At 45.3% G+C, this 138,357-nt stretch overlaps 3 protein-coding genes and 2 long non-coding RNA genes across 9 annotated transcripts; 2 read left to right on the top strand and 3 right to left on the bottom strand.

Moving 5' to 3' along the window:
* Positions 1–7,847: 7,847 nt before the first annotated feature.
* On the bottom strand, positions 7,848–10,319 carry LOC310767594 (dynein axonemal heavy chain 3-like; the record flags this gene model as incomplete). The annotated part of the gene is made up of 3 exons (XM_083624793.1): positions 7,848–7,957; positions 8,360–8,993; positions 10,163–10,319. Coding segments are annotated over 3 exons (792 nt in total). The 3' UTR covers positions 7,848–7,956.
* Positions 10,320–18,772: 8,453 nt separating this feature from the next.
* Positions 18,773–60,515, top strand: LOC310767550 (disintegrin and metalloproteinase domain-containing protein 2-like). 2 transcript variants are annotated; one of them, XM_083624650.1, is made up of 21 exons: positions 18,773–18,889; positions 21,716–21,795; positions 23,249–23,310; positions 26,205–26,283; positions 28,213–28,289; positions 34,153–34,342; positions 35,991–36,056; positions 37,591–37,662; positions 39,575–39,741; positions 43,090–43,171; positions 43,715–43,854; positions 45,802–46,000; positions 47,615–47,704; positions 48,656–48,854; positions 50,249–50,357; positions 52,134–52,275; positions 54,816–54,896; positions 57,472–57,589; positions 58,836–58,995; positions 59,646–59,690; positions 60,414–60,515. In XM_083624650.1, the coding sequence occupies exons 1-21, from the start codon at positions 18,841–18,843 to the stop codon at positions 60,439–60,441; spliced, it is 2,235 nt and encodes a 744-aa protein (XP_083480776.1). In that variant the 5' UTR covers positions 18,773–18,840; the 3' UTR covers positions 60,442–60,515. The 2 variants fall into 2 exon arrangements, with proteins under 2 accessions (XP_083480776.1, XP_083480775.1); XM_083624649.1 differs by having other exon boundaries at positions 18,774–18,889; positions 52,092–52,275.
* LOC310767616 lies at positions 53,941–73,805 on the bottom strand. Its single transcript, XR_014550966.1, has 3 exons — positions 72,830–73,805; positions 71,672–71,826; positions 53,941–54,473 (listed from the first exon to the last, which is right to left on the bottom strand). It is a non-coding gene; the product is annotated as an uncharacterized lncRNA (long non-coding RNA).
* LOC310767623 lies at positions 58,184–64,566 on the bottom strand. 3 transcript variants are annotated; one of them, XR_014550977.1, is made up of 3 exons: positions 64,541–64,566; positions 62,833–62,909; positions 58,184–58,263 (listed from the first exon to the last, which is right to left on the bottom strand). It is a non-coding gene; the product is annotated as an uncharacterized lncRNA (long non-coding RNA). The 3 variants fall into 3 exon arrangements; XR_014550978.1 differs by lacking the exon at positions 64,541–64,566 and adding an exon at positions 63,383–63,467; XR_014550979.1 differs by lacking the exon at positions 64,541–64,566 and adding an exon at positions 63,093–63,288.
* A 1,713-nt stretch (positions 73,806–75,518) lies between the features above and the next one.
* Positions 75,519–112,346, top strand: ICE1 (interactor of little elongation complex ELL subunit 1). 2 transcript variants are annotated; one of them, XM_083624568.1, is made up of 21 exons: positions 75,519–75,804; positions 77,106–77,137; positions 82,670–82,728; positions 83,817–83,861; positions 85,697–85,808; positions 86,456–86,532; positions 88,408–88,445; positions 89,957–90,039; positions 91,066–91,105; positions 91,204–91,263; positions 93,978–94,118; positions 95,144–95,233; positions 96,136–96,177; positions 96,744–97,120; positions 99,139–103,623; positions 105,579–105,747; positions 107,349–107,509; positions 108,153–108,343; positions 108,602–108,708; positions 110,307–110,405; positions 111,111–112,346. In XM_083624568.1, the coding sequence occupies exons 1-21, from the start codon at positions 75,534–75,536 to the stop codon at positions 111,305–111,307; spliced, it is 6,876 nt and encodes a 2,291-aa protein (XP_083480694.1). In that variant the 5' UTR covers positions 75,519–75,533; the 3' UTR covers positions 111,308–112,346. The 2 variants fall into 2 exon arrangements, with proteins under 2 accessions (XP_083480694.1, XP_083480693.1); XM_083624567.1 differs by lacking the exons at positions 75,519–75,804; positions 77,106–77,137; positions 82,670–82,728; ... (4 more) ...; positions 89,957–90,039; positions 93,978–94,118 and having other exon boundaries at positions 91,061–91,105; positions 91,204–91,267.
* Positions 112,347–138,357: the final 26,011 nt, after the last annotated feature.

Genomic DNA, 138,357 nt, shown 5'->3' with positions numbered 1-138,357 from the left:
TGCAGTGATCATGAAACCCAAGAAAGTAAAATTTCTCACTGCCTCCATTTCTTCCCCTTCTATTTGCCGGAAGGTGATGGGCCCAGTGGCCATGATCTTCGTTTTTTTGATGTTGAGCTTCAGACCATATTTTGCCCTCTCCTCTTTCACCCTCATTAAAAGGTTCTTTAATTCCTCCTCACTTTCTGCCATCAAGGTTGTGTCATCTGCAAATCTGAGCTCAGAAGATCATTGGCAAGGGGCAATGAAACGTAATGAATCACCTGCACATTCCCAGCCATCACAACCCCCCATCTTTTCTGACAGTGCAAGGACTCCCGGTTCAAAACAAAATTCAAGCTTGAAACCTAGATGCAGTAGCTAGGAGTTATCGTTCGTTTTATGTTGAGCCCCTTGCCATTTTATGATTCCACTAAAATATGCCAAATTATACACACGTTTCTTGCTAAATTCCCTTGAAACAATCCCAGCCCATTTACCTTGTGGTTGGTTTGTTGCTATTCAGAGCAATACGTCCTTTGTTCTGCTACAGAATGCATATACAGTATCATATCTCATTGTGCCGCTGATGTACTTAAAGATTTTGCTGTTTTAAAGATTTATTATGCCGAAATGGCAAAACTAACAGATAGATTATGAAATAAGGACCAAAAAAATCCTTTGAAGAAGATTGGGAACCGTTTTCGGCTTAGCTATAGAAGCAATGCAAAGAGCTGGACTCACTAGCAGGTTTTGACTAACCGCTTACAAATAACAAAATTTGTATAAATAAGATTAAGTGCATTAAAAAATGAATGGAAAGAAAATATGCAGGGATTGATATTATGTTAAAATAAACCAGAGAAGGGGGTTGAGGGAAGTCCGGGGGGGAGGGATAATTTTGGATTTGGGAATTATGATTTTTGTTATAATGTAATATTGGAAAAATGGAAAATTTAATTTAAAAAATGTAAAGGAAAAAATAATAAAGATTTATGTTGCAAGAATCTCACAATGACTTTACAGCTACAGAGGACCCAGTCCCATTCAAAGCAAATCTCCTTAGTATTCATTGGAATTTCATCCAACTGCACACACATTTACTCACTATGTTCAGTGATTCTTACTTACAAGTAAGCATGCACGGGATTACAACCTAAAATAGACTCAGATGGAATATTTTCTTAAACAACTCGGCATTTGGTATCTCCACTATCACCATAATGCTTGCTTCCATTCAGAAACTATATGTGTATTGAGTCTGATGCATGCAATTTAAATGTTTATATAGTGTGTGATCATGAGTTCTTCGTCTGGCCTTTTTACACGGTTTATTTGCATGGGTCATGGCATCAGTGAAGTTGCAATATAAAATGTACCTATTGTGAATAGGGCTGGGCGAATTATTATTATTATTATTATTATTATTATTATTATTATTATTTATACCCCGGTCATCTGGCTGGGTTTCCCCAGACACTCTGGGCAGCTTCCAACAAAATATTAACATACAATAGTCTGTTAAACATTAAAAGATTCCCTAAACAGCTCCCTAAACAGATGCAGTTTTCAGCATCATGATATATCACCAGCTAAACATCGCAATATACCGATACATCACGATGTCTGAAATAAGGGCGGAGATATGTACAAGCATGGGCTGGCATCATGGTTTTTCCCCACATTGTGATTTTGGCATAGCAGACGCGCAAACACATCATGATTTGCAATATATTGCCAGGCCAGGTCAAAAACTATGAAACTGATATCACAATATGGACTTGAAACCAGTTTTAGATTATACATTGATATAGCGCCTAGCCCATCTCATCTGTGACCCCAGTACAAATCCCTATCTCTGTTTTTACTCTTCAGAATCAAGGTGCATATGTGCCTTGCTGTCTGAAAATATCTGTAACCTTGCTGTCTAAAACTGCATCCATGCACTCTGTCTCCTTCATTTCTGTTATGTACTGGAGTTCTCACCCTGGGCCAGCAGAGGGATACTGTAGATAGTTCAGGTCCACATATGCAAATAAGGGATCGAAAGTGACGTTCAGTGATTGGATAGTTACAGAAAGTTGTTACAGTTATGTTGTACTGGAGCTCTATATAAGCAGGCTGGCTGAACCCTTCAGTTCAGTTCTGTTCTGGCCTGTGAATAAACAAGAGCTGTTTGAAGAATCGTCTGATATGTTCACCCACAACTTAACAATTTCCGTGTAATAAACTCATCTTTTTCTACTTCCTGGTGTGACAAGTTATTTATTAGGCATAAGGGTTTAAGGTATTCCGTACACATATTTTCTCTGGCTTCATGTACTGACTTCCACAAAATAGGTTCCAGGCCTCTCAGAGTTTTGCATTGAGATCACATGTGCGGTAGATATGCATGCTGTTTCTGACATACACCTTGCAACACCTACTCTTCCACAAAATGTGTCTTATGGAAATAAATCAACAGCCTGCTCATATTTCACTGGCGTTGTTGGAGACTTTGCCCTTCTGTCAGCCACCGGAGGTACCGTATTTTTCGCTCTATAAGACGCACCAGACCACAAGACGCACCTAGTTTTTGGAGGAGGAAAACAAGAAAAAAATTATTCTGAATCTCAGAAGCCAGAACAGCAAGAGGGATCGCTGCACAGTGAAAGCAGCAATCCCTCTTGCTGTTCTGGCTTCTGGGATAGCTGCGCAGCCTGCATTCGCTCCATAAGACGCACACACATTTCCCCTTACTTTTTAGGAGGGAAAAAGTGAGTCTTATAGAGCAAAAAATACAGTAACTGCTGAATGCTGTTCAGTTATATCGGAAGCACTAAAACAAAAACATTACAAGTGCGCAAACGTTTGTAAAGGCAGCTCCATACTTTCCAAGGTAAACTTGTTGCTGCGCTCACACATTCCCCGTAGAAAACATATAAAATGCAGATTCCCAGATGCATGTACACAAGCACATTTATGCAAGCATGCCTCTTAAACCCTGTGGTAGGGGTAACTTGGAGTAGAAAAATAGTGGGCGGGCAAGGGGCAAAAGCCTCCTCTGGCCCACTTGTTCTCTGTTCAAAATTACTACCTTTCTCAACCTGGTTTTTCTTACTAAAAGTGCCTTCGGGGACCATTGCACATTTGCATGGAATGAATGTTGACTTGAAGTTGCTTGTATGTGACTCATATGCCGCCCACAGTTTATATGTTTAACAGTGAGGGGGAAACTGGTCTGAAGAGGCAAAAACGACCTCCACAAAAATAATAATATTCACATACCGTATTTTTCACTCTTCAAGACGCACCCGACCAAGATGCACCTAGTTTTAGAGGAGGAGAGCACATGTTGTGGTGGGGTTAACAAGGCACCTCTCTGTTGCTGGAAGGGTTAGTTTGGATGACCACCAATGTGATTGGGCTCCTCTGGTTGTTGGGGAGATTTTGATGTTGCCAGTTATTGATTGACAGCCTTAGGTAGTATATTCTCTGTGCGCAGTGTTGAGCTTCCTCTTTTTGCTGCGCGCATCGGATCACCCTCCCACCCTCCCTAATTTTAGGGCTTTTGCGTTTGACCTTGCTATGCCTGTCATGGGGTCATCTGCTTTTGGGGCAGGGGCCTGGTAGGAATTTTGTCCATTTGGCTGATTGGCTGGTGCCATTTGGTTTTTTGCCTACTACGTAGCAAATTGTCACAATTTGTAAGGTTGCGGTTAGGCATTGGTTTTAGAAAATTGGTAGGTGGAGGGGTAAGGATTGGCCGTGCCTGCCCCTCCAATGCTGCTGCTGCAAGGGAATTCCGTTAAAGGAATCCAGGGGCTTACCATGCTCTTGTCCGCACCCCTGTCAAGGGGCTAGGGCCACGCAAGAGCCCCTGGGAGCATCTGGGGAGAGGTGAGGGTCTGGCACCCAGCTCCATTCTCTCCCCAAAAATGTTTTCCCATACTGACTTCGCAGGTTTGCGGGTGTCAGTTCTGTCCCTGGGCGGGGACAGATAGTCACAACCAATGCCTAAGCAACCACTCACATTTTGTATTTTAATAATGTTGTGGCCAAAATTATGCCAAAAACATTAAACAAAAATTCTGTGTGAAGTGTGAATTCATTTGAGGGTGTCTTGAGGACCTCGACACGCAAACGTTTCTTTCCCTCTCATAATACTAGAGACAAGGAATCAGCCAATGAAACTGAATGGTTGACAACGCAGCGTCTTCCATAGTTCATCTGTGCACAATCGGCTATTGCGTGGCGAGTTCCCGCCTCCCACCAGTAGAAATAAAGTCACAAGACACCATTATTTAGGTTAATGGGCTAAAATTGGCCACAACTTTATTGGTTACAGATGATGAGCGGTATTGGCTTAGGCATTGGTCCTAATCGACTATCCGGCTTCATTCTGTCTGCCTGAAGGCCAGGAAAGGTTAACACCAGCAGGGGGAGCCCTGCTGATGCACATCAATTAGGAACTCCCCCAGGGTCACCGCTCAGGGGCGTGCCTTGGCCCCTGGCCTCCATAGGCTTCAGATGTGGCCACGCCCCCCAGAATCCTTTACCGGACTACCCTTCACTAACCGGGGGAGGTGATGGCACTCGTCCCCCCCCCATTCATCTACATAACAATACCCATGCCAATGCCTAACCGCCAAACTGAGGAAGTTGTGAAGATTTGCTACGAGGTAGGCAAAAAAACCAAATGGCTGGTGCCAATTTGCCAAGTGGAAAAAATCCTACCAGGCCCCTTAACGGCAACCAACCAAAGTCCATAGCAAGGTCAAAGGAGAAAACTTAAAGGGTGGATGGGTGGGAAATTCCCCAGCTGATCGGCGGCAAAGAGGAAGCGCCTCTGCCGCGCTTGCCTTAAATGCGGCAAGCCACACCCCCTGGCCCGGGGGATGATGCGGCAGAGGATTCCCCTGATCTCGCAGGGCTGGGAGCAAGCCTCTGCGCGAGTGTTGGGGGCATGAAGCCTGCAACACCAGCTCCTCCCGAGGTCGGAAGTGGCTTTGGCACAGCAACCTCCCCACTTGTGATTCCCATCAGCTGCCATTGAGCGGCAGACTGCCTCTGGCAGTGTGGAGCAGAACGCAGCCATCATGGCTAGCAGCCATTGATTGCCTTATCCATCAAATCCACCAGCCTTTGTTTTTAGGCAAGTCCATATGGCCTCTGGTATTTGGGGAACACCATCGCTCACTATAGCTTTGCATGCAGAAGGTCTCCAGGGTCAATCTGCAGGTGATAAGAGAGAAGCCCCCATTTGGAGAGCTGCTGCCTATCAAGGTAGCTAACAGTGGGTTAGGAAGATACATTCTAACCTGGTCAAAGGCAATTCCTATAGAATTGGCAAACTAAGCAGGCCTCATTCCAAGTTTTTCAACCTTGGCACAAGACAATTTCCCTGGAAGCAGATACCGTATTTTTCGCTCTATAGGATGCACTTTTTCCCCTCCAAAAATGAAGGGGAAATGTATGTGCGTCCTATGGAGCGAATGCAGGCTTTCGCTGAAGCCTGGAGAGCAAGAGGGGTCGGTGCGCACCTTTTTTTTTCTTTATTTCCCCCCCTAAAAACTAGGTGCACCCTATGGTCCGCTGTGCCCTATGGAGTGAAAAATACGGTACTCTGCCATGTGTCTTTCCATCCTTCAGCACGTCTTCCTTGCTGCTCAAGATACGATTATTCAGACATGCAGCCCATGTGTCATCTGTGACTCATCCTCTTCTTTCTTCTACATCCAATTCAGTCATTTCTTCCTGTCCAACTGACTACAATAATAGCTTTCCCCTTTGAAGTTGTTCCTTATCTATCCTACTGCTTTCTATGCTGCTGTGACTGGCTGTCCCATGCAAAATAAACAAAAAATGTTTGTGTGTGAATCCTGACTAATCAAACAGCAACATAAAGCAAAAAAAAATCAATAATAAAATAATAAAAATGAAGGTGGCAGGCTTAAATAAACTTCATGATCAGTCAATATATGCCCCAAATCTAATAGCTGTGTTCCCCCCACAGATCTGCAAGCTCCAATTCCCAAGGAAGAGGAACTAACTGTTACGAAAAAGGAGCAATGCTGCTGAGTGCTCCAGATGGCTGGAAAGCCAAACAGGATGTTGATGTTATGGGACTGTACCGTGGGAACCAGGGACAGTCTATTATGTGCACTGAGCACCGGATGTTAGCTCAGAGTGTCACATGACCCTGTACCAGAAGTACATGGGTGGAGTTATTCTCTCTCTGCTGTGGCTGCTGAGGAGTGCAGACATGTTCTTCTCTGCACTGCTGGAAAGACAGAAATAAAGGCATGTAAAGACATTTCTGTCTGTCTCTTTCCCCTCCCTGGGGATGGCAGGGAAGAGGGGAGGAGTGGTTGTGTTCTTCTCACGTTTGAGGAGAATCGGCCGGTAGAGATCTGGCCTTGTCTTGCTGGGAGCCGAGACGGGGGAGATCAACAAGGAATCAAGGCCACCTGGAGAGTGGCCAATTCCTCTGAAGGCTTTGAAGATTCCGACACTAACCTCTCAGCACCCTTAATAAACTACAGTTCCCAGGATTTTAGAGGGGGAGTCATGACTGTGTAAATAGGTTTGATATTGCTTTAAATGTATGGTGTAGATGGGGCCTAAAACCACAAGATGAACATCTGGGGCAGAAGGGAGAGGGCAAGGAAGACCTTACACAAGAATGGGTGTATTATGAAGTCACATAGAGCTAGAAGGGACTTGAGTTCAAGATTCTGCATTGCAGGGGCTTGAACCCATGACTTTGACCATACATGCATACATAAATGTATGGTTTAGATGCAACTGCCGTCTAACCTCCCTGGAAACAAATCAGAATGAATGTGCAATCAAACAAGCCTTAAGGCTTCTTTGTTTTTAAACGGGTGATGGTTGTAGCCACGCTTTTACATTTGAAAGCGCAGGCATGTGTCATCAACCATTTAGTTGACGAGCTGGTAAAGCGCAACTACGTCCTGATTGATCCAGTGCTTCTGGGACAAATCAGAAGTGAGCTCAATGTAGAGGACATAATTGGTGGACTGGCCATTGGTGGACAGCGTGCCTCTCCCAGCACTGGTTTCGAATATGGCACACAGGTAAATTCCCTTGTGTAGAATTTTGGTACCCTCGCCAGGTTTCAGCCAAATGATGGGCAGGGAGTCATAGAGGGTTTTGGGAAAAGGCTCTCCAATCCGCATGGTCTCCCTGTCCCAACAAGGCCCTTCCAAATAAAGCCCTTTCTCATGGGCTCCATCTTCAGGCAGTTGAGTCATACTGTGCTCCTGTATCATCACCTAAACTGGGTGGGGGAAGGAGAAATGAGATGGTGTATTAAAACATGGCCTAGGTCTTGCTAGTTGCTAGCCATTGCAAGGAATGTCTCCTGTAGGTTACCAAGTATTGTTTTTGCATAGTATACAGGAGCTCTTAAACATGGAATGAAATTGTTTTACTTACCTGAAATTCAAGTCCAGTGTGATCTATTGTGATGCCGTATTTCCTGGCATAGTTCTGTGAAACTATGACAACTGAGTAGCAGTTGGAACCGTAGCAACTTCCAACAAGATCAAATGTTGGGGGTTCGATATGTATCTTCCCCATGTTGACTGCAATGAACAGTTGGGTGGCTGGAATGATTTTCTCTGGTCTCAGGTATCAGAAGATGACCATGCGGTCAAGACCTGTGAACAGATTCCATTCAACGGAAAACTCTTCTTCATGAAGTTTGGCAGACTCATAAATCATTTTGTATTCCACAACATTGGACTCCAAAGTCCTTATAGAGTTGGTGTCGGACAACTTGATAACGGAATGCTTATTGCCCTTTTCCATATTTTTGACCCACTTGTTGGCTTGTCCTTGAGGATCAATCATTAAAGCCCTTCGTCTTGAGATGGAAACAATGATGCCATTGTCAATCGAAAAGGAATCAATTGGCAACCCAGCAATCTGCCAGGCACAGATCTTGACTGGTTCCGCTAAATTGCTACTCAGCCTGAAATCAGAAGAAGAAGAAGAAAAAGAAGAAGAAGAAGAAGAAGAAGAAGAAGAAGAAGAAGAAGAAGAAGAAGAAGAAGAAGAAGAAGAAGAAGAAGAAGAAGAAGAAGAAGAAGAAGAAGGAGAAGGAGAAGGAGAAGGAGAAGGAGAAGGAGAAGGAGAAGGAGAAGGAGAAGGAGAAGAAGAAGGGGAGTTTGGATTTGATATCCCGCTTTATCACTACCCGAAGGAGTCTCAAAGTGGCTAACATTCTCCTTTCCCTTCCTCCCCCACAACAAACACTCTGTGAGGTGAGTGAGGCTGAGAGACTTCAGAGAAGTGTGACTAGCCCAAGGTCGCCCAGCAGCTGCATGTGGAGGAACCCGGTTCACCAGATTACGAGTCTACCGCTCTTAACCACTACACCACAGTAGAGCATGGGACTTTCTCCTCCTTGCACAAAACCAGCCATTTCTTCTGAAATTCTGTATGGTAATCAACAGTAAAGGCTTCCTTTACCACCGTCCCTGAAGATACCAAGACATCCCCAGTGAGGTCAGGGTGCCGAAGTCCTGACAAGTGTGTTGCTTCCGTCCAACTATCCTTCTTGCTTCCCAAGCCACTGTTCAGTTTTTCAGCCCTGTCCAGCTTCTGAGAGCATTCGTCAATGCTGTTTTCAAGTTCTTTCTTCTGGTTATTAAGTTCTTCAAGTTCATCCTTCAGGTCCTGGAGGCGGTCCATCACTTTCTTGAGTTCTGCTCGCTTCGTATTGAGCTTCTGCATTTCTGGAGTGAACAAACCTTCATCTTCCCTGAGTTGTTCATGTTTTGGGGGTGCCTCCTTTGTGACACGGTCGTGCACGTCCATGGCTCTCACCCCGTTGCACGAGCCTTCGCAGGTGAATGACACATTCTTTATGACAGCTGTCTGAAAGTCCGAATGGTTGATGAACTTCTCTCTAATTCTCTTAGTTAAAGCTGGTGGGATATTATCTTTGTCATAAGTCTCCAAGCCTTTGTGGAATTTCAGATCCCCTAGAGCCTTTTTGGAACTACCTGAAATTTCACATAAACACATACATATTAAAATATTTTCAAAATAAGAATATCTCATGAAAAAAATCTGGAAGATTTTCAACCTCCCTCCTTTTACCCCGAAATAGTTTTTTGAGCAGCCAGGTGATTATTAAGCCAAAGCAAATGGATAAGGTAATATCATGACTCACTTCCCATAACAATTGTATCTATGGTCCATTTTATTGCATTGAATGCAGGGGAGGCTGATGCCCATTGGACTTTTAGGGCAAACTGTGGGAGAGTCAACAGTGGTGGGAAGGTAGAGCCAATGATAGGCAGAGTCAACTAATTCTAGATTTCTCCTCTCCCTCCTTCCTGATGAGTTTTATAACAGCAACACTGGGGCTAAGGAGGAGCAGGTGCAGGCGGGGGCTGTCTAGGGACAGGCTTAGCTTGGAGGGGCAGTGCCCCACTTGCCCATATGGACTAAAGTCTACTGGTTGAATATCTTAATATATAATATAAAGTGAGATGATGACAATAATAATAATAATAATAATAATAATAATAATAATAATAATAATATATTATTTGTACCCCGCCCATCTGGCTGGGTTTCCCCAGCCACTCTGGGCGGCTTCCACAGAAACCTAAAATATCACACATTAAAAACTTCCCTGAACAGGGCTGCCTTAAGATGTCTTCTGAATGTCAGGTAGTTGTTTATCGCTTTGACATCTGATGGGAGGGCGTTCCACAGGGCGGGCGCCACTACCGAGAAGGCCCTCTGCTTGGTTCCCTGTAGCTTTGCTTCTCGCAATGAGGGAACCGCCAGAAGGCCCTCGGCGCTGGACCTCAGCGTCCGGGCAGAACGATGGGGGTGGAAACGTTCCTTCAGGTAAACTGGGCCGAGGCTGTTTAGGGCTTTAAAGGTCAACACCAGCACTTTGAATTGTGCTCGGAAACGTACTGGGAGCCAATGTAGGTCTTTCAAGACCGGTGTTATGTGGTCTCGGCGGCCGCCCCCAGTCACCAGTCTAGCTGCCGCATTCTGGATTAGTTGTAGTTTCCGGGTCACCTTCAAAGGTAGCCCCACGTAGAGCGCATTGCAGTAGTCTAAGCGGGAGATAACAATGCTAAAAATCAGCAAAGAAGCACATGACAACACCTGACCCCATAAATGATTTTTTGTTGTGTTTGGTTTTTACAGCTTCCACTTGGATCAGGCTTTCTTTCTGTCTTTTCTCTCAAGCGCTTCATGACCAGCTTGACAGGTCCTGGTGGATTCTGCATGGATTTGACAAGGGAGGTATTTGTCAGGTTCAGGTTATCGAGAGCCGAAAGGGCAGCTTCCAGGGCTGGCATTGGCTCCGGTAGGTTCCCCTTGCACTCCTCCTGTAATCACATCAAATATATTCGCAGAACATGGTCAGGATGCTACCGCACAGTCCAGTGGAACAAGAACTTTGCAAGAGCAACCCTTTCCTTTCTTACTGCAGCTGCAGCCACTGGATGTGCCTTGACTGGAATTGATTGAGGGCCCTCTCAGTGGCTGGTCCCCACCTGTCAAATGCACTCCCTGGCGCAACGGCCACATGGTCACCCAAAGAGTTTTAGAACTCAGTGTGGATTTGAACCCGGTTGCCCCGGTCTAACACTCTAACTGTATCACACTCGCTCTCTGGTGACCCCATAAAAGCGGAGCAGTTTTAGCACAACGTTACTTTTAGCATATGTGTGTTTGGAAGAAATAGTTTCTCCCTGCTCTGGGGTAAATAGCAGCCCTGGGGAGGCAGATCAGATCTGGGGGGGGGGAGCGGGCAAGGGGTTGAATCCCCTCTCAGCAACATCATGTCCCCAGTGTGACCATCCCCTCTTATGTTACTACTCTAGTTAGAAACCAACCAGGGCACATCTTGTGCTGACAGTGCAGCCCTGTGCATATTTATTCAGCAGTAAGTCTTATTGAGTTCAGTGGGGCTTACTCTCAGGTAGGATGGCATAGCAAAGGATGGAGAACCCTCTCTTCCTCTCTCTCTGGCCCTCAGAGCTCGCCTCTGGCAACACCCCCTCACATTGTCCCCAAACTGTTTTTAACTAACTGGACTGTGTCCATGAACTGTGGCAATGTCTGGACGGGGTGTAGATATGAAGAAACCAGCCAGCTATACAAAAGGTAAAATGGACATTTGTCGCCCCTTCCACTTTTTTCTCTGGCCCTGCCCACCACTAGCATGTGGCCCTCAGAAGGTTGCCCGGGAGGATATGTGGCCCTTGGGCTGACAAACATTCCCACACTTGAGGTGCAACCTTAGGACTGGAGTCAATGGTAGTCCTACTCACTGAAATTAAAGGACAGAACTAACTTGGGTTCCTTAATTGCAACGAGCCTACTCTGAGAAGAACCAGCATTGCATACATTCCTCCAGGGAAACCACAAATAGGGCAGAAAAAGCACATCACTGGTAGCTCTTTACACCTCTCTTAGTTTGGATTTCTCATTTATGACACTGCGCTGTCGGAAACAGGGACGTGGGTGGTGCTGTGGGTTAAACCACAGAGCCTAGGACTTGCCGATCGGAAGGTCGGCGGTTCGAATCCCCGTGATGGGGTGAGCTCCCGTTGCTCGGTCCCTGCTCCTGCCAACCTAGCAGTTCAAAAGCACGTCATAGTGCAAGTAGATAAATAGGTACCGCTCCAGCGGGAAGGTAAACTGTGTTTCCATGCGCTGCTCTGGTTCGCCAGAAGCGGCTTAGTCATGCTGGCCACATGACCCGGAAGCTGTACGCCGGCTCCTTTGGCCAGTAAAGCGAGATGAGCGCTGCAACCCCAGAGTCGGCCACGACTGGACCTAATGGTCAGGCGCCCCTTTACCTTTACAGAAAAGGAAAATATTAAAATGACAGCATATTAGGTTGTCAACAACAAATATCCTACGGCATCTGACAACAGAAGAGGGAGAAACAGAGTTTCAAATTGAGGATAAAAGGTTAAACCGTTTAAATGGATGCTGCTCATTATTTCTCCCCCATCCCCATTCATAATTCAATGGCAGAGCACATGGCTTTGCACATTGGTCCCTGGCATCTCCAACACCTGAAACCCTGGACAGCTGTTGCTAGTCATTGAAGACAGGGCTAAATTACATGGACCAGTGACAGCGACAGCTAACTATTTTGCTAAGCATGGAGGTTTTTTATCAACCTCCTGATCCTAAATCAAGTGTCCCTTCAGATAACAAACACACAACAGTACAGGATTCTATAGCAAGAGCAGTGGCAGTCGTAGATAGTGGATAGATGTGGTTGGGGGAAATGTGTTAGGGAAAGAGTTAATGTAGTCTGGAATCCTAGGGTGTTCTTTTTCAGTTAGGTCTGTTATCAAGTGCAGAGAGGGAGTTTTACTGTGAGTTTGTTTTATACTGCTGTGTGCCTCAGAATAAGTCTGTAAAATCTCAGAAATCTGCCAGGTTCTCGTGTGTGTGTGTGTGTGCGCACGCACACGCATTTTCTGTGGTTTTGTTTTTTCTGGGGGGGACGCAGGGGTACACGTAGCCCTAAACATTTTGTGAATCTAACTGGAGAAATAAACTAAACATTTTAAACATTTTATTTTCTTCTCTATCACGGTGAATCATCACTACCATTGCTACTCAGACAGAAGCGAGCGTTTAATGTGTGAAGTAAGAGTTGGACTCTAGCCCCAGGTAATGCATATTCTTTGCACTTTTGTCCATTTACTATATTTATTTTCCCTGATTTGAACTATAAAATGGTGATTTCTTGAGTCAAAATGAGTGTACCCCTAAACATTTATAAAGAAAAAATCACTGTATGCTTTAGTATACTAACTAAAGTAATGTGCTATGTTTAAAATCCTGGGGCAGCTTCTGCGCATATAAGTACCACAACATGTGCTTTCTTGAAGAGAAGCACAGTCCTCACAGTCCATTTACCCCAGAAAAGTGGCCTCAAATCTCAAATCCAAAATTTCATCAGCAATGGCACGGATGCAAATAATGGGCAGATAACTTGTGAAACATCCTGTAAGACACAAAGGAAGACAGTAAGTCTCAATGCAGCTTTGCCATTCCTTCTGGTGACCCCAGGCAGATAGTGGAAACTGCTGGTAAAGGTGTGGCAAGGTCACGTCACGTCAGAGGTTGTAGGTCTCAAATTCCCAGCATCCCTGACCACTAGTCAGTTAGGAATGATGGGAGTTGTAGTCCAACAGTATTGGGGACCCAAGGTTGAGAAAGGCTGTCCTATTGCATTTAATCTGACATCATACCTGTAATATCATTCCTTCCACCTCCTGGAGGCCCCATTGCTGAAAGGAGCAGAACCTCAATAAGAGCAAGCCTTGAGGTGTCCTTCTTTTTTTCTTTTTCTTTTCTTGCATTGAGGAGTTCTTTAATCAGATGCAACACTAAAACGTCATTACAGTGTCATGACAATCCACATTACCATCTGCTCGATTTTGCACTCTCCCCACAACAAAACCAATTCTAAAGAGAGATAGAGAGCCAACCCATAGGTCAGCCAGCCAGACAGCTACACCCTAAAAACGCTTCTTTGTAAAAACCAACTTGGAACACCCCCAGCAAACAATCTGTTCATTCATGGAATCTTTTTTAAAAATACAAGGAATTTCCTGTCCTCATCTGTAAACCTCAGAAGCCTCAAGTCTTTTGTTGCTGTTGGTACAATGGATGCTTTTCTGGATTTTCTGGATATTGAAGATGTGTGACTCCCCCAATCTGTACTCCCTCCCAAACTGAACACAAGCCTTAGAGCGGAGAGAAGGACAGGGGATATGAAGAGAGACACGCACAGATTCAGTACATTATTTTGGTATTCTCTTGGAAATAAAAGAGACAGGAGAACAGAAGTTGTGAGTCTAGGAGATGGTTGGGATGGAAACAGAGAAATGACAAGCATCCCTACCCATGCTTCTAAGGGACTGGGGAGACACGGAGGAGACGATCTTCCCGGTGGAGTTGATGGTCCCTTCGCTGTCCGAGCTGGACTCTGAGTCGCTGCTCCCAGAGTAGGCCCCGAGGCCCAACAGGATTTTCTTGCCGTACCAAGGGCAGTGATCACTCCATTGCCTAAGGAGTTCTATAGGAGGATGGGCTCCATACAGCTCCTTGGCAGGCACATTTAAGTCATATAGGAGGAATATTGATGCATTTATATTCCAAAGACAAAAACTAACTCCCTCTTCCCATCAACACAATCAACCAAAAAAGGGAGAGGATGAGAATGAGGCTATTAGCTTCAATGGTCAGGGGCAGTAATGCTACTGAACACCAACACCAGAAGCAGAGTAGTGCTCTTGTGTTCAGATTCTACTTGCAGGCTTCCCAGAGGCATGAGGGTAGCCAGGATGTTGGGCAAGATGGGCCATTGGCCTGGTCCCGGAGGGCTCTTTGTATGTTCTTTAGAGAAGGGAATAGAGCCTTTTCTATATCAAACTTTGATTTGTTATCAAAAGCTGTGGGGGAGGGGGATGAATGTTTTTCAGAATGAAAATAGCACAGGGAACCTCCCACTAGGCCTGGGCGATGTATCGATACATCCCCAGTCTCAGGGCCAGAGCATGATAGCACCTTCACCCAGCAGTATCTTGTGGTCAGGTTACACCTGTCATATACCACCAGGTGAAGGTGCCATTGCGCTCTGGTCCTCAAACCGAGGGAGAAATGAGTTGTGATGTCCCAGAACCGATGGAGTGTGTTTTTCAATTGATGTGCTGGGCACTGGCGGAGGAGGGACCATGTCTGAAACAGAAATCAATTCAGTAACTACCGTATATTCAGTATTCACTGCTATTGTTGATTTCATTGATGGTAGTCCTGCTCACTGCCAATTTGCATTGTGTTTCCTTTGCACTGAAATCAATAATGTGGAACAACATAATAAATGGTTCTATCCAACTTAGTTCTACTCAGAGTAGGCCCCTAACAGGGTTATTTTTGAGTACAGCTTGCAATGTAGGTCCCGGGCAGCTGCTCAGCTGCTCTGACCCTTGATGGTGGTCTGGCCAGTCAGATAAGGTCAGCCTGAGCAATTATGAGGCAATCAATGCAAATGGTTTCCCATTACTCCATCAGGGATTGTTTGCTCCTCCTTCATAATATACTTTGTCCACATGGTCCATTGTCCAATGGCTAGCTTATGGAAGTAAATGTTGTACACAGTCCATCAAGAAAGCTCCGTACAAGGCAGCAAGGTTGACTTTGCCTATTATTTCAGATTGCAAAATTTGGGTATGTTTCTATGTATGCCTTCTAAGCAACCCAAATGCTGCCAAATCATGATTTTGGCACAGAAGGGCAGCTACAGCAGTAGCCCACCAATAATTTCTGTCTCCCAGTCGTGTAACAATAGCAGCAACTCCCCATTCCACACATCACTTTCACCAGTGCAAAAATAAAGAAAAAGTAAAAACCATAGGGAAGACCAGGAATGGATTTTCTGTGAAAACAAATTCCTAGGTAGGAAAATTGCAGTCAGAGGCAGGGATGGAAGGCTCTGGCAGTTTCAGTTCTCTTTCAGTTACTCTTAAGGCTAATCAGAGAGTTCCTATGACCTTCCAGATATTGTTGAATATGAACTCTCATCATTATATTATTATTATTATTATTATTATTATTATTATTATTATTATTATTACCACTACTACTACTACTATTTTATGTATATTGTTGCTTTTATTACCTTTGTACCAACATGCACCATTTTATGAATTGTTGCATACAACCCTGGGATTCTTCAGGCTGAAGGGTGGGGTATAAATTAAATAATCTCAGGTCATACTGCTTGGGGCTTAAGGGAGCTGGAGATCCCCATCCCTGGTGTTCAGGATGATCAGTTACTTTTTTTTTACTTTTTTTTACTTTTTCCTTTTTTTTTTTTTTTGCTTCTGAGAAATATTTATTAAGATTTTACAAAGACAAATATACAAAAACACATAATAAAAAATAATAAAAATAAGTAAACATACAGAAAAAATAAGAAAAATTAAAAACAATTATTTTTCATAACTTAAAACTCATTTGCTTGTTTCTTTGACTTCCTCACACCTCCCCTTCTTGTATTCCCATTTAAATAATCAAATCAGCAAATCCTTACCCTCTTTCATTTATCTTATCTCTATAACTTAACATTTTATAACTCAGTATTTTCATCCATTATCAATTCATTTTTGCATATTCTTATTAACTTTGTTACTAATACCACTTATTTCCAATCCAACACCATTTTAGTTATTTTTTACCTATTTATACCCTTCTTCCATATTCTTAAAACATTACAGCTGGAAACCACTTAATTTCTATCCAACATCATTCTAACATTCATTGATCAGTTCCTTTCTTAAGCTCTGGGACCTATTACAAAACCATTCAATGCCCATACTGGAGATATGATGCTTCCTGGTGCATAAGCAAGCCACTTATTTAAATTTGCATGAGTATATGTGTTTAAACAGACCTCTTTCTGGAAATACGTTATTCTTCATCAGCTTTATGCTTTTGGGACGTGGCGGTGGTGGTTATCATCCATTCCCATCAGAACCTCTCAGTAATAAAGGTCACATTTCTTTCTTCCCTCAGCATTGGTGCACACTATGGCAAATAGGAATAGACCCTGCACCCACAGAGAGGACACGGTCATCTATTAAAAAAGAAGAGCAGATGAAGATTGTTCTTTGACAGAAGGCACAGTCATCCATATAGACCTGTGTCTTGGGCGGATCCAGTAATCCTGGGCTCCACTCTATCATGTGCCAGCCCTCTTCCAGGCCTCCAGCGCCTAAGCTAAATCCAACCTACACCCGGAATCAAGAGTTGGTGGGGCCAACCAGGAAAAGACCACGCAGCCACAGAGTGGACATGATAATCTATTTAAAAAGAAGAGCGGGTGAAGATTGTTGCATGGCGAAAATCATAGAATTTCATAATGTGCGAGGACCGTTACAAAAATACGTCGGCTACAATAGCTTCAGAGAATGAAACACTTTTATTAAATTATGCTAAGAATAATTCCCACATGGTGGCAAATATTCAGCATATGCTTGTTTGGTAAATTTCTTCATAATTATTGCCAAAAAAAGAAGTCTTTAACAGTGTTTGCATATATATGTCTGCAGTTGCAATAATAAAATACTTGAACTATTGTGGTCGGTCTCCCTGATATTTGCTAAACTGTACAGTACTGTTAAAACTTACCAATCAGTTTTTACTGTTCAGGTCTAGAAACCAGCTACAAATTTGCTGGTGGATCGGAAAGGTTGGCTCTTTGACAAAATCCTACTCAGTAACATGTACACATTTTTTGTGTGCTCAAAGCACTTTATTGGTGTATTTCTCAGCAATGCTGCCATTTGCACATAACGGGGGGCCGAACTCAAATGCACTGAGTAAACCTTTATTTTAAATTGGGGATGTGGGAGTGTGCTTCATTACTGAGGAGCATGTGAAAGGCTTTGCAGTGCTGCCTGGTTTAAAGAAAACAGCAAGAAGGGCGAGTAGAGAAAGTCAGAACAACAGCAGCAAGAATACTGATTGCAAAGTATTGGAAGACACAAGATTTACCCACCCTGGAAGAGTGGCAGATGAAGGTGATGGACTATATGGAATTGGCGGAAATGACTGGCAGAATCCGAGACCTGGGAGAAGAGTTGGTGGAAGAAGACTGGAAGAAATTTAAAGACTATCTGCAGAAACACTGTAAAATTAATGAATGTTAAAACGATTGAAAATAAGTGGCATTAGCAACAAAGTTAATAAGAATATGCAAAATTGAATTGATAATGGATGAAAATATAGAGTTATAATATGTTAAGATACAGAGTTAAGATAAACGAAAGAGGGTAAGGATTTGCTGATTTGATTACTTAAATGGGAATACAAAAAGGGGAGGTGTGAGGAGGCCAAGGAAATAAGATAATGAGTTAGGGTTACAAAAAATGGATTTGTTTTTATTCTTCTTTTTTCTTTTTCATGTATTTTTCTATGTGTTGTTTTTTTGTATTTCTTTCTTTTTATATGACCTTTTTAAATTTGTTTTTGTAAAATTTCAATAAATATCTTTTTTTAAAACAAAAAAAATTTCCTTCCAGTAGCACTTTAAAGACCAACTTTAAGGTGCTACTGGAAGGAAAAAAAATTTTTTGTTTTGACTATGGCAGACCAACACGGCTATCTTTTTTTAAAAAAGAGTAGAGAAAGTCAGGGGTCTATACGCAACAGGAGGGCCCCGTCGTCGTCTTCCCCAATAGGAATGCGTTTATTTGGTTTACATGGGAATATCTGTCTGTCTGTCTATCTGTTTTGTGTGCGTGATGCTTCAGTCGGGGTGCTGCTCCTAGTTTTATTAAGAATATTTACAGGACGCGCAATGAGAAAAGTTCTTGCGGTGGTTTACAACAATAAAATACCGAAATACCACTATTTAGCTGCCCTTTATGGGCACAGGGGTCAACCCCACGGAACTCGAGATGCGTGTCGGGTGGTCACTTGGTCTCTTCTGACATGGGCCCCGCATTCTCGCAGGTTGGGGTTGGCAGAAAAGACACGTGTGTGCGCGCGCACGTGTGAGCGAGCGAGCGAGCGCGGGGAAGGAATGTCAAAGGCCAGCTGGGCCCCGTCCCTTCGCCCTGTGACCCGGAGGATCCCTGGCCCTCCTAGCCAAGGAACACGCCGCCCCCACGGCAAAGGAGGGCGGCCGGGCGGCCTTCTCGGAGCCTCGCCGCCCCCCGCGCTGGCCTTGACGAGCGCGCGAAGCTCGGCAGCCGCCGCGCGGGCCTCGGTTCCAGGCGGGACCGTTAGAGCGGGCGGGCGCAGAGCGAAGCGGAGAAGGCGCTGGGCAGCCGCGTCGCCATGAAGCTGGTAGCGGCGGCGGCGCTGCTCCTCTTCGCCGCCGGCCTGGGTGAGTGAGGGCGGGCTCCCTCACGCGCGCGCCCCGTTAGGGACCCGGACTGGACAAGCCCAAGCTGTGGCCCTCAGGCGCTGTTGGACTACAACTCCCATCATCCCTGTCCTCTGGGCCTGCTAGCTAGGGGATGATGGGAGTTGTAGTCCAGAAACACCTGGGGACCCCAGGTTGAGAAAGGCCTGAGCACCTGTGAGCTGTCGATCATAAAATGAACACCCTGCCTGATTGTTTTAAAACCCTCGACGCGGTTTACAAAAAGATAAAAGCACCGAGAAGAGACCACAACCCTGCTTCAAAACAGGCAAAAGTTAAAATGCTAAAACAGGTTGCCTCCGCTTTCTAAGCGTCTCTGAGCAGGAACGCTTGCGCCTGCTTGATCTCAAGAGGCAGGGAGTTCCCAAGGGTAGGTGCAGCCACACGAAACGATCAGGCGCTGAGCAATACGTGGCACCAACTCCACCCGTGATAACGGCTCCCTGGGCACAAGTGGGGCAGGTTTTGCAGGTAAACGGGTCCCTATCTGAAGAAGTGTGCATGCACACGAAAGCTCATACCAAGAACAAACTTTGTCGGTCTCTAAGGTGCTACTGGACAGTTTTATTATTTTTTATATATATTTCTACTGCGTCAGACCAACACTGCTACCCACCTGAATCTGAGTCCCTATTTTTTAAGGGCTTTACTTGCACTCCATGCTGACCAGGCCTCCCTCTTGTCAGCAATCGCGCTGCAGAATTCTGCCCTAACTGCAGCTTCCAGCTCAGTCCCGAGGGAAGCCCCACACCGAACACATAGGCATCCTAGAATCATAGAATCATAGAGTTGGAAGAGACCACAAGGGCCATCGAGTCCAACCCCCTGCCAAGCAGGAAACACCATCAGAGCACTCCTGACATATGGTTGTCAAGCCTCTGCTTAAAGACCTCCAAAGAAGGAGACTCCACCACACTCCTTGGCAGCAAATTCCACTGTCGAACAGCTCTTACTGTCAGGAAGTTCCTCCTAATGTTTAGGTGGAATCTTCTTTCTTGTATTTTGGATCCATTGCTCCGTGTCCGCTTCTCTGGAGCAGCAGAAAACAACCTTTCTCCCTCCTCTATGTGACATCCTTTTATATATTTGAACATGGCTATCATATCACCCCTTAACCTCCTCTTCTCCAGGCTAAACATGCCCAGCTCCCTTAGCCGTTCCTCATAAGGCATCGTTTCCAGGCCTTTGACCATTTTGGTTGCCCTCCTCTGGACACGTTCCAGTTTGTCAGTGTCCTTCTTGAACTGTGGTGCCCAGAACTGGACACAGTACTCCAGGTGAGGTCTGACCAGAGCAGAATACAGTGGCACTATTACTTCCCTTGATCTAGATGCTATACTCCTATTGATGCAGCCCAGAATTGCATTGGCTTTTTTAGCTGCCGCGTCACACTGTTGGCTCATGTCAAGTTTGTGGTCAACCAAGACTCCTAGATCCTTTTCACATGTACTGCTCTCAAGCCAGGTGTCACCCATCTTGTATTTGTGCCTCTCATTTCTTTTGCCCATCCTAACAGAGATGGGTACAGCAGATGGTTTAAGGCAGATGTGGGTATCCAGTTGTCAGATTACAACCTCAGTGTGGAGGAAATGTCCTTTAAAATCTGTCTCTGCCTTGAAACATAGGAACCTAGGAAGCTGCCTTAACCGATTCAAACCATTGGTCCATCTAGCTCAGTATTGTCCGCACTGATTGACAGCAGCTCTTCGGGATTTCAGGCAAGAATCTCTCCCAATCGTACCTGGAAATGTCAGGGATTGAACCTACCCCTGGCCCATGGCCCTTCTCCCTTGAAGGAGAAGTAGCACTTAAAATAGTGCAAAAATGGTATCTCACACCAGTACAATCAGCCCATTTTTGTTCCTCCTGCTCACCAAACTGTTGCGGGAAGTTAGGCTCATATCAACACATATTTGAGGTGGGAAAGTTCTGGGAGGAAAGTATTTGTCAAAATATATCTCAAAATGTCCAGAACTGATGCTGCTCAGTCTTCTGTGATGATGTTAATGTACAGCTCAAACCTCTAAGTTTTCTTTTAATAGTGGCTCATAATGAGATACTAGAAGAAGTTGTAGGGTGCGTCTCTGACAAATTAGCACAATAAAATATGGCAAATAGCGCTTGTGGGAAAATCAACATGAATAAAATTGGCATAAGGTTTGAAACATAAATTCTCTTGTAACAGATTGGTATAGCTTTGTTATGCATATGGCTAGAAATGAAAACAGTCTAAAACTTTTTGGTTAACGAACTGTTTATTGCTTTCTATACAAATGGTAGCCTGGGATAAGAACTTATTGTGTTATTTGGATATTATGTTGGATGTATTGCCTTCTGGGTTAGGGTGGGATATTTTATTACTTGTGTACAATGTCATTATATGTTGTAAGAATTTAATAAATGGGGGAAAATAGAAAAAAGAAGAATAGTACTGATAAAGGCACAAGGGTTTGTCTTTCCTACGTCTCTATTTGGTTAGCAATCCTAATTTATATGACATAAATGTATATAGAATTTCTAGAGAGACAGCCCCCTGCTCCCAAGCAGGCTGCAATATAATCTAAGGACCTCTCCAGACTAGTTTGTTGTGGGTGTAACCTGCCACATATCATTAAGGGTGTTTCCAGACTCAGTTTTCATGTGGGATTCAGCCATTTCTCAGCGAATTCAGAATGTGCAACTGAATGTGATTGGATGTTATTCTTATGTGTCTTACGGTGCTGTGACATTTGCGCCTTATAGACATTAAATGGCGATTAACTTCTTGGCATTTTTCTTCTTCTCCAGATTGTCAAACCTTTTTGGATATCACAATTCCAAAGAAAATTCCATCCAACATGACTGAAGATGGTCTAGGAGAAGATGAGGTATTTGGAATTAAGAAATATACTTATTCAAAAGTTTGTGCTATGGAGTGAACATCTACTCAGTGGACGATATTTTGCACAGTGATTCCCAAGCTTGCTTCCCATGGGAGTCAACTAGATACCTCTGGAAAACCCACAAACAGGGCACATGTTCCACACCTGGGGTCCTCCAGGTGAGTGAATGAGCAGAGATCCTCGTGTGTGCACTTTACAGTTGTGCATAAGAATCTTTGGCTCCAACCGCCTCCAGACACTCACACAGGACCTTCACCACCTTCACTGGTTCCGATTTGAAAGAGATATAGAGCTGGGTATCATCCGCATATTGGTGAACACCTAGCCCAACCCCCCTGACGATCCCTCCCAGCAGCTTCATGTAGATGTTAAAAAGCATGGGGGAGAGAGGAGGGAACCCTGAGGCACCCCACAAGTGAGAGCCCAGGGGTCTGAACACTCATCCCCCAACACCACTTTCTGGACATGGCCCAGGAGGAAGGAGTATATCAGTGCCCCCAGCTCCCAGCTCCTCTAGGCGGTCCAGAAGGATGTTATGGTTGATGGTATCAAAGGCTGCTGAGAGATCCAGCAGAACTAGGAAACAGCTTTCACCTTTGTTCCTAGCCCGCCAGAGATCATCAACCAGCATAACCAAGATGGTTTCAGTTGCATGATGAGGTCTGAATCCCGATTGGAAGGGATTCAAATGGTCCACATCCTCCAGGCGTGCCTGGAGTTGTTCAGTAACTCGACTAGACAGGACTCTAACACGCTCCCTCCCCGGCCTTGTTCCCACGGTGTAGTCTACCTCTTTCCAAATCTGAGTGACTTTATCTGCAAAAAAGCCTTTGCAAAATCGTTGCAGGAGATCTTGGGGTCTTTACCAGGGCCCGATGACAAAGGTGGTTTTGTTAAATTGTGAACCACCTGAAAGAGTCTCCTGCTATTTTCTGCAGATGCAATAGAGGCGGTGAAGAAAGTCCTCTTCGCCATCGCCGTCGCCACTTGGTAGGCTCGACAATGAGCTCTAACCCGTGTCTGGTCTGATTCAAATGAGGTTTCTGCCACCAGCGCTCTAGCTGTCTCAGTGATTGTTTCATCGCCCTCAGCTCCGGGGAGAACCACAGGGCTGTCTGGGCTTCATGCAGTCGGAGAGGGCACTTCAGAACCGGACAGTTGATAGCCCTGGCTCAGCCAATTGCTGGACAGCAGCAACAGAAGCAATCCTTAAGAGCCCTTCAGGCCCTGCCCCAAGCCAGGTGGAAAGAGTCCAGGCAGGGCCTTTCAGGCTCTTCTCAGACAGTCCTCCTGAGATAAAGAAGCTCAGCCAATCCCTGCCATAGCTTTTCTGCCATCATCAAATACATTTCAATAGAGACTGTTCATTTCATTTGTAAAAGTACTGTTTCAACATACCCTTCTGATTGATTTTTTTGTTTTCTTTTGAATTGTGCAGAGCACACAGACTTACATTATTACAATAAAAAAGAAGACGTACATAATTCACCTGCAGCAACAGTAAGTGACCCCCTAGTCTTAACCCTTTGGCTTCTGGGTGTGGGATGTAAAGGTGCAGCCAAGTGCGACATTCTGACAGAGGACTGACGGCCTCCATGTTCTAACCAGTTGCTGTGACAACCAGTTTGTCGGTTGCTGGTGGTTTTGAAAGATAACTGCTCAGTTGCCATCTCCTCAGGACCAACTTCCCTCTGGTATAGTTTATTTGCTTGTTATGTAACCTAAGCCTGCCTTCAGGTCCAGTTCTGTAAACCTGAATGAATCTGAGAGTAAAATAGCGTTATATTAACGTGAATCAGATTCATGTGTGTATTCTTTAAGAGGGATTCAAAGGGATTTTTAACCAGGAAGGCATATTTATTAGTAGAACTCAGACAAGTCAGCAACAAGCTGATCACTGCATAAACTTATAAAGGGGATTGTTTAACTCTGCTAAAGTAAACCTTCCCACAATGGGGAGGCTGTAGCTCAGTGGCAGAGCATGGGCTGTGCATGGAGAAGGTCCCAAGTTCAGTCTCCAGTGTCTCTAGGCAGAGACCCCGTCTGAAACCCTGGAGAACCATGGCTTGTCTTAGCGCGACACGTGACCCTGGCCACTTACTAATCTGCTCCTGATTTTGATTTCGGGCGTCCATAATGGCTAGCTCCAGAAGGTGTTCAGATGGGGCCTTTTCTAGTCCACTACTACCTCAACAGGGCCACTGGTCTTGCTCAGAACTGTCCAGAAGGTCAGAGGCAGTATGAGAATTCTCAGTTTATGCCTGCTCTAGACAAAAGTGCCCCACAAAAGATTTATTTGTTTATTTCTTAGGAAGCATCTTACCCAAACTGTTCAGCAGCAAGTTCCCGGAATAGCTTACAAGGGATCAAAGAAGCCTAGTAGTAGTAGCAGTAGTAGTAGTAGTTGTAGTAGTAATAGTAACACAATAAAAAATGACAACACATACATAACAATGGAACTTCCCAAGAAAACAGCATGGTGGGAAAAATTCCAGCAGTGATTAAAAATTAATGAATCTAAAGTGCACTGAAAGGAAAAGAGAGATGACATGTGACAAGCCGTCTTAGAGAGGGGGAACTGATAAGGCTGCAGTCGCCACAAGGTGGTAAGGGGTACCAAGAGAAAGGCCTAAGGTTCATGTGAGATTCTGGCCCTCCCCCCAAATTCTGGAGCCAGCCTGGATTATAATTTATGCTGTTATTCCTATTTCTGTCTTTAAACGCCAGCTTCCAAAATGTCATTCCACAATTCCAACATGCTGTTATGCTTTAGTGTGACCTGGAAACAGAAGTCAGGAGAAGACTATGTGGACACCAACTAATTTAATTTATTCTTTTTCCTTAAAAATAATAATACATGTTTTATTAGTTTCATATAAAACAAATATAATAATAGCAATAAAGAAATAACACTCAGGCTACATTGCTTATTAATGGCCAAGGACACCAAAAGTAAATAAAATATTTAGTTCAACATCCCCTATGGTGTCTCTTGAGAACAACCCTTGGATTTCTTCTATGGAAATTAATGGTTACTATTTAATCCAGTGGGAGGAAAAGCAAACCACTGCAAAGGGAGAGAGCATTGTGGTGAGAACAACCTTCCCTCCATTCCCTGACACTGTGTAATCATAGAATCATGGAATTGTTGAGTTGGATGGGACTCTTGGGTCATCTAGTCCAACCCCCTGCAGTGCAGGGATCTCAGCTACAGCATCCACGACAGCGGGCCATTCACCCTCTGCTTAGAAACCCCCAATGAGAGAGAGCCCACAACCTCCCAAGGTGATCTGGGCCTCACTTATGGGAAGCACTGCAGTAAAGAGCTCAGCCTCCATCATTGTGATAGGCAGTTTGCTACTAGTATTTATGAATGCTGTACAGGGGACAGGGGGCGGGCTGGTGTGGAGGACTCCCTGGTCCTGAATAGGGTAACTGTGCCCCTGAAGGACCAGGTGCGCAGCCTGGGAGTCATTTTGGACTCACAGCTGTCCATGGAGGCGCAGGTCAATTCTGTGTCCAGGGCAGCTGTCTACCAACTCCACCTGGTACACAGGCTGAGACCCTACCTGCCCGCGGACTGTCTCGCCAGAGTGGTGCATGCTCTAGTTATCTCCTGCTTGGACTACTGCAATGCGCTCTACGTGGGGCTACCTTTGAAGGTGACTCGGAAACTACAACTAATCCAGAATGCGGCAGCTAGACTGGTGACTGGGGGCGGCCGCCGAGACCACATAACACCGGTCTTGAAAGACCTACATTGGCTCCCAGTACGTTTCCGAGCACAATTCAAAGTGCTGGTGTTGACCTTTAAAGCCCTAAACAGCCTCGGCCCAGTATACCTGAAGGAGCGTCTCCACCCCCATCGTTCTGCCCGGATGCTGAGGTCCAGCGCTGATGGCCTTCTGGCGGTTCCCTCATTGCGAGAAGCAAAGCTACAGGGAACCAGGCAGAGGGCCTTCTCGGTAGTGGCGCCTGCCCTGTGGAACGCCCTCCCATCGGATGTCAAAGCGATAAATAACTACCTGACATTCAGAAGACATCTTAAGGCAGCCCTGTTCAGGGAAGTTTATAATCTGTGATATTTTAGTGTATTTTTGGTTTTCTATGGAAGCCGCCCAGAGTGGCTGGGGAAACCCAGCCAGATGGGCGGGGTACAAATAATAAATTATTATTATTATTATTACCTCTCCACTTAGCACTGCCAGCATATTTCAGAAGCATCCCCTGTTTCTGTTCCTCAGCTTGCTACCTGACAAAGACAAAGTGCAGCGTTCTAGGGGATCTCCATTAGTTACCTCTTCAACCCAACCCTATGAGACTTTTCCCAGAGGGAAGTCAGTGATTCTTTTTGCAGTGCCAACGTAAATATCATTTTGTTGTTTTCTTCACAGAACATTTTTGCCCAATGACTTTTGGGTTTATACGTACAACCGAGGAGGCTTTGCTAATCCCAGTTCCCCACATATTCAGGTAAAGGTTCTTAATTGTGTTTGCATGTCATTTCAGACATTTATTGATTGATTTTAAGTGTTTGTACACCACTTGTCAGATGCATCACCTCCCAAAGCAGTGTACAGAATTTTGAGGCAATACAATATTGTTATGGGTGTGTGGGGTACCATGACTCTCCTAAATTCCTGCATGCAAGATTCTGCCCCACCCCCCAAATAAGCAGTGTAAAATACAGGCTAACCCTGTTTTTCCCCGATGGAGAATTCCCTGGCAGATAAGTCATTAAGAAACAAAGACTGCAAAGCAGAGGCTGTGTCAGCTGCAAAGGGGGTATAGTTAGCAAAGACAATGCCAGAGTTGGGCAGTAGAAATTTCAGAATTACCTTGGGCCTGAAGTAAGCAAATAGAAAGGAAGTGTTGGTTTTGCAAACTTGAAGGCGGCAGGGAGTGGGGCAGGGGGTGGGGAGATGCCGGAGCATGAAGTGAGTGCGAGGAAAATCCTCTCCAAGCAGAAGGGTGGCAAGCAGAAGGGAGATATGCAGAGCTATGGCTGAGGTCTCTTTAAAATCTGAGACGCAAGAGATTCTCTTGGGGTGTAATGCTGGGATTCCCACCCATCTAGAATCAGGTTGTATGTATGTGTAAATAAACCATATATCGTAAAGACCCCCCATTCTCCACTGTGCCTCATTCCCAAAAGGAAAACCAGACCCTGGGTTACAGTGTGCCTGCAACCCCTGGAATATCACACTGCTCATGGAGATGGGGGTGGCATGTAACAATAAAGATTTAACTTCACCACAGAAGAAGATTGTGGGGAAAGGGTATTTTGAGATCAGATTAATCCTTCAGTTGTGCTTCTGGATCCATTGCTTCCACTTAAGGCTCAAGTGGTCTCAGTTGCATTGAGTGTCTGGACAGGCATAGCCTAACTTCTGCAAACTATGCTCTGGTAACCTTTAGCTTAGATTATTGCAACCCATTATATGTGGGGTTGCCTCTGAAGATGGTTTGGAATCTTCAGCTGGTGCAGAATTCAGCAAGTAAAGGTAAAGCAGGAGACACAGGTGGTGCTGTGGTCTAAATCACTGAGCCTATTGGGCTCGCCAAACGGAAGGTTGGTGGTTCGAATCCCCGCAACAGGGTGAGCTCCCACTGCTCTGACCCAGCTTCTGCCAACTTAGCAGTTTGAAAGCACACCAGTGCAAGTAGATACATAGGTACCACCGTGGCAGGAAAGTAAATGGCGTTTCTCTGCGCTCTGGCTTCCATCGAGGTGTTTCTGTTGTGCCAGTAGCGGTTTAGTCATGCTGGCCACCTGACCCAGAAAGTTGTCTGCAGACAAACGCCGGCTCCCTCAGCCTGAAGCAAGATGAGCACCACATCCCATAGTTCCCCTCCAGGGGTCCTTTACCTTTACCTAGAGGGCCGCAATATGAGAATGTCTGGGGTGGCTACCTGCTTATGGAATGCTCACCCAGGAAGGCTCACCTAGCACATTTATTACATATCTCTGGGGGCCAGGCAAGAACATATTCCTCTTCTCCCAGGCCTTTGGCTAATTAAACAATCTATGGCCTTTTAAACGGTGGGTGGTGGGTGGTAGTTATTGTTTTTGCTTGTTACTATAATAATCTATTTTTGTATTTTTACATTGAAAACTGCCCTGTGATCCTCAGATGGAGTGCACACATTTGATAAATAATAGTAATTCCCATGAACAGCACAAATAACTGTGGCTAGGCTCTCTCTTTCTAAGACAAGCTATCATTGACACATCGACTTGAATGGATAGAAGATGGTTAGAAGCACAATTCTGGGGGAATTGAAACTGTGCGGCAGGAGGGGGAGGGTTAAAAACTGCATGTAAGCCTAGTTGATAGAGAATTTCAATTGTGTAAATGCTGCATCAGTTGCTTTTTTCTAATTAAAAAAAAATAACTTTAGGGCGAATGCTTCTATCAAGGATACATACAAGGGTTCCCAAACTCTGTTGCAATACTCAGCACCTGTCGTGGGCTCAGGTAAGAGATTTCAACAGCCTAAGTCAATTATCTGTCAAGCCTAGCAGCAACCTGTCTCTGGCATAATCCAGGCACCAGATGTTTCACAAAAGTACATGCACTATACGTCCTGTCTCTCCCATCCCCATCCTTGTGTTTCACACTTGAAATATACTCAGAGTCGCAAAGTGATTTCATGCTCTTTATTCAGCTCATAGTGGTGAGGAGGAATGAATGAAAGTCCCCTCAAAGTATCTGCTTTATATACATTATTTACACAATGGGCTGCACATGATTGGCTAATTCCAGAATTCTACTGTAAGCCAATCAGGTTGTGGATTCACTTCTATCTGGAGCATGATTGGGTGGATCCTGCCAACCAATCATACTGCTGCATTGTTCTAGGACCAATCAGACTGCTGCATTCTGAATCCTATTGTTCTAGGACCAATCAGACTGCTGCCTTTTGGATCCTATTGTTCTAGGACCAATCAGACTGCTGCAGTTTGGATCCTATTCAACTCAGTACATAACACCCCTCCCCTCTAAGTTCCAGTCCTGCCCGGGAGGTCGCATTCATAGTCCTCGAGGTACGCCGGCGGCCGACGTGTGCGTTGCGGCCTGGGGTGTTCCCTGGTCCGGGGTTCAGGTTCTGGCTCGTGTTCCAAGGATGCTGGCTGTGATAGGGCTGTTTGGTCTGGCGCAACCGGCTCGCTCAGTCGTGGTTCTGGTTCCGGTGTCCTTTCGGCCTCACGGGTCCCCTCTGTATTTACTGATTCTGCCTCTCCTGCTTGCCCCTGCTGCTCTATGGGCCTCCCTGCCCCACTGTTCCCTGACCTGTCCTCCTCCTCCTGGTTTTCTCCCGGGAATCGTCGCCGTATCTGGTCGCAGTGGCGGCGCCAGCATTGCCCCCCATCTGTTAGCACCTCGTACGACACGGGGCCAGTGACCCTGGTGACTGTGGCGGGTACCCATGCAGGGCCTGCCCCAAAATTCTTTGCGTACACTGGGTCCTGGGCCTCGAAGGTCCGGGGGTTCCTGCCTTCCCCCACCACTACCTCATCCTGAGCTCTATCGGGGTGAAGGCGGTCCAATCTGATTGCAAGGCGCCGACCCATTAGTAGTTCAGCGGGGCTCCGGCCAGTCGTTGAGCTGGGGGTGCTGTGCTGTGCTAGAAGGAATGTGGCAAGGCGGTACTCCCAATCCCCTTGCGTCATGCGGCGAAGGGTGTCCTTGGTGGTCCGCACCATGCGTTCTGCTTGGCCATTGGTGGCAGGGTGGAATGGCGCCGAACGGATGTGGCGGATGGCGTTCTGCGCTGTGAAGGTTTGGAATTCTCCTGACGTAAATGCAGTCCCGTTGTCTGAGACGAGAGTGTCAGGGAGCCCGTGTGTTGCAAACAGCCTGCGTAGTACTCGGATGGCTGCGGACGTAGAAGTGGACGGTACCAGTGCGACTTCCAGCCATTTGGTGTAGGAGTCCACCACGATGAAGAATGTTTTCCCCTGAAAGGGGCCAGCGAAGTCCACATGCAGGCGTGACCATGGTGCTCGGGCGGACTCCCAGGACTGGACTGGGGCCCTTGGGGGATCTGGGCGGGATTCTTGGCAGGCCTGGCAGTGTTTGACCCAGGCCTCTATCTCTCCGTCGATCCCCGGCCACCACACATAACTCCTGGCAAGGGCCTTCATTCTTACTACCCCTGGATGTGTCTCGTGTAGGGCTGTGAGGACCCTTTTGCGGAGGGGCTGGGGAACAACGACCCTGCTTCCCCATAACAGGCACCCCTTGTGGGCCGACAGTTCATGTTTGCGGGTTGTGTAGCCGGCGAATTCTGGCCCGGGGCTGCTGCTGGGCCATCCCCTCCACACCCAGTCCAGGACCCGGGAGATGACCCTATCTTTCTTGGAATGGTGTGCAACTTCTTGTGCCTGAATGGGGCGGTCAGGAAGCAGCTCCAGGCTCATAACTTCTTGTGCAGGTGCTGGGTCAGGGCCTGTTTCCGGTAGTGGTAGCCTGCTGAGGGCATCTGCATGGCCCATCGCCTTCCCAGGGCGGTGAATCAGTGCATACTGGTAGCTGGCAAGGAAAATTGACCACCTGAGGACGCGAGGAGACAGCACTTGGGGGGTCTGCTTTTCGGGGGCAAACAAGCCAAGCAACGGCTTGTGGTCAGTCACCACGGTGAAGGGCCGCCCGTACAAGAAATCATGGAATTTTTTTACTCCCTTCACGATTGCCAGACCCTCCTTGTCGATTTGCGAGTAGTTCCGCTCGGTTGCGTTGAGTGTCTGGGAAAAGTATGCCACCGGTACCTCTCTTCCATCCGGGAGTTGGTGTCCCAGGACAGCGCCAATGCCATAGGGCGAGGCGTCGCATGCTAGCACCACTGGCAGCCTCTCGTCGAAGTGTGCCAAGACCGAGTTTGAGACCAGCAAGTCCTTGACTGCCTGGAATGCGGCCTCCTGGCGCTGGCCCCACACCCAAGGGGCCCGCTTGTCCAGGAGTCTGTGTAGGGGCTCCGCTACCGCCGCCTTGTGGGGAAGGAAGGAATGGTAAAAGTTCAATAGTCCCAAGAAGGCCTGAAGTTCAGTCTTGTTCTTGGGCGCTGGGGCATCACAAATGGCCCGTACCTTGTCCCCAGTTGGGTGGACCCCTTCTGCGTCCACCATAAATCCCAGAAAGTCCACCTGAGGCACTCCTAGTAGACATTTTTCCCGCTTCACCTTGAGACCCGCCGTCTGGAAACGGTGCAGAACGGTGCGGAGGCGGTCCTCAAACTCCTCTGGTGTGGGCCCGGCAATCAACACATCATCGAAGAAGGGGGTGACACCAGGAATCCCTTTAAGGAGAGAGTCCATTAGATTCTGGAATATGCCTGGTGCCACGCTGACACCAAATTGCAGCCGCTTTACCCTGAACGCTCCTCTGTGCGTCACAATCGTCTGTGCCTCTGCTGTGGCCTCATCTACTGGCAGCTGTTGATATGCTTGGGCCAAGTCCAGCTTGCCAAAAATTTTCGACCCAGCCAGGGTGGCAAGGACATGGCTGACCACTGGCACTGGGTATGCATGGGCCGTGAGGGCCTTGTTTATGGTACATTTGTAGTCTGCGCAGATGCGGACCGAACCATTAGGCTTGACGGGTGTGACGATTGGGGTCTCCCAGGGGGCATTAGGCACCGGCTCCAGCACTCCTTGCTCCACGAGTCGGTCCAATTCCTCGTCTATACGGGGTTTCAGAGCGAACGGGACCCGGCGGGCCTTGAGCCTGACTGGTCGTACTGCGGGGTCAAGCTGTAGAGCAATGGGGGGGCCCGTATACTGTCCCAATTTCCCATCGAAAACCCCCGGAAATTCCTTGCATATGGCGTCCACGTCCACTTGTAAGCTTGTGTGGTTCACCCCGGTGACGGCTAGCCCCAGTGGTCCAAACCATGCCAATCCCAGTAAGCTAATGTAGGGGCCCTTGACCACAAGCAAGTCCAGTTGCCGCGTCCGCCCTCGGTATTGCACCCTGAAGGTCCCCACCCCCATTGTGGGGACCTTACGTTTCTGGAAGTCCCGGAGGGTGAATGGGGCCGGCCTGAGTTTGGGACCCCCAGTAGGACACAGTTTCCTTAAGGTCCTTGCCGAGATTATGGATAGAGTTGAACCCGTGTCAAGCTCCATGCGGCATGGGGCCCCCTCTATCTGTACCTCTACATAAATTTTCTCTACGTTGGGGTGGGGCAACTGGTATACCTGGAAGTCCGTGAGCTCCGTCGAGTTGCCTTGGTGCGTTGGGCCCCGGGACCTGGGGCTCTTGGATTGGTCATCTGATGCCTGGCGTCGGGCGGGCCGAGCTCGACACACCCGGGCGATGTGTCCCAATTTTCTGCACTGCCTGCACTCTGCGTTGCGGAAACGGCAGGTCCTCCTCTCGTGACTTTCCCCGCAGCTTGCGCAGTTCCCTCCTTCTCGTCGAGGCAGCTGTCGTATGTGGGCTGCTTGAGTGCGCTGCTGTACTCGGTGCACCTCCTCCTTGTCAGATCCTGAGTCGTCGGTGAGGTCTTCATGGTGGACCCTCTGTTGGGACGGCTGGCTCGGCCGTGCCTCTTGCGTCGACCTCTCGGCAGCTTCCGTTGCCAGGGCCTCCTCCAGAGCGACCTGGAACGTTAGGTCCTTCTTAGCGTAGAGGCGTCGTTGCAGCTTCTCATCCTTCAGGCCACCGACGAGGCGGTCACGAAGCATGTTCTCCAGCTCTGAGAAGTTGCAGAACCGGGCAGCTTGGCGGAGAGAGGTCACAAACCCAGTTATGGTTTCCCCAGGGGCTTGCCGCTTTGCGTAGAAGGCATTTCGACGAGCCACCACTGAGGGCTGTGGCGAAAAGTGCCCCTTCAGCTGTTCCATTATTGTTTTGTATGGAACAGTAGCAACGTCTTCAGGCGCAAGGAGAGCCCGGGCGATTTCAAACGTCTCCTCTCCGCAGACGCTGAAGAATATTGCCCTCTTCTTGGCGTCTTCTTCCTCGGTGACCCCTTTGGCTTCTAGGAGGAAGGTGAAACGGGAGGCGTACGCTTCCCAGTCTCCAGATGCTGGGTTGAACGGCGAGAAGCTGCTGTCGGTTGCCATTCTGAGTTCCTTGTGTCCCGGAGCTGAAGCCTGGATACACGGTGCGAGGCAGCGGTGCGGCAGGTGGCGGTGCTGCGGTGCTGTGTGTGGCAGTCAGCTCAGCGGGATCCCACCTTCGTCGCCAGTGAAATATACTCAGAGTCGCAAAGTGATTTCATGCTCTTTATTCAGCTCATAGTGGTGAGGAGGAATGAATGAAAGTCCCCTCAAAGTATCTGCTTTATATACATTATTTACACAATGGGCTGCACATGATTGGCTAATTCCAGAATTCTACTGTAAGCCAATCAGGTTGTGGATTCACTTCTATCTGGAGCATGATTGGGTGGATCCTGCCAACCAATCATACTGCTGCATTGTTCTAGGACCAATCAGACTGCTGCATTCTGAATCCTATTGTTCTAGGACCAATCAGACTGCTGCCTTTTGGATCCTATTGTTCTAGGACCAATCAGACTGCTGCAGTTTGGATCCTATTCAACTCAGTACATAACAACACTCCTGACTTTCTTCAGTGGAAGTTTGCAGCAGCCCAATATATTTGCTCTTCTCTGAGCAGTGGAAAGTTCCCAGGTGTGGTCCCTACCCAGGTTTGGTCTCCTTTGGAAGGAAATCACTGGAGACTTACTTGTGTTTTGTAATTTTTGAGCTTATTTACAAACATGCAGGTTGAGCATAAGTGGAGGCCCTGCTTAAGCATTCCAGTAGACAGCTAAATACCCCTGTCCCTGAATGAGGTATCCGGAGGAGATGGCCAGCACCCTAAGATACTGTGCGCCCAAACACAGGGCTAGCAGACTCCAGGGATCAATCGGCAGCCCTTATGCCAGCCGTTTCCTTCTCTATACATTCATACCTCGGGTTGAAGTATCTTCAGGTTGAGCAATTTCAGGTTGCGCTCCGTGGCGACCCGGAAGTAATGGAGTGCATTACTTCCGGGTTTCGCCACTCGCACATGCGCAGACGCTCAAAATGACGCTGCGCAGAAGCAGCTAATTGCGTCAAAGTGCAAGTAGATAAATAGGCACCACTCCGGCGGGAAGGTAAATGGCGTTTCTGTGCACTGATCTGGTTCGCCAGAAGCGGCTTAATCATGCTGGCCACATGATCTAGAAGCTGTACGCCAGCTCCCTCGGCCAATAAAGCGAGATGAGCGCCACAACCCCAGAGTCGTCCGCGACTGGACCTAACGGTCAGGGGTCCCTTTACCTTTAAGCTCACTTTTCCTATAGTCTCCTTGAACCTTGGGTAGTACTTTCTATTTTTTCCAGAGGGCTGTTGCAGTTTGAGAATGTCAGCTATGGAGTTGAGCATTTGAAAGACTCTGCTAATTTTGAGCACCTGATTTATCAAATAAACAACAAAAACCTCCAGAGTCTACTTAGGAGAGAAGATTTGCCATCTACAGAAAGACAACTGGGGAGCGAGGGCATGCCTTATAAGTTGCTCTCAGATAATGCGGTAAGTGCTAAGAGGTTTCTTTCATTCTTAAACTGGCCTTTAGGAGTGATTACCATCAATATTCATGTTTTATTTGGAGTCTTCCCTGAGAACTTAGGTTAGTAGGCTTACAATTCAGATGCAATGCAATAAATAGACAGTAGCTACTGGGGTGGGGAAAGGTGTATTTTCCTTTGTATGCTCATTCCATAACTTACCTGTACTGGATGTCTGTGATGTACCTGTACACAGGATATGGAGAATAATTTTTTTAAAATTAAAAAGAACAGAAAAAGGCAGTGGCATAGCATTGGTTGCTGGCATCCGGGAGGGTGCGTGTGTGCATGTGCCAGGTGGGGGGAGGGTGCACGCGCACTGGGCAGAGGGATGCCAGCCCAGCCCTCAGTGCTGATGCCGCCGGAATGATTCCATCCCCAACGGAGCAGCGTGGGGCCATCCTGAGCCACCTGCCTGTGTTTCTCACCCGAGGCCCTTCTTAGTGGGCCCTGTCTGAGGGTAGTGCGGATAGTGGCAACCTGAACATGGGACTTTTCACTGGTGACTCCCCAGTTGTGGAATGCTGTCTTCAGGGAGGTGCACATGGCACCACCATTTTAAACTTTTAGGTTTAATTTGATCCCTAATTGGGGTCAAAGGGACGTGGGTGGCGCTGTGGGTTAATCCACAGAGCCTAGGCCTTGCCGATCAGAAGGTTGGCGGTTCGAATTCCCGCAACGGGGTGAGCTTCTGTTGCTGGGTCCCTGCTCCAGCCAACCTAGCAGTTCGAAAGCATGTCAAAGTGCAAGTAGATAAATAGGTACTGCTCCGATGGGAAGGTAAACGGCGTTTCCGTGTGCTGCTCTGGTTCGCCAGAAGCGGCTTAGTCATGCTGGCCACATGACCTGGAAGCTGTACGCCTGCTCCCTCGGCCAATAAAGCGAGATGAGCGCCACAACCCCAGAGTCGGCCACGACTGGACCTAATGGTCAGGGGTCCTTTTACCTTTAATTGGGGTCATATCGTATAGCCAGTTGTAGTGTTCATCTCTTAGTAGTGTGGCATAGGATTTATCCTTTCTATAGTACTGCAGAATGAACACTTCTAGTTTATTTTTCTTTTTGATATTTGTTTTAAACATCCGTACTTGTATCCTTTTTATGACGCCTTAAGACATTTTATCTAGTAAATGGTGAATAAATGTAAGAAATAATAATACCATCAGGTTGACTTGATGGCCCTTTTGCTTGACTCTCATCTTCATGTCTTGACCAATACCTGCTTGCCTCCAGACATCAAACCCTAATGCTAAACCGTATCAAAACTCCTTTCTGGGCACAGCTGTGCATATTTTCCGAATGCGGCTTTGGATTTTTTAAACATTATCCACACTCCTCTGCTGAAACCCTTAAACAGCAATGGGACTTGAGTGCATTGGTGCCTATTCTGGAGAGATTTTCTGTAGATGAATAAATTGGGAAAGTGAGAACCACTGTTAGGTGAACTGGGCAAAAGCACAGCTTTTGAAGTGATTTTTTTTCAGTGGAGCAGCTTGATGCAGGCTTGGTTCTAGTAATCTGCTGCTAACGTTAACCCATTTTGCATTATAAAAGCTCCAGGTATCAAAATACAATTTTTTTTACTAAATGTGATTTATTTTGTCTTTCCTCAGCCACTGTCAGATGTCACTAAAGTACACAGATACATAGAAATATATATCGTTTTGGATAAGGGTTTGGTAAGTTACTGATCACAAGAAATACATCTTCTTAGAATGCTAACAAGGGCAATTCATTGAACCAGCATGGTGTTGTGCAGAGGTTTTCAACCTTTTTGAGTCCATGCTCCCTTGACCAACTACCGTATTTTTCGCTCTATAAGATGCACCAGACCACAAGACGCACCCAGTTTTTGGAGGAGGAAAATAAGAAAAAAAATATTCTGAATCTCAGAAGCCAGAACAGCAAGAGGGATCGCTGCGCAGTGAAAGCAGCAATCCCTCTTGCTGTTCTGACTTCTGTGACAGCTGCGCAGCCTGCATTCGCTCCATAAGTCGCACACACATTTCCCCTTACTTTTTAGGAGCAAAAAGTGAGTCTTATAGAGCAAAAAATACGGTACATTCTTTCTGCGGCTGCCCTGTGGGGAAACACACTCCAAGCCTCAGAAGCCAAGTTATGTCACCCCTTGCCTGCAGCCTCTCACCCCTTTTCGAACACCCTCCCTTGTGGAGTATTCCCTCAGCCTCCTCTTCTTGGGAGTCCTCCAGGCAGCTGCTGCCACTGCCCCTGGTCTCTGAACCACCCCAAAGAGGCCCTGAGAAGAGGACGCCCCCAGCCTTAGCAGCCCAAGGGACATTGGCCAAAGGGGAACGTGAGGCCAGCACCATGCTCACCTTGGGAGGCTGCCGTGGGTTGCGCCAGGCCTGCAGGGCGGAAAGGCTCCCTTTGGCACTGGACACTCAGCTCCCAGGAAGGCATTGCACACAGCAAGCACAAAAAAGGCCAGCATGGCGCCTGGCTTCCTGCCTATTCATCCATTCTCAACAGTAAGGGCTGGTGGACTGGCTGGGCTCCCTCACCCACTTGCTTGCTTACTCCGAGGCCGCCTCAGCTCCTGGCAACCAGCATCCCCTGGCCAGCCTCAGAGGCACCATTCGCCTGCGGAGCTTGTAGCCAGGGTTGCTGCAGCAAACAACTCCTCCTTTGGGAGGCAGAGACGCAAGAGGGCATCAGAGGAGGGAGGGAAGGAAAGAGGGACAGAGGCCAGTGTTGCCTTCGGCACCCCTGGCCATCTTTTAGGCACCCCAGGGTGCCATGGCACACGGGTTGGAAACCACTGGTGTAGTGGATAGAGTGTTGGTCTTAGGTGGTGAGATTTGGCATATAGGGTCAACTTGGCCTAGCCATTTTCTCTCAGTCTAATCTGGCTTGCAGGGCTACTACTGAGTATAAAATGAGATATATTAGCAGTAGACTGCAATTTAAGCGTGACAGGAGGTTGTTGAGGACCCTGAAGTGCATCTCACCCTGCTAAGATTGTTTGATTCACTGCTATCCTACAGACACACATGCCCTGAAAGGCGAGCTCTAAGTGCATTCAAAGCACTTCACATCTCTTTTCCATATATGGTGGCCCAACGTTTGGTTCAGCTCTCAGACCAAGTTGCATATGACCCAGTGTTCTGTTGCCAACACTGACAGTCTACCATAACTATTGTCTATTTTATTGTTTATTTTTGCTATGATGCATGCAACTGTTTTTCTCTCCAGTACAACTTTTTGGGTGGAAGCAAAGAAATTGTAACCGACAGCATAGCACAGCTTATTGGTTTTGTCAACAGTGTAAGTGACTGCCATGTTTTGTTTTTCTTTTGTACTAACAAGAACCACTTGGATGTTTTCACTTGGCTATCACTCTTTAACAGCCTTGTCTTGCAAGCATCTGCTCTGGCAAAGTAATTGCATAGCACTGGATGATAGGAATATAGCGGTACCTTGGGTTAAGAACTTAATTTGTTCTGGAGGTCTGTTCTTAACCTGAAACTGTTCTTAACTTGAGGTACCACTTTAGCTAATGGGGCCTCACACTGCCACCGCGCAATTTCTATTCTCATCCTGAAGCAAAGTTCTTAACCTGAGGTACTATTTCTGGGTTAGCAGAGTCTGTAACCTGAAGCGTCTGTAACCTGAGGTACCACTGTACATGCACACTCATGAGGTCATGGCTTGTGATCTTATTTAAGGTTACCAGATGTCCCCATTTCCTGGGGACAGTCCCCAGATTTACAAATCAGTCCCTTGACAAATTCCATCTGACTAGCAGGAAGTTGAAAAGTGTCCTCGGATTCATTGAAAAAGATATGGTAACCTTAATCTTATTTCAACATTACAATGTTACATTAAATGTTCATCTTGGAAAGGGAGCATATAAATAATGTATGCAAATAAATAAATGGCCAGCACTTATCATTATGTTCTGTTATGTTAGACAATTAGGTCTTGATCCAGCTAAATTAGTATAGATTACATTCCATTTAAATCGAGATACCACTTAGTTGTGACTAACTTAAATAGCATGCATGGTTTCAGTGGTACTGACCCTACAACAGAAGACAAGATTGGCATGTCTGACCCTTTTAGGACATAATGTTAAACCATAGTTTAACATGGTTTAAACAAACAGAGGTGCTCAACATGATGTCTTCCAGCAATTATTAGATCACAGCTCACATCTGTCCCAGCCAGACCTACATTGGCTCCCAGTACGTTTCTGAGCACAATTCAAAGTGTTGGTGCTGACCTTGAAAGCCCTAAATGGCTTTGGCCCAGTATACCTGAAGGAGCGTCTCCACCCCCATCGTTCAGCCCAGACCCTGAGGTCCAGCGCCGAGGGCCTTCTGGTGGTTCCCTCACTGTGAGAAGTGAGGTTACAGGAAACCAGGTAGAGGGCCTTCTCAGTAGTGGCACCCGCCCTGTGGAATGCCCTCCCATCAGATGCCAAGGAAATAAACTATCTGACTTTTAGAAGACATCTGAAGGCAGCCCTGTTTAGGGATGTTTTTATGTTTGATGTTTTAATATTCTGTTGGGAGCCGCTCAGAGTGGCTGGGGAAACCCAGCCAGATGAGCGGGGTAGAAATAATAATAACAGGCGTATGTACAAGATTCCAGTAGGGTTAAGTACAAAAAACAAAAACAAAACACTCATCAGAAACCTGCATCTAACACTTACGTTACGTGTAGTATAACATTCATGAATCCTCATTTCATGTTGCTGAAACCTGGCTACTATCTCCATCTTATCCCACCCCCACCCCCCAACCCTGAAGATTTACATTTGTCTGAATGGCCACTCCCTAGAAGAGTTTGGATTAATAAGATTAGATTGAATTATCTGATACCAGGATGTGGGTGACTGATTCTATTTGTCACAGCAGTCGCACTCGCTGCCCACCATCGACATGCACCCGGACAGTGTGTGTGTCGCAGTGTGTGCACTGTGGTGCCCCCCCCCAGCTGTCTGGAGGCTGCCTTACTGAGGCCACCGCCTCATTTGCCTCATGGGCACACCAGCCCTGAGCCCCCGGCTTTTTGCACGTGTGATGGCAAACTGGTGAGCCCTGGCACAAATTAGGACTGGGCTCTTACAATCACCCAAACCTTTGTGATGAATTCGTCAAAAATTAAGTTGGAACCGCTGAACATGTATTTTTCTCTGCCTTTATTTGAGCTTGCATTCTTTCCATCTTTTCAGATGTTTTCTAGCCTTAACATTACAGTTGTTCTATCTTCTTTGGAGTTCTGGACGGACCATAATAAAATCTCAACATCAGGAGAGCCCGATGTGTTGCTACGGAAATTTTTACGTTGGAAAAATTCATATCTTGTTCTACGGCCTCATGATCTGGCACTTTTGTTAGTGTAAGGAGATATCTTTTCTCATATAAAGCACTCTAATACTGCTATAGCATGCATACTCATCTACACTGAGAGATAGTGACTCACTAACGTAGGCACTTTCTCCCTGGGGCTCTGGGTCCCCAAGCACCCACAAGATTTCACCTACAGAGGCTGGGCACCCACAAAATACAGGGGCGTGGGCACCACATCCCATGGAAGAGAGAGTGCGGAGTTTGGGCGGAGGGTGGAAGAAAGTGTGGATTTCGGGTGGGAGGGGTCCAGTCGCCTCGCTGCTGGAGCTCACGCCCTGGACTACGACATCATGATGTGGGGTGTGCTGGGCACCCACAGTGTGGGGCCCGAGTCAGTGCTGTTGTTGTCTAACATTTCAGAGAGGCGTCTTTCTGGTGGGGACTGAGCCTGGAACCTTCTGCATGGAAAGCAGGCATTCCACCCCTGAGCCATAGCTTTCACCCTTTACTGAAATATTTATCATAGAACATTGTGTCCTTCAACAATATTTCTTCCTTAGAGTAGTTAGCAAATATAAATAACATAGCCTTCCATTAAAATGCAGTGCTGTGCAAACTAGGAACCGACAGATCAGTTTCAGTCCACTTCATATAGCCGTTTTGCATGTGCTCACATTTGACATGTGTTGTTTGCACATTCCATGTGCAGAATTCCCCCCCCCACTGAAAAATCATCCCAAATGTAGTAGTTTTTTTAAAAAAAACACTTACATGGTGGTCTGATGGATGACTCTACATGTTTTCTTTTGTTTAACAACTCAAGCAGCTAGAAAATGATAACTGCCATATTTTTCGCTCTATAAGATGCACCAGACCACAAGTTTTTGGAGGAGGAAAACAAGGAAAAAATATTCTGAATCTCAGAAGCCGGAACAGCAAGAAGGATCGCTGCGCAGCGAAAGCAGCAATCCTTCTTGCTGTTCTGGCTTCTGGGATAGCTGCGCAGCCTGCATTCGCTCCATAAGACGCACACACATTTCCCCTTACTTTTTAGGAGGGAAAAAGTGAGTCTTATAGAGCAAAAAATACAGTATGTTCTCCCTCCACTGTCAGTGGTAGAATGCCTCTGAATACACTTGGTGGGACTCACAAGTGAGAAGAGTGCTCTTGCGTTGAGACCCTGCTTGGCCACTAAGAACAGGATGTTGCACTAGATGGGCCTTTGGCCTGATCCAGCAGCCAGGCTGCAAAAGTGGGCTGCAAAAGCATCTGGGAGTGTTATGGTGTATTGTCTCTCTAATGGGCTTCAGATGGGAAAAGCAGGTGGCTGCTCTGATGGCTGATGAGGGGGGTAACCTTTTTACTGTACTAATTTCCTACAAGGGCTGCCATGTCACCATGCCTTGTTGCTGCTACATTCCCTGCTTCGTGTGGCTAATGCCTGTTTTAAAAAGGAAACTGTGTTAATGTCAGCCCTCGGACCAATTAGTGGAAATCCTGCCCACTTTCCTAGGAGAATGCCCTGTTGAGCTTAATGGGACCTACTGCTGGGCTTGGGATTGCGCTGTTAGGATCAAAGGATTTTCAGCCTTTTTGTGCAGTTATCTGAAAAATATAGCATTGCAAGAGCGCCAGCAGCTGGCCATAGAAAGTGAACCGACCTTTCCGTAGGTAAAGCTGAAATAAAAAGTGCCTATGATCAGTCACTGTGTTGTAGATAGCATACCAGAGTTAAACCAGAGAGACCTGTTTCCAGATTCCTCTTCAGCCAGGAAGCTCACGGAATAATCTGGGTCCATCATTCTGTATTTGTTTATCAAGGAATAAATCCAGCATTGCGCTGTTACAAATGTTATGTCAGTGCAAGCATTTCTGCTTGCCTCCTGGAACCATCTCCCCCCCCTCCCCCTCTATGCTGTTCTTGGAGTACTCCGGATCCTGCTCCCAGTCAATTAGAGGGCATGGGGGAGAGGGGAGAAAGTCCCATTGTGCTAGTTTAAGTCTTTGCATAAGTTTGGACCAGGTACTGTATTTTCCACTCTATAGGACACACCCGACCATAGGACGCACCTTGTTTTAGAGGGGGAGAACAGGAAAAAAAATTCTCCCCCTCTCTGCACAGCGCCCCTTTAGCGAAGCGGCAGGAGAAATGGACCCCCTTCCATTTCTCCTGCTGCTTAGCTGAAGGGGTGCTGCACCTTAGCTGAAGGGGCACCTACCCTTCAGCAAAAGGAACCCGAAGCCTCCAGAGCGCAGCGGGAGCTCCCGCCGCGCTCTGGAGGCTTCAGGTGGCTATCTTTGAAGCCCGGAGAGCAAGAGGGGTCGGTGCGCACCTACCCCTCTCGCTCTCCAAATAGCTGCCTGAAGCCTCTGGAGCACGGTGGGAGCTCCCGCTGTGCTCCGGAGGCTTCAGGCGGCTATCTTTGAAGCCTGGATAGCGAGAGGGGTCGGTGCGCACTGACCCTTCTCGCTCTCCAGGCTTCAGCGAAAGCAACGCGAAGCCTCCAGAGCGTGGTGGGAGCGCTCCCACTGCGCTTCGGAGGCTTCGCGTTGCTATCGCTGAAGCCAAGGAGCCTGCATTTGCTCCATAAGATGCACACACATTTCCCCTTAATTTTTGGAGGGGAAAACATGCGTCTTATAGAGCGAAAAATACGGTAGTTGAATCCAGCACAGTATTTATTTCGTGCCCTTCCTCACAAAGCATTATGTCACAGAGTTGCCTGAGTTCCTTGGGTGAAGATGTGATGAAAAATGTCTACATATCAAATAATAGTTGTGCCACGTTAAATGCTCTTGATGTGGGGCAACATAAGGAAGAGAAATCAACTGCATCTTTGGACAGCTGTAGGGTGTTATGTTCACATTATCGATGGATCCAAGGAAAAGCCAATTTAAGACAACTAAGAGAAAACACCAGCCGAAGGGTATGTGAGAGACAGAGACTTCGCCAGCCTGCTGCCCTCCAGATGTTTTGGATTACAGTTTCTGTCATATCCAGCAATCTGTTGGCTGTGGCTGATGAGAGCTGTAACCCCAAGCAACTGGACAGCACCAAGTTGGCAAAGCACCTGCCATAGATGCAAGACAGAAACTGCACAAGAAAATGGTGTCCTTCTCTTGCATGGGAAAGCATAGAAGCACAGCTCAGGGGCCCCTGCCAGGAAAAGTTTCCCTTCTACTGAAAAATTCCAGCAGATGTTAGAGCTAAATAGCAGATTGCTCACCTGGGATTGTGGGCAAATGATGGTGGAAGAGACCAGCTGTGGCAACAAGACCTGGGAAAGCCACTGTGTATGTAATGTTCTCCACAGCTTCTTGATTATGTGAAGACTTTGCCATTTCTTTTGAAGACACAATCCCTTTAGCTACTCCACCATCTACTTTTGTGTTTTAGTTACAGGGAGAAACCTAATTATATAGGAGCAGGATTTATGGGGAAGCTGTGCCTCCGGAATTTTGATGCAGGAGTTGCTCTGGTACAGTATTGCTGAACTTTCTTGGCTAAAGTGTATATGTTGCCTGTCTTAGATTTAGGTATTGCAGGGGTGGGTAACCTGTGACCCTTCAGACTGAACATGCTCTGCAGACACACCCTTAGGGTATGAACAGGGATGCCAATTCAACTTCCCTGTCTTTAGAGCAAAGCACAATACGATCTTAGGTTCTACAAAATGAACTTAAATACAGTGGTACCTTGGGATAAGAACTTAATTCGTTCTGGAGGTCCGTTCTTAATCTGAAACTGTTCTTAACCTGAGGTACCACTTTAGCTAATGGGGCCTCCTGCTGCTGCCATGCCACTGCCACACAATTTCTGTTCTCATCCTGAAGCAAAGTTCTTAACCCGAGGTACTATTTCTGGGTTAGCGGAGTCTGTAACCTGAAGCGTCTGTAATCCGAGGTACCACTGTACTGAGAAGCTCCTAAAATACTGTCCTAAGAGATTTGTTTGCATTTAGTCACCCATAATGGAGTGGAATAATCTGGTTCCTGATTCCAGTTTCGCCTCTTCCTTCTAGTATCAGAAGTCCATGAGCAAAGAGCCATTCTCCGTCATTCTGGCCCAATTGCTGGGCCTTAACCTGGGGATGGAATATGACAACGGCAAAGAGTGCAAGTGCCCACGAGGCTTCGTCTGCATAATGAACACAGAAGCAGTGTAAGTACTATGACTACTGCACTGAACAGCTCAAAGGTAGTCCTACAGTGTTAGGACGGGACATAAGCCTCTGCTTGCACTTTTGATAGTGGAAGGCAGCAGCAGAGCTCATCTCCTATCTCAGCACTGTACTGAGATTGGAGATAACAGAAATGGTGGCTACTCTTCTGCAGTTTACCATCAAAGAACAGGCACAGGCTTATCTCCTGTGGTTTGTCAACAACAACAACATTTATTTATATGCTGCCCATCTGACTGGGTTGCCCCAGTCACTCTGGGTGGCTCACAACAAAAAATAGTAAAAGCACAATACAACACCACACACTAAAAACTTCCCCTCAAATTCTGGGAGAAATTCAGAGGCCAGGAAAGCCTAATTATGCCTGTGGGTCTGATGTTCCCCACTCCTGCCATAAGGAGTGAAGTTCTGCTATACCTGTGTATAAATAAGGCTTGTGCATTAGCAAACTTTGAAGAGCCAAAAATCTTCCACTGCTATTGATAGATTTGGTATCTGCTGTTACCATTTTGTACCAAATGTAACTGGAAAAAATCCAGTAAGTAGAAAGTGTAAAGCTTGTTTAATACTGGAGACCTGTGCTATTTCTCCCCTCAAGGTAATTGGAGGTGGTTTTAAAGACGGATCATGCTCTGTGCACTCATCTCTCCTTTTGTCTCTAGACAGCAAGTTCTTTCAGGTCTTTTGCATTCTTTCAATAATTACAAAACACCCACAACTTACATTTAAAATACAATTCCCTCCAAGAATCATGGAAACTATACTTAGTGGTTGTGAAGTGTAGCTCTGTGAGGGGTATACTACAATTCCCAATATTAATTGGGGGAAGTCATGTGCTTTAAATCTATGGTGTGGATGTTGACCACCTGAAAGTAGGACAAAATAAATGCTCAATTTTTAAAACTGCATCCTACCTTTCATTTTTTTATAGTGATTCAGTATAATTCCTTGGAGCCGTGTCTGCAACTATGCAGACTGTAACAAAACTTCTTGAAAACTTCATAAAAATGTTAAAAGGTTTTTATTTGTTTGTTTTTTGGTGGAAAAAAATGTTGCTCAGGTCACCTTCCAGGTTTCAGAGACTGGCCTGGCCTTCTGCTGCATGTCAGGAGCTCGTCCTACACTCGAGTAGGACCCTGGCAGAGACACATGCCCGACTGGCATGTTTTCTCCCTCCTGGTCGATCGTTCGGGGGCTTCAAAAGCTTTCTTCTGCCCGAATATCACAGTAATGTTCGGGCAGAAGAAACCGATGCCAACAGACACTGGCACACTTAGGGATCCGCAGAGTTTGCGCAGCTTGCGTAACAGACCTCAGCAACTCAGCATTTTGGCTATTCTCCTTTATTTACATATAAACACACACAGAGCACTACAACACGGCTCCCTCTCTCTCTAGCATCAGACAGCAAAGAGAAAGAACAAAGGACAATAGTCCCACTTCACGGAACACAGTACAGTGGTACCTCAGGTTACAGACGCTTCAGGTTGCAGACTCCACTAACCCAGAAATAGTACCTCGGGTTAAGAACTTTGATTCAGGATGAGAACAGAAATCATGTGGCGGTGGCCCGGCAGCAGCAGGAGGCCCCATTAGCTAAAGTGGTACCTCAGGTTAAGAACAGCTTCAAGTTAAGAACGGACCTCCGGAACGAATTAAGTTCTTAACCTGAGGTACCACTGTAACACAAACATCCTGTCTCCATCACTTCCCACTCTGTGGAGTCAAAACATACCACGTCATGTGAAAGACAACAATCCCATGACTCCAATCATGGAGCAGGAATTCTAACACTGCACTCGGCAGCCCTCCATTCAGCATGCATAAGAAGGAAGGGGCTCTTGTTTGTATTTTTTTATTAAAAATGTGTTGAGTGTGTATGTGTGCTTGCCATATAATAAAATCAGATTCGTCTTACTATGTTTCAGACTTTCAAGTGGAATTAAAGCTTTTAGCAGCTGCAGCATTGAAGACTTCCAATATTTCATTAAATTCAGGGGAGCCCACTGTCTCTCTAATCGACCCAATTTAAAATTGTTTTATAAGAAGCGAAGTGCCAGAAGCAAAGCGCTTTGCGGGAATGGTGTTCTGGAAGCTGGAGAGAAGTGTGACTGCGGCTCTGAAGAGGTCAGTACCTCCTAAATGTTTTCCAGGTTTGTTCATTTGAATGTGTGTCCTGCCCTGTTCCAGGGGTTTTGGGTTGATTATTTAAAATAAACAGAGAAGCAGACATTTAGAATAACTCCCACCTACCTCTGCCTCCAGGGCTGCTCAAACTCCTTTCGGAAAACTGGCAGTTGCGTGGCGAGTTCCCGCCTCCCCCCTCGGAAATAAAGACACGAGACACCAGAATTTTAGGTTAATGGGTCAAATTAGGCCACAACTTTATTGATTGCAGGAATTGAGCGGTATTGGTATTGGCTTAGGCATTGGTCCTGTTGACTAACCGGCTTCAGCCTGCTTGCTTGAAGACCGGCAAGGGTTAACCACCAGTAGGGGGAGTCCTGCTGATGCACATCAACTAGGAGCTCCCCCGGGGTCACCGGTTCGGCGTGCCATTCCCCACCCCCTTTCATCTTCCTTCCCCCCCTTTCATCTGCATAACAATACCCCTACCCAATCAGCTGGAGCAAGGAAAAAGGGAGATCCTCCGCAGCGCCGGCCCTAAATAGGGCGGGCCACGCCTCCCGGACCAGCCGATTGGCTGGCCGGGGAGATGACACGTCCAAGGATTCCCCCAGTATCGCGGGGGCAGCCCCCGCGTGCGTGGGGAGGGGCGTGAAGCCTGCAACCCCACCTCCTCTCCAGCTCGGAAGTGGCTCTGCCTTAAACCAAGTGGCTCTCCAAGGTTTCAGGCAGTATTCTCTCCCAGTCCTACCTGGACATGATGGGGATTGAACCTGGGACCTTCTGCATTCAAAGCTGATGCTCTAGCACTGAGCTACAGTAAGGTTACCAGATTTTTTCCCCAATGAATCTGGGGACACTTTTCAACTTCAGTAGGAATGATAGGATTTTGTCAGGGGACTGATTTGTAAATCCAGGGACTGTTCTGGTTGTTTCTGCCTGCTCCTGATGTGTTTAAATTGGAAAAATATTTGTCGCGTTCTCTTCTAGCACAGCTTTTGAAATTTAAAAACATCAACAACATGGTTATCAAATGAAAAACTATGTAGCAGTTATTTGAAAAGCCAACCAAAGCCAACAGGAGACCATATATGTGTGTGTGTGTGTGTCTGTGTGTGTGTGTGTGTGTGTGTGTGAAGACCAGTTTACTGTCAGGAATTTAAAACTAACCCTATATCGAAACAACAGTGCAAAAAGCTCATTGGCTTAGAGCCAGGTTAGTTTAGGGACCCATATATATCTGCCTAGGAATTAAATTTACCTTCGGGAATTGCCTCATGGGAATTGCTTTGTATATTAAAAATAGTATTATAATCAGGTTTATTTGAGTAAAATTTGAAGTCAACCTTTCCCTCTTGTCTTTTCCTTTGTTTTGAAATTCCTCTGTGTTAAAAAGCATAATGTAGCAGAAAAGATTTGGGCAGATTCCATGTATAAACCTTTACTTTTATTTATTTAATAAAATTTATACACTGCTTGATTATAAAACAGCAACCCTCAAAGCGGCTTACAAAAAAAGCTTTGGAGTTTCAGCTTTTACTTTCATGTTTTTTTTTCCACTGTCTAAACTCTTTACTGACCCCAAACAAAAAGCTGTATGATTTTTGTTTTCAGGAATGTAAGTACAGTAAATGTTGTACTAGCTCATGTACGTTTCTCCGTGGAGCAGTGTGCAGCAATGAACTGTGCTGTGAAAATTGTCAGGTAAGATGCTAAAGTACTCTCTTCACTGCCTTGGCCACACATTCACCTCAGTTTGTTTGAATCGACATTACAACTTCCTCTGAATTTTATCTCCGTAACCTCTGTGTTGCAGCCAATGCTCATCCTACACAAAGCCGACCCATCAAAGTTAATGGACATGGCAAGTTTAGTTTCATTAATTTCAGTGGGTCTACTGTGAGTAGAACTTAGTTGGTTACAACAATTTGCAGCCTGATGTAAGATGCTAATTAACACTGAACTGCAATCAGATCAAGAAAGAATTTCCTTTAAAGATGGAATGCCACTTTTGAGGATTTCCATATCAGCATTAAATGCTGGTGTTGTTCAAGGGCAGGGAAAGAATCTCGGGATCTCAGCGACAATGTAAGCACCGACACAGGTGAATGTGAAGGTTTACCAGAGTTCTGCAGAACATGTAGGAGAAATCCAAATCACAGAAAGGAGACATGGTTTTATTGATTGCAAAGCAATGCACATGGCCACCAGGCTAATGCAGTTACTGATCAAAGACGGCTCACTGCACTCAGAATTATACCTTCAGCGGCAACTCATCTAGCCTTCTGGCTAGAAAAGATGTACCTTTTCTGCTCAGCCCAAGGCAGGGCTTCACTAATCTCTGGGGAAGAGGCAGGATATAAATAAATATATAATAAAATGGTTCTACTACTACTACTACTACTAATAATAATAATAATAATAATAATAGATCAGTAAGATAGTCCCACAGTCTGTTTCCCATGGGATTCTTCATCAAAGCCTTGTTGCTCCCATTGCTCTGTCCCAGCTCCCTCCAAGCTAGCAGTTCGAAAGCACACCAGTGCAAGTAGATAAATAGGTACCACTGCGGCGGGAATCCTCCTCAACCCTAGCTGTTGTCCTCCGTGAAAAATGCTATTGATACTTTCCTTCTTCCTTTTCCTTTTCACCTAGTTCAAGCCAAGAAACACAATCTGTAGAGCAGCTGTAGATAGTGTCTGCGATTTCCCTGAGTACTGCAACGGCAGTTCGGCATCCTGCCCAAGCAATGTTTATGCCCAGAATGGCTATAGCTGTGCCTCTAATTCTGGCTACTGTTATGGTGGATCCTGTCAGTCGGCTGATCTACAGTGTCAGGATCTTTTTGGTGAAAGTAAGTGAGACAATTTGCTTTTTTGCTTCTTTTAAAAACAAAATGAAATATTTACCCTTAAAATCAACAAGCAAGCAAGCAAACAAACAGCTTCCTTCTGTAACCAAATAGTGTGTGCATGCCCACTCACACTAATACCATGAGCTTTCCTCAGCTTTTATACCAGTTTGCCCAGCCAATGAGTCCTGGGTTTCTCTTGGACTCTTTGAGCAGAATTCAGCGTCACACTATTTAGATTGTTCCATCAACAATGCAAGCATTTCTGCTTGGCAGATGAAATCATCTCCCCACTCCTCCCCCCACGCCCTGTTTTGGGGGATCTCCTGACACACCTGCCCTTTCACCTGAGCTGGCTGGAGGGGGAAGCCCATGATATTAGTTCTGCTGCCTTCCACGTTTGCAACTAGTCCCCAATATGGCTGGTTGCCAAGGCATGCTTCTTCTTCCTTAGTGCAGAAGATGGCCACCAGAATTCTGACTGGTATGACCAGGTTTATGCATTTTATGCCAACTTTAAAATCACTCTACTAGCTACCGTATTTTTCGCTCTATAAGACGCACCAGACCACAAGACGCACCTAATTTTTGGAGGAGGGAAACAAGAAACAAAATATTCTGAATCTCAGAAGCCAGAACAGCAAGAGGGATCGCTGCGCAATGAAAGCAGCAATCCCTCTTGCTGTTCTGGCTTCTGGGATAGCTGCGCAGCCTGCATTCACTCCATAAGACGCACACATATTTCCCCTTACTTTTTTAGAGGGAAAAAATGAGTCTTATAGAGCAAAAAATACGGTACCTAACTACACTTAGGCACAAGCCAAAATGTTGTTAGTTACCATGCCAACCTGTTCAGTTAGGTTGTTTTGGTGAAGCCCTTCATCAAATGCCTTTATGAGGAATCCTGCCTCCTCTGAAGGCCTATCTAGTCAGGATTCTGTTCTCACTGTAGCCATTGAGATGCCAAAAGGAAGCCTACAAGTAGCTCTCCTGCTCCTTCTGCCTCTTTCTACAGGAGGTTATACTGTATATAGATCCGTCATAGCTAGTAGCTATTTATAGACCTACCATTCATAATTTTGCTAATCCCCTTCTAAATCCATCTAAGTTAGTGACCTTCACTACATGTTGCAGTGATCTCCGTTGTTTAACTATGTGCTGCATGAAGAAAATATTTTAAATAACTAAATCTGCTTCAGTGAAAACAAAGAGTCTTGCAGCACCTTCAAGGCTAACAAATTTATTATTTGCGGAGGCAAATCTAATATATCAGACTTTATGCATCAGACTGATATGTATTTACACATATGAAAGTATCTGTTAAGAGCATTGCTAAAAGAAAACTATTAAATGTTTCATTTTAGTCCTTCTAATCAAAATCCTTTTAATATTTATAGAGTCAAAAAGTGCTCCACAAGCATGTTATGAAGAAATTAATGGTGAGACAGATAGATTTGGACACTGTGGGATTGACATAAGAAAGGGATTTAAGACTTGTTCTTTGCGGTATGTGATTAGGAAACAGAAGAAACTGTGGCAGGATGCTTGTGGGCTGGCAGCTTGGGCATCTTCTATTGTACGGTGCATGTTTTTACTGTTGATGTAGTATCAAGGTAGCCACGTGGAGTAGGCTGTCATGACCCTCCCACAGGGACTGGAACACCCAGTTGGAGGCTCCTGTGTCACTAGCTGAGGGATGGCACTGGGTTTCTGACCCTGACGCTGGTGGTCAGTCCCACTAAACTGTGGTTGACAGTCAGGTATCTGCTGAACCACATCCTACAGCATCAAGGCCAATGGTGCTGGAGCCAGGATTGCCATGGGCATCTTTTCCCCCAAGACCAAGTAACACAGTGTCTCCCACACTGTCAGTCCAATGGTGCAAGAAGCATACCAGATGGGAGGTCATAGAGGTTTACAAGCCCTCAGTTCACTACCAAGCAGGGGCGGATCTTGGTAATATGGTGCCCTGTGTGAGGCCCAAATTTGACGTCTCCCCCACTCCACCCAAAGTGCCTTCCAAAAGCCGGAGAAGGGAGGCACCGAGCTTTGAGAAGGAGGCACAAGGCTCCCTCCCACCTCCTTCCTAAAGCTGGGCAAGTGCTAACTAGGCTTTGGGAAGGAATTAGGAGGACTCCAGGATCCTGTCAGAGCCGTCACGCCTACTTCCAGTGCTTACTTTGGGAAGGTGCACCTTGACTCCTGTGCCCTGGGCGGGGGAACCAGTCGTGCTGCCCAAAATCCGCCTCTTTTCCAAGCCTTGTTGGAGCAAGTTGCACACCAGGCTCTGTCTCTGGTGCTGTAACAAGGGACGTGGGTGGTCACTGCGGACTAAATCACTGAGCCTCTTGGGTTTGCTGATCAGAAGGTTGGCGGTTTGAATCCGCATGATGGGGTGAGCTCCTGTTGCTCTGTCCTAGCTTCTGCCAACCTAGCAGTTCGAAAGCATGCCAGTGCAAGTAGATAAATAGGTACCACACACACACACACACGCACAAGCAAACCACACTGCAGCTAACTGAACACAACCAACCAAGCACTGGACCCTCAAATCTCTCGCAATGCCATCATAAATTAATAAATAAATATATAGAGGACCTACCTACACGATGCTGACATAAAAACCCTGCATGAATACTACACAACAGAACAAAAGATCAATGTCTCTCTCCCCTTTCCTCTCTCTTTTCCCCCAATCGCATATGTGTCTAGCACCAAATGTTAACGAACTGTGAAAAAAACTCTATGAATTGAAAGTAGAGACACTATATGTACTTTTTTGTCTGTTTGTTTTTGATACACAATGAAATCTTTAATAAAAACGAATTTAAAAAATAGAGGACATGACACAAAAGAAAAATGGATTGAGAGGAAGGATTAATTAATTAATTGTAGATTGCCTTTCACCAAAATGATTATAACGTGGTTCACATAAGAAAATCAATACAGCAAAACCATACAACAACAACAAATTAAGATATACCAAAATATATCCGTTGGGCACAAACGGTTATGCAATAATCTTTGATGCCAGATGTTTCAAAGGTTGAGGAATGGCAGCCCCTCCCGTTTGTCATCTGCGTGATGAAAAGCATGCATTTTTAGGTAACATGTTCAAAAACATACTTCCGTTGTCAAATCTGATATTTTGGAGGTGAAAAAAACAGATATTTCCAATACATAATCACCAACTCTTTGCAAATGTGTGATCCTGTTCTTTTCTCCAAATGCCTTTGACAGGGATATCAAATGTGGAAAGTTAATTTGCCTCTATCCAACCAGAAATCCTTATGTTGACATGGATGTTCCAGTTCTATACATTCCGTTCCAAGATACCCTTTGTATATCTCTGGACCTTCAACAACCAGAGGGTTTTCCGGACCCAATGCTGGTGAAAGAGGGTACAAAATGTGGAACTGAAAAGGTAAGGGATACAATCTGACACAGCATGACTATTACTGTTACTTAAATGTTGTCACCAGTGCGTATGGTGTCCTAAAGAGAAGCATGAGCAAAAGGAAGTCCACTGGTCTCATGCTTGAAGAACTTAAAATCTAAATTTCAGCTATGAAGAGACAGGTATGATGGGCTGGGAGTGATGGGAGAAGCAGAGATGGAAATCAGCAAATGCAGTTAGACGTTGTTAGTTCATAAAGTACCTAAAGCGGGGGGGGGGGACCTCAAGGCCAGGGGGGCTTAATTCAACCCTGCAGACTTTCCTGTCTCCTCAGGCGATGCCCCCTCCACATATCTCTTTTTTAAAAAAATAATTTTTATTAAGTTTTCCATTTAACAATCCAATCATATCACATTAATTATTCCAAATTATACCAATACATATCATAAAGTCCAAATATTTTGCCAAATTATAAATTTTTGTTGGGGGTTTCCATGCTTTGAATTCAGTAAGGATCCAGTCGTCTCATATTTCTGCTGCTTTTAGTATTCACCAGTCCCATCTTTCAATCTTCTTGTTGTTATCCTTTCTCTTCTTAATAGCCTCTGAGTTGTTTCCACAGGCGAGTTAAAGTAAGCAATATTATGCTTCTGTGTGAACTTTGTAAGGCTCTCCCTTTTTTAAAAAAAAAGCTGGTAAGTCTTTTGTTTGCAATAAATTCTCACACGCTGATCCAAAAGTCCTCCTCGGGCGGCAGACGCCATCGTTCTCAGTTCCGATGAAATAAAATCTAGGCATTTGCTCATTCATTTTCCCAGACAGGTTGCATCATAAATTAGGCTTTCCAGGGAAGATTTTGCCAAGTCAAACTTAGAATACAAACATGATAACAGAGTAATGGCTCGCCTCCCCCTCCACAGATCTCACCCCTCGTTGGCCATGCCTTGTGCCCTCCTGGACTGCTTTTGCTTGGCTACAACAAGTCCCTGAGCAGTGCTGATGGGTGGAAGAGGGAGAGAGGGGTGCGCATGTGAACCCACATAGCACGGCCACAGACTTGCATGGCCGGCTTCTGTCACCCCTCTTGTTCCATCCACTTTGGCATATGGCCCTTGGAAGACTAGTGGGAGGACGGTTTTTGGCCTGGAAGGGGTTCTTTGTCCCTGGCCTTCAGGTATTTACATGTTTGGCTTCCTTTCAGTTGGGGATGATGCAGTGTTCCTGGGGGCTCCCCATATGCCCATTAGGAGCATGCCATGGTGTTCTTCCTCCAGTTCTTCCTCTTCCTTTTCCTCTTGCACCAGACTGAGACCAAGCGAGAGTTGTTGCTACTGCTGCTGATTGCAAAAGGGATGGGGTGAGCTCCCGTTGCTCGGTCCCTGCTCCTGCCAACCTAGCAGTTCAAAAGCACGAAGTGCGAGTAGATAAATAGGTACCGCTCCGGCGGGAAGGTAAACGGTGTTTCCGTGCGCTGCTCTGGTTCACCAGAAGCGGCTTAGTCATGCTGGCCACATGACCTGGAAGTGTATGCCGGCTCCCTTGGCGAATAAAGCAAGATGAGCGCCGCAACCCCAGAGTCGGCCACGACTGGACCTAATGGTCAGGGGTCCCTTTACCTTAGCAGCCACTTGCCACTCACTCCTTAATCTGCCTGTAGGCTTCATTAGCTGCCCTCTGACTTTCTTTTAAAAAACAAAACAAAAACAAAGATCTTTATTGAAACTTAACTTATATACATAATAACCAAAATTCCCAATGATTCCCTCAGATAAAATATAATATCTAAATTGCAACAGCTGCATAATTATACACTTAATTATTAGACCCACTTCCCACCCTCTACTTCCCTCCACAGCAATTCGACTTCTTTATATTTCTTTCTATCTTTTTTTCCATTGCATTCTGTAATAAATTATTTTTGTTAAATTCTGATTTTTCCTTCTTTCTTTATTTGTTTTGTTATTGCTTACATTTTTTATTCTAAGCCTATTAACATGTCATTTTTAGAACAATATTTTGACATATAATCTTCGAAATACTTCCACTCCATTCTTAACTTTTGATTTGATTGATATCTTATAATTGAAGTTAATTTTGCCAATTCTATATACTCACTTAATTTACAAATCCACTCTTCCTTTGTTGGTGTGTCCTGAGATTTCCATTTAGTAGGAATCACTACTCTGGCAGCTGTGCCCTCTGACTTTCGTAGGAGGTGGAGGAGACTGGAAGAGGAAAAGGTTTTTAGGCATCAGTGCTGGACAAGAGGATGGGATGAAAGCAGGGCATGATGGTTAATCTTGTCCCCTACCCCCCAACCTCCCATGATAATGCGGTTTTCCTGTAAAAAGGGTAGATCTGGATTAATGGAGGAGAGGAAAATACAGACTAGCACTTTGATGCAGACGACGTTGTACATACAATGGAAAAATCTTGCATACAGATCTCGCAATAAACACCTGTCTGGAAACACTCATAGATGCGGTCTGGTGAATGCAAAAGGTCTGTTGCAGGGCAGCAACTCTTCTAAAAACTGAAAAAATGCTATTGATTTATTTATTTTTAAGGTTTGTCTCAAACAAGTATGTGAAAAGTATGACGTCCTGAAATATGATTGTGATCCTACAAAAACGTGTTTGGGGCATGGAGTAAGTAAAACGAATGTTATATTTTCCATGTTAGTGTTTCTGCTATAAAAAGGAGGTGGTGGTGTTTTCCCTCAGAAACTATTTGGTGTTTTCTTGTGTGCCTGAAGTTGGCTGTGCATATGCAAGAGATTGAGGTGGTGGAGTGGACTTAAGACTACAGCTGGGGAGTTTCATTTTTTACTAAAACCACTTTGTGGGTAGAAAACTAGCGCAGCAAGAAGAGTTCAGGCTATCCTTCTAACTGCTGTGTTAATTTTCTACTTGGAAGGAATTAATATGGGAACTTTTCTTTAAAAATCTCCTTCATGTGAAGATATCCAGCCGCAGACACTCTGGGTTCTTGACAGTTTCTGAGGCCACCCATAGAGATAAGAAAACTAGATGACACGCTGCGCCCCTTCCTGCTTCCTGAGCTCCAACGTACCATCAGTGGTGGTGCAAGAGAAAACCTTTGCAAGGTGTCTACCTTTGCATCACAGTGCTGAGCTGGGAGGAGAGACAGTGTTTCTTAATCCTTATAGAATGCTGGCCTGGGAGGATAATTTTCTCTCCTCCCAGCACACTGATGGGAAGGGAAAACCCCCCCTATCTTTCGCAGGTGTGATTGTATGATTTCATGTATGTTTGCGGGGGGGGGGAAAGAAATAGAGCTACTTCCCTGCACGTGTGTCTCTGGTCTGCATGTGTACTAAGCATGTGTACTTTATGTGTGGTAACTTCAGAATTTGCATGATCGCTGTTGCCACAACCACTGTTGGGTTTGTAGAGGGTTGACCAGTCTTGAATGTAGCCCATGGCCTGAAAAACATTAGCCACCACCCCTGACCTAAATGCATACTTTCCGCTGCTAACTGTGAGATCAAGGCATCTGTTAACACATTCTAAAACATGACTTGGTTGTGGATAGAGAAATTGATCTGGCATACATAACAGAGACTTGGTGGGACATGGCAGATGGGGCTGTTATCGCTTCTGCTTGTCTACCAGGTTTCTCTTAAGCACTGCAACCCAGGGTATGTGGGTGGCGGAGTGGTGGTTATTGCAGCAATTTTTAGGAAGTCATTAGTTTTCACCGGGCATCCTATTAAAGAGACTCAGTTTTCTGAATGCATGTTCTAGAAGTTGGGCAGGATTCCTATTGGGGTACCGACCTCCCCACTGAACCAAGAATTCCCTGCTTGAGCCGCTTCAGGTCAAGGCAGATGTTCTGCTGGAGACACCTAGTCTGGTGGCCCTAGGGGATTTGAACATCCATGCTGACATGACCTTACACGAGACTGCTTGGGACTTCATGGAAAGCTTGGCCTTCATGGGGCTGTCCCTGAATAACTCTGACCCTACTAATAACCATGGACATGCCTTAGATCTGGCGTTTACCACTGTGGATGTGGGTGATCTGACATTAAGTTCCAGTACAACAAAAGAAGTGCCATGGTCAAATCACTTCCTGGTGCAACTAGACTTCTCTGTGACCCTTCCCCTCTGCAGGGAGGTGGGACTGATTTGAATGGTCACTTATCCATATGTCCTCCAAAGAGTGGGGGGTGCCTTGTTCCCATGTTGATGGCCTCTCAGCTGATTCCCTTTGGACCCAGCCACTATGGCCAATTATTATCTAGTCTCAACTCTTCCATTCTTGGGCAAGGTAATTGAGCAGGTGGTTGCTCAACAACTCCAGGCATGTCTAGAGGATGGGGAATATTTGGATCCCGTCCATTTAAATCAGAACCAGTGAATGTCCTGTGTGTCTGGAAGCGGTTGGAGGATGGAAGGCAGCTAACAGATTGAGGTTGAATCCCGACAAAACAGAAGTACTGTTTCTGGCGGACAGGGGGCAGGACTTCCTAGCCCTGAATGGGGTAACTGTGCCCTTGAAGGACCAGGTGCTCAGCCTGGGAGTCACAGCTGTCCATGGAGGCGCAAGTTAATTCTATTTTCAGGGCAGCTGTCTACCTGAGCCATCTGGTACGCTGGCTGAGACCCTACCTGCCTGCACACTGTCTCACCAGAGTGGTACATGCCTTGGTTATCTCTCGATTGGACTACTGCAGCATGCTCTGTGTGGGGCTACCTTGGAAGGTCCAGCTCCAAGGGCCTTCTGGTGGTTCCTGCGAGAAGTGAGGTTACAGGGAACCAGGCAGAGGGCCTTCTCAGCAGTGGTGCCCTCTCTGTGGAACGCCCTCCCATCAGATTTCAAGAAGTAACTATTCAACCTTTAGAAGACATCTGAAGGCAGCCCTGTATAGGAAAGTTTTTAATGTTTAATGTTTTATTATGTTTTCGTATATGCTTGAAGCAGCCCAGAGTTGCTGGGGCAAACCAGTCAAATGGATGGGGTACAAATAATGAAATAATAATAATAATAATAATAATAATAATTATTATTATTATTATTATTATTATTATTATTATTATTATTATTACTACTACTTTACCCTTAATTTTATTTTAGACTAGAACTGATGCCCTACTCAGGAAATAATAAGAATAATAAAGTTTTCTTAAAGCATATTTTTCTTTTTAAGATTAAGCACATAAGCAAGGAGTAAATGTTTGCTATCCCCCCCCCTTTCAGATTTGCAACAACAAAAGAAACTGCCACTGTGATCCAGGATGGGCACCTCCAAATTGCAAGGAAAAAGGAGGCCCCCTCGGAGGAAGCATTGACAGTGGGCTTCGCATGCTGGCTTCTGGTTAGTAAAAGCAAGACCCTCCATCCTGACAAGCACCTCTGCTGCAGTAGTTTCCAAACTGATTAGAATTAGGACCCACCTTTCACCTCAACCTGAAACCATGGGACTGGGTTTGATTTTTGTTTTAACCTATTCACTCCCCTCTTTATTCTTCCCTTGAATTTTCTGTCTTTCTCAAGGCAGAAAGATGAGAAGTGACAGCACAATTAGCTTAATAATCATTCCTTCTTCCAAAGGAACTTTAGGATGGTGTTTTAGAATTCTTGGTACCTGAACTAAACTGCAATTCCCAGGAAATGGGGGAAGGGTGGCAGTTAAGCTGGTATAAAATTGGTATATGTTTTCAGAATAGAAATAACCCCTCTCTCCATCCCTGTATTTCTAGTTCTCTTTCAAAGAGCAAAAGTGAAAAGCAAATGTTTTAGTACTACTGCCCCTCCCTAAACCAGACTGTGATGGACTTGTAGGTTCTGATGGGCCAGCTGAATCCCTGTGGAATAGTTCAAAGTCAACGTGGGTGTACTTGCTGATGTACAATTAATTGGGCCAGAACAAAACTTATTGGTGCAAGAGTAAAAAAAATCCAAACAATACCTTCTTCTTGTAATAACCCTGGAGCACAGGAGACACTTTACCAGACACTCTTGCCCAAACTCCAGTGAAAGGAACAGGAGCTGTACATGAGGATAGCCCTTAGACACAGAAGAGAGAGAGAACACTGCAGAGAAAGAGGCTAACACATCCCTAGTGCTACCCAGTTACTGCTTTTCTGCTGTAAGCTGCAAGCAGAACTGCAACTGATTTCCTACATCATTAGTAGTAGGGCGTTTTTCTATGTGTATAACCTGCTATGTTCTGCTGACACCTGTGGATTTGACATAACTTCTGTCTGCAGCTTCACTGTGACCTTTGTGAAGGATGCCATTTTATAACCCCGTTTTATATATTTTTTAAAATGGTCTTTTAATTTAACATTTTTCCAGCTCTCTATTTATTTTTAATGAAAAAGAGGAATAGTGCTGTAAAACTGTGTTACTACAATATTACATTTTTATACCGCAATAATGCTAAATTAAAAAATAAAAAACCTTTCTGGTTGTTGCTGTTTTAGCAATGTGGAAAGAGTTTGCTTCCTAATCTTTAAAAAATTCTAAAAAATTGGAGCATCAGGCGGTGCCACACTAAAAATGTCTAATGCGGCAGCTCTCCTGGTTCAGTCTTTGCTGTGAAATTTGTTTCCATCTAGATATTACAGAAAGAGCCATAGAAGACAACATGCGGACGTGGGTGCTCCTGAGCATATTTCTCTTTCTGCCCATTGTGGTTGGGTCAGCCGTCCTGATTGTCAAATGGGCACGAATCAGCAACTATTTCATAGAGGACAGCGGGTCCCTAGGTGATTCTGAGTAAGTCACTTTGGCCACAGTTTATCAGGGCCTGCCCTGTACACACCTGAAATCTTCTGGTTCACCAACAATTTGGACAAGTAGGACCTGCAACAGAATGCAGTCTTATTCAGCCATGGCCACCTCCACATGCCCTTTCCCCTCTCATCCACTTTTGCATTGGGCTGTGGGGGTTGGGGTTGGGGGAAGTCCCTTGCTTAGGGATTTTTCCTAATATTTTTGTTGTATTTCTGCACACCTTGGGGTTCGTCTGAGCCTGCTGATGTGTCAGAGGTGCCATTTCAGCTACATAATAACACAGATAGGAGTTTGCTGTTAGTATATATTGGGGGGCGGGGAGGCTGTATCCCTCCAGATGTGGTTGCCCATACTGGAGGGAGATGATGTCCAACACCAAGAAAAACAAGGAAACCTGTGGTCCTCCAGGTGCTGTTGTACTGCAACAACCCATTATGGCTAGTGGTCAGGAAAGATGGGAGGTGTAGTCCAGCAACCTTTGAAGGGCCGTAGGCTGCCCACCCCAGTACATATAATAATAATTAATTTTCAGACTTTATAAGTAAAGCTAACTCCATGACAAAGCCGAGGTATGTTTATCTGTATATAATTGAGGTTAAGTACCGGTAATCTTAATTCTCATTACATTTCAGTTCTTATACTAGATCCGATGAATATAGCATGTCAGACAAAACAAGGTAAGCTTCAACGAACTTAAAGTATACTGATTAAAAACAAACTAACTTTCCTTCCAGAGCTGGTTGCAGTCTAGAAAAGGATCACTCCCTAATTTATTTCCTCCCTTCGCAAAGGCCCACACTGGATCTTGCCTCACCTAGGAAAGGTACAAAGCAGGGCCAGTCCACCCAAGAGGCAAGGTAAAACGACTGCCACAGGCAGCAGGATTCATAGGGGCAGCAGATCTGGCCTCCAAAGTACGCATCACCTCCTCCTGCTGCTGTGGTGGCAGTGACAGCACTCCTTGGAGGCCGGATCTGTGCTTTCTTTGGCAGCCCACCCCCCATGCCACCTCTACAGCGGCCTCTTGGTGAACAGGTCTCCTCCGATTCTTGTTGCCAATGCACAGCTTTATTCCCCCCAGTTCCTGATGTAGATCTTCACTCAGCCCTTCCTCCCTGACAGGCAGGAGGTGCCAGTCTGTGGTTTGCCTTAGGGGCCAAAGTGTCTTGGGCCAGCCCTGGTACAGAAATTTCAAAGACTATGCAGGGAGTGGAGAGGCTTCTATGGGAGAAGATGGTTTTTCCAATCTCATCTCCATCTTTCTGGGTGGTGCTAAGGAAATGCAGATGCACCATTTATTTATTTTTGCCTCATTTTGCGGATTCTCCTTATTGTATTGCTCCATCATGTCTTCTCTCCTCTCTCCTCTCTCCCTCCTGCTGCCCCTGGCATGTGAGTAGCTTGAGCAACCGAGAAGACACGACGTGACCAGACCTGGGCCAGGCTCCTGCTGTTTATATGACTTGTTGCTGCCTAATAAATTACTGCTTGCTTATACAGTACAGGTGAAAAGTATTCTGTGAATGGTTCTCCAGGTCCTTCTTTGCATTTGTATACAGCATGCAAGGGCTTCATTATGGGCTGGCATTGCCAGGTGCATGCTGAGACTGCAAGTCCTGCCAATTACCCATCAAAGCTCTACCTAAAAGCAAAGTTTGTATTCTTAGGCACACATCCAAGCATTCTTCACAGCTAAAGTTGCCCCCCCCCCAACCAGCTCTTAGGCTTACCAGCTGTGGAAAGCAGAAATGAAACCATTACAGTGGTACCTCGGTTTACGAACTTAATCTGTTCCAGAAGTCCTTTCTTAAACCGAAACCATTCTTAAACCGAGGTGCGCTTTCCCTAATGAGGCCTCCTGCCGCTTGTGCCCTTCCACCATTTTGATTTCGTTCTTAGACCAAGGTAAAGTTTGCAAACCGGGACACTACTTCCGGTTTTGCAGAGTTCGTAAACCGAATCCTTTGTAAACAGGACTGTTCTTAAAACGAGGAACCACAGTACTTTGTCCCCTTCTTCCAGCTTTACATTGATTTTTGTTTGTGAATGAAACTTTGTCGCCTCGCACACTACTGCTAAGACAGGTGATCTGGGGGGGGGGAGCAGAATGGCAGCGCAAATCTTATGTCCCAGCCAACCTAATTTACTGAGGGCAGCTCCTCTTTTCTGGTACCTATTCTGGTAATTTGGGTTTGAGGACACATTGAAGCCTGGCGCAAACACACACAAAGGGTGGCAAAGCAGGGCTGGTGTGGGGTGTGGCCTGGGAAGACGCTCAGATCTAGAAAGCTGCATGTGACCTGGAGCCTGAGGTTCCCCATTCTGGGTTCCTTCTAGTCAGGCCTACTGTTATTCAGAGCCACCAACCTGATGTCTGTGGAAACTACAAGTCAAACAGCTGCGCTGGCAGCAACAAAGTGACCACCCCAAGGCACAAGCCCAGATGGCAGGGTCCCTCTCTTGGCCTCACTGATGAGGTCCAAAGGAAAGCACCAGCTTGGCTGCAGGAGTTGCCGGATGGAGGTGTACAAGGTGCCATCCAACCGTTTTAGAGACTGCACTCTGGATTTGTGTAGGGCTCCCTGATGATGCCTTGCAAGGCAGCAGAGATTTCAGATCAGCTTTCCTTATACATACATACAGGGAACTAGGCAGAGGGCCTTCTTGGTAGTGGCGCCCACCCTGTGGAACGCTCTCCCATCAGATGTCAAAGAAATAAACAACCATCTGACATTTAGAAGACATCTGAAGGCAGCCCTGTTTAGGGAAGTTTTTAATGACTGATGTTTCAATGTATTTTTAATCTTTTGTTGGAAGCCGCCCAGAGTGGCTGGGGAAACCCAGCCAGGTGGGAAGGGTATAAATAATAAATTACTACTAGTAGTAGTAGTGCTACTACATATCCTCCCAGGTTGCTGAGCTCCATCTGCCCCTCATTTCCCATGCACATAGATACATACAATCAAAATTACAGAGTTGTAAGGGACCAAAGGCTCATCTAGTTCTAGTGGCTCATTTGCAAAAACCAAGCCCCTTTTGTGCCCCCCCCCAATCCACCTGGCTTTTGAGGTCTGCCTGCAGCTCTGCCTCTCCTGCTCTACCAGCCCCAGTGCTTTGCTGCTTCTCTTCCAAAGCAGCCTGCAATCTGGCCCTTCGCCACGCCTCTCCGCCGAAAGGTCTCTGTCCTGCCCAGCCAGCCCCTCGCCCGCGGAGGTGGCCCCGCACCCTATTCCAGTTCCTTCTTTCCAACCTTCCCTTCCCTTCGTCTCTCTGGCTTCCTTTCTCTCTGGCTTCCTTTCTCTCTGGCTTCCAATTCCTTCCTTCCTCTCTCTAGCTTCCTACTCCTTCCTTCCTCTCTCTGCTTTCCAATTCCTTCCAAACTTCCTTCCTTCCTTCTTTCCTCCCCTCGTTCCTCTCTCTGGCTTCCTGTTCCTTCCTTCCTTCTTCTCCCTGGCAGCCAACTCCTTCCGTCTTTCCTTCCTTCCTTTCCTTTCCTTTCCTTTCTTTCCTTCTATTCTTCCTTCCATCCAGCCTTCCTTGCTTCCTTCCTTCTTCTCTCTGGCTTCTTTCTTTCTTTTTTTCCTTCCTTCCTTCCCTTCCTTCCTTCTTTCCTTCCTTCTCTGCTCAGAGAAGGGCAAATATATTGAGCTGCTGCAAACTTCCACTGAAGAAAGGAGTGTGAAACACAAGGATGGGGATGGGAGAGACAGGACATATACTGCATGTACTTTTGTGAAACATCTGGTGCCTGGATTATGCCAGAGACAGGTTGCTGCTAGGCTTGACAGATAATTGACTTAGGCTGTTGGAATCTCTTACCTGAGCCCACGACAGGTGCTGAGTATTGCAACAGAGTTTGGGAACCCTTGTATGTATCCTTGATAGAAGCATTCACCCTAAAGTTATTTTTTTTAATGAGAAAAAAGCAATTGATGCAGCATTTACACAATTGAAATTCTCTATTAACTAGGCTTACAGTATATGCAGCTTTTAACCCTCCCCCTCCTGCCCACAGTTTCAATTCCTGCAGAATTGTGCTTCTAACAATCTTCCATTCATTCATTCATGTCACCACCCACCCTTTAAAAGGCCATAGATTGTTTAATCAGCCAAAGGCCTGGGAGAAGAGGAATATGTTCTTGCCTGGCCCCCAAAGATATGTAATAAAGGTACCATGTGAGCCTCCCTGGGAGAGCATTCCATAAGCAGGGAGCCACCCCAGCCATTCTCATGTTGCTGCCCTCTAGGTAAAATTAAAGGACCCCTGGTGGCAACTATGGGATGTGGCGCTCATCTTGCTTCAGGCCGAGAGAGCCGGCGTTTGTCTGCAATAATCTAAGCTAAAGGCCTTCCTCTCAGTACCCCTTACCGCCTCATGGCGCCTGCAGCCTTATCAGTTTCCCTCTCCAAGGAGGCTTCTAGCATGTCATCTCTCTTTTCCTTTCAGTGCCTATTAGATTTGAAATATACTCAGAGTCGCAAAGTGATTTCATGCTCTTTATTCAGTTCATAGTGGTGAGGAGGAATGAATGAATGTCCCCTCAAAGTATCTGCTTTATATACATTATTTACACAATGGGCTGCACATGATTGGCTAATTCCGGAATTCTACTGTAAGCCAATCAGGTTGTGGATTCACTTCTATCTGGAGCATGATTGGGTGGTTCCTGCCAACCAATCATACTGCTGCATTGTTCTAGGACCAATCAGACTGCTGCATTTTGGATCCTATTGTTCTAGGACCAATCAGACTGCTGCAGTTTGGATCCTATTCAACTCAGTACATAACAAGATTCATCCATTTTTAATCATTCCTGGAATTTTTTCTGCCATGCTGGTTTCTTGGGAAGCTCCATTGTTATGTATGTGTTGTCATTTTTTATTGTGTTACTGCTGCTGCTGCTATTGGGCTTCTTTGATCCCTTGTAAGCTTGCTTCTGAACAGTTTGGGTAAGATGCTTCCTAAGAAATAAACAAATAAATCTTTTGTGGGGCGCTTTTGTCTAGGGCAGGCATAAACTGAGAATTCTCATACTGCCTCTGACCTTCTGGACAGTTCTGAGCAAGACCAGTGGCCCTGTTGAGGTAGTAGTGGACTAGAAAAGGCCCAATCTGAACACCTTCTGGAGCTAGCCATTACGGACGCCCGAAATCAAAATCAGGAGCAGATTAGTAAGTGGCCAGGGTCACGTGTCGCGCTAAGACAAGCCATGGTTCTCCAGGGTTTCAGACGGGGTCTCTGCCTAGAGACACTGGAGACTGAACTTGGGACCTTCTCCATGCACAGCCCGTGCTCTGCCACTGTGCTACAGCCTCCCCATTGTGGGAAGGTTTACTTTAGCAGAGTTAAAGAATCCCCTTTATAAGTTTATGCAGTGATCAGCTTGTTGCTGACTTGTCTGAGTTCTACTAATAAAGATGCCCTCCTGGTTAAAAAATAACACTATTTTACTCTCAGATTCATTCAGGTTTACAGAACTGGACCTGAAGGCAGGCTTAGGTTACATAACAAGCAAATAAACTATACCAGAGGGAAGTTAGTCCTGAGGAGACTGGAACTGAGCAGATATCTTTTAAAACCACCAGCAACCGACAAACTGGTTGTCACAGCAATCAGTTAGAACATGGAGGCCTGTTAGTCCCCTATCGGAATGTCGCACTTGGCTGCAACTTTACATCCCACACCCAGAAGCCAAAGGGTTAAGACTAGGGGGTCACTTACTGTTGCTGCAGGTGAATTGTGTATATCTTCTTTTTTATTGTAATAATGTAAGTCTGTGTGCTCTGGATAATTCAAAAGAAAACAAAACAAACAATCAATCAATCAGAAGAGTATGTTGAAAAAGTATTTTTACAAATGAAATGAACAGTCTCTATTGAAATGTATTTGATGATGGCAGAAAAGCTATGGCAGTGATTGGCTGAGCCTCTATCTCAGCAGGACTGCCTGAGAAGAGCCTGAAAGGCCCTGCCTGGCCTCTTTCCACCTGGCTTGGGGCAGGGCCTGTAGGGCTCTTAAGGATTGCTGCTTTTGCTGCTGCCCAGCGACTGGCTGAGCCAGGGCTATCGAATGTCTGGTTCGAAGTGCCCTCTCCGATTGCATGAAGCCCGGAGCTGAGGGCGATGAAACAGTTGCTGAGACAGCGGGAGCACCAGTGGCAGAAACCTCATTTTGATTCGGACCAGACACTGGTTAGAGCTCAACATCGAGCCTACCAAGTGGCAACGGCAAAGAGGACTTTCTTCACCGCCTCTATTGCATCTGCAGAAAATAGCAGAAGGAGACTCTTTCAGGTGGTTTGCAATTTAACAGAACCACCTTTGTTGAATCCTGACAAGACAGAAGTACTGTTTTGGGGGGACAGGGGGAGGGCAGGTGTGGGAGACTCTCTGTTCCTGAATGGAGCAACTGTGCCCCTGAAGGAGCAGGTGCGCAGCCTGGGAGTAATTTTGGACTCACTGCTGTCCATGGAGGTGCAGGTCTATTCTGTGTCCAGGGCAGCTGTATACCAGCTCCATCTGGTACGCAGGATGAGACCCTCCCTGCCTGCGGACTGTCTTGCCAGACTGGTGCATGCTCTAATTATCTTCTGCTTGGACTTCTGCAACGTGCTCTACGTGGGGCTACCTTTGAGGGTGACCCAGAAACTACAATAAATCCAGAAGACAGCACCTAGGCTGGTGAATGGGAGTGGCTGCCAAGACCACATCATACTGGTCCTAAAAGACCTACATTGGCTCCCAGTACGTTTCTGAGCACAATTAAAAGTGTTGGTGCTGACCTTTAAAGCCCTAAACAGCCTCGGCCCAGTATATCTGAATGCTCTCCCACCAGATGTCAAAATAATAAACTACCCTCTGACGTTTAGAAGACATCTGAAGTCAGCCCTGTTTAGGGAAGTTTTTAATGACTGATGTTTTAATGTATTTTTAATCTTTTGTTGAAAGCTGCCAGTCAGTGTGGACAATACTAAGCTAGATGGTTTGACTCAGTTAAGGCAGCTTCCTAGGTTCCTATGTTTCAAGGCAGAGACAGATTTTATAGGACATTTCCTCCACACTGAGGTTGACCCCTCTTCCTAGATAGTAATCTGACAACTGGATACCCACATCTACCTTAACCACCTGCTGTACCCAATCTCTGTTAGGATGCGTATGTGTTCTGTGTGGGGCTTCCCTCAGGACTGAGCTGGAAGCTGCAGTTAGGGCAGAATTATGCAGCGTAATTGCTGACAGGCCTGGTAAGCATGGAGTGCCTGCGCTCAGAGATCGGCACTGGCCATGATCAAGGTAAAGCCCTTAACAAATAGGGACCCAGATTCAGGTACAGTGGTGCCCCGCAAGACAAATGCCTCGCTAGACGAAAGGGTTTTCCGTTTTTTGAGCTGCTTCGCAAGACGAATTTCCCTATGGGCTTGCTTCGCAAGACGAAAACGTCTTGCAAGTTTGTTTCCTTTTTCTTAACACCGTTAATACAGTTGCGACTTGACTTCGAGGAGCAACTCATAGAACGCAGTGTACATAGTAGCCTTTTTTGAGGTTTTTAAAGACTTGGGTGATTTTTGAAGCTTTTCCAAAACTTCTTTTGCAGCCATTTGGTAAGTTAAGCTTTTAAAACTTTTTTGGGGGGTTTTGGATTTTGGGTTGGGGTGTTTGGAATTCAAGGACTTGGTGTTGGGGAGGGGTTTGCAAGAATCTGGAAGCTTGTGTGTTTTTTTCCTGCATTTTTATGATTTTTTGTGACCATTGGGGCACTCTGCTGTTTTTTTTAAAAAAATCTGGATTTGAATTTCTGTGTGCTGGGTGGGTGGGGGAACAGTTGGGGAGGGGTTTGCAAGAATCTGGAAGCTTGTGGTTTTTTTCCTGCATTTTTATGATTTTCTGTGACCATTGGGCCACTCTGCTGTTTTTTTTAAAAAATTCTGGGTTTGAATTTTGAAATGCTCTTTACAGTATGTGTGACTTTAAAGAGCACTTAATAAACTCTTGTTGTACCAAATTTGGCTTTGTTTGGACTTTTTTTGACCATAGGAACGCATTAATTGATTTTCAATGCATTCCTGTGGGATTTCATGCTTTGCAAGACGAAAAATTTGCTAGACGAAAAAATTCACGGAACGAATTAATTTCGTCTTGCGAGGCACCACTGTAGGTAGCTTGATCTGACGGAGTAGAAATATATATATAAAATAATAAAATTGTCCAGTAGCACCTTAGAGACCAACAAAGTTTGTTCTTGGTATGAGCTTTCGTGTGCATGCACCCTTCTTCAGACAGTGTTATAATGGTAATAGTGGACTAATTTTCTGTGCTGTTTTAAGGATGGCAGAGAATATATATGGAATACTTTGAACACTGAACTTCCACGTACTATCTTCAGATAGGGACCCGTTTACCTGCAATACCTGCCCCACTTATTGCTCAACGCCTGGTCGTTTCGTGTGGCAGCACCTGCCCTTGGGAACTCTCTGCCACTTGAGATCAAGCAGGCCCCTGTGCAAAGCGTTCCCTGCTCAGAGAGGCTTAGAAAGCTGAGGCAATCCTTTTTAATATTTTAACTTTTGTAGGTCTTCTCGGTGCTTTTATCTTTTTGTAAACCGCGTCGAGGGTTTTAAAACAATCAGGCAGGGTGTTCATTTTATGATAGACAGCTCACAGGTGCTCAGGCCTTTCTCAACCTGGGGTCCCCAGGTGTTTCTGGACTACAACTCCCATCATCCCCTAGCTAGCAGGCCCAGAGGACAGGGATGATGGGAGTTGTAGTCCAACAGCGCCTGAGGGCCACAGCTTGGGCTGGTCCAGTCCGGGTCCCTAACGGGGCGCGCGCGTGAGGGAGCCCGCCCTCACTCACCCAGGCCGGCGGCGAAGAGGAGCAGCGCCGCCGCCGCCGCTACCAGCTTCATGGCGACGCGGCTGCCCAGCGCCTTCTCCGCTTCGCTCTCTGCCCGCCCGCTCTAACGGTCCCGCCTGGAACCGAGGCCCGCGCGGCGGCTGCCGAGCTTCCCGCGCGCGTCAAGGCCAGCGCGGGGGGCGGAGAGGCTCCGAGAAGGCCGCCCGGCCGCCCTCCTTTGCCGTGGGGGCGGCGTGTTCCTTGGCGGGGAGGGCCAGGGATCCTCCGGGTCAGAGGGCGAAGGGACGGGGCCCGGCTGGCCTTTGACATTCCTTCCCCGCGCTCGCTCGCTCATTCACACGTGCGCGCGCACACGTGTCTTTTCTGTCAACCCCAACCTGCAAGAATGCGGGCCGACGCCGCGGGTTCCGTGGGTTTGACTCCCGTGCCCATAAAAGGCAGCTAAATAGTAGTATTTCGGTATTTTACTGTTGTAAACCACCCCAAGAACTTTTGTCATTGCACGTCGTGTAAATATTCTTAATAAAACTCGGAGCAGCACCCCGACTGAGGGAAGCATCACGCACACAAAACAGATAGACAGACAGACAGATATTCCCATGTAAACCAAACAGATACATTCCTATTGGGGAAGACGACGACGGGGCCCTCCTGGTGCCAAGTAAACCCTCAACGCGGTTTACACAAATATAATAAAACTGAGAAGAAATCATAACCCTGCTTTAAAACATACAAAACTTAAAATACTAAAATGGATCGCCTCAGCTTTCTAAACGTCTCTGAGCAGGAACACTTTGCACAGGCGCCTGTTTGATCTCAAGTGGCAGGGAGTTCCCAGGGCAGGTGCTGCCACACGAAACGATCAGGTGCTGAGCAATAAGTGGGGCAGGTATTGTGGGTAAACGGGTCCCTATCTGAAGACAATTTTATTGCTACTGGACAATTTTATTATTAAATAAAATAATGTGTGTGTGCATGTGTGCATGTGCCAGGTGTGGGGAGGGTGCACGCGCACTGGGCGGAGGGATGCCAGCCCAGCCCTCAGTGCTGATGCCACTGGAATAATTCCATCCCCAACAGAGCAGCGTGGGGCCATCCTGAGCACCTGCCTGTGTTTCTCACCCGAGGCCCTTCTTAGTGGGCCCTGTCTGAGGCTAGTGCGGATGGTGGCAACCTGAAAATGGGACTTTTCACAGGTGACTCCCCAGTTGTGGAATGCTGTCTTGAGGTGCCATGGCAACTTTTAGGTGCATGGGGGAAATGCTCCTGTTCACCTAAGCATTTGATCCCTAACTGGGGTCATATCGTAAAGCGGTTGTGGTGTTCATCTCTTAGTAGTGTGGCATACGATTTATCCCTTCTATAGTATTGCAGAATGAACACTTCCAGTTTATTTTTATTTTTAATATTTGTTTTAAACTTCTGTACTTGTATCCTTTTTAAGACGCCTTAAGACATTTTATCTAGTTAATGGCGAATAAATGCAAGAAATAGTAATACCATAAAATAAAGCTGAATTGGTCATAAAATGACGAAAATAGCAGTTTACTTGGCCGTTTTCCTATGTCGCGAAGGCGGAAATTTCAATTCTGTGGAGGAGGGTCAAGATACTAACTGATATGCATGAAATTTTAGATATAGCTATATAATCCCTATTGTAGTAAGATTTTTTATGAACCACCTTAACGATTTATCATCCATTCCCATCATAACTTTTCGGTAATAATGGTCACATTTCTTTCTTCCCTCAGCATTGGTGCACACTGTGGCAAATAGGGAAAACCCTGCACCCACAGAGTGGACATGTTCATCTATTAAAAAAGAAGAGCAGATGAAGGCATAGTTCTCCATGTAGACCTGTGTCTTGGGCGGATCCAGTAATCCTAGACTCCACTCCAGCATGTGCCAGCCCTCCTCCCGGCCTCCAGTGCCTAAGCCAAATCGAAACTACACCTGAAATCAAGAGTTGGTGGGCCTCACCAAGGCAACCAGGAAAAGACCAAGGAGCCACAGAGTGGACATGGTCATATGTTAAAAAAAGCAGAGCAGATGAAGATTGTTCTTCAACAGGAGGCATAGTCAACAACTTGAGTAGGGATCAGTGAGCTGACAAACTACTTATTGGGCATTCATCTTGATTTGCTTGCACAAAGTTTATGCAGAAGTTAGATTATATCTGGACTTTATAGAGCAATCTGAATGACTGAGCACTTTAATCCACTTTAATAGCACCAACTATTAAACTTGTATTTTACAAGGATCAGTTTAATTCCGCAAGGAGATTGTTATTTGGACAACATGTTTTTAGGTAATCTTTGAATATTTTCTTTTATTTACAAATTCAATGAATGATTGTATAATAATGCAAATGCAAATTCTTGTTTTGTATTCCTCCCCTCTTTCTTGTCTTAATCTTTTCTTTTTTTATCTTCATTGAATTAAAATACAAATATATATACATACATAAAGATGATTTAAAAATAATAATAATACAGCCAGGCTAAGTGGGCTGGGCTTCACTCCGGTCTGCCCCCAGCCTATAAAGTCTGGCTGTGCCCAATCCCAGTTGGTTGAAGAATATCCCTCCTTTCCCACCCTATTCAGTAATACTGTGGGTTTTGTAGGTTAGCCTTTTGCTTCCTGGGGTACTGTGTTTGTGAGCCCTGCTATGGTTCTATAATGGTTGCTGTTTTTGGAACTGGGAAGCAATTGGCCTGCAAACAGATTGGCGCCATTTGCAGGTTTTGCTTTCCCCGTAGCAACAATCACTATTTGTTGCTATTTGTTGTTAATATCCGTTGAAAATATTAATATTTTCCTTTTCCGGTGGTTAATCTTAAAACAGGGGTCAGCAAACTTTTTTTGGAGGGGTCTGGTTCACTGTCATCCACATACTGCCAGAACCACCTTTTGTGAATCAAGAGCAGTTTCCCCTCTTTACCTGGCCTCATAGTCATTGTGGATTAGCAGGAGATGCTGCAGAATAGAAGGGAGATGCTGCTCTGCGTTGACTTGTTAACTTGCAGGTTTTGCCTAAACCTAATCCAACCTCCACCTGGAATCAATAATCCACAGGGTGGACATGATGAACATAGCTGTCAAGCGTCCCTTATTTGGCGGCACAGTCCCTTATCCCAGGGCCATGTCCTGCTGCTGTCCTTTATTGATGATGTCCCTTAAATAAGCTACTGAAGATAATGGGGCCCTTTCTATGTCCAGCTGTGCTTTGTCAACAACAAATTGTTGCTGTTTTTTTGTGTTGAATATATGCTATATGGTAATTTATGGACCTAATAGGTATCTAAAGCCATTTGCACGCAACAAAATATGTATTTTATCAAAGTAATTGTTGATCCCTTATTTTGGCTGCTGATCCCTTACTTTCGAGGCTGCTGATCCCTTATTTTCAAATCTGTAAGTTGACAGCTATGATGATGAACTTCATGAAGAATTTGTAGTAATTCTCAAAGGTGCCCAGGGTGGACATGGTCTTATAATCCTCTTCAACAACTGAAATGTCCTCTGTGCACCAGATAAGCTCAATATAAACTTAATATAAGATTGTGATATAAACTGACACCCCTTCCTTGAATCACTATCTATTAAATACTGTTAAAGTTAAGTACTTGGGTATTACTATGACAAATATGAACAGTACATTGTTCCTAAATAATTATGTCAAAACATGGGTTGAAGTTTAAAAAGATATGTCAAGATGGGACAAGTTAAAATTGTCATTGCTGGACAAAATTTCAGTAATAAAAATGAATGTTTTGCCTAGAATGATGTTTTTATTTCAAACAATACCTACTGTGGCTAATGATTTGTCGAAGAACATCCATCCCTTCCTACTCTGTTCAGTAGTGCTCTGGGTTTTGTATGCTAACCTTTTCCTTCCTGGGTTACTGGCTTTGCAGGGGTTCTATCACGTCTGCTGTTTTTGGAGCTGGGAAGCAATCTGCCTGCAAACAGATTAAAAAAATAATCTTGATTGAAAGTTCAAAAAGTACATCATAATATGTGCACTAAACATGGTGAGACACAAACAAAAAAGAGAAACAGAAACAGAACCCCGTGTAGAAAGGAAGATAAAACTGGGGGGAATCCTAAACTGTATATTTTACAATGTTATTGTACTTCACCAGATCTTAACCTATTACGGTATTTGTAAGAATGGATTCCAAAAATCACTGAATTTGTCCATGGCAAGTCTGTGTTTATATGCAAGTTGTTCATATGTTGGAATTTGTATAAGTCTTTAGTCCAATCACAGAAGGGAGCCACATTATCCCTATTATCTCCAACAGTTAAATACCTTTGATAGCCCTTTTAAAACAAATGTAATGGGGTCCAGTATATTCTAAATATTTTTTGTTGTTGTTGTAGGAGCCTCAAATTAAGGTCCAGAGACACCCTTGTTACGTTTTTTTAATTTACTTAAGCAATTATTTATTTATTTATTTATTTATTTATTTATTACTGTTTCACTGCATTTTATTCTTGTGAATCGCTTTGGGACATTACGTTACGGGAAGTGATCCGTACACTTAATAAATGAAGCTGACAGGTAGTTCCATATTTGGTCTTGGTTTGAGCAGACCTGTTCATCAGGTGGCCTTGGGCAAGTCATGGTCTTTCGGACTAGTTTCTAGGCTTCTTTTGACTATGAATAGAAAATGAGAAAGTCATGAGCTCCTTGACATAAGAATGGGATATGGGATAGTAAATATGATCATAATTAATAATAATTTGTAGAGCAAGCACGGGGAACCTTTAGCAGTCCAGATGATGCTGAACTACAACACACATTGGCCATGCTTGATGAAGCTGGTGGGATTTGTTGTTCAGCAACAACTGAAGGATCTAAGGTTTCCCACAGCTGGGAAACAGTGAGTTGCTTTAAATATAAACACTATGATGTAGCTTGATTTTGGAAGACTGTGTAGTTCCAGTTGTTGCACATACCTGGCTGAAATCCCACCTTAAGACATTTTGCTGCCTGTATTGAAGTCCAAAATGTGTGTGCGCGCGCAAATACACACCAGCTCAGGTGTACAAAGTCTTGCTGCACTATTCAGGTACAACAATTCCTGTCTTCTTGTAATCCTCCCTGCTCTTGCAGGCCAGTTTTGCCAGGCTACAATACAGTCCATATTTATTTCGGTAAAATCCTGTTGAAAAGAACAGGACTTCTAAATAAACATGCATAGGATCGGACTTTATAGAAGCTATGCTATTCAAGATACTTATGCATACTTACTTTGTAGTAAGTTCCACTGGACTCAGTGAAATTTACTTCCATTTAATCATTCAGATAATCAGAGTGCAAAGCTTTTTGTGCAACAGAGACATGGAAATGTGCTATCAACACATTCACTATGATTCCATGACAGATTTATGACTGATATATGAGGGTAGTCTCAGAAGCAAAAGCAAGATGGATTGTGTGCCTGTTTTCTGAAGTCTAGCAAAAATAATCCCCACATGGAAAGTTTATTCTAAATATAATAAAAGTTTCAAGTCAAGTTGAAACTTTGTCCCATTCCACAATGAAAATTTTACAATTTATTCTCCACACATCTGACTGCATTGCCCCAGCCACTTTGGGCCGCTTCCAGCATATATAGAAACATAATAAAACATTAAACATTTTTTTAAAAAAACAAACAAACAAACCCTTCCCTATACAGGTTTGCCTTCAGATGGCTCAGAGGTCAGAGAGCTCCATACCTCCAACATTTCTACCAATGAAAATAGGGACGTCCTAAGGAAAAGCGGGACATTCCGGGACCAAATCAGAAACTGGGACGGCTTCTCTAAATCGGGCACTGTCCCTGGAAAACAGGGACACACGGAGGATCTGCCGTGTATGCCTTGTTGATAGTTAAGATGATGCCATTCATAATGGGCAGCAGTAACTGCAGCATTGACCTCATACACAGCTTGTACCCTTATCTGTGGGCTCGGTAGGCTGGGTGCAGAGCCCAGAAAGGGGAAAGAAACATCGGTAATCTTTGGGGGATCAGCCACCACATGCCTTCTCATGTAACATATGCTGTCCTACTGTATAAATATGTATCCATAGATAACTTCATGAACAAAGGCACTGAACAGGGAACTCTTAACATGGTCAAAGGCACTGAACAGGGAGCTCTTCACATGCTCAAAGGCACTGAACAGGAACTCTTCACATGCTCAAAGACAGCCCTTCTCCTTGCTGTGAAGTCTGTCCTACAGCGGCTGGTGAGCAACGGGTACTTTCTCTTTAACAAAGCACTAGAACATTTGACTGTGTCGACCACAGTAAACTATGGCAAGTTCTTAAAGAAATGGGAGTGCCTGATCACCTCATCTGTCTCCTGAGAAATCTCTATGTGGGACAAGAAGTTACAGTTAGAACTGGATATGGAACAACTGATTGGTCCAAAATTGGGAAAGGAGTACGACAAGGCTGTATATTGTCTCCCTGCTTATTTAACTTATATGCAGAATTCATCATGCGAAAGGCTGGACTGGATGAATCCCTAGCCGGAATTAAGATCGCCGGAACAAATATCAACAACCTCAGATATGCAGATGACACAACCTTGATGGCAGAAAGTGAAGAGGAATTAAAGAATCTTTTAATGAGGGTGAAAGAGGAGAGCGCAAAATATGGTCTGAAGCTCAACATCAATAAAGCTAAGATCATGGCCACTGGTCCCATCACCTCCTGGCAAATAGAAGGGGAAGAAATGGAGGCAGTGAGAGATTTTACTTTCTTGGGCTCCATGATCACTGCAGATGGTGACAGCAGTCACAAAAGACGCCTTCTGTTGGGAGAAAAGCAATGACAAACCTAGACAGCATCTTAAAAAGCAGAGACATCACCTTGCCAACAAAGGTCCGTATAGTTAAAGCTATGGTTTTCCCAGTAGTGATGCATGGAAGTGAGAGCTGGACCATAAAGAAGGCTGATCGCCGAAGAATTGATGCTTTTGAATTATGGTGCTGGAGGAGACTCTTGAGAGTCCCATGGACTGCAAGAAGATCAAACCTATCCATTCTGAAGGAAATCAGCCCTGAGTGCTCACTGGAAGGACAGATCCTGAAGCTGAGGCTCCAATACTTTGGCCACCTCATGAGAAGAGAAGACTCCCTGGAAAAGACCCTGGTGTTGGGAAAGATGGAGGCCTGACCTAATGGCTGGGTAAGGATTTAAATCCTGGTATCGCAGGTCCAAGCCCGACTCTAGTGTATTGGTTTGTGCTTTTTGCCTGCACTTGAAAATATTTTTATTTTTTGATTTTTAAATTTTTTAAAAAAAAAAAAAGCATGTGACGTCACACTCACCGCCACTCTGCTTTCTTTTCCTTTTTGGCCTGCCTGCGATCCCGTCCCCAAACTTTGGCACCCCGGTCAAAAACAAAAGCGAGAGTCGCGCGCGGCATGCTGGGATTTGTAGGCCGCTCCCTTGACGGCTCCTTGGCAACGAGGGAAGTCGTCGTCATGGTTTCCCGGGTGACCTTTCCTAGTGCCTTGTCGGAGGACGGAAGCCCCTTCACAGCGGAGCATTTAAGGGCAGAGTCCGTTCAGCGGGTGGCTGCGGAGGCTGAGAGAACCATTGTCGTTCTGTGCCTGGAAAAGCCTAAAAATATATTCATATATCGTTTTTGTTATAGGCAGCGCCATGGACAGCTTTTCCACCAGGACGCGGGTGGTGGGGACCTTTCCCGCTGGGCGTCGCGTCGCGGGGCGCCCGGAGAGGACCTTCCTTGCTTGTGCCTCCGGATTCCGTCACTCGTGCCGCTGCCTCTGCCGCCCGAGGCTGGTCGGTGACCGGCGACGGATGGGCGAAGGCGGCAACCATGATGCCCGGGGAGACCCCGCCCGCCGCGGCCGCAGCGGGGATCGCGGCGGAGGCGGCCACGGCCTGCGCCAACTGCGGGGCCCTCCAGCAGGTAGGGAGCGAACCCGGGGGCTTGTGGCAGGCTTCTGAATTCAGGCCAGTGCCCTGAAACGTGCCTTGGGGCATGTGAAGAATTCCCTGTTCAGTGCCTTGGGGCATGTGAAGAGTTCCCTGTTCAGTGCCTTGGGGCATGTGAAGAGTTCCTTGTTCAGTGCCTTTGAACATGTGTTCCCTTTTCAGTGCCTTGGGGCATGTGAAGAGTTCCTTGTTCAGTGCCTTGGGGCATGTGAAGAGTTCCTTGTTCAGTGCCTTTGAGCATGTGAAGAGTTCCTTGTTCTGTCCCTTGGGGCATGTGAAGAGTTCCTTGTTCGGTGCCTTTGAACATGTGAAGAGTTCCCTGTTCACTGCCTTTGAGCATGTGTTCCCTTTTCAGTGCCTTGGGGCATGTGAAGAGTTCCCTGTTCAGTGCCTTGGGGCATGTGAAGAGTTCCTTCTTCTGTGCCTTTGAACATGTGAAGAGTTCCCTGTTCACTGCCTTTGAACATGTGTTCCCTTTTCAGTGCCTTGGGGCATGTGAAGAGTTCCTTGTTCAGTGCCTTGGGGCATTTGAAGAGTTCCTTCTTCTGTGCCTTTGAACATGTAAAGAGTTCCCTGTTCGGTGCCTTGGAGCATGTGAAGAGTTCCTTGTTCTGTGCCTTTGAGCATGTGAAGAGTTCCCTTTTCAGTGCCTTGGGGCATGTAAATAGTTCCCTGTTCGGTGCCTTGGAGCATGTGAAGAGTTCCTTGTTTTGTGCCTTTGAACATGTGAAGAGTTCCCTGTTCAGTGCCTTTGACCACGTGAAGAGTTCCATGTTCAGTGCCCTGGGACGTGCCTTGGGGCATGTAAAGAGCTCCTTTTGGACCTGTCTGATTAGGAGCTGCTCACATACTCTTGCATGTGTTGTGCAAATGCTAGACTTCCAGGCAGCTTTGCAGCTGGAGCAACGTTGAAGCCTCTGCGTGTATTTATTTCCCCCCATCAAACCTAATTCACTGCTGTTTCACAAACTTCGAAAACAAGTATCACTTTCCACATATGATTTTGCTGTGTGCTCTGTTATTAAAAGAACGTACTGAGGAATGATGTATAAAAAGATTGATTGAATTGTTTTAGTGAGGGGAAAGCACATTAGTCAAATTAAAGTGGACTGTGGCTAAATCAGTCTATCAGGTTTCGATAACATTTTCTGTTAGATAATGAAGTTTACATTGTGGTCTGTCCTAAGCAGCCCAGTAAACATTTTTGAATATGTGTTTATTCATTTGCTAAGACTACTTTGACTTGCTTGTGATCTGCCCTTATTTTGTTTAAAGGGCCTATTGGTGATTTGAACTTAGAGGATTGGGTAGGTTTCTTGGTCATTTTTTATATTGTTAGTCATTCCCTGAAAATAAATATAGCTTTAAAATATATGTGTATGCAGTGAGAAATACAGCTGTAAACTCCTATAATCTAAGGAACCTATTTTGGCTTTTGCTACTGGGAAAACAGGACTAAAATAAGCCCCCCCCCCAAAAAAAAAGGGAGGGGGGAAACTATTAGTGCTGTTGTAAACAAAACTTTTATTTTCTCAACCTTATTGTACAGGACACCATATACCTCATAAAATTAAGTAACAGCAAACTTTTCAATACACACACAGTAAGGCTGCAGTCCTAAATACACTTACCTGGAGTTGTTGTTGTTTAGTTGTTTAGTCGTGTGCGACTCTTCGTGACCCCCTGGACCAGAGCACGCCAGGCACTCCTGTCTTCCACTGCCTCCCGCAGTTTGGTCAAACTCATGTTAGTAGCTTCGAGAACACTGTCCAACCATCTCGTCCTCTGTCGTCCCCTTCTCCTTGTGCCCTCCATCTTTCCCAACACCAGGGTCTTTTCCAGGGAGTCTTCTCTTCTCATGAGGTGGCCAAAGTATTGGAGCCTCAGCTTCAGGATCTGTCCTTCCAGTGAGCACTCAGGGCTGATTTCCTTCAGAATGGATAGGTTTGATCTTCTTGCAGTCCATGGGACTCTCAAGAGTCTCCTCCAGCACCATAATTCAAAAGCATCAATTCTTCGGTGATCAGCTTTCCTGGAGTAAGCCCCTTTAAACACCTTGGGACTTGCTTCTTAGTTAACACTTTCAGCCTGATCATTTGCATATTCTGCTAACAATAGACAAAGTCCGCTACCCTAAACTCATATATAATTACTTTATATGCTATTTGATTCTAGTAAGCAATATATCTTTGAAATTCTAGCATAACTCAATACCATTTTCCTGATTGCACCATTGTCTGAAAGAGCAATAGCTTCCTGAACATAAAGGTTTTAATGTGATCATTGCTTCCCATTGCTGTGACTTTGAAATCCATTCGTGAAATTCCATTGCTTGCTGCAAAGTGAGAATGGGTGAAAGAACATATTTGTGTTTGTGCATGTATATGTCAGCCGAAGGAGAAAGCCTTCTGAGGTACAGTTCAGCATAGGAATTTGTAGTACAGCTCACCTCCACTGCATCCTATTTTTCCTTCATACCTTAATTGTAGTTTGTAGAATATCACAACTGTACAGTGTTTGCAGGTATGTTAGATCACCCTTTCCTCCAAGTTTTGCTTACCCTTCAAAGAATTCTCTTCTTCCCAAGGGCCTTATGCTACTTGTTCTTCCATAGCAAATTTTATAGGAAGCCTGTCTTCAGCGACAACTCTGGGAATTACCACTATATAGCAGGAAGAGGGCAAGCTGTCCATACCTCAAATAGAAGCTGTATCCAAAATGCTAGAAAGCTGCAGTTTGGCTTTGAGGTTCTTTCATCTATCATATTTGATAAAGTAAAGGGACCCCTGACCATTAGGTCCAGTAGTGGCCGACTCTGGGGCTGCGGCGCTCATCTCGCTTTTCTGGCCAAGGGAGCCGGCGTACAGCTTCCAGGTCATGTGGCCAGCATGACTAAGCCGCTTCTGGCGAACCAGAGCAGCGCACGGAAATGCCGTTTACCTTCCCGCCGGAGTGGTACCTATTTATCTACTTGCACTTTGACGTGCTTTCGAACTGCTAGGTTGGCAGGAGCTGGGACTGAGCAACGGGAGCTCACCCCGTCGCGGGGATTCGAACCGCCGACCTTCTGATCGGCAAGTCCTAGGCTCTGTGGTTGAACCCACAGCGCCACCCGCGTCATATTTGATACCTCACTGTAAAATATGAGTTGATGGGTGGCATAGCTGATCCCTTGTCTCAGAGGGAGATATATAGGCATGTGTCTTCACATTCTCAACTGTTTTTCATATGAGCGATCTGAGTATTTATTTATTTAGTTAGTTAGTTAGTTAGTTAGTTAGTTAGTTATTAAAAAACACATTCAGGTGCTACAGAATTGTTCTGGCAAATTGTGGATACAGCAAGCTATGAGGCATTCCAGGAACCTATTGTAGTCCTTAGCTGATACCAGGTTACTTGAGAGGCTGCCTTATACACCCAGTAGAACGCTGCAGTCTGCGAGGGAGCTTCTCCGTCAAGTCCCAAATATCTCAGAAACCGTCTCCACAGTAACTTCTTGTTGAGACAGCCACCCAGTATCTGCACTTTTCAGAAGCAGCTGAATACGATTTTTGTTTCAGCGAGCTCCCCAAACTTTGTGAGTGTCCACTTGCTAAGATTTAGTCTCATTTTAAATATATTTGTTGTTTTTGTGTTTTTAACTATTTCCTGTATTTCAGAAAATTTATACACTGCCTCGTTGTAAAAAAAAAAACCACACAAACCAAAGCAGTTTACAGAAAGATAACACAATAAAATCAAGAATAATTCATATCCATGCTTTAAAAGATACAAAAGTTAAGAAAAACAGAAATGGATTAAAATCACCTCGACTTTCTAAGTATCTGGGTAGCCTTGTCTAAAACAGGAATGTTTCTAGCAGGCGTGGAATTTGTAAATTGTCTTGTCTTATGTGTAAATTGCCTTGAGACAGTGATTTAAAAGGCAACTAATAAATGGTTGTTGGCATCTGTCTCAGGAGGCAATGGATGCTCCTCCAGGGGTGAAGTCAAACTGCATCACCAAACTGACCTCCCTGGAGCACAAGCTTGGGCAGTGTGTATGGGGGGGGCCTAGATGACACAAGCAGAGCAGTACGTTTGGCACCAGCTTAGGTGCAGGAGCTGCCGGAACATAGCTGTCAACTTTTCCCTTTTCTTGCGAGGAATAAAGGAATTTCCCTTTACAAAAGGGAAACGTTGACTGCTATGTTCCAGAAGGTAGCAGACATGACACCATCCAATTGTCTTAGGGTCTCCACTCTGGATTTGTGGAAGGTTTACTCCTTAGCCTTCTAAGCAGTTTTCTGCTGCTCCAGAGAAGCGGACACGGAGCAATGGATCCAAACTACAAGAAAGAAGATTCCACCTAAACATTAGGAAGACCTTCCTGACAGTAAGAGCTGTTTGACCGTGGAATTTGCTGCCAAGGAGTGTGGTGGCGTCTCCTTCTTTGGAGGTCTTTAAGCAGAGGTTGATAACCATATGTCAGGAGTGCTCTGATGGTGTTTCCTGCTTGGCAGGGGGTTGGACTCGATGGCCCTTGTGGTCTCTTCCAACTCTATGATTCTATGAATCCCACAAGGAAGCAGAGGTTTAGGACCAGAGTTTTCTTTCTCCTAAATGGTCTACCTTCCCAGGTTGATGAGCCCCATCTACCGCTCACTTCCCTCTACAGCATGTGCAGAAACCGTCTTCTTGACTGTTGGACTATTGGTCTCATCCACACAATCTGCCAGAGCATGCAGGGGAAGTCCCTAACTCACAGAGGGTTTGAGGCCCATTGGCTCCCCTCACCTGGTTTAGCTGGCCAGCTGAAGCAGTTTCCTGGGATTGTGGCCGCTGTCCCATGCTGGCAGCTTCTAGGAGATACAGGTGAGAGCTGAGTGCAGGGTGGGTACCAAAAGTGGACAAACTACCCCAGAAGGAACACAACATGTCCTCCCCTAGCTACACCTCCCCTAACACCCCATACGCCCCGATTAATTTATTTAAAAAATGTAATAATAAAAGATTACTACCAATAATAATAGTGGTATGTTGCAAGTGTGATTTCAGAGGAAGGAAGGAAAAGATAACTAACCGAAGTCTATAAAATCAAGTGAGCGCCATCATAATCCGATATGTATATTCAGAAGTAAGCCCAAGTAAGTGAGTTCAATGGGATTCAGCACTGGAGAAGTTGCAGTTAGATCACTTACTGTAGTTGTAATCCCACTTACCTGAGAGTAAGCCCCATTGGAATCAGTAGTATTTACTTGTAAGTAGACATAGTTAGGATTGTGCTGTAAGAGACTTCAAAGTCATTGCGGGTAGCTCACTGAAAATGCTGATTTAGGGCCACGAGTCCTTTAAAGAAATATGCGGCGGAACTTGTCACAGAAGGTAGAGAGAAGGAAAACAGAAAAGGATCAAGACGATTTAATAATTCAAACCCAATAAAATTTGGATGGAACTGCTTAATATATACAAGTAGGAAATGTTTATGGGCTCCTTGCCTGCTCACACGTACCTATTTCAAGCATTTGTAACACATCGACAATTTGAAAGGAGAAGTAAGTATCTTCCAATGAACAAAGTCTTCCCTACTTGGTCAGCTGGTGATGATTCTTATTTGCTGTAACCAAGCCGGCAAACAATGATCTACAAGCCTGCCTGAATATGAGACACATAGTCACAAATAGCTTTAAAAACTCTATTGTGATCGCTTGTTGCCTTCATTGTCTAATACTTGAAAAAGAAGGTGCCCTTTAACTTCTAATTCATCTTGTCCCTGACATTTTGAAATATGTTTTAAACTACACTATATGATGCTGCTGAACAAATAGATTTCAAATCCCTCCCACATTCCGTTTAAATTAATTTTACTAAATTCTTTAAGATGCTCAGGTTCCAAGTTTCCCACCAAATGTTAGGAAACCTGTTGAGAATTGGCCAGGAAAGGAGCACAATAACATAACTGCCAGCATCGAAACTCGGGAACGACTCTTCCCCACCAAACTCTAAAAGTGTGGCAAAAAAGATGAGCTTTTGCCTGGTGTCTAAACGAATATAAAGTGAGGGCAAGACAAACCTCGAAAGGAAGGTCATTCCACAAATGCAGAGCCACCTCTGAAAAGGCTAAACTTGGGTTTGTATATTCTAATGCTTAAAGGTAAAGGTAAAGGGACCCCTGACCATTAAGTCCGGTTGCGAATGACTCTGGGGTTGCGGTGCTCATCTCCCTTTACAGGCCAAGGGAGCTGGCATTTGTCTGCAGACAGCTTTCCGGGTCACGTAGCCAGCGTGACTAAGCCGCTTCTGGCTAAACCAGAGCAGTGCACGGAAACGCCGTTTACCTTCCCGCCGGAGCGGTACCTATTTTTCTACTTGCACTGCATGCTTTCGAACTGCTAGGTTGGCAGGAGCAGGGACCGAACAACGGGACCACGCCCCATTGCAGGGATTCGAACCGCCGACCTTTCGATCAGCAAGCCCAGGCGGCACAGTGGTTTAACCCACAGCGCCACTCGCATCCCTTATTCTAATGCTTAGGATATGCCTAAAATTCCTAATTTCTGGGCACCTGGGGCATGGAGCTCTGTCCACTGCTTCTTTTTTAAATTTAGGTACTGTAAATATACTAACCTAAGATTATTCGGGTTCTTTTCCCTTTTTATTTTTAAAAAATCATTTAAGTGATTTTTACATATTCATTTGCCACCTGCTTCATCTTGTCTGTGATTGCATTGATTTCAGTTTTCCTATCTTTTTTGCTGTCTGCAAAACGTGTGCTCAGTTTGAGTAGTACGAACTTAGAATATATTATTGGAGTGTGGGGGCTGAATTTCCTTAACTGGCTTCTACATTTTTTTCTTTCAGAATTTAAATGAATACGTAGCTGCCCTAATTGCATTAAAGCAAAAGATCATTGATACTGAGTAAGTAGGTTGTCACCATTTTTGTACAAATGTATTTTTCGCCTGTCTACGCATAACTGTTTTCATTTTTCCACTCTTGTGCACAGCTCGACTGCTTTCAATTTTATTCAAACCCAATGGGAGTAAAAATCCTCTGCTCTGCAAAATTGCATTCGGTATGGCCCTGATGCAGTGCAGCAGACTTAACTTTTCAGCACAGGACTACAGGAGTTCTTGTAGTCTACAAAGGCGCTGTGTTGGGGGAAGGACTGTAAATGGGCAAACATTGATTCAGGTAGCACATAATGCTAAGCTAAAGATGACTTAGCAGGAGCACACAGGCTACTGAAGAGAAGGTGACAACAATTGCCCTCTTCCTGCTGTTGTGCTACCCAGAGCAAAGCCATGGTTTGGCATAGTGTGGCATTCTCCCAAAAATGGTACAAGATGTAAACCAGGAGCAGACCTTGGTTACAGCTCGTGGTTTGTCTGGAGTGAGCCAGTCCATGAGCTTGGGTTTGGATAACACACTGAGGGCCAAACCATATCTTACTCCCAGGTAGCCCTCACTGATAACCCACACACTTACACTAAGGCATGGTTTGGCTTTACATCATGTGAGAACATATGTGCAACATATTATCTATACAGTGGTACCTCAGGTTACATACGCTTCAGGTTACATACGCTTCAGATTACAGACTCCGCTAACCCAGAAATAGTACCTCGGGTTAAGAACTTTGCTTCAGGATGAGAACAGAAATCGTGCTCCGGTGGCGCAGCAGCAGCAGGAGGCCCCATTAGCTAAAGTGGTGCTTCAGGTTAAGAACAGTTTCAGGTTAAGAACGGACCTCCGGAACCTATTAAGTACGTAACCAGAGGTACCACTGTATTGATGTGAAAAGTGGAAGGACGTGTTATATTTTTTAAATAAATAAATAAATCTGATTTTTTTTGTAGTAACATGAGAAAGCATATCTGCCCATGCTAACTAATCTATAAAGCACAGAGATCAGTTTCAATATGCACCTGGCACAGTAATATTTCATGTATTTATTTGTTCAGCATGGACCTCCATTTAATTCTACCCCCCCTTCTCTCTCTTACAGCCACTTGCTGACAGAATACCAGCAAAAGTGCAACGATATCCTTTTGTGTTTCTTTTCCTAGAAAATAAATTTAATGCGTATTGCTTGGAGCAAAGCACTGTTATGGGAAATCTAAAGTGGTGGTAGGGTGTGTTTAAGTGTTAGAACTTTATGATACATAGTGAGCATGTCTGTACTGGGTGGCTGAACTGCACACCCTACAGATGTTGTTGAAAAGGTAGCAACTTTGTGACTTGAAATCTTGGTGGCGTAATTTGCCAAGGCTCAGATTACCCTGAGTTGCATCAGGCAGCAGCACACAGGTAGGGAACAGCAGCCACAGTGTCCTTGACAAAAATGGAGGCATCCCGTTTCCTTGGCAACGGGAACAGCTTTTGTGAACATTGTGTGAAAGAGGCTTCTGTAACTGAAGCCGCTAGTGTATCCTGACCCCGTCTTTCACTCTCATGCTGAAGCCTGAAGGTTGCTGCTTTGAGGTTAATTTTTTAATATTTGGGTGCAGGTGCTTTAGAAATATGTCTTGTTGGGCTTTCATTGAAAAATGCCTACATGCTGGAAAAAAACCAGGCTCCTAACTGCACAGATTGAAAGGGAAAATCCAGAGTGTGCAAGCTCAATATATTCATCATAACCAACACTTCATTTTGTTTGTTAGGTATGTATAATATGTGTATCCCAAATGCTGCTGAAGACTGTTAACAGAGTAAAATACAAAGGATAAAATGGGAACATCATAAAAGAAGGGAAAACTGATAAAAACACCATCCAATTGAGCAAACTGCAAATCATAACAAGTCAACTTATTAGACCAAAAGTCTGTCTGAATAAAAATGCTTTTTGCGTGTCAGTAGAAGATCATCAGAGAAAATGTTTCTCCTGCTGGAGGTGTAGTTTGTAGGTAGACCCCAGGCCTGTAGAGCATAGGTAGGCAAACTATGGCCCGGGGGCCGGATCCGGCCCAATCGCCTTCTTGATCCGGCCCGCAGACGGTCCAGGAATCAGCATGTTTTTACATGAGTAGAATGTGTGCTTTTATTTAAAACGCATCTCTGGGTTATTTGTGGGGCTTAGGAATTCATTCATTTTTAATTTTTTTTCAAAATATAGTCCAGCCCCCAACATGGTCTGAGGGACAGTGGACTGGCCCCCTGCTGAAAATGTTTGCTGACCCCTGCTGTAGAGGCTCAGATCTTGCATGTGAGATTGCCAGACAATGGCAGGAAAAATGAAGCATGCAAAGACAAGCTGCCATTCACATACATGGTAAAAGCAAATTCAACCATTGACATGTCAGGTTCTGCTCTGTACAGTTCTCAAGTTCTTGGGCCCTTGAGAGTGATAATAAAATATCTTGTTCATGCTTCCTTCGAGGCAAGACATCAAATACATCCTTTTCGTACATGAATATTGCTATCAGACTCATAAAAAATGCCTCTGAGGCACAGTGGGTTTTGTTGATGTGTAACTGTGGCCATCGAGCTAATCTCTGCATTTCAGGTTTTCTTTAACCAGATATCACAGCTTCAGTTTGCTGTAAGGTAAGAACTCATTCTGCTTGAATTCTGATGCTGTGCCCACGGCTTTGGGCTTGGGAGTTATCACTGCTTGATGAATCTCTGGGTGTCAATAATTTGTTCTACTGTACTTTGTCTGCTCCCTGAGACAAAAGAGTGAGGTGCTGAGAATAGTTTTTAAGCAAATATGTATGAGAGTGCAATGGGATATTATAAGGACATTTTGGTTTGGGTTTGCTATGTGGCTTGGGCCATGGTGGGAGGGCATGGGACTACTGTGGCTTTGTGTCCACGGAGACAGTAAGATATTGCATGCAAGTCTCTTGTTTCGTTTCCACTCCTGTTATATTAATTGCCCCGTTTCAGAGAAAATGACACACTTCGTCACCAAGTGGAGCAAATGCTGCAGAAAATATTGCCTCTAGAAAAGTGTCAGGAGGAGCTGGGATCTGTGAAAGCAGAGCTGGAGGAGAAGAAGGTAATTAGAAAATATTTAGAAAGAAAGAAAGTGGTGAGGCCTGCTCTGAGACATCTGGATTGCTTGTCCCTGAGTGAGGGTTTGCACCTAGGAGCCCAAGAGTGACCTTGAGAAGGTAGCTGGAGGGTTGTTCTGTAATCCCTAAGTGCAGGGAAGGGGAGCTTCAGACCCACAGGACTAACTTATTAACCCCTCCAGGCCTCCCCATTTGGCCCATGAGAACATCTTTTTATTCTGAAATATTCTGGCCCTCAAACCAAAGGAGGAACGAGGCACTGGAGCCAGTGGAGCTCGCTCTTCCCTTGGCATGCCAGCACTGGCAGCAGAGGGACTCCCTCTGTCACCAGCACCCGGTGTGCGGAGGACGGAGCTGTGTCTGGCCAATGGAGCTCATTCTTCCCTCGGCGCCTCCCCTTTTCAACTATTTCAAGCTAATATCGCCCAGCCCTAGTAGGCATCAGGGCCAGAGTCTTTTTAGTGGTGGTTCCACAGCTGTGGACACCCTTTCTCCTGCAACCTTATTTAGTGTATGTCTTCTGACTTTCGCGATGCTGTTTTATGATATTAGGAATCAGTGCATTAGCTATAAGAAAATATTTGTTTATTTGCATGTCTGTATTTTAATCACTATCTGTTTCTTTAACTAGAGTTCACTCAAGATATACCAGGAAACTCATCTGGAATATGTTCGGGTGAAAGATGAAATGAACAAAAGTGACACAATGTGAGTCATATAAATGAACCAAATAGTGAATTTATACTATTTTTCACCTTTGCAGTTAGATGAAAAATTATTCTATGTTCAGATTATAGTAATGTTTGTGGGGAAAGAGAGGGAATTGAGAACTCTCTCAGTGTAGGAATTAATCATATGCTACCGTATTTTTCGCTCCATAAGACATACCTGAGTATAAGATGCACCTAGTTTTTAGAGGGGGAATGCCAGAAAAAAAATATTCTTTAAAGGGCTGCCCTCTGTCCCTTCCCCCACCTCCCGCAAAAGCCGTGCTCCCTTTAAAAAGCGTGCGGAGCATGTGTGCGGCTCTTGGGGGCTTTTCCCCGAGGAGGGACTGACGGGCTGCCCTTCTCCCTCCTCGGGGAAAAGCCCCCAAGAGCCGCACACACACTCCACGCTGCTCTTCAAAGGGAGCGCTGAGCAGAACCTCCCGCCTGCATTCGCTCCATAAGACGCACATACATTCCTCCTTACTTTTTAGGAGGGAAAAAGTGTGTCTTACGGAGTGAAAAATACGGTACTTCTTGTACATCACATCAGTTGTTAGGGCCACATAGCCAGTACTGAAACACAAAACCATATTAGGTGGTGTTTCGGGGAGGGGGAGCCTAGCGGTCCAAAAGGAGAGGCAAGCAACCCGTTCTGAATTCATTCCCTACCTACCCTTCTCGCTATTTGGGACCCAGGTTATCAGAACCCACATTCCATGAAGTGTGGTACGACAAATTAAGTCCTGTTGATTACTTGGAAATGGTTGCTGGCTGAGGGGACATTCACTTAACTTCTACTAGTCTTCCGGACAAAAAAGGCTAGGTTTATTTTGATCCTTGCGTGAAATGCACAACATGAATATGCCCCACAGTGCCTTGATGTAGGATTTGGATGGGAGGTGTACTAGCCTGGCCAAAAACAGTGTGCAAGGGGAGGCATGTGCTACATCTGACCTACCTGACTTCCCTATTCAATGGTGTAAAGAACTCTGGGGCACACTCTGAATTAGTGCACTTCCGACCACGTCTCATTCTGGGAGTTGGTGCGTTCTTTGCTGCAGTGAATGGAGTAGATATGTTCAGAGTGGCCTGTAACCAAAACTCATTGCCCAGCTGGGCAGCATGCTGTCTCTCCTTCGCCATGACTTTTCTACCTGCTCCTCTCCCTTGATGTATGATATATTTTATGGACAGACAGTGTAGCAGTGGTGACGATTGTGGGGTCCTAGCATCACAAAGAACTGGGTGCGGGTCCAGTTTCTAATTCAAAACTCAGCCGGAAGTGTAAGCCTGAGCTACACAAATCATAATAAACCTGTGTTATCAAGGAAGCTTTTATGTTCTTGTCAGGGAACTGACATCGGAGCCAGTAGTGGAGGCAAGGCTCCCAAGCGATGCCGGAGAAGGGCCCAGCAGGGAGAGAGGGGAATCATCGGCTGGGGAAGGAAATCAGCGTAACACCAGGGATAAAGGGGGGCGGATGGAGGAATCGGAGAGGGGGCTCCAGGACTCTTCGCCGGAGACCAGCGGGGAGAGCACAGGTCCTCCGCTACCCACACCCACCCTGCGCAGAAGACTTCCGTGCAGGGAAAGTAGGCGTAGACTTGGCGTCAAAGAACTTCTTTGCTGGAAGAAGTTCAAGAAACGCCCACTGACGGATTCTGCTAGCGACTGAACAGCCATGAAGTGAAGGGCTGTCCAGCTAGGAAAAGGTTTAACCAGGCAACCTAGCCAGGAGTGGCGGCAACTTACGCACGAACAACCCCTTATAACCATTACAGTTCTATATATTAGATTGCACAAAAAGCCAAAAATCTGTATCAATAGAATACTATCCTCATTTTTGTGTGTGTGTTTTTTAAAACATGGTCAGGAAGAAGAAACTGGAAACTAAAGTGAAGAAACTTGAAGGTAATTCACTGCAAATAAATTCACATTTCAGATACAGAAAACCTTTAGGTTTAAAGTAGTACATTGTTGTAAGAAAAGAGAGTGTTGCATAGTTTATGTGTATTTTAAGTAGGGTTGAGAGGTACACCAACAATTTTGCCCCAGTCAGTTTACCTTAAAAACCTGAGTTTGAATCACCTTTTGCTTTCTTCGCTGTTGCCTTTACCTTTTGCCCCATTCAACTAATGTCAGGATTGCAGTGTCAAATGCTGTGCTTCTATTTCATGGGAATAAAAGAGAGAACAATTCCTGAGATAAAATTGAGCTAGTTAGTGCGAGAATGAATTGGCTTGTAAAAGGTTAATTATACATCTGGGTGGAATGTACACTCATATAAAAACCATTCTGAAAATGCTTTTTTAAAAGCGTTTTTAAAAATACATTGAATTTTCCATAAGGCTCACCATCTAGTGTCACATTGTATATTGCACTTAAAACATTTTAGTTGCAGCTGTGTAGCTTGAGTCCCTGTTTTAATGAAACTGTCAATCAAAGTATAAAAATCCCAAGATTGCCTTAAGTCATGAATTGTTAGAATTTAGAGTGGTCTGTTGTTAGAAAGCTGTAAAATAATTTCATTATTTAAATCATAAAAGGTTTATACTATATTTTCTCATGAAAATATGTGAGAAATCACAGCAGGAAGACAATTGTGCTCTCTTGTCCTAGCTCTGGGCAGCTGTTAGTAGCTGTGACAAGATCCTGAAATTAAGAATGAAAGCTCCTTAAAATTATTTCTTGTTTGTTTTTGTCCTGATTTTCATGTCACGTATTACTCTACCTGTTTAATGTCCAAAGGAAATTAAAATAACTGTTAAGAAATTTGTCTCTTGAGTGTTTATAAATTAAATGTCAGTGTATTACTTCTGCCAAACCCCTGGTAGCTGAATAACTTGCGGAGCTTGATCCACTTACAAAAAACCTAGTTGGATTGCTGCATAAATTTTTATCCGAGTATAACATTATGCAAAGAACTCAGACTTAATTATTGCCATTTAAGGATATCTGTATGCATTTTAGGGTCTCATAGCAAACCTTGACAAAGCACAGTTTAAGAATTTGACCTGTTGAAATGGAAGGGTGCAAATATATATTTATTACACGGAAAGGTTTTGTTGTCAGTGGTGTTTGGTATGAATAAAATTCTAGTTCCCTAGGGCTCATTAAGCAGAATTCTAAGGCATGTGGGCATTTACACATTTGGAGAAAAAGCTGTGGAGCTGTTGTGTGCAGTTGGTATGTCTCTGACCGAGCCAAGCGGCATTCATCTAGTGTGATGAAATCCTAATGAAATACATGATAGTGCAGAGCTGAATGCTGCAACCCCGGAATAAACTGTTAGAGTTTGACAAATCTGAAAGGGAAGGCATCACCATGCAAGTGCATTTCGCCCTTGTTTGCTGACTTTTGTGCCATTAAGTTGAGCTTAATGGTTTTCATGCATTTTGATTGCTTTTTTCCTTTAAATGAAGAGGCTGCAGCAAAGCATATCCAGGAATTCAAGCAGCTGAAAGCAGAGAAGAAAGTTCTTGAGAAGGAATTGAAGAAAGCACAGGTAACTTTCTTAAGCTGGGGTTGGGGTTTTGTTTTGTTTTTTTTTTGCATTTTTGCAGTAAGCGCAAATTAGTGTTTCTTTGCATGGTTTGTTATAAGTTACAGAGTAAGTCTTGGATCGCCCAGCGTATCTCCTCCTAATAATTTCCCACCCAAGATGCAGAGTGTGTGTCATAAATGTTGAGTCAGGTGGACTTGGTATGCCTTCTTTTCCCCCTGTGTTTATCTGTTGGTGACCTGTTTCCCATCATTGTAATGGGTAAACTGGTGTAAGACTGGGCTGGGGGGGGGGGGACACTGATTGCAGAAATTGTTTAGAATTGTTGGCTTTGCGGTCCAAAGTAAAAAAGTTATTGTTACACGGTACCAATGTGCCATGATAATGGGGGGTGGGGGATAAAATAAAAGACAGCTCTTTCCTCCTCCCTCCACCTTGGACCTTACAGTCTAAATTTGGACAGAGGGAGTGAAGAGGTGACAATAAGCACAGAAGGGGAGGGATAGGAGATGGCAAGAGTAACAAGGGACAGTTCCGATTTTCCACCAAGCCTATGAAACCAGGGAGCCTGTGACCCTCCAGATGATGGGGGACTCCAACCCCTATCAGCCCTAGCCAGCATGACCAGCTGTAAGGGATGATGGGAGTTGTAGTCTAGCAAAATCTGGAGGCTCCCAATCCCTGTACAGTGGTACCTCGGGTTACGAACTTAATTCGTTCCGGAGGTCCGTTTTTAACCCGAAACCATTCTTAACCTGAGGTGCGCTTTTGCTAATGGGGCCTCCCGCCGCACCGCTGGCACGCAATTTCCGTTCTCATCCTGGGGCAAAGTTCTTAACCCGAGGTACTACTTCCAGGTTAGCGGAGTTTGTAACCCGAAGCGTTTGTAACCCGAGGTGCCACTGTATAATACATTTGAGAGGTCATGAGGTAATTTGAACAGTAACCAGAGTCGAATCTCTTTCCACTGACAATACTACAAGTTAAGTATGTTAATGTGGTGTGGTTTTCTTCCCTTGATGTTGACAGGAGAAGACGGATGGCTTCCCGAATGCAAAGCAAAAAAAAGGTGATGCTTCACTTTATTTTACCTGAATGGATTTTCAGTTGCAGGGTTCCAGTTTTAATTGTTGATCTGATATCTGTGTCTGTCTTATTTCCTCTCAGTGCTGAAGAATGCTGAGACCCAAAGTGAGAGAGCGAGTCCTGTAGCAGACCTAGACAAAGGTTGGTATGTATAAATATTTTCTCTCTAATATAAGTTGATTGCAATTGCTCATAGCTGCTGTTCTTTGAGTTGTCATCTGTACAATCATCACATCCTCATACTACAAGGCCTCACCTTTCAGCCCTGCTTGGATTCTTGCAGGTACCCTAAAGGAGCTGAATAGGAGAGTGATTGCCCACTGCATGGGACATGTGCAAGGCCCCAAGATCTGGCTGAGAAAAGGGCTTGAGAGCATGGCCGCCTCAGCCAGCAAGCCCTAAGGTTTTGCTTTGTGGTCATCCACATGTAACAAGCTGCATGACGATAGGTCAGGGGTCAGCGACCTTTTTCAGCCATGGGCCGGTCCACCGTCCTTCAGACCATTTGGTGGGCCGGACTATATTTTGGGGGAGGGAAATTAACAAATTCCTATGCCCCACAAATAACCCAGAGATGCATTTTAAATAAAAGGACACATTCTACTCATGTAAAAACACGCTGATTCCTGGACCATCCACGGGCCGGATTGAGAAGGCGATTGGGCCGCATCCGGCCCACGGGCCTTAGGTTGCCTACCCCTACGATAGGTTTTATGTCAGCTTGAACTTGTTACTCTGCTGTAAGTATTCTTTGCTTCTTAGAGCTGCAGTTGGATGGAGACAAATTATTTGTCATTGCCTAAGACGAGGTCGTGAGACATGATACCCAAGACCTTGCTTTCTAGCATCTAACCCCCTACAAATTATTGAACCACTGAGAGACTGATTCATTGCTCACTAATGCTGGGTGTCTCAGCCGTGGCCTGTCACCACTGCTTCCTTGAAATTAGCAGCATGATTCAATGAGCATGGAGAGTATTGGACGGCCAAGCAGAATGCAACATTTGCAATTTCCCCAGTTTTGTAGAGTGAGTGGAAGCCTAGGGGATCAGATGGCAGACAACTGAGAGCTATAAGGAATTGATCTGCGTGGGTGGGGAGCAAGCTGTTGGGTTCTGTTGCGCTCATGGGGGAATTTTAGAAGAAAAGTTGCGATGCATTTGGGGTGGATTGTAGAGAGGTGTTTTAGAATTTAACCCTGGTCTTCCTGGCAAAGCTAGTGATTTGAGGCTGAAAACTTTTGTGCTTTTGTATATACTGGGCATCTGCTGAGTGGGAGTTTGGGCTCTCTCTTCAACCCTTCCTTTCCCACTGCAAGCTGTTTAGGACACTAGGACTTTTTTTGTTTAGAAGGCCATGTCTGAAGTGCAGTTGCCATTTTCAGATCAACAGGCAAAAATCTGACTAGTCTGCCCACCCAGGTTCAGTTGGGTGCATTCATGACTTGTTAAGGGCTGGGGAGAAGGACACATTTGCTTTCAAAGAAGCTTCTCTACCTGGTCGCCTAGAAGTGCTTTCTTTCCTGCTCCAGGTGACAAGACCTGAATCTATCCCTCTCCTTTTACATGCAAGTACCAACCAGGAGGGGGACACGGGTGGCGCTGTGGGTTAAACCACAGAGCCTAGGACTTGCTGATCAGAAGGTCAGCGGTTCGAATTCCCGCGACGGGTGAGCTCCCATTGCTCGGTCCCTGCTCCTGCCAACTTAGCAGTTCGAAAGCACGTCAAAGTGCAAGTAGATAAATAGGTACCGCTCCAGCGGGAAGGTAAACGGCGTTTCCCTGTGCTGCTCTGGTTCACCAGAAGCGGCTTAGTCATGCTGGCCACATGACCTGGAAGCTGTACGCCGGCTCCCTCGGCCAATAAAGCGAGATGAGCGCCGCAACCCCAGAGTCTGTCACGACTGGACCTAATGGTCAGGGGTCCCTTTACCTTTACCTTTACCAACCAGGAACCCATTCCCACATCATAGGCGAAGCTATCGGTCTCCCTTGTTATTTTTGCAGTTGCCAGGAGGTGTAATCTTCTTATATTTATAATGCTGAAATATTGGTGTGTGGTTTTTTTTGTTTGATGTTATATTTGCTATTATGTTGCTATGAAATTGCTATGGAATTGTTCTTGCAGTGGCTGATTTTGAGATGCATTCCTTTTTTTTGCAAGCCGCTTTGAGCATGAATCTTTTCAAGGAAAGGTGATATGCAAATAAAATGGTGATGATGCCATAAAGTGCTGAGAATACCAACAGAGGGATACAACCAGAGCTCCTTAATTTCATTCCATTTTTTTAAAAATTCGCAGCTTACTTAGCAAAGAAGCAAACAGAGGCAAGAAGGAAATGATGCAATTTAAATAGATGCAGGTGGATTTCTTGCTATTGCTTATCATGTCAACAGGCTGAATCCTCTGAGGAGGCACAGGCTCAAGGGAGTTGCCCAGAAGGGGAAAAGAACACGTTGGTTAGCTTGTGATTGTAACAAATTGTGTAAAGTCAGAACTTCTGCTGAATATCCATCAATTTGTTGAGCAATTGGGCTGACTCATTTCTACTACCTCGGGTTAAGTACTTAATTCGTTCCAGAGGTCCATTCTTAACCTGAAACTGTTCTTAACCTGAAGCACCACTTTAGCTAATGGGGCCTCCCGCTGCTGCCATGTGATTTCTGTTCTCATCCTGAAGCAAAGTTCTTAACCCGAGGTACTATTTCTGGGTTAGCGGAGTCTGTAACCTGAAGCGTATGTAACCTGAAGTACCACTGTATTTTTGTATAGCCCTTCAATCATTTTCCAAGGGCAGTTTGCAAGAAAGTGCTGCATTCAATTCCATATATGCTTTTGCATCCTCTTTGCTACAGGGCTGCCCTTCAGGTTCTGGCTTTTAACTCTGGCTTTTAACTCTCAAATGCACAAACTGAGGTGTCTTGAACCATGCATTTCCCCCATTTTTCCCACGGGGAGCTTAAAGCAGCATACATGGCTTTCTGTATCCATTTTAGGTAAAGGTAAAAGGTAAACCACTAAGTCTCTTAGGCTTGCTGATCAGAAGGTTGGTGGTTCAAATCTGCACGACGGGGTGAGCTCCCGTTGTTCTGCCCCATCTTCTGCCAACCTAGCAGTTAGAAAGCACGCCAGTGCAAGTAGATAAATCGGTACCACTGCGGCGGGAAGGTAAACAGCGTTTCCATGCGCTCTGGCACTCGTCACGGTCCCCGTGCGCTAGTAGCAGTTTAGTCATGCTGGCCACATGACCCGGAAAGCTGTCTGTGGACAAACGCCGGCTCCCTCGGCCTGAAAGTGAGATGAGTGCCGCAACTCCATGGTCGCCTTTGACTGGACTCAACCGTCCAGGGGTCCTTTACCTTTTACCTATCCATTTTATCCCCACCACAGCCATGTAGGTAGGTGAGGCTGAGAGATAGTGAGGTTCACTATCTCACCCAGTGTGGTTCATCCTATTTGGTGTAGAACGCAAGCAGAACCTCCCTAAGCTCAAGGGCCCGGTTCCCTCGTTGCCTTCCCTTCTGGAGGATGCATGTATATGCTGCAGAAGAGCCAGGGCAAAAGTGTTCCCACTCTCTGCACAGAGAAAGGGGAACCCAGAAAGGAATAACTGAGAAACCACCAAGAGCACCTAACCCTTTATCACTGCTCCTATGCTTCCTGAACATTGGACCAGAGTGGTGGGCCTCCGTCCCCTGCTCAAATCTCCAAGGAAATAGCTAACCAGCAGCAAAGAGAGAGATGCTCTGCTGGGAGTTGTCACCTCCAGGTGTCTTTAGGTAACAGATCCTGACATAGCAAGCTTCTTTCAACTTTACTGAGAAGCCTTGGCAAGTCAATAGAGGAGGCCTAGCAGGCTGGAGGTTTGCCATCACTGGAACAGACATAACCTTAGCAGTTTGGGATATGCTTCATATTCCCTGTATTAGTGAAGAAATGTGTGTGCAGATACAGATATAGATATATATTCTATTAATCCATGTTTCTCTGCAAGTACCATAACAGTTTGTTTATTTTACAGAAAAAATTAAGCTGCTGTTGCAGGAGCTCTGGATGTGTATTGACAGCTCAACAGGAAAAAGTAAAATCAACAAAAATGACTACATCTTAGGTGAGACCCAAGTACTGTAGCTCTAGAGATAAGTACCATATTTTTCGCTCCATAAGACGCGCTTTTTCCCTCCTAAAAAGTAAGGGGAAATGTGTGTGTGTGTGTTATGGAGCAAATGCAGGCGGGAGGCAGGCAGGAAAAGCCCCCAAGAGCCGCACAAGCTTCGCGCGGCTCTTGCGGGCTTTTCCCCAGGAGGGAGAAGGGACTGACGCGGCCAGTCAGTCCCTTCTCCCTCCTCGTACAAAAGCCCGCAGGAGCTGTGCACTCCTTAAAGGGTGCGTGGTTCCTGTGGGCTTTCGTGGGAGGTGGAGGTATTGCCATAGCCGCACGCAGCCCCTCCAGCCGGGAGAGGCTGCGCGCGGCTATGGCTTCTTTAGCCGTGCGCAGCCTCTCCCGGCTGGAGAGGTTGCGCGCCGCTAAAGAGGAAACCAAGACAGCAAGCGTGATCCATCCCGCTCGCTGTCTTGGCTTCTCCCATAGCCTCACGCAGCCTCTCCCGGCTGAAGTGGTTGTGCGCCTCTAAAGAGGAAGCCAAGACAGCGAGCGGGATCCTCCGGCCCCCTCCGGCCGGGATAGGCTGCGTGCGGCTACGGCAGAAGCCAAGACAGGAGCAGGATGGATCCCTCTCACTGTCTTGGCTTCTTTGCTGTTTGGGGCGGGGGGGGGACCTGGGCTTCCCCCGGCAGCCCCAGAAGCTCTGGGAGAAGCGGACAGGCTGCTCTGGGGGGGGGGGGGATAAGATTTTTTTTCTTGATTTCCCCCTCTAAAAACTAGGTGCGCCTTATGGTCTGGTGCGCCTTATGGAGCGAAAAATACGGTAGTCGCTTTCCTTAGAGAGAAAAAAAGGTATGTTGCAATTTTCAAGAAGAGTAAAGAAAAATTGCCTCTTTTCTCACCTGCAGCAAAAGATTTTCATGGTCATTCAAGAGCACGTGGAAAAAAAAGTGAGTACTTTTAGAACGGCACTCTGCCGCTGAATCTCACGACAGACGGATGCCAATAATTAACTTTTAGAATGACTTTGCACTATGCTTTTAATACTTGCATAATTTAACTGCAAGAACAAAATATATGCATCTATACCTGCAGGGCATTTGCGGTTGTCTCTAGGCTGCTGGAAATATTTCTTGGTGTGTCCTCATTCCTCCTATGCCTTCTTCCAAGACTGCGCTAGGAATGTCTTACACTTTTTAAGGAAAAATTTTGTGAGGGTCATGGGAAGGTTACAAAAACTGTACGGCACCCCAGAAACACAGCAGGGGGCCCCCGAGAGTGGTCAGTAAAATTAACACCTGGATTTTTAAATTTAAAAAATAATAATTAAGGGGATACTTTCTGGAGGGCAAAAAGAAACTTTCAACAGCACAGTGGTGTACCTGTAGGGCACTCAGTAAGATGGATAATAAACCATTTGTTTTAAAATTGGTTTGAAAACTTTTTTTAAAACCTTCAGGAAGTGGAGGAAATATGGAAACCTTGTTTACATTGTAGATGATCTTCTGCCCCATAGAAACGCCGTGGAATCCTCAACAATTCAGGAAACCTCGAGAAGAGAGGCCTTCTGGTTGCCCTTCACCTGAAACCTGTACGACGCACGTTTCTTTGGCACCACCGTTGCAGACAAAGCTGGGCGACAGACTTGCTGGGCATGGTAGCCCAGTAGAAAGCAAGGCCATGGAAACCACGGGCGCTTACAATGGTGGCGGCACTTTTTACGAAGGCAGATCTCTAGAAGTCATTTCAGAGACAGATTTGGGAGAGGGCAGCGTGGATGTTTTTAGCACGGAACAGGACGAACTTGGTGAAAATCTGCGAGATATTTTGAAGTGCGTCAGGCCTCTTCCTCCTCTCCTGTCTCCCATACAGTTTTCACCTGCTGCTACTCCAGTAAGTCAAAATAGGGGTTAAAATCGTGTGCCCTAGTAATGTCATAATCTGGATTGAATGTTGACTTAATACAGGACAGCAATTCTACTTGTGGATGGAGCCAGGTGGCCAGAAGGAGGCAGCACTATCCCTGGGTAGTACACTTGGCTCACTCTCATTCTCAGTTGAACAGGCTATGCAGGTATTCATAGTGCTTCAAAAAGCAAAAAAATACCACCCCACCCTCCCGATAGCAGGATAAAATCAGTAAATGTGTAATATACCTGGGCAATGATTTCTCTGTTATACCACTTTCAACTAGCCAAAAAAAAACCACAATTACCTGCCTTCAGGGTATATTAGGCCCGGACCTAAAAGAATCGTTACCATTGTATCCGGTGTAATGGAACATAATAGTAATAATAATAATAATAATAATAATAATAATAATAATAATAATTTATTATTTATACCCCGCCACTCTGGGCGGCTCCCAATCGAGTGTTTAAAACAATACAGCATTAAATATGAAAAACTTCCCTAAACATATTGTCAAACAGTGGGATATAAATGAAGACAATAAATGTGGTGGCAGCTCCTGTTGTGATTCATGAGAGCAGCAGCTCTGTCATAGGGAGTTGTTATTTTTTCTCCTTCCCCAGCTTCCTTAAGTAAGAACTGTTAAAGTGTAAAATGATTTCTCAGTTAGGATGTCATCCTTGTGGAGCTTCTTCCCTCTGCTAATTCCATTGCTAGGTAAAAACAGTTTGGTTTTAGAATGCAGTGGTACCTTGGTTTAAGAACAGCTTAGTTTATGAACAGCTTGGAAACAGAACGCTGCAAACCCAGAAGTAGGTGTTTTGGTTTGTGGACTTTGCCTTGGAAGCAGAACATGTTCCACTTCCTGTTGAGTGTGTTCCATTTGTAAATTGAGTCCCCTGCTGCTATGGGAAAGCACACCTTGGTTTAAGAATGCTTTGGTGTAAAAACGGACTTCCGGAACAGATTAAGTTCGTAAACCGAGGTACCACTGTATACTGAGTTTCCTGCTTGGCAGGGGGTTGGACTCGATGGCCCTTGTGGTCTCTTCCAACTCTATGATTCTATGAACACCTGGATTTTCAGCTTCTGGCTGCTGCTATTTTTGTGGTTTTATTGACTGTGCTTCACTTTGAGCATTGCTTTTTAAATAGTGAAATGACTCATGTTTTTATGGATTAAGATGAACCTTTGCAAGCGAGCTAAGCCCTGTAAAAAGGAACTCTCTCTCTTTGTTTCTGATAGATACTCTTTAGTTTATCTTGGTCTTAGTTCTCATTGAAGTAATAAAACCTCTGTGCAAGAAACCTCAATAGAAAAATGTTTCTCAGAAAGAACTACTTCCTGTTTTCTAGCTCTCTATGGTTTGGTTTATAAGGAACGCGGGTGGCGCTGTGGGTTAAACCACAGAGCCTAGGACTTGCCGATCAGAAGGTCGGTGGTTCGAATCCCCGCGTCGGGGTGAGCTCCCGTTGCTCGGTCCCTGCTCCTGCCAACCTAGCAGTTCGAAAGCACGTCAAAGTGCAAGATGATAAATAGGTACCGCTCCAGCGGGAAGGTAAACTGTGTTTCCGTGCGCTGCTCTGGTTCACCAGAAGCGGCTTAGTCATGCTGGCCACGTGACCCGGAAGCTGTACGCCGGCTCCCTCAGCCAATAAAGCGAGATGAGCGCCGCAACCCCAGAGTCAGTCACGACTGGACCTAATGGTCAGGGGGCCCTTTACCTTTACCTTTATGGTTTGGTTTTGATGGTTTTGAAGAGAATGCCATCATGTAAACCTGCAGCTCTGATCTGAAGTGGAACAGCGCAGAAGTAGGTTTACTGGTTTACTGAGAACTACACCTCAGTCATGTTTTTAGTGCATATCTGTTTAGATGTGTCTTTAGCAGTATCAGTTTTTTGAAAGGAAAAAAAGTAATGAACATTGTAACTTGAGTGGCTGTTCATAAAACATTTGAACTGTTATGAGTTATTAATTCTTCTCATTTATCTCTTTAAGGATACGTTATTTGGAAACTTAACAGATTCTAGTGATGAAGATGAAATGAACCAGGATGTGCAAATGCTTGAAAATATTTTGGGGGGAAATGAACCAAAAGCTGAAATTTCTTACGAGAATCATTCAGCAGAATCTCGGAGCAATTGCATCTCTTTTAGCACAAACAATACAAATGGCAATTCTCAGGAGTCACCTGAAAGACTTAGCAAATTGACGGAAGAAGAGTCAGCACTGTGTCATGACCCTGTGACAGAAACGTCAGTATATCTTAATGAGAGAGGCGCCATATCAAAGAGTGAGAAGCGTCTGCAGGAGAATTCTGACTTTTTGGAGGCACACAAAGCCACGGAACCAGCAGCACACGGTACAGAAAACGTCAACAAAAACTTAGATAATACGATGAAAGCGAAAGACAAACTCATGATGCCTGCTTTATTGTCTCCATCGGCTAACTTACAAGGTCAAGAAAAAACAGCTGAGTCAATGCCCATGAAAGAAGACGCTGGAAGCAGCATTGACCATGTGCACAAAGAGCCTAGTAGCTTCTTGAAAGAAGAGAAGGAAGAACTCATTGGGATAGTGGAAAGTGATTGGCTTCAAACACCGAAAAGTGGCAATCAGCAGCAAACCAAAGGGCCCATTTTAGCTACTGAAAATGTGCTCATAGCTCCTGAAAATTTTAAGGATGTTTCTGGTGATATGCGGGAAGGAATGGGGCCTGGCCCCAGTGACATCCAATCTAAATTTAATTTTGAGAAAGCAAAATGCATTGGTGAAGAACACACTGAACCTGTAACAACGTACAAACAAAATGCAACTGAAGGGCTCTGCTCAGGCAGCAGCGATGAAGCATTAACGGAAGAGAAAATGAATTTCGTTAACCATAATTTCCTCTCTGAAATGGAGTGTTCTAGGGCACTGCTCCAGCAACGAAATGCTGAGATAACATTTAGACAGGACTTTGAAAAAGATTCTCATGTCTCCGATGCAGCCATCAAATCACAATGCGTAGAAGAAAATCACAGTAGTGAAGAGGAATGTGACAAGCAATATGAATTAAATGGGGGGAATAAACTAGGGAATGCTGATACCTTGAGGCCCCACTCCCATATTACAGTGGCAAGTGATGGATGCAATAATTCATTGTATCGTATAGGTGAAAGCAGCAGTCTCCCTTCTGTGCCTGCTAAACATGGAGAAGATGACCAGCGGAAAGTTGAAAATGAAAGCGTTGTAGGCAAAATGAAACCCAAATCAATGGATGTAAAAAAAGAATGTGTAGAACTGGAACAGTACATTGACCAAAAAGATTCTGTTAAATCGCTACAAGAGGAGCCAGATTATCAAAGCAGTCCTATGTTAGCAGCACAAGCATTTATTATTGAAGGATGTTCTGAGGGGCCTCTTGAAAGTAAACACACACTCTTTGAATCAGAGAATGTCACTCAAAGTGCTTCAGAACTAGGATATGCGGAAAATGCAGGCGTTAAACCTGAGTGTAAGTCCAAAACACATAGCGTTTCAGTTAACTTTCAGCATGCTGAGGCTGTTGTGGAAGATTTATGCTTGACATCAGAACGGCTTGAGAAGGAAGATAGTGAAGCGCTGAAAATAACAGAAACTGGGACTGCACAGTTTATTATAGAAGAAGGAAGTGAAAAAACATCTGCTCTTGGAACTCTGTGTGACAGAAATACGGAGCCCAGTTTGATTTTTAAAGATTTGCAGTATGGAATAAATGATGTACCATCTCAAGAAAAGGCAACCTGGAATGCTGAAAGCAATTCATCTGATAAAATGAAGCATGCTGTGGAAGGGACAGAAACGAATTATAAGTGCTCTGTAACAAACGGGGTGGAATTAGAACAGAACACAAATGAAGGTCCTGCTCGGTCTGTACAAGATGAATTAGAAGCAGAGAATGCAGTTATTGAAACAACTTCCTCTGTCACTACAACAGTTGGTTCTAAATCCACTGCAGAGCCCTCCAATGTCACTGTGTCCAACGTTGAAATCAATTATGAGCTCTTCAGCAGAAATGGCCAAAGCTCTGTCCCAGGGTACATTACCCCTTCCTCTCCAAGCAGAGAAGAAGATGCTGATCATAGGGATCACGATTCTGGGGAAGACTTGGCCAGTAAAGAGGCAAATGTTCTCGATTCTGACGTAGACAAAAATAAGTCCCTGGATTGTTGCAGTTTCCATGAAATGGAAATTGAACAAGCCAGAGAACAGCCAACTCTCAGGGAATCCCAGATAATGTGTTGTGGGGAGCTTACTAAAGCACAAACCCCCGAGGCATCGAGCCTAAACAGTGTTAATACTGTAGACATTTTTGTAGTGAGCGAATCTGTTCCAAGTGATGAGAAGCTTCTTGTTCCTCTTGATAAGACGTTAGGGATTCCTTCAAGAAACTGTGAGCTAGAACATAATCTGAGTGAAGCAACAGCTAAAGAAACTGATGCAATATCGAGCAGAGGCACAAGATCTGAAGGGCTGAATGAACTGACAGTGTCTGAAAGTACTATCATGCTTATGAAATCATCTACCTTGGATTCACCAGAGGAAGAGGTTTTCCCATTAAGGAAGGTGAACTGCACAGAACCACAACCAAGGCTTGCAGCGTCCAGAGCAGATGTGGGTGGTGAGCAGCAGCTGTCCAATGTAACAGAAGAGGCGTCCCCGAAATATACGCCGGCTGCAGCACATGACACTGGCTCCCATGTTGCTGAAGTGATGGAAGGGATATGGGAACACTCATACGCAACAAGACGGATGTGTAGCGATGAAAATACCTCCTTAAAATCGGAATCTCTTACAGCAATAGAGAAATCTGAAGAGAGGCAAGCAGGACAAAACATTTCAGCAGTCGTTTCATTGGTGAGACAAGGGTTAACACACGACCGAAAATCTCTCTCCAGGAAGTCTCCTGCAAGTGATTCAGAATTTAATAGTGATATAGTTGCACCACACTCAGAATGCAGTGGCACTAGTATAGAAACCTCAGAAATCCAGTTAGATTTCTTTAAAGGGAAAGCAAGTGCTGAGGAAGAAAGAAGCTTTAACCCTTCGGGATGCAGCTCCAGCCTGACGCAGAACCAGTTAACACCTGCCTCCGAAACCCATATAAAGAACGAGGGGGAAACTCTTGCTGCTCAAACCAGCCAGCATTCCGTACCACCTGCCTCCGAACCTTCCAGCTCTAGCTCTAAATCACAAAAAATAGTGTCTGAGAAAGTGGAATCTCCCGCTTCTCTTGCATCTCACGGAAATAACGGAGCAGGACAAGCGCTTGAATCATCAGACTCTAGAGATGTTTCAGCAGAGGCAGGTCTTAGGCGTCTCCAGAGAATACCGAGCTGCAAGGGGAAGAGGAAAAGTCGGCAAGCACTGCTCACTGAGACCATTTTTGCCAACGCAGATACTTCCACACCTACAGTGTGTTCTCCTCCAAAAACCCTGACAAAAATTAGGGAAGAGATGGGCCCTCCATTACCTCCCTTGCTCCCACCTCTGATACCTACTCCCCCAAGGACGGTTAGGCCCCTCTCCCCACTGATGTCATCGTCTAGCCAGTCTTCTTTGCCTTCCCCACTTGATGGAATGAATTCTCCTTTACGTGAAACTCCAGTTCCTCCTCTAAGGTCGCCGCTGTTGGATACCCCCAAATGCAAGTCTCCCGCTACATTTACCACCCCTTCTCCCTCGGGCACGCCAATGCGTCAGAGGGCTCTGTCTTCGCCACTTCAGTTTTGCGCCACCACTCCCAAGCACGCCCTCCCCGTGCCTGGCAGACTTCCTCCATCGGCAGTTGGCGGCACTGCTCCACCCGTACCCCAGGAAAACTCGGTGAAGATCTTGGACAGCATGTATCCAGAGCTATCCGCCCGAGCCAGAACTCTCAGCATCCTGAAAGGTAACATTCAGCTGAGTAGGTCGTCTTCTCTAGATGGCAAGAACGCCCCACAGCCGGTCCATCAGATCAGTGGCTTTAAAGCAATTGCTTCTGTGTCCACTGCTTTTGTTAAGACGGGGAGCAGTTTCAAGCCTGACCCAGAGCAACTGTCTTCCAATGTGTGTTACGCTGGGAAAAGGGCTTTAGTACCTGTGACTGTTCCAAAGAATGCCAAAAGGCTAAGACTAGATAGCAAGTCGCCAAAATCAAACTTCTGCAAGGAGGAGCCTTCAGGTAGAGTCCCAGATGCTGGCGTACGGTGCCCTGCTGAGGAGGAAACTATCCATCTGAGTAGCGAGGGTGGTACTCACTTAACCGGTGAAGCCGATTCACAATTGCTTGTGGCTGCGAAGAAAAGCGATGACTCCGATAGCAACATTGTGATGGTAGCACTGGAGAAAGTTTCCAAAGCCTGTTTTGACCTGTTACCTGTTATCCGTAGCCACGTTTTGGTGGGCAATACCTCGAAGCTCCCAGCCATGAGAGATGAAGAGAAAGAAGCTGTTTATGAACTTGGCGTTGCTAAGAAGGTCAGTTACACTTCTTGTTGTTGTTGTTGTTGTTGTTGTTTTAAAAAAATACCAGTAAACTGGTTTAGCTCATACAACCAAACAATGAGCGTGGAACCTTCTGGAATAGTAGTTAAGAAGCCGTAGAGGAGACCATTTGAAGCCACCTCTCTGCCAACCTATCATGCCACCTCTTGCAGTTCATATGTGGACATATAATTAAGTTTGCTGTGGCTGATTGGGGATGTTGACTCATATCTTGGTTTTTGTTAAAGGGATGAAGCTGGATTTGCATGGCTTAACACACATCCGCACACACAGACATACACTTTTGACCAAAATGTGGTTTTTCAGTCCCTTACAGCTAATATCCATGGGGATTTTGATGTTGTGTTTACCCCAGTGTTTCTCAAACTTTTTGCACTCTCTCATTTCTTGCAAACTTAGCTGCTGCCACCGCCACCCATCCCGGCTCGTCTCTTCCACAGGTGAGCAAGTGCACAAGGACTTTGCTCACAGTTGTCTCCATTTAGCCTGTTGTATATGAGAATTTGCAGGCTGAAGTGCTAATCTCGGCATCAGCATTCAGAGCAGAGGAACTGTTACCCACTCTTAAGCACCATAAAAATAAAGCAGCATCTTCTGCTGGGGTGATAGGGGTGCAGTCACCCCCAGAAATCCAATGTGCACCAGAGAGGGTCCTTTGAGAGGGGCATTCAGTCGATATGGGCTTTGGCTGGTAAAAAAGAATGTGCTGTGTGTTTTAAGACCCCTGTATTTTCGCCCCACTCCACATGACCCACAGACCCCCCCAAGTGAGAGTCCTGTCCTTTAGTTTTGTGTTTCACAGGTTTAAACCTATGTCTTGGTTTACAAAGGCTTCTGAAAGCAGATTGTACTGTGATCCAAATGCATCGAACAGTTCGCACATCCAAGTTCTATCTGGATGTCTGTAATAAGGCGGAACTTGTGGAGGGAGTAGGGAAACCATCGTAACTCAGTCGTCAGATCTGTAAATCTTGTGACCCTCCCTGCTCCAAACTCCAGGAACATGGGTGCCTTGGACTGCACAAAGAGGAGGGCTGTTGTGTAAGCCTGGTTCAGGTGAATCTATCCCTGCCTTAGATGGAATGCTTGGGCTCTAAAATTGTATGGAGACACTTCTGAAACACTTCAACTTGTCTGATAGTTTATTCATTTGGTGGAGTTGTTGAGCGCTTTGGGTTCCACTTCACTGACGAAGAGCCAGTTCGTGATGGCCAGTTTTTTAAGCGGCAGCATGCCTCTGGAGTGATCACCTTCCCAAGTTCCTGTTTGTTTGTTTGTTTGTTTGAGTTTACATATATGCTGCTTTTCCACAATCAGCTGCAGCCAAAGCGGCTTGCAGCAAACATTCAAAACATCAAAATACAAATATTCAGAATACAGACCATGTCAGTAAATTCAAAAGTCAACAATTTAACAAAGACAGAATAAATTTGATATTACCCCCCAAAAAAAGGTCAAGAAAAGAAAAGCCCGATCCAGGCTTTAGTACATAAATGCAAAGCCAAAGAAGAGTTAACCGACAACAAAGTTTGGCAACGCATTTTCTATCAGGACTCATTTGGTGTTTCTCATTAAAAGAACATTCACTATGCTGTTACTTCTTGTACCTGCCATGCATTTAGTCCTTCGCTCCTACTATTGTGGTGTTTAGTTGCTGGTTTTCTGTCTTTTTAACCTTTGCAGCTTACCAGTTTCAGCTGCAAACTGCCACGAGTGCACTTTTCCAGTGGTTTTAAAACATGTTTGTCCTTGGGCTTGCTTGGACAGATCTGTTCTTCTCTATTTTATTGCCTGTATCTGATAAAGAATTAGCTCTGAAGATCATCAGCATTTCTGTTCAAGGACAGAAGTATATTATTTTCTGATAATAAGGTATATTATACATGTTGAAATATCCTCAATGGAAAATACCATTTTGCATGTTACAGCACTTAGCCGAGACAGCGTTGCAGACCATTCTGAAGAAACTGAAGAAACAGAAGATGACCTTGGGCCACAATCACATTCAGGCCCTCTGCAGGGTGTATGTTGGAATATGCCGGCAGCTGGGAGACCTTGAAAAAGCACGCCTGTTTTGCTACAGTCTTCTTAAGGAAGGTATGATCTGTCTTTGTCTTTTTTACGGTGGAAAGCGTCTTACGCATTGTGTTCCAGCTGAATCCAGATATGTTAATTGCTTTTGGATGTTTCATGGGAAGCGGTTCATAAACGAAATAAATCAATGTATACTCACTGTTTTGGCAAAGGTCTGTTTACCAGGGTTGTTGGCTGATTAAACAACCCACAGGCCTGGTTCATACATTTCCGTCAGAGTAACACTGCAGTATTATGGAGAAGAAGTGGTGCAATACTCTCTCCTCTGTGATACAGCCTCCACTGCAAACCACACCCTCCACACAAATGGCGAACTGGGCAGCGGGTCTGGTCTGTGTGATTTCCTGCCCTCCATTAATATACAAAAGGGGGAATAATTGTGTGGACTGGGCCATTGCAGGATAAAGAACTAATGCAGAGGACCTTATTCACACCTGGGGCTTCCTCCCTAATGGAAGGGCTTGATCTCCTCCTCTACTGCATTGAGGTTACACACACACACACACACACACACACACACACACACTGCTTCCCATTACAAAAAGTCCCGAAGTGATTCGCAAGCCAGAACAAAAATACACAAGCATATTAAAAACCTGAATCAGAATATACACATCCAGGCATCAGGCTACCCAAATGCAGGGGAAACAAAATGATTTGTGGTTTTACGTATTTGTGTTTTTGTTTTTTAAAAAATGAAAAGTTTGTAAACTGTCCTGGAGGTAGAGGCCCAACCACTGGACCCACTGGATCCTAAGTCAGCACAGCCATGGTGATCTCAATGGGCTCTATCAGGGTCTCTTCACTATGCCAACCTGGGAGCGTTTCCTCTCCCCCTTCCTGGCTGCCTATTCTACCCTAGCACCACCAGCCGCCTATGCAGGCAATAAAGTTTTTGGATGTTTGCTTTTAATTTCTTTTTGCTTTTAACTTGTTTTTAACATTCTATGATGCTGTAGTTTTGTTTTTATATTGTAAACTGCAGTGATATATGTATATATATTTATCATACAGCAGTACAGTCATACCTCGGAATAAAAAGTGCATTACTTCCGGGTTTTGCAACTGCGGATGCGTGGCTGCGTCTTACGTTCTGTTCAGGGTGTGAATGGGGCTCCGGAACGTATCCCGTTCACATCCCGAGGTACCACTGTATCTAACATCTGTTTTTATAAATAGAATAGAATAAGAAACAAGTCCCACCACTGCCACCCAGGGGTCAGGATTGCAGCCTAAATCCTTGGCGTTACCTTTAGGGTATGGCTGCTTGAGGAGAGCCTAAGCTCCTTAGATCTATATAATAGATAATTTTGTGAGTATGTGCAGGAGACACATTTAGCTGGTATGGAGGCGTGATTAATATACTGAGCATGTGCAGTGGTCTAGAGAGAGAGAGAGTACTGAGAGAGAGAGAGTATTGAGCGTAAACTGGAAAAGGGACATGGAAAGGGGGAAAGGTAAGTGCTTTAGCTCCTCACTGCTTATATAGTGAACCCCCTGCAACATTTTGTTTCAAGTCCAACTTGTAATATATATATATATACATATTGATTATTGTCTAGCCTAAAGGGTTTTCCTTTCTTATTTTAATTCCTCCCTGCCAGATTTTCCCAAGTCGGCCATACTAACTTTGTTTATTGCGAACATGTGGGATGAGATCTTTTCCTCGGAAGGTGTGATCAGCAAAGCTATCCAGTTGGTTGCCAGGCAGCGTGCAGGAGGGGAGGTGCTGAAATGTCTGAGAACTTACCTGAATTGGGAACAGGTATGAGCATTTGACAGGATCCCATTTTTTGCATTTGGCCAGAAAAGAGTTGGTTGTTGATTATACAAGAGCAGAATCTCACTTTTCACAGAGGCATAAGAAAGGGCCAGTGTGCATATTTATTGTGTTATCTGTTAATCAAATGCTGATTTCTGAAGAGCTGGGTATCACTTTGAAGAAAGTGGGTTTGATTTGGGGGGGGGCAGTTTCACATGCCGCTGAACCAAATAAAACCACTGAAAAAAACACTACTTATAATATTGCCATTTTCACTGTGAGGTGGGTAAAAAATACTTTTATAGGCATGTGGGGTAGTAGGAAGGGGGAAATATAAAAGACAGCATGTTCTCCACTTAGAGCCTGCGGATGAGACGAAATCAGAGCCGTGGAGCTCCTTGGCACTAGGAGAATGCAGCGGCAAAGAATTTAGCAATTTCCAAAGGCAAAGATGGATTTGATAGCAGTTGGAATGTGATGTCAGTGATAGCCAGCTGATTATACCCAGTTCTGCTCCATTTTGGGACTGGTTGTTCATCTGCACTACCATTTTGTGACCAGTGGTCTCACTAATCTTTAGCCATCTCTATAAGGTCTTGTGGGTAGAATGTTTGAGAATAAAATCAGCACTCATTCATTTTTCCAGAATGCACCAGCAGATGTTGGCATGATGGTCTCTAGCCTGCTTTTGGTGATACAGTTGTGTCCACAGATGGAATTTCAGCTCAGTGAGCAATTTGGAGAAGACCTGAAAGAGAGCACATGGGAATATGTGTTTGCTGTTGATCTGTTGTGCTCACATCAAAAGTGGCGCTGGACCCACGATCATATCATAAGGTATTACGAGTCTTTGTTGTTTATCGTACTTAATAATTAAAATAAAGGTGTGCAGCCTGGCTCATCCATTCACCATAGGCTGCTTCCTCTAATACGCTTGCGGGAAGCAGCTGTTGCTAAGCCAACCTTGTTGTTCTGCTGTTACTGCAACTTAATATGTTTTCTCAAATCAAAAGCATGTGGAGGTCGAGCTGGTTTCAAAAGGCAAAAAGGGAGGCAGTCAGCACATATGTACTCATTGTCCGCTTCGTTCCACAGCAAAGAACTCTGGCCTATCATGGATAAGTGGATAAAGAACAGAAAGGGCAATGGCAACGTCTCTTCCCCTTCTGATATAATTGTAGCAACGGTGCTCAGACTGATTGGTGAGTATGCATTCCTGCAGCACTTTCTCTGTGGCTACCAGGCTTGTTGGAATACTCTTTCCATTTGTCTGCTGGGGACATTAGTCCACATCTGTGTGCATGAATAAAAGGAGCCGGTAACTTGCGGTGGTGATGGCTTTTACGTTCTGGCTGCAGTCTCTTGAGAACTAATACGAAAGGGTTGTTGGCATCTCTCCCCACATCCCACCCAAAAAAGAAGACTACTTTATACCGTATTTTTCCGTGTATAACACGCCTCCTATTTTGGGGGACTCAAAATTAAGAAAATGGGGGGGGGGATTGCCCAGAGTTGATGAGCTTTTCAGGGGCCAAAATTCACTCACCCGCCAGACCAACAATGGCTATCGCACATGTCGCCGAGACAACCTATCCCGCTCACCAACAGCAGCCGCCCTAATCACACACACAGCCTATCAGCAGCAGCCCTTGCCGCAGTCACCAATCACCGCTGACGAGATCATTCTCACAGCAGCAACCAATCCCCCATCCCAACAATGCGCTAACCGTGTATAAGACGAGCCCCAATTCTGGACATTGCTTTAGCATAAAAAACCCTCGTCTTATACATGAAAAAGTACAGTACCTTTAACCCGTAAACTACAGTTAATCCAGAATGCGGCAGCTAGACTGGTGACTGGCCGCTGAGACCACATAACACCGGTCCTGAAAGACCTACATTGGCTCCCAGTACGTTTCCGAGCACGATTCAAAGTGTTGGTGCTGACCTTAAAAGCCCTTAACGGCCTCGGTCCAGTATACCTGAAGGAGCGTCTCCACCCCCATCGTTCTGCCCAGACACTGAGGTCCAGCGCCGAGGGCCTTCTGGCAGTTCCCTCACTGCGAGAAGCCAAGTTACAGGGAACCAGGCAGAGGGCCTTCTCGGTGGTGGCGCCCTCCCATCAGATGTCAAGGAAATAAACAACTACCTGACTTTTAGAAGACATCTGAAGGCAGCCCTGTTTAGGGACGTTTTTAATGTTTGATGTTTTATCATGTTTTTAATATTCTGTTGGGAGCCGCCCAGAGTGGCTGGGGAAACGCAGCCAGATGGGTGGGGTATAAATAGAAAAATATTACTAATATTATTATTATTATTATTATTAATGATCTCTGCAGCATCCTGTATCCATTTTATCTCTGGCTGAATGGCAACATGCTTCTTGGAGTCAGAGGGCAGAAGGACTGATTAATAGATGTGGATTTGGCTGTCTTTGCTCTTCCTTCTTCGTCTCCCTTCTGGTGCCTTCTTAGCTGTGCCCTCCATGACTCTCTCACGCTTGCTGCTGTATCAGAACCAAATAATATGTCCAGGATCTGACTCTTACCCATTTCCTCACATTATGCAAGTTCCTTGCTTATAAAGTGCCAGGAGATCTTCGCTTCCTTCAGCAGAGCGAAGATGATCACTTTAAGCTCCTCCATGCAGCAGCTAGATGTCCGATGGGGGGGCAGAAGAGATTTTCTAGCCTAGCTTCATCCTCATTCATTTTCATATGTAGTTATGTCAGTGCCCCCCAGCCCTCCACACTCTGAAGTAGTTTACATAACAATCTCCCCTTTCTGTTGATTCTTCACAGGTCGTCTAGGCCAAATAGGACTGAGAGAAGGATTTTTTTCTGCGGTCGAAAACATCAGTTCCGTTATTGGGGTCTTTCTCCAGCATGCCAAAGAGAAAGGTAACAACCATTCTGCCTGTACTGTAATGCGGTGAAGCATCTGACAGCTATTGCCCTGTGCTAAGGAGACGCCCAGGAACATTTGTGGGCGTTCTGCTTATTTAGACCATTTCTATACTGCTTCCTAGGGACGCGGGTGGCGCTGTGGGTTAAACCACAGAGCCTAGGACTTGCTGATCAGAAGGTCAGCGGTTCGAATCCCCCCGATGGGGTGAGCTCCCGTTGCTCAGTCCCTGCTCCTGCCAACCTAGCAGTTCGAAAGCACCTCGAAGTGCAAGTAGATAAATAGGTACCGCTCCGGCGGGAAGGTAAACAGCGTTTCTGTGTGCTGCTCTGGTTCGCCAGAAGCGGCTTAGTCATGCTGGCCACATGACCCGGAAGCTGTACGCCGGATCTCTCGGCCAGTAAAGCGAGATGAGCGCCGCAACCCCAGAGTCGGTCACAACTGATGGTCAGGGGTCCCTTTACCTTTACCTTTATACTGCTTCCTATATAAAAATAATAATCTCTCTAGAGGCAGTGAAGCCCAGCTTCTGTGTGAGGGGAAATTGAAAAGCGAGTTTGACCTGGGAAACGCAAATGCTTAATAGACCAGGATGCCAGAAGAAAGTGCCATATTCCGCTGAGTTGACTTTGTTCCTTTTGCAACCCTGAATGGCTTTTGGTCAAGGGCATTATTAATGGTTCTCTTTCCCATCTTTGCAGATGTGGCCTGGGGCGTCCAGTTGGCAGCGGCATATGCGCTTTGCGAGTTGGGTCCTAGCAATCCACCTAAAGTCTTTGAGGCCATCCAAGCTTGGGAAGCAGTCAATGCAAAGTGCCTTCCTCCTGCTGTCATGAGCGGCGTAGCAGAAGTCCGCAGTCTACTGAAGTGTGCTGGGAGAACCGAAGGCTGCTCATGAAGTTCCTGGGGGACGGCTTTTTTTAACCATACAGGAAAATGTGGCAGTGCCATCTGAAATAACCTCCTTCAAATGGGAAGAGTCATGAACCTCCCTCCTTGGAGGCTGGCAGAAAACATAAACTCTTGTTGAGATGTCGTGAGGACATCTTTGTTCAATGTAGCCTGAAGTACTTTGTGTGGCAGTAGAAACAATAAGCTATTGAGCATTGCCTTAAATGCCACAAGAAGACAATAGATTGTCTTACTAGCTCTTTAAATCGGGGCAGGGAGGGGGGGAATGTTCATCTATGCAAATAGAAGTGTTCTCTTGCAAACGGTCTTGCAGGAAGTGAATTCCCGAGACTACAAAGTCTCTTTTTAGTTACGCCAAATGTTCTCCAAACAACTTTCACTGGAAATGTGGATGAAACGAACTTTTAAAAAAACCTTTGTTTTGCTTCTTTGTTCACTAGTCTCTGCAAAGCTTAAGGCACTTTTAAAGAAGGATTCAGATGTGAAGCCTGCATCTGTAAGCAGGTTTTGTAGATTTGAGGTATTGTTTCTAAATCGAGTGCATCTTTTTGACCAGAGATGACAGTGGAGCAAAACAAATAAATCCACATAATGAGAAGTGATAACTCTCTGGCCACTTTCAAAACTGATTTGTCTACTCCCTAAATTTGTCAATTTGCCTCAAAAGGAAAAGAGAAGATTTTCGATCAAATCATGTCCTTTATTCATGCTAGTAGGCCTTTCAATTTTAATGAATTTAACTGAAGCATGGTTTGAGTTCTGTACACAATATCTACAGTATATAGAAGAATGAGATGCTTTCTCTGTGAGAATGTGTATATATGGTATATTCATATAATGTGTTTCACATTTCATGTTGTTCCGCTTTGGGAATTTTACTACATATATATAGAAACGAGTTTAAAATAATAATTAAAAACCTTGAAATTGTATAAACATCTAATGTAGTTTCACTTGTTTTCAGATTATTTTTTACATGTCTGTATAATTTTTTTCTAATAAATATTATTTGTGCATTTAACAGATGAATATTTGAATTAGTGTCAAAATGTAATTGAAGTGACTATTTAGATTGTTTGTTTTGCAGGGATCAAACTTCATTTGCCACTCCCGCGCACGCTGAAAATATATATTGTTTTTAAGTTTTGCCTCAATGTTGGTTGATTGTGATAAGGATATCAATAATTTATTTTTAAAAAGACTCATTCTTTGCTTTTCTCACTACTCAGAGCATCTGAAACTCGCCCAGTTGTAAAACAGCTAAAACGTTTAAAGCAAGCCATCAATCATTAGAAGTTAAAGCCATCAAATCTAACTCCACTGCAATGCAGATTTTAACAGCAGCATTAAAATATCAGCAATTAGCAAACACTTTCACAAATAGAAACAGCTTGGCTGGATGCTGAAACAGATGGAGGGAAGTTAAAAGGACTGGCTCCATTTGTAGCAGGACACTGCAGGTCAGCAACCTTTTTCAGCTGTGGGCTGGTCCACCGTCCCTCAGACCATGTGGTGGGCTGGACTACAGTGTTACCTCAGGTTACATACGCTTCAGGTTACATACGCTTCAGGTTACAGACTCTGCTAACCCAGAAATAGTGCTTAAGTGGTTAAGAACTTTGCTTCAGGATGAGAACAGAAATCATGCTGCGGCGGCAGCAGGAGGCCCCGTTAGCTAAAGTGGTGCTTCAGGTTAAGAACAGTTTCAGGTTAAGAACAGACCTCTGGAACAAATTAAGTACTTATCCAGAGGTACCACTGTATATTTGGGGGCGGGGGAATGAATGAATTCCTATGCCCCACAAATAACCCAGAGATGCATTTTAAATAAAAGGACACATTCTACTCATGTAAACACGCTGATTCCCAGACCGTCCACAGGCCGGATTGAGAAGGTGATTGGGCCATATCCAGCCCACGGGCCTTAGGTTGCCTACCCCTGCTCCAGAGTGTGGGTGTTGCTATTGAGATCCTCAAATACTGTCCTGCAGACATAAGGCACCCCCCCACCCTCTGCATCCTTCTGAAAAGCTTGTTTGTGTTTTATCACGAACCCTTACACGTTTACCCAACAACTTTGGATTATATCCGAGGCTCTTCTCCATGAGGGCTTCAACCTGAAGAGTTCCAAATAAGAACACTGTGCAAAATAGTAAGAAAATTGGTAAAAAGTACAGTGGTACCTCTGGTTGCGAACGGGATCTGTTCTGGAGGCCTGTTCGCAACATGAAAAGAGGGCAACCAGCAGCGGCACGGGTTGCGATCCGGCGTTTCTGCACATGCACGTGACTTCATTTTGCGTATATGCGCGAGCAGCGAAACTCAGAAGTAACCCTTTCCGGTACTTCTGGGTCGCCGCGGGACGTAACCTGAAAGAACGTAACATGAAGCAAACGTAACATGAGGTATGACTGTACAGTGGTACCTCAGGTTACATATGCTTCAGGTTACATACGCTTCAGGTTACAGACTCCGCTAACCCAGAAATAGTGCTTCAGGTTAAGAACTTTGCTTCAGGATAAGAACAGAAATCGTGCTCCAGCTGAGGCAAGGAAGAAGGGCTACCCCTATGCTATCCATATAATCAGTTATCAGTAATCAATATATTCATATATGCTCACACATAATCAGGGCTTACGGTATTTTATAATCCATTTTGAATCAAAGGGAAGCTGTGCCTTAGCTAACTGCATACTGCTTGAAACAGCAAAATTAGGAGCCGACCTTTCCCCTACAAACATCCGTGTACCCTGGACAAGGGGAAGACGTGAATCAGAGATTCTGGTACAAAATCCCCTCAGATACAGGCTAAATTAATCCACAGAACAGGAAGAGCAAAACCACAAAATCTCCAAACTCCCTGTCCTGTCATAACTAGGGGAGAGGTTAGACAGAGCGTCACTGCAAGCATCGGAAAGCAGAACTAGAACTCCGTGCTTGACCAGTGCTTGACCAGGAGCTGGTAGCATGGCAAGAAGCTTGCTAACTGGCTAATTTTCGCTGGCAATATCGTGACTGCCTCATGGTTGTCTCATGATCTATGATTTGCTGTGATCTGCTCAGGTATAAAGACCTCTGGATTTCTGTCAATCGGGGTCCCAGTTCCTTTTGGAAGAGATTCCAAACTGGTTCCTTACTGCCTGGCAATAAACTTCACCTTCTTATTCTCCATTGCTGAGTCTGCCTGATCCTTATTTAACACCAAGCGAGTACCTGCTTACGTTCACGTGCTTCACAGCGGCACGGCAGCAGCGGGAGGCCCCATTAGCTAAAGTGGTGCTTCAGGTTAAGAACAGTTTCAGGTTAAGAACAGACCTCCGGAACGAATTAAGTACTTAACCTGTACCACTGTACAGGCAAAGGACCCCTGGACGGTTAGGTCCAGTCAAAGGTGACTATGGGGTTGTGGCGCTCATCTCACTTTCTTTTTTTATATATATATAATTATATTTTATTGATTTTCCATCAAAAAAAGAAAAAAATACATTCACACCACATTACAACTTCTATTACATTTTCCATTTTTTTGACTTCCTTCGGCCTCTCTGCCAATCATCCGAATTATAACTTCTTTAATTACACATTTCTAAATTTTGCTATTGCCTTTATGCCTACCCCCCACTTCTATTTTGCCTTTTTACAATATTTCTTGTGTTATTACAGAGCTTCTTTAAATGCCACTAGCGTTATTCCATTATCACTTATACATTCCCAGTACTCAACTAACTTTCCCCAGTCCTCGATGAACTTTTGATCTCGTAGATATCTGATCTTCCCAGTCAGTTTATCAAGTTCTGCATAGTCCATCAGCTTCATTCTCCACTCCTCCAACGTTGGTATTTGTTCTTGTTTCCATTTCTGGGCCAGTAATATTCTTGCCGCTGTTACTGCATATTGGAAAAGTTTATGATCCTTTCTATTTATTTCATTACCGACGATTCCTAAGAGAAAGGCCTCTGGTTTCTTAACAAATGTATATTTCAACATTTTTTTCAGTTCATTATATATCAACTCCCAGAAGGCGCTCATCTCGCTTTCAGGCCAAGGGAATAAACTGCTTCTGGCACAACAGGACACCATGATGGAAACTAGAGCACACGGAAACACCGTTTACCTTCCCGCCGCAGCAGTACCTATTTATCTACTCGCACTGGCGTGCTTTTGAATTGCTAGGTTGGCAGGAGCTGGGACAGAGCAACACCCATGTTCTGATCGGCAAGCTCAAGAGGCTCAGTGGTTTAGACCACAGCGCCACCCGCGTCCCAACTGGTGAAAAAAAAATGATAAATCATTGCAACAAAATAAAATTTGAGGTCCTAGATTAAAATCAAATCGGGAGGTACAAATCATTGTCCTTCCCAATGCTTTGTGAAAAGTTTAGTTCTTAAAAGCATGCCAGAAAGCTGCCAGTGAAGGGGAGGCAGAAAATCACTTCACAACTACACAAAGGGCATTTCCTGAGATGTGCCCACTTGCCACATATCAGGTGTGGGGGGAGTGCAGATAATAAACACCGTATACCCAAATAAAGCACTTTAAATGTTCTAGATGTGTAAAAAATGAATTGCAGCTGTGAAGGTCCTGATGCAGTCCATGACCCTGGCTCGGGTTGTGGTGTTTACAGGGGGTTTTTGATCTGGATTGCAGACCCTGTACCTGCTGTTTGCATTTGAAGAAAAGCTTCCATGGGTGTGAATGGGACCTCCCCCCCCATGTAAAGAGTAACTGTTGGGGGCTTTATATAGGTGTTCCTATCAGCCCCCACCAACACTGACAAGGGTCAGAGATGATAAAGGATATCCCATTCCTGCTTAAAGTTCTTGAAACAGCGGCACGTATTACCAGGTAAGTTCTTGCCTTAATCATGAAGCTGGACAGTACAGACTTGGAGCCTAGGACTTGCCAATCAGAAGGTCGGCAGTTCGAATCCCCGCGATGGGGTGAGCTCCCGTTGCTCAGTCCCAGCTCCTGCCAACCTAGCAGTTCGAAAAGCACGTGAAAGTGCAAGTAGATAAATAGGTACCACTCTGGTGGGAAGGTAAACGGCGTTTCCGTGCACTGCTCTGGTTCGCCAGAAGCGGCTTAGTCACGCTGGCCACATGACCCGGAAGCTGTATGCCGGCTCCCTTGGCCAGTAAAGCGAGATGAGCGCCGCAACCCAAGTAGGTCACGACTGGACCTCATGGTCAGGGGTCCCTTTACCTTTACCTTAAGAGGAAGCACGCTCTGTAAAGCACTTAACAACTTAATTACCGTACATTTATAGACTGCATTTCTCCAAATGGTCCCAGGGCAAGGGATGTACATTAGTATAAAATTAAAATACACAATGTTATAAAACATAAAAGCAATAGCTCGGTTTTCGAACGTAATCCATTCAAGTTCCAAAACTGATAGCGGAAGCCTCAAAATGGAAGCCTCAATTCGGAAAAGTCGAAACGGAAACTGCCTTTCCTGTTCAACTTCCGAGGCGCATTCGAAAACCAAGGCATTAATTCAGGGTTTTCGGCATTCGAGTTCCGAAACATTTGACTATGGAGGCGTTCGAAAACCGAGGTGCCACTGTAGTTAACACCTGCAATGAATACAGAATTTAACAGCATTCTGCAGGAACAACTTGAGTACTTCCATTCCACACACCAAAGGATGAGCAAAGCAGTATTACTTGACTCGACAACAGAAAGCATATCATATTGGTGGAAGATACACCTTGGAGGGGATGGCATTCCATGACCCTGGGGGGGCTGCCCCGGAGATGGCCCTGTCATGCTTGCTGCCACGTGAACTTCTGGTGTAGTGCTGTCTTAAAGAGAGACTCCTGCCAAGCCAAAAACTTGGGTAAAAGGTAAAGGGAACCCTGACCATTAGGTCCAGTCGTGGCCAACTCTGGGGTTGCGGCACTCATCTCGCTTTACTGGCCGAGGGAGCCGGCGTACAGCTTCCGGGTCATGTGGCCAGCATGACTAAGCCGCTTCTGGCGAACCAGAGCAGCGCAAGGAAACACCGTTTACCTTCCCACAGGAGCAGTACCTATTTATCTACTTGCACTTTGACGTGCTTTTGAACTGCTAGGTGGGCAGGAGGAGGGACCGAGCAACAGGAGCTCACCCCATTGCAGGGATTCAAACTGCCGACCTTCTGATCAGCAAGTCCTAGGCTCTGTGACAGCACCACTGCCAATCCATAAACTTGGGTAGGTTGATACAAAAGGAGACACCCCTTCATATATTGAATTGACATCTTTCCGCAGGGCCTGCAAGACAGAGCTGTTCCGCCAAGCCTTTGGCCAGGGCACAGCCTGACTCCCTCCTTTGGTAATTCCTCATAGAACTTTAGCCCAATGGTTGCCATCAATCTGATTTGAAGTAATTTTTTAATGAAATGATTTTAGAATGTTGTATTATTTTATTGTTGTTAGCCGCCCTGAGCCCGGCCTCGGCTGGGGAGGGCAGGATATAAATAAATTATTATTATTATTATTATTATTATTATTATTATTATTATTATTAGCAACCAAGGCAGGTTTTGCAACCAAATTAGCAACCAAGGCAGGTTTTGGGGCCACCACACAACCCCAGTACATTGCAACAGTTCTGCCTGGAAGTTAGCCAGAGCATGAGTTGCTGGGGCCAGGATATCTTTGTCCTGCAATGGTCATAGCTGACAAACCAGCTGTAGCTAGAAAGAGGAGCTCAGGTCCACTGAAGCCACTTGCGCCTCCAGAGCTGAAGCTGGATCTCTTGAACGCCCCCAAATTATATACGTGTTCTTTCAAGCGGGGTGCAATCTCATCCAAAACAGGTCATTTCTCCAGGTTCCTAATCTGAGATCCCACAGGGCACAGCACCTCTGTCTTTTCCAGATTCAGCGCATTGCCACCTCCAGGCAACACCGGACCTGCCTCTCCTGGTTCATATGGAACAGAGTGAGCTGGGTGCATAGCTGTCAACTTACAGATTTGAAAATAAGGGACCAGCAGCCTTGAAAATAAGGGACCAGCAGCCAAAATAAGGGACCTGCAGCCTCACCTGTTCCAGGCACTCCAGTCTTCCTGTCCTCCTGCAGTCTGGTCAAACTCATGCTGATAGCTTCGAGAACACTGTCCAACCAACTTTGTAACCAGAGGTTCAACTGAATAGAATCTGAATCACATGCACCACAAGGCCTATGCAGCCTCAACTTAAGATGGCTCCCCGGCCTGGCTTTGCACTGCAAAGTTTGCAGCAGCACGTGCAACAAAATGGCGTCCAGCATTCAAAAACCCCCTCAGCTTGCATTAACTAGCCACACATAAGGCATGCAAGCTCCACACACACCCCAATCGTTCTTAGACTTCTTATTGGGTGAGCAACACAGTCAAGCAACACAGTTGGAGCCTCCCTCCTCCCTGGCCGGCAGGGAGGGAGGGAGAGGAGCTGCTTCCTTTGAATTTTAAGGGACATCAATCAATAAGGGACAGCAGCGGGACATGGCGCTGGAATAAGGGACTGTCCCTTCAAATAATGGACACTTGACAGCTATGGCTGGGTGTCATTTTTCGATGGCACCTCACCCCCAATCCCCCGATGGCATTTCTTATTGCCTTCATGAATAGTTCAAAGAGACTGCCTTATACCTTAAAGCGGGTTTCTAACATGGAAATCACAGTAGTTTCTAACATACATCCCAGTAGTGATGTATGGAAGTGAGAGCTGGACCATAAAGAAGGCTGATTGCTGAAGAATTGATGCTTTTGAATTATGGTGCTGGAGGAGACTCTTGAGAGTCCCATGGACTGCAAGAAGATCAAACCTCTCCATTCTGAAGGAAATCAGCCCTGAGTGCTCACTGGAAGGACAGATCCTGAAGCTGAGGCTCCAATGCTTTGGCCACCTCATGAGAAGAGAAGACTCCCTGGAAAAGACCCTGATGTTGGGAAAGATGGAGGGCACAAGGAGAAGGGGACGACAGAGGACGAGATGGTGGGACAGTGTTCTCGAAGCTACCAGCATGAGTTTGGCCAAACTGCGGGAGGCAGTGGAAGACGGGAGTGCCTGGCGTGCTCTGGTCCATGGGGTCACAAAGAGTCGGACACGACTAAATGACTAAACAACAAAAAAACATGGAAAGACCCGTTTGCTTTGTAGAGCCAAAACAAACACCATGTTCTGCATTATCTACATCTTGTCAATAGAGGGCGCTTTGGTAAAACAATTGTTTCCATGAGTGGTGAAATTCACTTGACTGGCCATTGAGGGCTTATGCAGAAAGCCTACATTGTTTTTACAGCAACATCAAAGTGCATTTAGAATTTCATAAACACACATGTTAATCAAGAAATACGCTGCCCAAGACCTCAAGAGATGAATGCAATTGCATGGACTTATTCTGTGTTAAGGGTTGGTGGAAGATGGAGATTTTGTTTCAGTCAATATCATAACATATGCCGTAAGCCTTAAAATATAATTCGGTCCCTATAGTACCATTTCCAAAGCAACAGTAATAAAACAAAACAGCAATGTGTGTGACCATCAATTAAAAGCTTTTTGAAACAAGTGATTTTTAGAAAGCCCCCTTGAATACTACAATGGAAGGGGCCAAGTGACCATCTCTTGGCCACCCACCGCTGAGAAAGTCCCCCCCCCCCCCGATGTCTGCCAGTTTCCCTGATTTTAAAGCATGAGTAAAGGTAAAAAAGGTAAACAAAAGGTAAAGGATCCCTGGACGGTTAGGTCCAGTCAAAGGTGACTATGGGGTTGTGGCGCTCATCTCGCTTTCAGGCCGAGGGAGCCAGCGTTTGTCCACAGACAGCTTTCCAGGTCATGTGGCCAGCAGGACTAAACCGCTTCTGGTGCAATGGGACACCGTGACGGAAGCCAGAGCACAGAAACGCCGTTTACCTTCCTGCCACAGTTGTACCTATTTATCTACTTGCACTGGTGTGCTTTCAAACTGCTAGGTTAGCAGGAACTGGGACAGAGCAATGGGAGCTCACTCCATCGCGGGGATTCAAACCGCCAACCTTCTGATCAGCAAGCCCAAGAGGCTCAGTAGTTCACAACCTGACCCCAGTTAGGGCTTTAAAGACCAAAATTAGCACTTTGAATGTGGACTGGGAAATGAACCACCCCAACTGGTACAGATATGTGATATGTACCAGCCATCTGGCTTCAGTGAACACATGACCAGCCGTATTCTGCAGCAGCTCAAGTTTCTGGGTTTCCTTTAAAGGCAGCCTTATATTATTGAGTTTTTTTTTTGGTTTTTTTATTTATTACATTTTATTTATTACATTTCTATACCACTCTTCATCCTGTTGCACATCACCCTAACCTCCAAGCAGTGAGAGGTTCTAGGGGGTTCAGGGCTCTTACATTGTGTTTCCTGCAGGACAGCGGAGACTGTGATCTCTTTAGCATATACAATTTGGGGTTTTCATCAGCGGTACGCCATGATCATCACAATTATAACAAATAAAGGCTTGGCATATCTCGCTTGGCATGTCATGAGTCTATCTCATATATTAGTTTCACCTTTTAAGTTGAATTACTGAAATAAATGAACTTTTCCACGATATTCTAATTTTCGAGTTTCACTTGTATGGTTTATTTACACATATGTACAACCTGAGCCTGCAATGGAAGAGTTCACAGCATTAACAGACAAGAGGGACTTGCTTGCCTCTTAGCCTTGGATTCCTGCAGAAATCAGGCATGGTTCTGTCTCCCCGCTGTCCAGCCTGCAGCTTCTAGCTTCTAGCTCGCATAATGCAATTCTCAGCTCTGGCCTTTGTCTTGCTAACTACCAACGAGCTGAGAGAGGGAAGCCTACCCAAGTGCTGTCTGGCACAGAGCCACTTCCTTTCGACAACAAACGCCAAAGAATAAACGGACATAAATCGGACATCAAGAATCACAAGACAGAGAAACCAGTAGGAGAACACTTCAATCTCCCAGGACATTCTATACAAGATCTCAAAGTAGCTGTATTACTACAAAGGAATTTCAGAAATAGACTGGAAAGAGAAGCTGCTGAATTGCAACTCATTACCAAACTTAAAACCATGGAGAGACCTGGTCTGAACAAAGACATTGGATTCTTATCTCATTATACATGACAAAGCCATTTTTCACCTTCTCACCCCTTGCTTTTTCCTGTAAGACCTATTGCAATCGTTAAGAGTCGTCAACAGGCTCATCACAGCTATCTGCCAATCACCCATTCCCACCACCCTTCTGAGTAATACCCCTCCCCACCTTCTCACTATATAGAAGGATCTGGCAACTTCTGTTTCAGTGTATCTGAAGAAGTGTGCATGCACACGAAAGCTCATACCAAGAACTAACTTAGTTGGTCTTTAAGGTGCTACTGGAAGGGGGAAAAAAATTGTTTTGACTATGGCAGACCAACACGGCTACCCATCTGTAACTGGAACAATTTTTTTATTACTGTACCCTGCCCATCTGACTGGTTTGCCCCAGCCCCTCTGGAATTAAATCCAAGCTGGATCCAGGAATTAGAAAGTTCTCAGGCATACAGCTTACCCCTCATACAGCTCAGGCATATACAGCACATTACAATAATCTAGGCTTGAGTAGCCAGTGCATGAAGGGCAAAGGCTAGGTTCACTTTCTCTGGGTAGGTTTGCAGATGGCATACCATCTGAAGCTGGTAAAAGGCATCAGGGCATCCACGCAGGTGGCTGGGAAACAGAAGAACCCCCAAACTGCAAGCTTGATTCTCTGCCGGAAGTACAACCCATCCACAACTAGCCACTCCCTCTACCCAATCCATTGAGTTTCCTGAGCCTCAGCAACCCCTTTTGGTCTGGATTAAGGTCAAGGATCTTAATCTACAATGGGGGGAGAGATGGCACCATGTCAACAGTGTAAGAGAACATGGGCATTAAGGGAGAATGAATATAGGAGATGGAAGGGAAGGAGGGAGGCAGCAGCAGAGGAAGGCGCTCGGGTGCCTGGGGCAGTGCGCCCTGGGGCGGGGCGAGCTGCCCATCGCGGCGGGCCGAGAGCAGGGCTAGCCACCCATAAGCGTGGGGCACACCACAGAGCCTCCAGATTGAGGTTGAATTCTGACAAGACAGAAGTACTGTTTTTGGGGGACAGGGAGTGGGTGTGTGTGGGGGAATTCCCTGGTCCTGAATGGGGTAACTGTGCCCCTGAAGGACCAGGTGCGCAGCCTGGGAGTTATTTTGGACTCACAGCTGTCCATGGAGGCACAGGTTAACTCTGTGTCCAGGGTGGCTGTCTACCAGCTCCACCTGGTACGCAGGCTAAGACCCTACCTGCCCGCAGACTGTCTCGCCAGAGTGGTGCATGCTCTGGTTATCTCCTGCTTGGACTTCTGCAACGCACTCTACGTGGGGCTATCTTTGAAGGTGGCCCGGAAACTGCAATTAATCCAGAATGCGGCAGCTAGGCTGGTGACTGGGAGTGGCCGCCGGGACCACATAACACCGGTCCTGAGAGATCTGCATTGGCTCCCAGTACATTTCTGAGCACGATTTAAAGCCCTAAATGGCCTCGGTCCAGTATACCTGAAGGAGCGTCTTCACCCCCATCGTTCAGCCCGGACACTGAGATCCAGCGCCGAGGGCCTTCTGGCGGTTCCCTCGCTGCGAGAAGCCATGTTACAGGGAACCAGGCAGAGGGCCTTCTCGGTAGTGGCGCCCGCCCTGTGGAACGCCCTCCCACCAGATGTCAAAGAGATAAACAACTACCTGACATTCAGAAGACGTCTTATGGCAGCCCTGTTCAGGGAAGTTTTTAATATGTAACGCTGTACTGTTTTTAACACTTGATTGGGAGCCGCCCAGAGTGACTGGGGAGGCTCAGCCAGATGGACAGGGTATAAATAATAAATGATGATGATGATGATGATGATGATGATGATTATTATCATCCAGGGTCTGCCTGCCTCCTCCCACTCAGCCACCCTACAGCTCGTGGGGAGGCAGTGGGCAGACTGTTTGGGTAGCGTGGAGCCTGCACGTGCCCGAGCCAGGGGTGTCTCTCCCAGGAGAGACACGTGGCTCAGGCGTGCTGCAGGCCCCGCGCTGAGTGCCACCTGGCATTTCGTCACCCCCCTCAGTGGTGACATCTGGGGCGGCCTGCACCCACACACACTCTGTCCTCCACCCTGGAGGGAGGGAGATTTGGCATTGCAAAATTCAGAGAAGTGCAATTTTCAAAGAATGACTGTGTTTTAATTCATATACTGGTTTGGTGTCAATTAAGGTAAAGGGTAAAGGGGACCAGGTCCAGTCGTGACCGACTCTGGGGTTGCGACGCTCATCTCTCTTTATTGGCTGAGGGAGCTGGCGTACAGCTTCCAGGTCATGTGGCCAGCATGACTAAGCCGCTTCTGGCAAACCAGAGCAGGGCACGGAAATGCCGTTTACCTTCCCACCTATTCATCTACTTGCACTTTGACGTGCTTTTGAACTGCTAGGTTGGCAGGAGCTGGGACCGAGCAACGAGAGCTCACCCCGTCGCGGGGATTCGAACCGCCAACCTTCTGATCGGCAAGCCCTAGGCTCTGTAGTTTAACCCACAGCGCCACCCGCGTCCCCCATTGGTGTGAATTATGTAGGTTCAATTACAAATTCAAATGGAATCAACCTTCTCCCCCATCTCTAGCTAGAAAGCACTGGAATTCAATGATCTTTCTGTGATATCACCTCAATTTTCCTTTGACCTGAGTTCTAATCAGTATCCTCCTGCCTCCAACCAGAGAACCATAGGCTTTGTGTTTGCACCTCCAAGCTCCCTTTGCAGAAGATGGGAAGAGGAATGTGATTGGGGGGAGATCAACAGGTCCTCACTGCAGGAGGTCTGAATGCCTAAGGAACACCTTTTGTCAGTTCTAGAGGTGGGAAGCTTGCATGGAAACCACCTTAAAGGTAAAGGGTAAAGGGACCCCTGACCATTAGGTCCAGTCATGACCGACTCCGGGGTTGCGGCACTCATCTCGCTTTATTGGCCGAGGGAGCCGGTGTACAGCTTCCGGGTCATGTGGCCCACATGACAAAGCCGCTTCTGGCGAACCAGAGCAGCGCACGGAAACGCCGTTTACCTTCCCACCATAGTGGTACCTATTTATCTACTTGCACTGGCATGCTTTCAAACTGCTAGGTTGGCAGGAGCTGGGACCGAGCAACGGGAGCTCACCCCGTCATGGAGATTCAAACCACCAACCTTCTGATTGGCAAGTCCTAGGCTCTGTGGTTTAACCCACAGCGCCAACCACGTCCCGGAAACCACTTTAATTAAATACAATTCAGCCAGTAACAATCAGAAGAAGAGAAATCTCACACCACCTGCAAGCTTTTCAGACTGGATGCTGCTTCCCAGACAGGTGGTTCTCCAGTGCTCAATTTGTATATGTGAAAATATACAATTCTCCAGCATTTCCTCCTCACAAAGGAATTTAACCACCCAAAAGCTGTCCCTGAAACTTTCTACCACTTTGGTGAAGTAAGGAGCGTGAAACACTATTTTATTTTATTTTTGCAATCGCCCAACTCTTTCTTTGTTCACACTTTAGATATAATACAACAAATGCAAGGAAGAACGTGGAGGAGCACGTTGACGTCTTTGTTTCTCCCCTTTTCCTCTTTTAACTGCAAGTTAGACCCTCTTTGCAGAGAAGCGCAGCAGATGGCGAAGGCTTAGTTTAAATAATGCACAGCGCCAAGTTGCCATTGCCCCTTCGGAGCTTATTGGAAGGGAATCAGATCAATCAAGTCTCGAGGGAAAACGCATGGCAGGTTTGCAAGATGTTTTGATGTCACATCAAACAGCAAGATTTTTAAAAATGAAAAAACACCAGCGAAACAGAACTTGGGCTTACTGGACTCTGGCAGGTCCCAGCACAGCTCCAGAGGCTTAGCTTAAACCCCTGGGGCTCAATGCAAGACCTCCTGGGGCAGAGCATCCCCAACAGATGGCAGCCCAGCCTCTGCTTAAATACCTCCAGTGAGGAAGTGCCTGCCCATCCTGAGGAACTGGTTTGATTGTCCCAAAATGCTCTTTTAAAATAATAATAATTTTTATTGAATGATTTTATGTTACAACAAACATTACAACCATGCTACCACTAAATATAATTGAGAAATAAAAGTTACATACATCAATATTTAGTTTGTTATTTGTTATTTACCATCTTATTTCCTCCCAAACATTCCATACAAAAACACACATATGTACAGACACACACACACACACACACACACACACACACAATGATAATAATGAAAGTAAATATTTCCCCCCTTTTATCTTACAAAATCTTTTCTTCAACTTTGACTTCCTGTCAAGTCCCTTTGCATATATTTTATCTTACAATCGAATGTACACAAAACAATAAACCTTTCTATATAAACTTTCCAATACCTTCTGAAAATATAATAAATCCTTAATTGTTGTCCACCTCCTTTTAGTTCCTTTATCACTCGAATGCTAGCACGGAGTCAAAAGTATTATTGTATTTTTGAATATATCTTCTATACCCATCCCATTTTCCCGCAAATTTTTGCTTTGGGTTTCCTCTGAGTTTGCTAGTCAATTGAGCCGTCTCCACCAATTCCTGTAATTTGATTTGCCAATCTGTTATTTTCGGAGCCTGGTGATCTTTCCATCCCTTGGCCACAAGTATTCTTGTATGCAACCGCAGCGGTTCAATAAATGCTCTTAAAGAACTTCTCATGTTCATCTCATGTACCCTTGTACCCCAAGCCCCTAAGACCCAGTCCAAGAGTCACCTGGGCAGAAGAGAGCAAGCTGTTTTGACTGTCCTTTGGGTATTTGAAGAGTGTCATCATTGGGTTCCCCCCCCTTCTGCCCCACTCAGCAGCCTTCGCATGTGACACGAGCAAAGTGCCTGATCAGCTATTGCGCTTGCTTCCGACACGACCCTTCTTGGCATTCTCTGTCCAGGCATAACCAAAATGTTGCTTTGCGGATGCTGCAGACGATAACTCCCAGCACGGCCAATGGTCACAAATGATGGGAGCTGTGGAAAACAGAACTGAAATCCACGGCATGTTGTTCACTGAAAGAAAATTACTGTATTTTTCGCTCCATAAGGCGCACTTGACCATAAGGCGCACCTAGTTTTTAGAGGAGGAAATCAAGAAAAAAAATATTATTCCCCTCCCCAGCCCCAAAGAGCAGCAGACAGGCTGCGCGCAGCCTGTCCGCTTCTCCCAGAGCTTCTTGGGGCTGCCGGGGGAAGCCCAGGTTCCCCCCCCCAACCCCAAAGAGCAAAGCCAGCGGGATCCCACTCACTGTCCTGGCTGTTTTAGCCGCACACAGTCTCTCCCGGCCTCGTAGAAAATTCCCCCACCTTGTAGAAAAGCCAGCAGAAGCCGCGCACCCTTTAAAGAGCGCACAACTCTTGCGGGCTTTTCTACAAGGAGGGAGAAGGGACTGACTGGCCGCGTCAGTCCCTTCTCCCTCCTGAGGAAAAGCCCGCAAGAGCCGCGCGGAGCTTGTGTGCGGCTTTTGGGGGCTTTTCCTGCCTGCCTCCCCCCTGCATTCGCTCCATAAGATGCACACACATTTTCCCTTACCTTTTAGGAGGGGAAAACTGCGTCTTATGGAGCGAAAAATACGGTATATGAAAATTATGTATAGGCAGGGCCGGATTTAGGTTTGATGAGGCCCTAAGCTACTGAAGATAATGGGGCCCTTTATATGTCCAGCTGTCCTTTGTTTTGTTTTTAGTTTTGTTTTTAGTTTTTTAGTTTTTTTATTGATACACATTTTTATCTTAAATTAACTAATTATTGATTTATCTTAAGTTTCATATCTTTCTTAAATCTACTACTAAAGTTATTCAAATGCTGCGACAAAGTTTAAACTACTGTAATTGTTTTTCAAACAAACTTTGAGGAGTTCCCATTTTGAGATAAATTCCTGTTTTGGTTTGTTCTTTATTTTTTCTGATAAACTATCTAACTCCACATAGTCTGTTAGCTTTTGGATCCATCAGCTGTCCTTTGTCAACAACAAATTGGCACTGTTTTTTGTGTTGAATATGTGCCATATGGTAATTTATGGACCTAACAGGTATCTAAAGCCATTTGCACATGTTGCCCTGCAACCAGTATATGAAGACTGTAGGTATATAGAAATGAGCGAACCAGTGATATTTTCGGGAGCAGGCTAGCAGGCGGGGCCCATTACTTACATCAGAGGAACCTACACAACACAAAACACGCTTGCTGTATGTAGGTTTTATTTTATTTGTTTTTTATCTTATATTTTGGAAATGTACATCCAGTTTTTTCCCCCTTTAAATTTTTTTGGGGGCCCCAAGAGAGTGGGGCCCTAAGCTATAGCTTGTTTAGCTTATACATAAATCTGGCACTGTGTATAGATGGTATTTGACACCTGTCAAATTAGCAAAAATGTACAGAACAAGTTCAAATATCTGCTGGAAATGTAAAGAAAGAGAAGGTACCTTTTATCATATGTGGTGGACGTGTAAAGTAAAAATTCTAGATGGTATATAATGAAATGGAAAAAAAATGTTTTAAAAAACTTTTGTTAAAAAAAATTGGTTGTTTTTTTTACTAAGAATTATAGGTACCAAGATACCAAAGGACCAGAAAAGATTGTTTATGTATGCGACAACAGCTGCACGGATGCTACTAGCCCAGAAATGGAAGGAAGAAATAACCCCGAACAGAGAAGACTGGCAAACCAAGTTGATGGACTATGCCGAAATGGCAAAATTAACTGGGAAGCTCAGAAATCAAGATGACAAGAACTTTAATAAGGAATGGGAAAAGTTTGTAATTTACTTACTGTAAGCAGGTTAAAACATTAGCAGAATTTTAATCACACTTGTAAAGCAATGAAAAATATGGATAATATAGAAGGATTTAAAATTTGGATAAGTATTGATATGCAGTTGTAAATAATGTCTCTAGGAAGGGATGGTGGAAAATCAGGAGATTCAGGGTAATCTCGATATTTGGATTTGGAACTGTTTTTCGTTGTATGTTTATACTTTTTAAAATAAAATAAAAATTATACAAAAAAGGAATGATGGGAGTTGGAGTCTATAGATTTGGAAGGCAACATGGCCAGCCTGGCCATGAGTCCTGGGAGACCTGCTCCCTGCCTTGCAGGTCTTTTCCCACTTGGCCTGGGAAGGCGAGGTCCTGACCGATTCCAGCTACAAAAGTTGAGGCTGCTGAAGAGGCCAGAGACCATCTTGGCTGTCTCTTAGCGCAGACTCAGGTCACTGAGCCTGAGCTTCCACAGCTGCCATCCGCCATGAAGCACCATTGGCAGAACTGGCAGCAACAGCAGCAGATACATTTCATGCTTAAAACAGCATTTTATTCTCTTCTTAATTGTGATAGTTTAAATGTGAATTTTATATTTGACTTCCTTAAGTAATGTTTTGTTTTGAAATGTTTAAGGTGTTTTTTTCTGTTAACTTTGCGGCGTTGACTCCTTTGTAATGTTTTATTTTAAAATCTTTAAGATAATGTTTCATGTTAATTACGTTGCTTTGAATGCATATTTTTATTTGACTTTATTCTGGATTGTTTTGATGTCTTAATGTGTTGTAAACAGTTTTGAGATTTTTTTCCCCTTTAAAATATAAAGTAGCGTAGAAACGGAATGAATGATAACAATGTATGCTACACCAAGCACAAATATTTTGTGCATTAGTCAAACTATCCAAGTTGCACTCAGTTCTCTATTTCCCAGGGTATTCCATGCATGATGGTGGAAGTTGTGCTCTTGCCCCATTTAAACCACAGATTAGCAAATCTCTTCTTGCTTCATTACCTTTCAAGCACACGGGTCATTCTTACTACAGTCTCTTAGAAATGTTTCATCCCTCAGACTTTCTGATATGTCCTTTTCATCATCATTATTAAACTCTTGAGCCACCTAGATTTGCAGAACTGCGCCAACACCTTCATTTAGGGACCCCGTTACACAATGGAAAGTTCCTTAAAAGGTAAAGGGACCCCTGACCATTAGGTCCAGTTGCAGATGACTCTGGGGTTGCGGCGCTCATCTCGCTTTATTGGCCGAGGGAGCTTCCAGGTCATGTGGCCAGCATGACTAAGCCACTTCTGGTGAACCAGAGCAGCACATGGAAACGCTGTCTACCTTCCCGCCGGAGCGGTACCTATTTATCTACTCGCTTTTGAACTGCTAGGTTGGCAGGAGCAGGGACCGAGCAACAGGAGCTCACCCCGTCACGGGGATTCAAACTGCCGACCTTCTGATCGGCAAGCCCTAGGCTACCCCCGTCTCTGAGAGGTGTGAGATCCCAGGGACTGCAGGCAATTACCCAGGGTCTGTGTTTCCTGTTGGAAATGAGGCATGACAGAGACTGTGGTGTCTTTATGATATCTGGTTTATTTACACATATATACACAACCAGAACCTAGATGGAAGGATTGCAGAGCATTCACATCCTATGAGGGTCTGGCTTCCTCCTTAAGGGCAGCACTAGATTCAAAAGAACAGTAAAAGGCCATCCTCTGTGTCTCTTTGTTCCAGCTTGTCCTCCCCAGATCACTTGGACTTCTGCCCCTTCTTCTCCTTCTCGCTGCCAACCAACTCCACGGACCTCCCCAAGCCTACGGCGTTCAAAGCTGAAGCCCTAGACCTTGCAATCGCCTCTGCCCACTAGCACCCATTAAAGAAGGGGGACAACTCCCCTTTGATCCCTGATGGCTTCTTGGATGGGCCATAACCAGCCTTTGTCTTCTACTCTGTGGGACAAGAAGTTACAGTTAGAACTGGATATGGAACAACTGATTGGTTGAAAATTGGGAAAGGAGTACAACAAGGCTGTATATTGTCTCCCTGCTTATTTAACTTATATGCAGAATTCATCATGCGAAAGGCTGGACTGGATGGATCCCAAGCCAGAATTAAGATTGCCGGAAGAAATATCAACAACCTCAGATATGCTGATGATACAACCTTAATGGCAGAACGTGAGGAGGAATTAAAGAACCTTTTAATGAGGGTGAAAGAGGAGAGCGCAAAATATGGTCTGAAGCTCAATATCAAAAAAACGAAGATCATGGCCACTGGGCCCATCACCTCCTGGCAAACAGAAGGGGAAGAAATGGAGGCAGTGAGAGATTTTACTTTCTTGGGCTCCATGATCACTGCAGATGGTGACAGCAGTCACGGAATTAAAAGATGCCTGCTTCTTGGGAGAAAAGCAATGACAAACCTAGACAGCATCTTAAAAAGCAGAGACATCACCTTGCCGACAAAGGTCCGTATAGTTAAAGCTATGGTTTTCCCAGTAGTGATGTATGGAAGTGAGAGCTGGACTATAAAGAAGGCTGATCGCCGAAGAATTGATGCTTTTGAATTATGGTGCTGGAGGAGACTCTTGAGAGTCCCATGGACTGCAGGAAGATCAAACGTATCCATTCTGAAGGAAATCAGCCCTGAGTGCTCACTGGAAGGACAGATCCTGAAGCTGAGGCTCCAATACTTTGGCCACCTCATGAGAAGAGAAGACTCCCTGGAAAAGACCCTGATGTTGAGAAAGATGGAGGGCACAAGGAGAAGAGGACGACAGAAGACGAGATGGTTGGACAGTGTTCTCGAAGCTACCAGCATGAGTTTGACCAAGCTGCGGGAGGCAGTGGAAGACAGGAGTGCCTGGCGTGCTCTGGTCCAGGGGGTCACGAAGAGTCGGACACGACTAAACGACTAAACAACAACAGCAATGCCCATCCATCCAGCTCTGGGGGTTTCCATGTTTGGCAAAGTTTAATCAAACCTTGATTAGCTCTAACTTTTACTAAATCCAGGAATTATAAGGAGGGTCCAGCACCCAGGAATTTAGGGGAATCTGGGCCTTCCACAAACCTACAACACTACTAATGTAGATCGAAATAGCGCAAGGAAATCAAATCCTGTCATATGATGCACCTGGCAGACATGCATGTAAATTTTGTGTCATTTTGAAAAAAAGTTTTACAGTTTAGTATTGTTTTCATGGAGGGGACACCATAATATTTTTAGTGCCCTGGGGCCTTTGAAGGTCTTAATCTGGCCCTGAGCGCAGCAGCCTTTTCCCACTCATCTTCCCCAGCAACTGGTCCCTGGAGACACAGAGCCCATGATCCTGGGTGTATCTGCATAACGTAGTGCTCTTTAGCTGCAAGGAATTTGTAAAGAGAATCCTGGCATATCCATGGCAACAGCAGCTTTCTAATCTACTCTCTGCAACTAGTTACTCTCATGTTCTTCATCTATTCAAATAAGCTCCAGCACAGTTTGCTTCCTGGGAGTGTTCCATAGTATTGACTCTAGTAGGAAAAGCATAGCGCTCATAATTTTGATCACAAGCGTTTTGAAAGCAAAGGGTTTAATTAACCCTGTGTTTCCATCCTTCAAAGAGGCAGGGGGAGAATGTGGTCGACTGAGATAGGCTGACCATGTCTTGGGCTGCCTATAATGAACAAGCTTTGAGTAATTGTTCTCTGGATATCAGAGTGAGAAATACTTGGCACTAGTTCACATAGTGAAGGTGACTCGGAAACTGCAATTAATCCAGAATGCAGCAGCTAGACTGGTGACTGGGAGTGGCCACCGAGACCATATAACACCAGTCCTGAAAGATCTTCATTGGCTCCCAGGCTCCCAGTATGTTTCCGAGCACAATTCAAAGTGTTGGTGCTGACCTTTAAAGCCCTAAACGGCCTCGGTGCTGTATACCCGAAGGAGCGTCTCCACCCCATCATCCAGCCCAGACACTGAGGTCCAGCGCCGAGGGCCTTCCGGCGGTTCCCTCACTGTGAGAAGTGAGGTTACAGGGCCTTCTCAGCAGTGGCGCCTGCCCTGTGGAACGCCCTCCCAGCAGATGTCAAGGCAATAAACAACTATTTTACTTTTAAAAGACAACTGAAGGCGGCCCTATTTAGGGAAGTTTTTAATGTCTGATGCTGTATTGTTTTTAATATTCAGTTGGAAGCCGCAGAGAGTGGCTGGGGAAACCCAGCCAGATGAGCGGGGTATAAATTATTATTATTATTATTATTATTATTATTATTATTATTATTATTGGCATATTCATTACTTCAGGACTGCAACATTACTCCTAGCCTCACATGTAACATGCGGTTGAATGAATCTTTCCCTCCCCACTACTAGGGGTGCATGTTTTTCCAAGTGAGAGACAAGTACCTAGGGAAGCAATTTTTAACTGAAAAACAGCCAGAGGGGGAAATGATTGAGCAGACCTTTCTCCCTTCGCATTCCACTACTTGAGCTCACACTTGTGAAGGTGCAGAATTGGCTGCCCTATTCAGCGGCAAGTCATTAAGTGTGTAGTTATCAACTGAGGGCTTATACTGACTCCCTTGAAAAGCGCTGTGTATCAGTTACAACCGTTGGCAGACTATTCCTTTGTCAGATGGGTTGTGAGCTGATCGTCCAGTATGGCTGGCTGATAATTCCTTGGCAGGAAACAGGAACCTCCCCATCTAGGAACCTCTCTAAAAGATAACTATCAGAGTTTGGAGGAGGTGGCACACCTCCAGCTGAAGAAAGGGGGCAAAGAGGCCACGGGAAAGTTGGCTGCAATTCAAGGAGGCAAGGACAGTAGCGAATGGCACAGGGGAATGACTGTGCTTACCTGACCTCCAGGCGGCTGAGCAGCTTCTGTTTACCAGGAAGAGAGGGGTGAGGTGGTGAGTGAGATCACCACAATGCAGCTGTGCTGGCAGAGCCCCCCTGCCAACCTTGCCCCTCTCCCTCCTGGCGACTGAGCAATGAGGAGGTCAGGCAAACTCAGCCACACCAAACTCACTGTCTGCTACTGGACAGGGAGTGTCATGCATGGAAGGGTGCGCAGGAAAAAACTTAAACACGTAGCAGAGTTATAAAAAAAAAATAGACCAGAGGCAATTGTACTTCATCCAGCAGAGCTTTAATGATACTGAAGGCAAAATAAGCATACAGTGGTGCCCCACAAGACGAATGCCTCGCAAGACGAAAAACGCGCAAGACGAAAGGGTTTTTCGGTTTTTGCGTTGCTTCGCAAGACGATTTTCCCTATGGTCTTGCTTCGCAAGACGAAAACGTCTTGCGAGTTTGTTCGCTTTTTTCTTAAAGCCGCTTGAAGAGGCGCAGTTGCGACGGACCGTGCTTCGCAAGACGAAAAGACTCGTGGAACGAATTAATTTCGTCTTGCGAGGCACCACTGTAATGGTCATGAATCCAGAACATTCAGGACTGGCACAGTCCATAAAAATCCAGTTGCAGCACTTACAATAAAACTTACAAGAACTTATAATAAGACTAAACTAAGCATACAGACTGGGGATGCGGGTGGCGCTGTGGGTTAAACCACTGAGCCTAGGACTTGCCAATCAAAAGGTCGGTGGTTGGAATCCCCGCGGCGGGGTGAGCTCCCGTTGCTCGGTCCCTGCTCCTGCCAACCTAGCAGTTCGAAAGCACGTCCAAGTGCAAGTAGATAAATAGGTACCACTCCAGAGGGAAGGTAAACGCGTTTCCGGGTGCTGCTCTGGTTCTCCAGAAGCGGCTTAGTCATGCTGGCCACATGACCCGGAAGCTGGACGCCCGCTCTCTTGGCCAATAAAGCGAGATGAGCGCCGCAACCCCAGAATCGGTCACGACTGGACCTAATGGTCACGGGTCCCTTTACCTTTACTAAGCATACAGAAGAGAACACCAGAACAAAGGAGATAGAAAGAGAAAGTAAATAGGTGTTTGAGACCCAGACTCCTCCTGATCTATTATAGTCAGCATGACCTTGACAGAAAGATAACAGAACCAGCTGTGCTCAGCTTCCCAGCAGAAATAACCAAAACATCACGTCCCTCTGCTTGCTTCTTTCACAAAGAAAGACATATTCCAGAACAGTCCTGAACTAATCAGAATAGGAAAGATCAATATTTTCTGTACTAAGAAACGAAAACTGAGATGAGAGTTTTCAGCTGTAGTTGGGTACAGCCTGGACGTCTGTCGCAGTTATTTTCTGTTTTGCAGGAGTGTCTGTCTGCCCCTGTGTATTTATTGAGTTGTTGGGGTTTTTTTAACCTTTCCATTTTAATAATAATAATAATTATTATTATTTTTTATTTATTTATACCCCACCCTCCCCAGCCAAGGCCGGGCTCAGGGCGGATAACAAGCAATAATAAAAACAAGTTGAATAATTACAACTTAAAACAAAATTAAAATACAACATTAAAATATTGAAACATTAAAATATTAAAATGCCTCATTATAATGCCTCATCGCAGGAGGAGAAGAAAAAGAAAAAAGAAAGAGAGGGAGGGAATCAAATTGGCTCCAAGCCAAAGGCCAGGTGGAACAACTCTGTCTTACAGGCCCTGCGGAAAGAAATCAGATCCTGCAGGGCCCTGGTCTCATGAGGCAGAGCGTTCCACCAGGCTGGAGCCAGTGTTGAAAAGGCCCTGGCTCTGGTTGAAGCTAATCTAACTTCTAATTTTGAGATCAGAGTTGAGATTATCCCATGTTGGCTCAAGCGCCACAAAGCTGGGAAATTGGAAGTGAAGGTTGATGTCCAGGGATCAGCAACGATGCTCAGAGAGCCAGCGAGGTGTAGTGGTTAAGAGCGGTAGACTCGTAATCTGGTGAACTGGGTTCGTGTCTCCGCTCCTCCACATGCAGCTGCTGGGTGACCTTGGGCCAGTCACACTTCTCTGAAGTCTCTCAGCCCCACTCACCTCAGAGTGTTTGTTGTGGGGGAGGAAGGGAAAGGAGAATGTTAGCCACTTTGAGACTCCTTCGGGTAGTGATAAAGTGGGATATCAAATCCAAACTCTTCTTCTCTTCTTCAGTGTTGCATATGGTGCTTGCTTACAAACTTTCCCTGTTATGTACTGAAGTTCTCACCCTGGGCCAGCAGGGGGATACTGTAGATAGTTTTCACTCAAGTCCACATATGCAAATAGGGGATTGAAAGTGATGTTCAGTGATTGGATAGTTACAGAAAATGGTTACAGTTGCGTTGTAGTGGAGCTCTATATAAGCAGGCTGGCTGAACCCTTCAGTTCTGTTCTGGCCTGTGAATAAACAAGAGCTCTTTGAAGAATCGCTGTGTCATCTGATATGTTCACCCACAACTTAACAATCCCCATGCGCATGTTCCCTTAGTTGTTCTGCCTAAATCCAGAAGGGGAGTGTCAGGGACCAGCAAAGATGCCCCAAGTTGTTCAAGCCCTTATTGTTTTATGAAGCATCCTACGGGATTGCTAGAAGACTCCTCCTGTGTCTTGACACATGCCTGTTTGCTGCTTATATAAATAGCTGGCAGGAAGCATTTAAGAGTGGGAGGGGACCCTTTTCTAACACCCTTCACAATCCTTATGCTGGCTCACCACAGTAGAAGCTTTTTTGTGTTACTAGTATGACTGAATGACGTGAGTGCTCAGATTTCTATTCTGGATTTGGCCCTGCAACATGAGGAACAAGCGGAGGAGATCATTCATTACCATGCTGAGATTTTCATCAGAAAGGCATGCTACAAGGCAGCTGAGGTTGCTTTGAAACCATAAATGCTTGGTGGGGGTACGATGGGCTGGGTACGCTGCTGCTACAGTTGGAAGACCTCTGCAGCCCGTGGGCCTAATTATTTTATTTTTATTTATTAAATTTGTTTATTGCCCTTAAGCAGAAAAACTGGAAGCACAGGAATGAGGCTGTGAAACATTCTTTGACGTCCAAAGCAAGCTGGTTCCCCCTTTTCTGACTGCTTAACAAAGAAACAGACAACAGACCAAGAAGTAAGTTTAAAATATGATTTACTTACCCATTCATAGTCTTGCACTTGTTCTCCCCAGCAACAGCAGTCAAATAATCACAGGCAAAATAGTTATATTTACAGTACAGTCGTACCTTAGTTTTCGAACAGCTTAGTTCTCAAATGTTTTGTCTCCCGAACGCCGCAAACCCGGATGTGATTGTTCTGGTTTGCGGACTATTTTTAGAAGCTGAACCTCCAATGGGGCTTCTGCAGCTTCTGATTGGCTGCAGGAGCTTCCTGCAGCCAATCAGAAGCTGTGCTTTGGTTTCCAAATGTTTTGGAGGTCAAATTGACTTCCAGAATGGATTCCCTTCGACTTATAAGGTACAACTGTATAAGAAAGCTCATGCATATGCCCATACCTATCAACTTTTCCCTTTTCTTGCAAGGAATCCTATTCGGAATAAGGGAATTTCCCTTTAAAAAGGGGAAACGTTGACAGCTATGCATATGCCTGTGCCGGAGCAATTGGATATACGTCTGCTCCCACTGCTGGACAAAGAGAAAAGGAGGAAGAGAAAGGAACAGGAAATACTATATGTTCCTTCCCCCACAGGACAGGAAGGGAAATGACCTTACACAGAGCCCCCTCTATCAAATACATTTCTATGGTGTGGGCTTGCCTATCAGCAGCACAGCTCTGTGGTCTTAACCCCTTCACTAGCAAGAATCTACATTGTTGAATGTGGCTGCTAACCTCCCACAAAAGCTTCAGTGCTGCCCCTGGAATGATATACGATATACGATATATACGATATACGATATCTTTATTGTCATTGTCCCTTGCGGAACAATGAAATTGAAAAACTACATAAAACTACATAAAAACTACATAAAACTACATAAAAACTACATAAAACTACCACGAAACTACATAAAACTACATAAAAACTACATAAAACTACATAAAAACTACATAAAACTACCATGAAACTACATAAAACTACATAAAACTACATAAAAACTACATAAAACATTCAAAAACCCCTAAAAACTCTAAAACCCCGTTTTAAAATACACTATACTACAGAGACCCCTTATGCTGCGTTTAGAACCAGAATTGCATTAGCGTAGAAACTGTTTTTCAGGCTGCTAGTCCTGGCCTTTATAACCCTATACCTTCTTCCAGAAGGCAGAAGCTGAAAGAGATCATTTCCGGGATGCATACTATCATGTGCTATCTCTGCCGCTTTCTTATGGCACCTGGCAGCATAGATTTGATCTAAGGTGGGAAGAGTGCACCCAATAATTCTCTCTGCAGTCTTTACAACCCTGGATAGCATTGTTTTTTCCCTGGCCATGCAGCTCCCAAACCACATGCACAAACCATAAGTTAGTATGCTCTCCACAGTGCAATGGTAGAATGCCATCAACAGGTCCTTTGAGAGATTGTTTTTCCGGAGGATTCTCAGAAAATATAACCTCTGCTGTGCTCTCTTCACCAGGTCTTTGCTGTTCTCTCCCCAGGTTAGGTCGTCTCTCAACTCCATTCCCAGAAATCGAAACACTGAGACCTGTTCCACGCACTTCCCCTCAATAATAAGTGGCTGAATATTCAATTTACATTTCCTAAAGTCCACAATGATCTCTTTTGTTTTCTTTAAGTTAAGCAGTAAGTTGTTTTTCCTGCACCACTCCCCCAACTGCTCAACTTCCTTCCTATAGGCCGTCTCCCCCTCTCCAGCCGTAATTAAACCAACCACCGTTGTATCATCTGCGAACTTAATGATCTTATTACTGGGGTATTTGGGGGCACAGTCAGCTGTATAGAGCGTGTATAAAAGCGGGCTCAACACGCACCCCTGCGGCGTCCCCGTATTCGTGATGAGATCCGCAGAGACGTGGGAACCCAACCTGACCCTTTGGGAACGGTTTGATAGAAAGTCTAATATCCACCTGCACAAACATGGTGGAAGTCCCAGGTCTAATAATTTGGGCACCAATCTATGCGGAAGAATAGTATTAAATGCAGAACTAAAGTCTACAAATAACAATCTCGCATAGTTCCCTTGCTTCTCCAAATGAGTCAGGACAGCATGTAAAGCCATTGCCACAGCATCCTCTGTGGATCTCTTTGCCTTGTACGCAAACCGGTAAGGGTCAAGTCCCACTGGCAGACAAGATAAGATGCGCTTCCTCACCAGTTTTTCGAAACATTTCATTATAATGGGTGTCAGCGCCACAGGGCGAAAATCATTCAGACTGTCTATTCTTGATGTTTTTGGCAGGGGTATA

Source organism: Podarcis filfolensis, assembly GCF_964270895.1.
Source record: "Podarcis filfolensis genome assembly, chromosome: 7".
Lineage (NCBI taxonomy): Eukaryota > Metazoa > Chordata > Lepidosauria > Squamata > Lacertidae > Podarcis > Podarcis filfolensis.
The sequence above is the reverse complement of the archived record's forward strand: the minus strand, read 5'-3'. Positions and strand labels throughout refer to the sequence as shown.

Bases quoted from the DNA above. Each gene is read 5' to 3' on its own strand.
- LOC310767550 (XM_083624649.1), top strand. From the start codon at position 18,841: ATGAAGCTGGTAGCGGCGGCGGCGCTGCTCCTCTTCGCCGCCGGCCTG. The intron at 28,290-34,152 runs GTAAGAGATTTC...TATTTTTTCCAG, and splicing joins AGCACCTGTCGTGGGCTCAG to AGGGCTGTTGCAGTTTGAGA. The intron at 52,276-54,815 runs GTAAGGGATACA...TTTATTTTTAAG, and splicing joins CAAAATGTGGAACTGAAAAG to GTTTGTCTCAAACAAGTATG.
- ICE1 (XM_083624568.1), top strand. From the start codon at position 75,534: ATGGACAGCTTTTCCACCAGGACGCGGGTGGTGGGGACCTTTCCCGCT. The intron at 95,234-96,135 runs GTGAGACCCAAG...TCTCACCTGCAG, and splicing joins CAAAAATGACTACATCTTAG to CAAAAGATTTTCATGGTCAT. The intron at 97,121-99,138 runs GTAAGTCAAAAT...TATCTCTTTAAG, and splicing joins TTTCACCTGCTGCTACTCCA to GATACGTTATTTGGAAACTT.